This window comes from Dermacentor albipictus, chromosome 4, assembly GCF_038994185.2.
Source record: "Dermacentor albipictus isolate Rhodes 1998 colony chromosome 4, USDA_Dalb.pri_finalv2, whole genome shotgun sequence".
Classification (NCBI taxonomy): domain Eukaryota; kingdom Metazoa; phylum Arthropoda; class Arachnida; order Ixodida; family Ixodidae; genus Dermacentor; species Dermacentor albipictus.
The window spans coordinates 41,340,901-41,485,079 of record NC_091824.1 but is presented as its reverse complement, the minus strand read 5'-3'; the positions used below and the strand labels follow the sequence as shown (position 1 = coordinate 41,485,079).

The 144,179-nt window shown below is 46.8% G+C and overlaps 1 protein-coding gene and 1 non-coding gene across 2 annotated transcripts; one reads left to right on the top strand and one right to left on the bottom strand.

Moving 5' to 3' along the window:
• Positions 1-4,644: 4,644 nt before the first annotated feature.
• Positions 4,645-4,717, top strand: TRNAT-CGU (transfer RNA threonine (anticodon CGU)). Its single transcript has one exon. It is a non-coding gene; the product is annotated as a tRNA-Thr (tRNA).
• A 32,951-nt stretch (positions 4,718-37,668) lies between these two features.
• LOC135907159 (3-oxoacyl-[acyl-carrier-protein] reductase FabG-like) lies at positions 37,669-122,660 on the bottom strand. Its single transcript, XM_070538054.1, has 9 exons — positions 122,548-122,660; positions 106,506-106,645; positions 102,936-103,028; positions 96,564-96,702; positions 76,868-76,908; positions 60,621-60,690; positions 52,926-52,962; positions 45,543-45,606; positions 37,669-37,975 (listed from the first exon to the last, which is right to left on the bottom strand). Exons 1-9 carry the CDS (start codon positions 122,585-122,587, stop codon positions 37,787-37,789), a joined length of 813 nt encoding a protein of 270 aa, XP_070394155.1. The 5' UTR covers positions 122,588-122,660; the 3' UTR covers positions 37,669-37,786.
• Between the last annotated feature and the right edge of the window lie 21,519 nt (positions 122,661-144,179).

Here is a 144,179-nt window from a genome sequence, read left to right as displayed (position 1 = left end):
CGGAACGATTTGTGTGAAGTGATTTTTAAAGAGAAATGGAAGAGATAAGTGCAGTGCCGTAACTGTCTCTCACAGGAGGACACCTCAACAGCGCTGCACGGGCAAAGGGGTGTGGGGAGAAAAAGATGGAGATAGTGACCGGAAGTAAAAAGGAGAGAGCGACCGGAATAGCAAAAAAGAAAAGACGACAATGTAGCTAAGCGTTTGCGGGGCCTACAATCGTGTTGTCAGGTGTGTTGCTTCACAGAATTCCATCAATGCCGAAAATGCACGCTTGGTGATGGAACTGTGAGCATTGGGGAAGAGTAGGCACTGCAGGGGGTGGATGGCAAGCCACATCGGCGGTAGGAGGCGTACAGAGCCTCCCTCTCGGTCCCGAAGGCCGGGCAGTGACGCAGAAGGTGTTCCAGTGTCTCCACTCTCACTGACTCTCGTGCGGTGCTTTGCATGCTGGCCAGGGACTACGGCGGAGTGCCCCTTGTTGTTCGAGTTGGCTGCAAGCTGCGACACATCGTGAATCAAGGCTGCAACCTGGCGCTTCAATGGATACCCACACACATCGGATTGCCAGGCAACGAGGAGGCTGACTCTCTCACCAAGGCGGCGCACGGTGAGCGCTTTCCCCTCACCCACTTGGTGACGAGCCTAGACGCGGCCGAGACAGCGGTTCTGCGCAGCCTCACTGCGCAACAGCCCGATCGGCGCGTCACGGCGGGAATGCCCCCGCGCCTGCTCCCGCGTTCGGGCCTCTCTCGGGCTGACGGCGCCTTCCTTCTCCGCCTGCGTATCGGCTGCTACAAAACAGCGGCGCGCACGCACAGGCTCACGGGAACCGGCAGCCCCGTGTGTGGTAACTGCGACGAGGCGGAACGATTTCACCTCCGACGGGTGTACGCTTCCTCACGCTTCCCTTCAAGGTCGCGCCCGCACTTTGCTCGCGCTGCCCTCGAAGCGTCTCTGGTTTGCAACGGCGCCTCTTCGGATGACTGGTAATTGGTATTGTGTTGTTAGCTTCTGCAACAGCAATGCAAATACGAAAGGGTTGACGCCACCAGTGAAATTTTGCTGATTGAGAAGAAAATGGTACGAAAAAGAAATAAACAGACGAATGATATGGATCACTGCGGTGCGCCGAACAAAGTAAGTAAACAACTTGCGAACGATGCGATCTGATTCACTGATCACACGTGAGCGTATGACGGTATTTACCTCTAGCCCACACGAATTTCATGGTTACTGGGTATATAATTGTTTCCTTCAAATGAAAGCTTTGAGTTAGTATACCAGCGCTTTTCCTGTCTTCTTGTGTTTCGTTTTGTGTGTGCACTTCCCACGAATGGAAACCACTTCTATTACATGCGCTAGCAGTGGGCGGAGTCCACGAGTGCCGAGAATTGAACACGATGCATTGAAATGACCGGAGTTCATTCCTGCATCACCACTGCACTGATAGATCCAGTTGCTGGAAGCTACGCGCCCGCATCTTGATCGCGCCGGAATTGCTGAAGCAGAAATGATTACTAATGCTTTCAGCTTCCGTCTCTTTGCCAACTACTATTAAGAAATTGCGAAGTTATTTACGCTGCTGACTCTATTCTATAACGTACTAGCTAAAGTTGTGTGCGCATGTCGTATTTTGTGCTATGCGGTGATATATTTTGCACATTTTCGCACAGTATCGATGGAAGTCCGTGGTCGCCGACATAGACGACACGTATTTGTAGCAAACATTTTGCGGGAAACTGCAAAAATGACTTCGGCTAACACGCACCGTATGTGCCGACGATTTTTCTGGCGGCACGTATGATGTCGCTTGGAATTATCGGCTCCGCGTCATTTACATCGTTAAGCAGACGCTGCGCTTTCGCGGCATTGAAGAGACGAAAATAATCGTCAAGCGCACCGATCTTTTTAAAGCCAAATAGAAGCCTGTACGTCGTCCTTCGAACAAAACGTCCTCACACACAGGCACACACCATGCGTGGTACGAAACGTTCCCACAAATGCGCAGTGCTAGAGCAATCAAGGCGATGTGAATGAGAGATGGGAGAGATGTACACCCGATTAGTTTAATTTTCCCCCGCAGGCGGCGCTATCACTCTGGCGCGATAGCGCCGCTCGGCGGTGCCGTTGTTGCATGTAGAGACACTCAAATCTCCTTACGCCCATGGCATGTGAATGCACTAAGACTCATTCGCGCGATGTTTTTCACTTGGTCATGTGCTCCAATTGGGAAAAGCCAGTTTTGAGGCTGGCCCACCCAAATGTTTGATGTGGGCGAAGTAAATTTTGGGGGCGAGCAAGGTCGGTTTTCAACGTGCGCAAACTCAATTTTCGAATAGGGTAACGTCAATATCTTGAGGGTGGGTCAAAAGAATTTTGGGAGTGAACCAAGCTGGTATTGAAGGTGGGTCAACTCATTTGTCGACTAAATTTGCATGTTGAGCTTATTGGTATATCATGATGAAGGTAAAAGGTGTAGCGCATCAGAAACGGGACAAAAGAAGAACACAGACGACCCACACTAAAGCGCCAAACCTGTCTCCTCTCTGTTCTTTTTTCCTTTTTCGGGTGGGCTACGCCTACGCCATCATTCTTCGAATTGGGCAAGGTCATTTCCTGTTTTTTGTGTGTGTGAACCACGGAGTCTGCCCGAAGCCGTGGTTCTTCACGGGGGATTTCTAGCTGCAGCAAGTCTATAGCTCCGCGAACATGACGTCATCACTAGGTCACGTGTGTTTTTCTACCATCGGATGTTAAGGCAGCATGGACGCCGGATTGTCCGCTTCGTTGGGCATATAGGACAATAACAAAGTTTTTGTGCGCATCACTGCACCGCTGCCATTTTGCGAATAGCTTAAGGTGAAGATCTCGCGTGTAGTTCAGATTATCCAACCTGGCGATGCCACTCAATCATGGTACAGTGTTGAGGTATTTTTACAGAAAAAAAAACAATAATTCACAGTGGAGGAAAAGCACTAGGAAACTTACCAGCAAGTATGTGGCCTGTAGGGTGAGCAACACTCAAAGGGAAGCTCATTAGTTTTCGAAGCGAGATCAGGATGCCTTAGAACACGCTCCATTAAAGCGAGTTATGAGAAGGAATAAGAAGTATGCGCTTGGCGGGGGTAAAGCTAGGGAAACGATGGAGCATATACCTTAGAATGTGAAAATACCTGCCCAGGTGTCTGTTTAGGGCAATGAACTCCTCGAAGCCCTTGGGTTCAGTGAGGGTAGGGGGATTCAAAGTAAACATGTCCGCAATAGAGATTAGTCAAAGGCGATAGGAAGATTGGTGGATAAAAAATAGGGAAACGGCAAAAAACGGAAACGTCAGAAAAAAGTTCATAATGCGGGGTCAGAAAATTTGGACATGGTAATTCATCGCGCGTTTTTTTTTCTTTTTTCTTTTTTCTGGGTAGGACTTTCGGCAGTATAATAGCAAGAGCTTGGTTGCGCAACCCACCACCCCGTTCCAAAGGGGACGCTCATAACATCCATCCACCGTTGAAAAAGGAGAAATATATCTGCTCTTACCCGTCGCAGCATGCTCCTCTCTGTCCCTGTTGTGACACTGCGAAAGGTGATCTGCTGTAGCTGAGAAATGTGCGCCGCACCTTCCTTGTTTTCAGGACGAGTTGTGCCAGAGACCACTGTCATTTTGTTGCTGCACGTGTTGGTCTTCTGACGTCTGACGCTTTTAACAGTGGCTTGGTTGAAACTTTCTGTAGGTAAAAGGGTAGATGCCGCTGACTGATAGTGGCCATAGACGTGGTAAGTGGTTCATCACTGCCGCTTCTTGACGCGGTGGTCACTTGAGTGCAGACCGCTGCTCCGAAAACCGTCTCGGCAGATGACCGGTTGACCGCAGTACTCCCTGCCCCAGCGGAACACAACTCGAGCGGTCGTAATACAGAGAGGTTGAGACTGAAATGGACGGAACCTCGGGTGATTTTGATCGCCAATTATTTTTGTTGCTTTTTCTTCTTCCTAGCGTCTGCTTTTTTTTTAACATTCTCCAAAGTAGAGGCCCGGTAAGCCAACGTTTTCTGCTTGAAATGATAAATGTAGCCGTGTGCCTATAAACAAATAAATAAATAAAGTAAAAAGATGGGAAGGAAATTGCTACTGAGCACAGTAGCTATCTAGGGCAGCCTGCTGACACCTGAACTGCGGTCAGCAGCGGGGAAGGGCCAGGGCAAAACAGTTGGGTGAGAGGTTAGTATAGAGTGAACAAGAACTGTTTGCAGAAGAGCGACTAAGTAGAAAGGAAAGAAGACAGTTCGTTTGTGCAATGACTTCCTCAGCAAATCTAGAAAGTCTAAAATCTAGTAGCAGTGAAAACAGCTAGGTTCCCATTTTGTTTTCACTCAGACGCGACGACGGTTCATGTCAAAAGGGCCGAGGTAACGTTTTTGAATCTCTTAAGATGTGAAAGCTCGCTTGGGTGCCATTTTACTTCTCACTGTTAAGGTGAAGAACGAGAAGAAAGGGGGTTAAACGTGGGGCCCGACTTTTATTAATCATATCATGACAAACCAACAAACAATGACATCAAGGAAATCATAGGGGAAATTACTTGTACTTGCTAATTGAATTTTTTAAAATCACGCATTACGCGAAGAAAGGGGATGGGGAAATCGTGCCGCGGTAGCTTAATTGGTTAGAGCATCGCATGCGTAATGCGAGGACGTGGGATCGTACCCCGCCTGCGGCAAGTTGTTTGTTTCATCCACTTTCATTGCCGTTATTTATAATTTCTTTAACTCAATTAGTACAAATAATTTCCCCTATGGTTGCCTTGGCGTCTTTGTTGGCTTGTCATGTAATGATTAATAAAAAATCGGGCCCCTCGGTTTTCCCCATCTCTTCTCGTTCTTACATAACGAGGGTCTCGAATACGGATACATTGATGCCTTCAGGTAGCATGCGGGGCTTTATTCCCCAGTTGCATTCGCCCAGAAAGATCACGTTATCGTGATGCCTGCGGCAGATAGGATGTTCCTCATCCACCGAGGGGTCCTTAAGTTAAAGGGCTAGGGACCCTTTAACGAAAGAAATTTTAGTAAAGATCTAGTACGAGAATAGATACTTCTAGTTCGACGTACGCAGTCCTCCTTTTTTAGTTTTTACCTAATCTTTAGAAATGACCTGTAGCAGATAGCACAAGTCTAGTCCTTGAACTGCAAGATTCAGAGTGGCCTACATTTCTTGCAAGAAAAATCATAAATTTTCCCTGTGATTTATTTACTTTACGATTTGGCATTTATGATTTGGAGCCGGTGAATGTGAAGGGCGTATCCACTTTGAATTTTATGGAATGACACCAGTATAGAGATATGCGCCATCAAAGTCGCAATAAGTTCGCACGGTTGTATCACCCAATTTTAACAAACGTTTATATTGCTTTGAAAGTCCAGATTGACTGCAATGCCGGTGTACTTGGTCACACACATTTTGAAAATTATGCGACAGATATTGTCCCCCTTGAAATTAATTTGAAATGAATACGTCTAGAAACTTCACCGGGTAAAATGCGTAAATTGCAAGATGGCCAGTCAGTATGGAATTCAGTTAATGTGTTGAATAATGCAAATCAAAGACAACAATTATGCTATCTGCTAGAGGCGGCTTTTAAAATTCCGTAAATTCTAAAAATGATCACCATCGTATAATTTTCCCATTCGCACCGAACTTCCTCTGTTCCGATGGAGCGGCGGTGGTGACAGAGCGGCTATCACGTGACCGGAAATTCAGGCGTGTGCCCGAAATCCAAGAACCCCAAGCTGATGTTCGTACCCAGAGCGTAAGAAAAATATAAATAATGCATGTGCAGCCGACCGCGCACTACAATGTTGGAATACCCGATGGAGTTAACAGGCCGTACTGCTATGAAAAGGGTGAGATTTAAGAGAGTAGAAACAATAGGTGTGATCACCAATAGTCGCTTAATTGAGATTGCGACCTTTGCAGTTGATGAAGGAAAAACAAAGCTTGTCATGTGCCAAACATATTTTTTATTAAAATCAGAATGCACAGTCAGGTACAGTGAGACGGGCACACTCGTTATTAACACATTAGCGCTTTGTACGCAGATCTCATGCATGTAGTAGCGAGAAGGTAAAAGAGCAAATTAGAGATTGTGTGGCCATTACTAAAATAAATCGTCATCACACAATGTTATCCTTGTGCACGCGACGGACATATGAAAACTGAGCACCTAGGTATAGGTACGCACTGGTCTCGTCATATCAGCCAGGAAACAGCCAGTTAAAGGTAAAAGAGTAAAAACTCCAATAGAATAATCACACAGCTCAGTGTTGTTCAAGAAACGACAAGTCCGGGTCAGGCACAGGGGCGTCGGTTGGCAGGTCGTAGACGTCCACGAAGAGCCAATCCCACTCGTCTGTGGGGCACGACTTTGCTTCGTAAAGAATGGGGAGAGGGCAAGCCACCGGGTGCACTGGTTGGACTTCTGGAACACATCTGGTGTCGGACGGCACGGCTTCCACTCGGCACCGTCGACGATGGGCACGGCTCTCCAGTTTGGCTGGAGGGAAAATAACACAAAAAAAGGAGTTGGTCAGAAACAATGTTAGTCACTAAATCATACAGATGCATAAGCTTTCGCGGCGAAAAGACACGTTTTAGTTTGGTAAAAGAAGCAGTTGTTTTCAAAATTAGACATGAATTCACTCCGCTGATTACGAAAGTTCCAACTTACACCGCAGTTTCTTATGGAGGCGTCACGCGCGGCCAAATTTTGATTACTCAAGGCATGCCACTGTCGTCACAAAGGATTATGGTTATAGCAATTTTATACATTATTCTTTTTATTCAATTATACATACTATGACGAAACTCGTCGCAGCAGAGTGTCATAACGTTGTGTCACATATTAGGCCATCTTCAATACCCCTCGTCTCACGGCACGCTGTAGCAGCATAACAGACAAATACGGGAGAGGCACCTGGTGACGGAACCTAGCAGGGTTGAGATCACAAGTGCCTGCTTTATTCAACATGACGCAATCTGCACCTCGTAGAACAGATATTGCACAAAATATTCACGCGCCATGGGGCTTGCTACGGTTTACCTAATCTTTAAGTGAATGACGTCATTTCTGAAAGCAATCGAGAATGTACGTAAGTATATGGGAAAAGTCGTAATGCCAAAGTGCAAACGCGAAATTGCAAACATTTCAAAGGACGAGTGATGTATTCTTTTGTTTGTTTTCAAATAGAATACTCGCTGATTGTAAATATAAAGATTTTTCTAATCGTGATTACCACTTTTCACATTGGAAGCATTAATTTAAATATTACCTTTGAACGCAAAGTTATGTGTCGGCAAGAATGCAGGCAGTAGGCGCAAGGCTTGCTGTTGACTGACAACGCCATTTGGTTCTCTCACAAACAATTACTTTTAAAGCGAATATTTTTCCTTCGTTTTTCCCACTGCTTCTGCGGTCTGGATTGGACAACGCTTGGAGATTTGCACCGCGTCGAATGTGCACAATCCCCTGTGGGGCTCCTCTATGCGTCGTCGCATTATCCTCTTGACAGCTGTAATTATCCGTGACCCGTCTAAAAGCATTGCCAAAATTACAGCGCTTACTTTTCTGCGAACGTGCAAGTCCAGGGGGAAGCTAGATAGAATGATAGAAAATAGGGGAGAGAAGCGGAGAATAGGTGGAACCGACGCTCTCGCGATATCAATACAGCTCGCCCACTCTTCGCTCGAAGTTCCAATACAAAGAAAGGCGGAGATGGGCGTGTACTGAGAAAAAGGTCCGTGAGAAGGCAAAAAAACTCTACTGACACGACAGCACTTGCGGGCAAACGGGAAATCAGAAAGAGACCTTGTCACAAGATATAATGAGAATATTGTAATTAGTGTACTCGCTATTGGCCTCGAGCTCCACCACTGGAAAAGCTGGCGCCACCGTCGGCGTGACGTGCTATTAGGGATCATGTGGACAAAGCGTCCGCGTCGGCTGCTTCGGGAGCGCCGAAGCGATCTGAAAAGGAGAGTTTAAGTTCCCTCGTACGCTGCGGTCCTCATTTAGTGGCGAAATTTTCCCGCTTCGAGTGTCTCCTTTACAACGCTTGAAAGCACCACAATAGGTAGTGGCTGCCTTTGAAGGCGCGCAACATGGTAGGCTACTGCTCGGTGCCGCAGTGCCGGACGTACGCAACGGAGCCCAATGTCAGCCTTATTCACACGTAGCCGCAGGACTAGAAGCTGCGTGAAGCTTGGCTCGCGAAACATAAAACCGGCAAACAGCCATCGGCTAAAACTCGGGTATGCAGTAAGCACACACGCGAGGAAGATTTCTGCTACGGCGCCGGGTCTGTGATGTTCGTAAAACGCGCACTGAGACGCTCGCCCGAGTCCGCTGCCCGACTAATGTCATGACGGTTTGGTCTATGAACTTGTCGATGCTATAGATACTGGCAAGTTCACTGGAGTGGAAAGGGAGCGGTAAGAAGCACATTAAAAAAATCATGGCATGTGGTCATGTTTGTGTTATGAATAAATGCACTGGATTATAATAAAGAAGCAGCGGGAAATCGCACGCTGAGAACACCGATAAACATACAGTGCGACGCAACTCGAGAAATAATATTGAAACGCCCAAGAATTTAGAAGAGGAAAAAGAAAGATTGAATCGTCGCGACGGCACATCACAGTGAAATTACTTTTGAACACCTCTGATAGCGCCCACACAACAATGGTCGCTTGTATACTGTCAAATGCTCATATTCTGCGGCCTAAAGCTCATGGAACGGTGCGAAAACGCGCACGCGGGGAAAGCGAAACAGTGCGCGGACAAGCATGCAGACGCGCAGTCGGTCGCTGCAAATCTGTGCTATCGCTGCATTGAGGCTTCATTCTATTACGCTTCATTCAATTATACAAACACTATAAGAACATATTTCACATAGTTTGCTCTCGGCGTTTACCTACGTTTCACGCAAGAAGCAGGCTCGGGAGACTCCATTGCGGCGACCGCGCGCAGTGGCGTTCACTGTACGTATTCGGTAAAGAGATAGCGTCTGTAAACGATTCTGTGCTTTTAGTTTGCCCATGATTATTATTTAGGCAGCAAAAAACTTCTCTCGTTTCGAAAGTACATACAGAAATGTCCGGGAGAACTCGTGCGTGGTGTTCTCAGTGAGTGCTGACAGCAAAAATTATGAGGAGCGCGCCACGTGATCCCTCATACTACGCCAGCCAGGCGCTTCCGATAGATGGCGACTCCGTAACTCCTCGCCGCCAATAGCAGTAGGTGCAGCTCAGGCGTGTTTGTTAGATATTGTGAATGGCACACACGGGCGTTGTCGAGTTCATTAGTATTTCTTGACCATATTGCAAGCAGTCGTCTGCTCAGTAGATTTCTCGTGGGAAAATAATTTTAGAGAGGTTTTGTAATGATCAGTGTTTACTTTTAATGAGCACTCTGAAGAAAATAAACGGAAATTGTTGTGCCATTTCATCAAGGCTAAACCATTTTGCTAAACCTACTGTTTTGAATGAGCCAGTAAAACTAGACCATCAAATTTGTTATAAAATTCTTATTTTTTCTCCAGTGGACCTGCAAGTTTCTAATGTGACTAATGTTATTGTGAAGATTATTTACTGCATAGCAGAAGCGTGGCGTTAAAAAAACATTGTCGCACTGTACCTGTGAAACTAGCTGCCGCTCACTCGAGATATGCACGGAGCAATTTCTACTACCAGAATTTTGACGAGTGAAGGAGTAAGATTATTGAAATAAATAAAAAATAAAAGCTGGGTACATTAATGCATAGTTGTCACAACATGAAGACACGCGTATGAACGATAGAAAAAATTCACAAATCGTGTGACAGCTTTCAAAGGCGCTCATCAACCGGCTTAAGCACAATGAGTTACAGAACCAATGAATAATATTGTTAATTTCTTTACCGTCTGTGCAATAGAAGCGGTTGCATCGAATGGTTATCATGCCTTTGAATCACCCATGTAGGTGCACGATGCGAGAATTTCAATCACATGAAAGTGTGCACTAATCGCGATATGACGCGTTGCGCAGCCTAACAAGACGCTTTTTCCCGATAAAGTTGAGGCAATTTGCAAGCGTACGAAACTTGTACTGCGTGTGGAAAAATTCATGTGAAAGCAGTGATGCAAATGTGTTGGCAAGTGATTTGGAAGCACCTTCAAAAAGTGCAGTCTTAAGTATGCGGAGTAACGAGATAAACGGAGTTAGTTGAGAAAATGTTACGTTCAGTGGAGAGCTATTTAATTGCAGTAACCCCTGCATGCAATCAATGCCTAGGCGTAATTGTGCAACTGCCCTTAGCAGACATCGCGTTTAAGGATTTTGATATGTTGATACAATTGCAGATACCGCCAAGCATTCTGGTTAATCGTCGTGGCTGAGAAGACCTCTAAGATTTCCTTCACACCACTCTGTGAAAACACGTGCATCGCTTGCGGTAAGATACATGTTGAAGCTATAGCTAAACGAATTCCTAAAAAATGTAGAAACAAATAATTTCAAAAGTGGCCCACCTTTGGAGAGTTCTGCACGACGAGTCCTCCTATGTGGATTCCGCGAGGATGTCGCCTCTTTTTGCACGCGCCGCTTCTTGGCTTTAGGGCTCGGACTAGGGCTGCTACGCTTGCGGCTGGCCGGTTCTTCTGGCCCGGTGTCGTCGTCTTTCATCCAGGACCATTCTTGAAGAAAGTTCGTCAGCAGGAGGCGCTTGTGGATGCCCAAATCTTGACCGCTGTTGTCAATCACGGCTATCTTGTCCTCGGCTGCTTCGAGTAAACCGTCGACGTCGATGCCCATTGCGAAATAGTAGTGCACAGAGCGCTTGAACACCGCACCACAAGACCTCAAACGTGGCGCACTCCACGGGTGGTTAGCGTTCAAATGATTGCCTTTTCGGTGCTATTCCCCCATACCTCAACCATGCGAGAGATTGCTGCTGCGCATGCGCAGGAAAGACAGGACAGACTGCATGCGCAGTATTGTCCCTTCTCAGTAACTATACCCCTTTACCATCGCCTAACCCTGCCAAGCTGTATACTCTCAATGTGGGGGTGCTGTTTAGTGTGTCGAATTCCAACAATAGACTGCCTTTCAAGGCCACCCGGGTGAACTATGAGGACATTAAGTATCAGGGCAAATTTTTCGACCTGCGTTTAGTCACGCTTCATGCGAAGGAGGGCGCGCAGGCGGGTGATTGACCTTGAAGGAAGGAATTTAGTTTGCGATGTAGGGTTTCAAAAGGCCACGAGTTGTAACAAAAGTTATGCGTCGGTATCTGGGCTTCTCCTTTACATGGAGTATAGAAACAGCAGTTCACAGCATGATGTGCATTTTTGCAGTTACGTTTCCAGGAATGTGACTGGGTCGGAGAAAGTGTCCAGCTAAGCTGCTTTGGTTTTCTCTTTGTGGAAGGTAGAACTATTCGTTCGATGAAGTTGAGACAAGTGAATGTGCGAAATGGCCGTGAAGAGAATGATTCTGATGGAGCATGTATTTTAATAAATAGCAATTTCCTATATTAAATTGGTAACCGGCACAATTTTTCGGGCGCGTTTTATCCTGAGTGCTGAGACGCCATAATTTTACTTCCAACCATACGTTCGTGTATTATACCAGGCATTTTAGCATGGACTTAGAATTTTTTAACCTGTTACCTCGAAGTATGATCGCTGCGTCGACAGAAAAATGTGTTTGCACTAGTTTGGAAATGTGTCTCTCGAATCACGATTCATTCGAGAACAATTGATTTTTGCAATGTCACGCTAATCTGTGCAAACTATTATTCTTGAAACTCGAATGTGCTTTCGAATATTCTGCCAGACGGACTATTCATATGTCGGAAACGGTGTCTGAAGCGCGGTATCTGAAAACAAAAACGTGTCTATATTTTTATTGTGCTACTATTAAAACGTACGTCGGAACATGCTTTGAATACTTATATGCATCACGAAAATACACACAATCGTGAACGTTTCACAGCGGCCGATAACGCGGCCGTCGAGAATGCAAAGCATGGTTTGCTTAGGAATGTATGAGTACCCTACTGAAACAGTGTCGTAGCGGATGACAGCAGTCTCGCTATTCTCAACCCTCTGACCGCTATTTCTTATTGGGAATTTTGACTCATGGCTACATAGCTTCTGGACGAATATGTGGTGCAACCTTATTGTAAAACTTCAGCATTGAATGCAAGACGAACATAGCTACCGTTCAGGAAGTCAATATATGGATAAAAGAATGTTATGAGCAGACGATTATAACAGTGGAGTTAAAGCCAATGACAATTTCGATATTTCCGCATTATTTCTGTATTTTGGAAGGATTCCCGCGGTGGAACCGATCAGTACCACAATAAAGGAAGTGCCTTGTTTCTGCTTTGCCTTGGCACCGTAGTATTCTTCTGTGCGAGCATCAATTATGAGTTATGGTTATGTTTAACGCTAATATGGAGTGCCTATTAAGTCTAATGCTGTGTTTTGTGCCTTCGATAGCGTATTTTTGAGTTTAGAATCTGTATACTTTCGACGTCCCATCAATGGTGGAATTGTGTTCACAGTCCATGGAATCCGAAATGAATGGCTTAGCCTTCCTAAAAATTGTGATGTCGCATCATTCTTGAATTCTTTTTTGGCTGGCGGCGTGATTAGTGATTATTTCAGTGATTATTTCCCACAGCCAATGAGCGGTCGGGGCCGAGTAAAGCGTGATGCCGCTTTTCGTGGGCAGGATTTATATGCGGTATATTAGGGAAAATTGAAGCTCATACAGCTCATTTATTCATTTATGAATGAATATTTTTTTTTCTACGCAGAGCAACAATTTTTAGTGATTTTCTAGGCTACAGTGCAGTTATCATCGATGTGGATTTGTTTTATGTTCCGATGAACAGTTCATGAGTTATTAGTGCTTCAAATTGGCAAGTCATGGATATACTTGGTCATGCATTACGGTAGAATATGCAAAAATATTCATGCTGAAACTGAAGTTTTCAATAATCCAGTAGCATGCCCTTATCTGCGATTCTATGAAGAGAAAATTGTCTTATGTTGATTAAGGAGTCTACAACGTAGCAGTAAACTTTTCTAATTTTTCTCCTGAGTCGGTCCATGCAAACAGTCATTTTTTTCACCTACACGCTTGTTCACAGCGAGCGCTGCATATTAATAGATCTATACAACGTTTTGTAATTACTAGCACTCACGAATTTCACTAAGCAGTGCTTGGCACAAAATATTTCCAATAAACAATAAATCTAATAGGCGTTCTTTTGCTGGTGGCGCCATCTGTGCAAACAAATATCGAGCTTCTTCACGTCAATTTCAACATTTGTCAAACGTGGCGCCACTAAACATTACAAAGCGAGCAGAACGCGAATGGATTCTTTCTCCAGATTTGAGTGGTTAGCTCAGTCTAGTCGTCACACCTACCCCACATTCGTCAACGCCATCAACGCAGTCCAACCAGAGCTCACACAACTGTGGCTTCTAGGAGCAAAAAAAGGAAAAAAGAACCGCCGTGCGCGTTACATTATCCGTGCATACTATTGTTTAGGCTATTGCGCCATTGTACCAAGGAGAATTGCAGATAAAGTGAGATACCAGATATTTCTTGCGTTCTCACTTTTGTTCACAGGTGGCTGGGGAAGCGTACTTGAAGTGCACACAGAACATGTCATCGCCTCCTCCTATTTGCGAGGTTCAATAAACGATATCTACAAACTTGCTTTCTTACCGCAATGAGGTGCGACGTATTTGGCATGGTTCTGTGCTTACCCTACTCTATGAGGGGCAGGTTGAATGGCAGGATTATCTAGCAAACAACGAGCGAGCCAAATGTTCCTGACTGCATGCAGTGAAAAGTGCGATGGATGCGTGACCTGTAGCATTTGAAGCCGCGCACAACAAACCAGATGTCACGTGTTGCGACGTCCAGGGATGTTTTCGAACATGTGATTTCCAGTTAGGCGGTCTTCTCGTTCTAAGATACATAGGCAGGACACTAGGCAACAAAATAAAAACAACTAAGCGGCTCACTTCTTTATTATTTAGGCCACTGTCCGCACATGCGCAACTTTGCAAAGTTTGTATTCACGTGTCTGTTTGTGTCTCTCTGACTTCTTTCTTTTTTACGCAGAAACATCTATAAATTAATCTCTGTGTGCTGGTGTGCGAACAGTTCTTTTTCACTTTACGTTAACCTCTCACCCTATTATTTTGTCCTCGCCCCTTTCCCGCTTCTGACCGCTGTTCAGCTGTCAGCAGACTGCTCTAGAAAGCTACGGTGGTCGGTAGCAATTTCCATCCCTTCATTTTTTTCATAATAACTTTTCTTTCTGATTTCTTGCACATGGATACAAATGTCGATGGCTGTCGGCATGTGGGAGGAGGCGAGGGAAATGGTGTCCGCCGCGTTATCACTGCATTTTTTTTTTTGCCTACTCCAACGGATGCAAAAGACCCGAGCGCGCCTGCTCTGTCGATTTACATCCTTTGCTAATATGTCACTGTGTGCCCGCGGGACACTGTGGTATAGCCTGAAAAGGTCTATTCGAGGTAGCATTCTTGATCACTATAACTAGATAGGGCAAGTGAGAGCTCATATGTTTAAGTGGGTTCACCCTTTAGAACGGGTGGGCGCTAATGCTGCGGCATAGCCGTGATAACTATTGCCCCTGCAGAAAAGCGAAACAGGATGGGCTCACAGAATTATTTGTGTTAAAGGGCGTATTGTTATCGCGTACCATAGGTCACTTGTCACAGTCCTTCGGATGGCAGCGATCAATACCATATTGGGCTTCAACTTTGAATTGTGATATCATATGCGGGAAGATGTTTTCTCGTTGCGGAGGAAAATCTTTGACTAACTCACGATACAATGCTATGCACTAAGCCAATAAAACAAGCGCACGGTCGTTTAGCATCTTGCGTAGTTCGATTTTTGGCACTGTTTGCTGTTGTCTTACATTATTATGCTATTCGTGTGGCGCATCTCCTAGATTGAAACGTCGGGCAATCCTGCGACCTCAAACGCGTAAACTAACGAATACAATGCTTTGCTAGTTTATTTAGTTAGTATTTTGGTGCAATGGGAATCGCAGAACTAGGGTCTACAACACTGCCACCGGATTTTCCACGCTCCCGTATACCACGAGCCAAGCGCATACTCTGGTTGTCATCAAGATACCGTCAGCGCGAGCCTTTTTTCCTTAATATTACTGTGTACAATGCCAAAAACGGGAGCTTTTGGCAATCCTCTTCCTTGTCCCTCCACCGCTATGCCACAGAGATGGCGAAATGGCCATAGTATACCATTGTAAGTAACATTGCTTGTGGAAAGCATTTCTTGCTAGGTCACGTTCACACAAGCAAGAGGGTCGGACAAGGGGTCCAAATCTCATGGCATGTAATAACAACTGCACTAAAATATACAGACCGCCTGTAATATACTCTTATTACCAAAAAATAAAAGAATATGTTTATTCCACGCGTACCATGAGCTTCAAGTTTTCCTCATTTACCGCTTATAAATACCACACGCTTTACTCGATCGGCCCCAACGGTTCATTGGCTGTGGAAATAATCACTGAAATAATCACTACTCACATCGCCAGCCAAAAAAGAATTCAAGAATGATCCGACATCGCAATTTTTAGGAAGGCTAAGCCATTCATTTTGGATTCCATGAAATGTGAACCCAATTGCACCAGTGATGGGACGCCGAAAGTGTACAGATTCTAAACTCAAAAATACGCTATCGTAGGCACAAAACACAGCATTAGACTTAATAGGCACTCCATATTAGCGTTAAACACAACCATATCTCATAATTGATGCTCGCCTAGGAAGAAGACTACGGTGCTACTGCATAGTAGAAAAAAAGGAACTTCCTGTATTGTGGTACTGATGGATGCCACCGTAGAATCCTTCACAAAATAGAGAAATAATGCGAAAATATCGAAATTGTCATTGGATTTAACTCCACTGTTATATTGGTCTGCTCATAACATCCTTTTATCCATATATTGACTTTCTGAACGGTAGCTATGTTAGTCTTGCATCCAATGTTGAATTTTTACAATAAGGTTGAACCACATATTAGTCATCGAGAAGATGAGTCGAAATTCCCAATAAAAAATAGCGGCCAGAGGGTTGAGAATAGCGAGACTGCTGTCGTCCGCCACGACACCGTTTCAGTAGGGTACTCATACATTCCTAAGCAATCCACGCTTTGCATTCTTGACGTCCGCGTCATCAGTACCCTGTGAAACGTTCACGGTTGTGTGTATTTTCCTGATGCGTATAATTATTCAAAGCATGTTCCGATGTATGTTTTAATAGTAGCACAATAAAAATATAGACACGTTTGTTTTTTCATATACCGCGCTTCAGACACCGTTTCCGACATATGAATAGTGCGTATGGCAGAATATTCGAAAGCACACTCGAGTTTCAAGAATAATAGTTTGCACAGATTAGCGTAACCTTGCAAAAATCAATTGTTCTCGAATGAATCATGATTCGAGACTAGTGCAAGCACATTTTTCGGTCGACGCAGCGATCACACTTCGAGGTCACAGGTTAAAAAGTTTTGATAAGTCCATGCTAAAATGCCTGGTATAATAGACGAACGTATGGTTGGAAATAAAATTATGGCGTCTGAGCATTCAGGGTAAAACACGCCCGAAAAATTGTGCCGGTTACCAATTTATTCTAGGAAGTTGTTATTTATTAAGATTCCTGCTTCATCGAAATCATTCACTTGACGGCCATTTTGCGCACTCACATTTCTCAACTTCATCGAACAAATAGTTCAACCTTCCACAAAGAGAAAACCCAAGCAGCTTAGCTGGACACTTTCTCCGACCCAGCCACATTCCTGGAAACGTAACTGCAAAAATGCACATCATGCTGTGAACTGCTGTTTCTATACTCCATGTAAAGGAGAAGCCCAGATACCGACGCATAGCTTTTGTTGGTCGTGGTCTTTTGAAACCCTACATCGCAAACTAAATTCCTTCCTTCAAGGTCGATCACCCGCCTGCCGTGCCCTCTTTCGCATGAAGCGTGACTAAACGCCGGTAAAAGAATTCGCCCTGATACTTAATGTCCTTATAGTTCACCCTCGAGGCCTGGAAAGGCAGTCTATTGTTGGAATTCGACACACCTAAACAGCACCCACACCTTGAGAGTATACAGGTTGGCAGGGTTAAGCGATGGTAAAGCGGTATTTACTGAGAAGGGACAACACTGCGCATGCAGTCTGTCCTGTCTTTCCTGCGCATGCGCAGCAGCAGTCTCTCATGTGGTTGAGGTATGGGGGAATAGCACCGAAGAGGCAATCATTTGAACGCTAACCACCCGTGGAGTGCGCCACGTTTGAAGTCTTGTGGTGCGGTGTTCAAGCGCTCTGTGCACTGCTTTTTCGCAATGGGCATCGACGTCGATCGTTTACTCGAAGCAGCCGAGGACAAGATAGCCGTGATTGACAACAGCGGTCAAGATTTGGGCATCCATAAGCGCCTCCTGCTGACGAACTTTCTTCAAGAATGGTCCTGGGCGAAAGACGAGGACACCGGGCCAGAACAACCGGCCAGCCGCAAGCGTAGCAGCCCTAGTCCGAGCCCTAAAGCCAAGAAGCGGCGCGTGCAAAAAGAGGCGGCATCCTCGCGGAATCCACATAGGAGGACTCGTCGCGCAGAACGCTCTAAAGGTGGGAAACTTTTGAAGTTATTTGATTCTACATCTTTTAGGCATCCGTTTAGCTATAGACCTTTGCACTGAGGCTTCCATGGGCGCCACCATATTTGGACTACTGGCACCGCCTAGCGTCTGCTTGGCGGCGACGCCATACTGGACTGTCGTTTCTCAGCTTCAACCGGCTCAGCGCTGCTGTTCCTATCAACAAACAGATCAAAAAACGTTGGTTGCTATCTACATCTCTGTTGCTCCGTATCTTGGGCCTTCACAGAGTCGTCTTGCCACTTTCGTGCTATTTTCACCAGTGTCGAGAGGCCTCGGCAACGCATCGAGATGGAAACTTTCCCGCTGGCAGCTGCTGTACGACTGCACGCGACTGTCGGATGGCGCCGGGAAGCGTCAGCTCAGCGCTGCAGCTGCTTTCACCTATGATTCTCCGTGTCTTAAGTCTCCTCAGCGTCGTTTTGGACCTTTAGTGCAAGTATCACCAGTGTTAAGCGGTGTCTCTTTATGCATTAAAGCGAATACTTTCCTGTTTTGAGCGCCCGTGGCTCCGAATCAGTCCGTGCGATGGCGGAATGCCGTTGACGTCAGCCACTGTCGGCTTGCCGCCTTGAGCAAACAAGGCCAAAACTTGACCTTTGTTGGCTCATATTTGCAAATTTATGACCCATCTAAACATTAGGCGCTGACGATGGAGACACACGCAGCGCGTCTTACCTTCCTCGCGTATCCGAGCTGAAGCATCGGCTCTGGATTCTCTGATGTCCGCTTCCCGTCGATAAAATGAATCGAGCAGACGCGCGACAACTCCGTAGGGACGAATCCCTTAAGCGGGAGACACACGGTCCGATCCGGCGGCCGACGCGCCAGAACGGAAGCCGGAATCAAGGTGTTTTGCCGTGCCGAAGCGCCGGATCGGAAGTCCGGCGTGCGACAAACCGGGCAGATTTTCATCGTCCGACGCGTCCGACAACCGCACCGTCGTTTTTTACTTGCCTGATGCAGTTTGTTTTCGACACGAAATAGTTACCAATTTAGTAAAATTATCTCGAACGTGTGCCTGTTATGCGCCTAGTACACTAGCACCTAGCTACTGGCGAGATCGGGAGCCGCGACGCGAGGGCTTTTCGCGGGCAGACAGCACACACCGACCGTCTGGGCGAGGCTGCTCGCTTCGCTTGCACGTTTGCCCTTCGCAACGACGGCGTCGAGTAAACCAATTGTATTTAATTACGGGCAACCTAAGTGTACAGTGTTAATTGTTTTGGCAAAAATAAGCGCTCTTTGACGAGCTCGCGTTGGATCGCAAGCGCCGTCGGCCGCAGCGTCCGCCTAGCTAGGCCTACCGGCCCTATCACTTGCTGTTGGCGGAGCCGTCAGTGGACAACGCGCCGTCGTGAAGTGTTGCCGTCACTCGCAGGGGCATAATTTTATTGGCAGCGTTCGCGTAAAGCGAAGCAGTGTTGTGCGGAGTTGTTTATATTGCGTTTCTCGACGGGGTAGGAAGTGAAGCTGGGGGGCTGTATCTGGGCGGAGCTCGATCTTTCGGATGCACGCACCGTGCGCCCCGAATCGTCGTATGCCGCATGCCGGAGCATGCGGCGCCGCACGTCCGATCGGACGCCGAATCGTACCGTGTGTCTCCTGCTTTACGATTTACAGCGCTAATCCAGCGATGCTTCAGTACCGCGTTGGCAGAAAACCGATACAACAGGTACACGTTGCAGCCGCAGTCCTCTTGCAGAACATTGTGCGTGCTGCACTGCGCTTCTTCTTGTTGTTCGAAGAACCGTACACAGCGCAGTGTTGCCCGGACGTTCGCATAGCCTGTGCGGATAAGCTTAATATCGCGAAAACGTCGTGCAGTCAATGCGGGAACTGCGCGCGTGACAGTCCAGCAAGAGAGGGCAACTATGAACGCTAGCTACTCTCGCTACCGGGGGCCTGATATCCGTTTCCGACTCTCTGGTTCGAGGCTTCCGGTGCAAAGGTCTATAGCTTCAACATGGATCTTACCGCAAGCGATGCACGTGTTTTCAGACAGTGGTGTGAAGGAAATCATAGAGATCTTCTCAGCCACGACGATTGAACAGACTGCTTGGCGGTATATGCAATTGTATCAACATAACCAAATCATTAAACGTGATGTCTGCTAAGGGCAGTTGCACAATTACGCCTTGTCATTGATTGCATGCAGTGGTTACTGCAATTAAATAGCCCTCCACTGAATGTAACACTTTCTTAACTAACTCCGTTTATCTCGTTACTCCGCATACTTAAGACAGCACATTTTGAAGGTGCTTCCAAATCACTTGACAACACTGTTGCATCACCGCTTTCGCATGAATTTCTCTACACGCAGTACAGGTTTCGAACGCTTGCAAATTGCCTCAACTTCATCGGAAAAAAGACGTCTTGTTAGGCTGCGCAACCAGTCATATCGCGATTAGTGCACTATTTCATGTGATTGAAATTCCCGCATGCCGCGCCTACATGGGTGATTGAAAGATTTGATGACCATTCGATGCAACCGCTTCTATTGCACAGATAGTACAGAAATTAACATTACCATTCATTGGTTCTGTAACTCAGTGTTTTTAAGCCGGGTGATGAGCACCTTTGAAAGCTGTCACACGATTTGCGAATTTTCTCTATCATTCATACCACTGTCTTCATGTTGTGACAACCATGCATTATAGTGCCTAGCTTTCATTTCTAATTATTTCAGCAATATTACTCCTTCACTCGTCAAAATTCTGGTAGTATAAATTGCTCCGTGCATATCTCGAGTGAGCGGCAGCTAGCTTCACAGGTACAGTGCGACAATGTTTTTTTGACGGCACGCTTCTGCTTTGCAGTAAATAATTTTTACAATAGCATTAGTCACTTTAGAAACTTGCAGGTCCAAGGGAGAAAAAATTAGAATTTTATAACAAATTTGATGGTCTAGTTTTACTGGCTCACACATAACAGTAGGTATAGCGAAATGGCTTTGCCTTGATGAAGTGGCACACAAGTTCTGTTTATTTGCTTCAGGGTGCACATTAAAAGAAACAACTGATCATCACAAATCCACCTCAAATTATTTATCCCACGAGTATTCCACTGAGCAGAAAACTGTTTGAAATATGGCCAAGAAGTGCTAATGAGCTGGAAAACTCCCGTGTGTGCATTCCCACTATTAAGATATACGCGTACGCTCCGCCTACTGCAATAGCGACTACACTAATTGCAACATTGTTATTCTATCTTGTGACAAGGTCTGTTTCTGATTTCCCGTTTGCCCGCAACTGCTGTCGTGTCTGTAGCGTTTCCTTGCCTTCTCACGGACGTTTTTCTCAGTAAACACGCCCTTCCGCCTTTCTTTGTATTGAAACTTCGTACGAAGAGTGGGCGAGCTGTCTTCGTATCGCGACAGCGTCGGTTCCACCTATTCTCCGCTTCTTTCTCCCTCTTTTCTATCATTTTATCTAGTTTCCCTCAGGACTTGCACGTTCGCGGAAAGGTAAGCGCTGTAATTTTAGCAATGCTTTTAGACGGGTCACGGATGATTACAGCTGTCAAGAGTATAATGCGGCGACGCATAGATGAGCTCCAGAGGTGATTGTGCACATTCGACGCGGTGCAACTGTCCAAGCGTTTGTCGCGTCGCCTTTCCTATCTGACACAGACTCTGACGCCCCCCCCCCCCCTTGCCTCGACGCGATATGCCAAACAGCACAAGCAGTGGGAAAGACGAAGGAAAAAGATTCGCTTTAAAAGTAATTCTTTGTGACAGAACCAAATGGCGTTGTCTGTCAACAGGAAGCCTTGCTTTCTACTGCGTGTATTCTTGCCGACACATATACCATTGTGTTCAAAAGCAATATTTGAATGTAATGCATCCAGTGTGAAAAATGGTAATGAGGACTCGCAAAATATTTATATTTACAATCAGGGAGTATTCTATTTGAAAACAAACAAAACAATACATCACTCTTCCTTTGAAATGTTTGAAATTTCGCGTTTGCACTTTGGCATTACGACTTTTCCCATATACTTATGTACATTCTCGATTGCTTTCAGAAATAACGTCATTCACTTAAAGATTAAGTAAACCGTAGCAAGCCCCATGGTGCGTGAATATTTTGTGCAATATCTGTTCTACGAGGTGCAGATTGCGTCATGTTGAATAAAGCAGGCACTTGTGATCTCAGCCCTGCTAGGTTCCGTCACCAGGTGCGTCTCCCGTATTTGTCTGTTATGCTGCTACAGCGTGCCGTGAGACGAGGGGTATTGAAGATGGCCTAATATGTGACACAACGTTATGACGTTCTGCTGCGACGAGTTTTGTCATAGTATGTATAATTGAATAAAAAGAATAATGTATAAAATTGCTATAACCATAATCCTTTGTGACGACAGTGGCATGCCTTGAGTAATCAAAATTTGGCCGCGCGTGACGCCTCCATAAGAAACTGCGGTGTAAGTTGGAACTTTCGTAATCAGCGGAGTGAATTCATGTCTAATTTTGAAAACAACTGCTTCTTATACCAAACTAAAACGTGTTCTTTAGCAGCGAAAGCTAATGAGTCAGTGTGATTTAGTTACTGATATTGTTGCTGACAAGCTCTTTCTTTGTGTTATTTTCGCTCCAGCCAAACTGGAGAGGCGTGCCCCTCGTCGAAGGTGCCGAGCGGAAGCCGTGCCGTCCGACACCAGATGTGTTCCAGAAGTCCAACCGGTGCACCCGGTAGCTTGCCCTCTCCCCATTCTTTACGAAGCAAAGCCGTGCCCCACAGACGAGTGGGATTGGCTCTTCGTGGACGTCTTCGACCTGCCAACCGATGCCCCTGTGCCTGACCCGGACTTGTCGTTTCTTGAAGAACACGCAGCTGTGTGATTATTCTATTCGAGTTTTTACTCTTTTACTTTTAACTGGCTGTTTCCTGGCTGATATGACGAGACCAGTGCGTACCTACACCTAGGTGCTCAGTTTTTAGATGTCCCTCGCGTGCACAAGGATAACATATTGTGTGATGACGATGTCGTTAAGTTATGTTCACACAATCTCCAATTTGCTCTGTTACCTTCGCGCTACCACATGCATGAGATCTGCGTACAAAGCACTAATGTGGTAATAACGAGTGTGCCCGTCTCACTGTACCTGACTGTGCATTCTGATTTTAATAAAAAGTCTGTTTGGCACATGACAAGCTTTGTTTTTCCTTCATCAACTGCAAAAGTACGCGACATTCAGCCGTCGCGATGTCAATTAAGCAACTATTGGTGATAACACCTATTGTTCCTACTCTCTTACATTTCACCCTTTCCATGGCAGTACGGCCTGTTAACTCCATCGGGTATTCCAACCTTGGAGTGCATGGTCGGCTACATATGCATTATATATATTTCTTCTACGCTCTGCATACGAACAAAAGGTTGGGGATCTTGGATTTCGGGTAGACGCCTGAATTTTGGGTCACGTGATAGCCGCTCTGTCACCAATGCCACTCCATCGGAGCACAGGACATTCGGTGCGAATAGGAAAAGTATATGGTGATCATTCTTAGAATTTATGGAATTTTAAAGCCACCTCTGGCAGGTAGCATAGTTCTTTTCTTTGATTTGCATTATTGAACACAATAAATCAACTCCATATTGACTGGCCATCTTGCAAGTTACGCATTTTATCCGGTAAGGTTGCTAGACGTGTTCATTTCAAAATAATTTCAACGGGCACAATAGTTCTCGCATGATTTTTCAGAATGTGTGTGACCAAGTACATCGGCATTCCAGTCGATTTGGAGTTTCAATGCAAAATTATCCTTTGTTAAAATTGGGTGGTACAACCGTGCATATTTAACGCGACTTTGATGACGCATATCTCTAAACTGGTGTCATTCCGTGAAATTCAACCTGGATATGCCTTTCACACTCGCCGACTCGAAATCATAAATGCCAAATCGTAAAGTAAGTAAATCACAGGGAAAATTTATGTTTTGTTAGTTAATTGAATGTGTTTCAATTTTTCATGAAAGTAATCTAGGCCTCTCGGAATCTTTCAGTTCAAGGACTAGACTAGACTACAGGGAATTTCTGAAGATTACGTAAAAACTAAAAAGGATGACTGTGTACGTCGCACTCGAAGTATCTATGCTCGTACTAGATTGTTAACAAAAAATCTTTTGTTAAACGGCCCCTCGCCAACTCTGGCCATATTGAGGTGACAAGCGCAGAGCATGCAATGCGTGCCAACAATCGTGTTTGCAAAGAACTACATCCCTACGCGCCGCGGAATGTTCTAAAATTTCAATCCGAACACCATTTCTCCTTTTCCTCGTGGCGACCGCGCTCCAAGCCGGACGGTGACGTACTCGTGTCCCTGCGCCTACGTAGTTGTGTCTACAGTGTAACGTCACTGGTGGTGACAAGGCAGCATCTGTTATTTGTGTGATCGGTTGTTCGAATTCACGAGCTGAAGTTTAGAGAAATAATAAAACACACAAGCGGAATGTCTGCGTGCTTTTTTGTTTTACTTCGCGCCGAAGCGAGAGAGATGTCCTTCCGCTCCGTGTGCTTGTTCCCACGGTCGTGCAGTCACGTCCGAAGGTACCGAAACTATGCCAATTTCTACAATGTTCCAGCGCGTGATCATGCTCTGCGATCCGCTTGTTCTGCCTCAGTAGTCCTGTAGCACTTAATTATAGCGCTTATCATATGTTCTTGTGCACAGTGCGCAAAATCGTGCGGCGCGAAGCGAGACAATTACAACAGCTCGAGCGCAACGCCGTCAGCAAAAGTGCGCAGCGCTGCAAAAGCGAGGAGAAAAAAAATGAGGGCGGGGACCGTGCCGTATGCATCATCCTATCTCCGATGTCCGGTAGGGCAGAACGCCGGCTAGGAATTTCGCTTGCGGAGGCTAGATGGGCCAAGTGGAAAGAGTGTCTGTGTTTGCGATGTAGCTCGCATGCTGAGATAATGGGTTCGCGGCATTGAAATATTTCTGTTTCGGCTATTAATGAGCCGATATGAAAAATCTTTGCGACAGAACGCTCCCTAGAGGACACGTAACAACTTGCAGCGTACAAACAAAATTTTCTATGGGATTTGGTGAGAGGTCTTACATGAGGTTCCCGAAAGGTGCCATATTAATTAAGTCCTTCTGCAGCGAAAATCACGCATAAACATTATGGTGGTGGTCAAACGCCGGCGGTACGCGCTCCCCATTGTGGTCACTGTTTGCGGACGCACGGTGTTTTCGGCGTTTATTGGACGGATGTGAATCATATTGCATTGGAAAGCCAACTTTCGGTGCTTTCCAATGACACCTAGTATTATGGCCTAGCTTGAAGAGTTGTCTGACGCCACTCAAAACAGTGTGAGGAAAAAAAGGCATTTTGCTGTACTAGTTTCAATTGCACTGCGTTTCCGTCAAACTGTTCAACATACCAAAATGAAGTTTGCTGTGCCTTTAAATGAAAGTTTCTGCAATGTTTCTATGAAGGGATATTGCGTGTGAAGCAATGAGAAATTTATTTAGGTCCTCCTAAAAATGGGCAAAACCATAAGTTTATGAATTAATTTTTTCGCTTTCTAACGCAGAAGAATATTTAGTGGTTTTCGAGGTCGCAGTGGACTTATCTATTCAAGGTTGTTTTGTTTTCTGATTAACGGTTGATGAGTTAATATTATTTCAAATTGGCTATTTATGGCTTCACTTCGTCACGCATTGGGGAAGAAGAGGCAAGACTATTCAAGCTGCAACTCAGAAATTTTCATTTATCAAGCATCGAGCCCTTCCCTGCAATTCTAAACAGGCAAAGTTTTCTTATGTTGACTAAGGAATGTACGAAGGAGCCGTGAAATTAACAAACCTTTCTGGTGGCCAGGTCCCTCAAATTGACATTCTTTTTCATGTACACGCCTATTGACAACGTGTGCTGCACATCAGTAGCGCCATACAATGCTTTGCAACTACTACCATTCACAAGTTTTACTAAAGTGCCTGAAACAAAGGATGTTCAATAAATAGCAAATCTTACAGGCTTTTGCTAGTGGCACCATCTGCGCAAAATCAGATTAAGCTCTTTCATGTAAGTTCCAACATTTGTCAAATATGGCGCCACTAAACATTACAAAGCGAGGAAAACGGGGATTCAGATTAGAGTATTTGGCTCAGTCTAGTCGCCGCGCCTACCTTACATTCCTTCCAGCACATATGTGTCGGCAACTAGGCCTTCAACGTGGTCCTGACGCAGCTCATTGTATTGTGTCTGTTGGGGGAAAGGAAAGAAAGAAGGAAAGAAACAAAGAAAGCGCCGTGCACGGTACGGCCAGCTGGCCAGCATGTTAGGGTATTATGGCAGTGCGCCGCGGAAAATTGCAGATAATGATTCCAGAAATTTTATACGTGCCTAATTTTGTTCACAATTGACTGTGGAAGTGTTTTTAAGGTGCAAAAAGGACTTGCCCTCGCCTCCGCCTAGTTGCCAGGCTCGTACGACGATATGTGGAAGCTTGCTCAGCTCACGCGGAGAGGTGCGATGTGTTTGGTAGAGTGCTCTGTTTGCCTTCTTCTGGGCGACGCCGTTAGAATGATAGGACTAACAGCAAGAAATGAATGAGCCTTTATTTCGCCAACTGCAGCGAAAAGTTCTGAAGGCTGCGTGACCTGTATTATTCCAAGCCACGTGCTACAAACGAAGGTCACGTGTTCTGAGGCCCAGTGAAGCTTTGAAACACGTGATTCCTAGTAGGCGGTTCTCTCGTACAAAGATGTACCGTATTTACCCGTGTAATCGTCGCTCTCGTGCATTCCGCGAAGTCCCACATTGTGCACTATATTTATCGAGTGATCACAGTACCCTCGAAAATTCCTGCAGTTATTGCCCTCAAATAGAATCAGGAACACCTTAGACTTCTGTCAACCTAGAGACCAGGCAGGATTCCGTAAAGGCTACTCAACAATAGACCATATTCACACTATAAATCTCGTGATAGAGAAATGTGCGGAATATAACCAACCCTTATATATAGCTTTCATTGATTACGAGAAAGCGTTTGATTCACTCGAAACCTCAGCAGAAATATAGGCATTACGAAATCAGTGTGTAGACGAGTCGTATGTAAAGCTACTGAAAGATATCTATAGGGGCTCCACAGCCACCGTAGTCCTCCATGAAGAAAGGAACAAAATCCCAATAAAGAAAGGCGTCAGACAGGGACAATCAATACACTCTCCAATACAATACAATACAATCTCTCCAATGCTATTCACAGCGTGTTTACAGGAGGTGTTCAGAGACCTGGATTAGGAAGAATTGGGGATAAGATTTAATGGCGAATACCTGAGTAGCTTGAAATTCGCTGATGATATTGCATTGCTTAGTAACTTAGGGGACCAATTGCAAGGCATGCTCACTGACCTGGAGAGACAAAGCAGAAGGGTGGGTATTAAAATTAATCTGCAGAAAACTAAAGTAATGTTTAACAGTTTCGGAAGAGAACAACAGATTACGATAGGTAGCGAGGCACTGGAAGTGGTAAGGGAATACATCTACTTAGGGCAGGTAGTTACGGCGGATCCGGATCATGAGGCGGAAATATTCAGAAGAATAAGAATGGGCTCGGGTGCGTTTGGCAGGCATTCTCAGATCATGAACAGCAGGTCGCCATTATCATTCAAGAGAAAAGAGCATAACAGCTGTGTCTTACCAGTACTTACGTACGGGGCAGAAACCTGGAGGCTTATGAAAAGGGTTCTACTTAAATTGAGGACGACGAAACGAGCTATGGAAAGAAGTATGATGGGTGTAACGTTAAGGGATAAGAAAAGAGCAGACTGGGTGAGGAAATAAACGCGAGTTAATGACATCTTAGTTGAAATCAAGGAAAAGTAATCGGCATGGGCAGGACATGTAGTGAGGTGTGAAGATAACCGATGGTGATTAAGGATTTCGGACTGGATTCCAAGGGTAGGGAATCGTAGCAAGGGGCGGCACAAAGTTAGGTGGGCGGATGAGATTAAGAAGTTTGCAGGGACGACATGGCCACAATTAGTACATGACAGGGGTAGTTGGAGAAGTATGGGAGAGGCCTTTGCTCTGCATTGGGCGTAACCAGGCTGATGATGATGATGCTTATGATGATAATAGCCATCTGCCTTTTGCGGTGCATGGCAGCTGGTCAAGCTAAATTTTCCGCCATGTTTTCCTTTTTTTTGCGAAGCCTTTCCGCCATTACATGCGCAACAGCGCACGTGCTCGAAAGTCTCCGAATTGAGCAGAAAAATAGCATCGGAAGTGCGGAAAAGGCCGACAACTCTTGCACAATTTATGCTATGCAATTTACGCATAGAATGTGATCTGGGCCGTCTTCGTAGGCTCCATCATGTGAGCGTGTAAGACAGGGGCTTCTGAGCAGCGGAGGTTTTCTAGCAGCGTCGTCGTAGTGGTGTTGTGCTCAAGGCGTGAGACTACACCCTGGCAGGAGTTGTCTGGGGCGGCTACGTACTATGTAGCGACGAATCGAAATTCCCAATAAGAAATACTGTTCAGAAGGTTGAGAATGGCGAGACTGCTGTCATCCGCCACGACGCCGTTTCAGTAAGGTGCTCATACATTCCTAAGTCATCCATGCTTTGCATTCTTTGACGGCCGCGTGATCAGTCCCGTCTCAAACGGTGACGATTGCGTGTATTTTCCTGATGCATATGTGTATTCATAGCATGCTCCATGTATGTTTTAATTGTAACACGATAAAAATACAGGCACGTTTGTGTTTTCAGATGTAGCATTTCAGAGACAGTTTCCAACATATGAATACTCCATATAGCGGAATATTGAATAGCACACTCGAGTTTGAACACTATGAAGTTGCAGAGATTAGATTACCCTTGCAAAAACGAAGTGTTCTCGAACGAATTATGATAGAGATCCACATTTCCAAATTAGTGCAAATATATTTCTCTGCCAACGCAGCGATCACACTTCACGGTCACACGTTCAAAAACCATGATAAGTCCACCCTGAATTGCCTGGAATATTAGATTAACGTGCGGTTGGAAATAAAAGTATGGCGTCTGAGTATTCAATGTAAAACACGCACAGAAAATCACGCCGCTTACCAATTTATTCAGGGAAATTCTGCTTTACTAATATTCATGCTTCATTGAAATCATTCACCTCATGACCACATTGCACTCTCATTTTTCTCAACTTCATGGAATAGTTCTACATGCCACAAAGAGAAAACAAAATCAGCTTACCAGTACACTTTTTACAACCCAGTCACATTCCCGGAAAAGTATTTGCAAATCTGCACAGCATGCTGTGCACTGGTATTTTTATGCGTTATGCAAGGAAGCCCAGATACCGACACGTAGCTTTTGCTAAATTTTAAAGGACTTTTGAAAATCTACAGTGCAAACTACATTCCTTGCTCCGAGACCAATCACCCGTCTGTAGAACCCTCGTTCGCACAAAGCGTTACTAAAAGGCTTTCCAAGAATGGTGCTCAAACTTCATGTCCTCACAGATTGCTCTAGCGGGTGCAAAGACAGTCTGTTTTTGCAATTCGACATACCTAACAACCACCCACACTTTGCGAGTAAACAGGAGTGAAGGGTTGGGCGATGGTCAAGGTGTAGTTATTGACCGGGACAAATGCTTTGTTCAACCTGTGTGTGGCCCAGAATAATTTCATAGAAAGACGTATTTCTTGTGCATGCGCAGCAACAGTGTCTAGAATGGTTGAGAAAAGTGAGAATAACACAGAAGGGGCAGTCATTTCAACGCTACCACACTGTTCAGTGGGCCACGTTTGCTGTCTTGTGGTACGGCGATCAGGCGCTCTGTGCATTAATTTTTCGCAATGGGCATCGACGTCGATGGTCTACTCGAAGCAGCCGAAGAGAAGATAGCCATGATTGAGAAGAGTGGTCAAGTTTTGGGCATTCACAAGCGGCTCCTGCTGTCTAACTTTCTTCGAGAATGGTGGTGGCTCAAAGACGACGACACCGGGCCAGGACAACCAGCCAGCCGCAAGCGTAGCAGCCCTAGTCCAAGCCCTAAAGCCAAGAAGCGACGTGTGTAAAAAGAGACGACATACTCGCGGAATTTCCATAGGACGGCTCGTCTTGCAGCAAGCTCAAAGGTGGGCAACTCTTGAAGTTTTTCAATTCTACTTCTCTTAGCAATCCGTCTCGCCATAGTTTCAACATGTATCTTACTGTATGCGATGCACGTGTTTTTCACGCAGCGATGTGAAGGTAATCGACGCGATCTTGTCAGCGGGATATACAATTGTATAAAGATTTTAAAAAAAAATCAATAAACGCAATGTCTACTGAGGGTAGTCGCACAATTACGACTAGTTATTCATTTCATGCAGTGGTTTCTCCTATTTAATAGCACCCTATTGAACGTAAGACATTCTAAACTATATCCACTTATCTCGTTATTCTGCATATTTAAGACAGCAATATTTGAAACGGTTTCCGAATCGCCATGCCCCCGGCAAACAGTTACATCGAATATTTTTCCTATATCACCGCTCGAAGTGTTGTCTTCAGGTTAGCACAATTTGGCCAGTTACTGGTAATGTACGCTTGTAAAGGTAATGCGCAGAATGATTCAGTCATAATTATACAAGGGAAATTCAAATTAGAAGGGATAACTGTACAATTTCCTGTGATTGAAATTCTTGCGTCCCGCACCTACATGGTTGATTCAAAGACTTCATAAGCACTCGATGCAACCGCTTCCATTGCGCAGCTAGTACAGAAATTATCACTATTATGCATTGTTTCTGTAACTCGATGTGCTTAAACCGGGTGATGAGCACCATTCAAAGCTGTCACACGAGTTGTGAATTTTTTCTACCATTCATACGACTGTCTTGATGTTGTGACAACCGTGCATTAGCGTACCTAACCTTTATTTTTCAAAAGATTTCGATAATTTTACTCATTCACTTTTCAAAATTCTGGTTGCAGAAACTACTCCGTGCATGTCTCCAGTGTGCGGCAGCTAGTTTTACACTTAGAATGCGATAAAGTTTTAGAACTGGACGCTTCTGCCATGTAACAAATATCTTTTACTGTAGTATCAGTGATTTTAAACACTTACAGGTCATTTGCAAACAAAAATTAAAATTTTATAACAAATTTGGTGGTCTCGTTTGACTGGCTCACTCATAATTGTAGGCATCGCGAAACGGCTATGCCTTAATGAAGTGGCATAATTACCATTTTCGTTTATTTTCTTCAGATTGCTCATTAAAAGTAAAAACTCGTCATTGCAAACCTACCTTCAAATTATTTTTCCCACGAGTATTCTACTGAGGAGGCGACTGCTGGAAATGTGCCCAATAAATACTAATGAACTGGACAACGCGCGTGTGTGCTTTTGACAATTTTTAACAAATACGCGTACGCTACACTTACTGCTATAGCGAGTACACTAATCGCATTGTTATTATATCTTGTGACAAGGTCTGTTTCTTACTGCCCGTTTGCCCGAAACGGCTTTCGTGTCTGTAGCGTTTCTTTGCCTTCTCGCGGACCTTTTCTCAGTACACACCCCCTCCCCCTTTCTTTGTATTGGAACTGCGAGCGAAGAGTGGGCGAGCTGTTTTCGTAACGCGACAGCGTCCGTTCTACCCATTCTCTGTTTCTCTCCCACTCGTAGTCTTCGTAGTCTCTTTCATTCTATCTAGCTTCCCTTTGGACTTGCACGTTAGCAGAAACGTAAGCGCTGCAATTTATGCAATGCTTTTGAGGGGTCAAGGATTATTACAGCTGTCAAAATGCTAATGTGGCGACGCATAGGAAACTCCAGAGGGAATTGTGCACATTCCACGCGGTGCAAAGCTCCGAACGTTTCTCACGTCGGCTTTCCTCTCTTCCACGCACTCTGAGCAACCCCTGACGCGGTGTGCCAGACAGCAGCAGCAGCAGTGAGAAAGGCAAAGGAAGGGGCAAAGAAAGCTTCGCTGTAAGATTAATTTTTTTGTCACAGAGTCCAATGATGTTGTCTGACAACAGGAAGCCTTGTGCCTACAACATGCATTGTTGCAGACATATATGTCTGTGTCTAAACGTATCGTTTAATGCTAGTGCTTCCATTGGGAGAACTGGTATTTACCTTTCGCAAAACATTTATGTTTACAATGAACGACTACACTATTTTAAAACAGAAACAGAAAATTCGTCATTTGAATATATTAAGTTTCCTATTTGCACTTTCCCATCAAGAGTTTTTGAGAAGTACTCAGACATTCACGATTGTTTTCAGAAATAATTTCATTCACCTAAAAGTTATGTAAATCGTAGCAAGCCCAATGGCGCTGTGAATATATTGTGGAATATCTGTTCAACGCGACACATTCCGGAATCATTTCCGAGGTGTAGATTGCGTCATGTTGAATAAGGCAGGCACATGTGATCTCAACCCTGCTAGGTTCCGTCACCAGGTGCCTCTCCCTTATTTGTCTGTTATGCTGCTACATCGTGCCGTGAGACGAGGGGTATTGAAGATGGCCTAACATGTTCCATAACATTACGACGCTCTGCTGCGACGTGTTGCGTCATAGTATATATAAATGAAAAAAAAAAGACAACATATTGAAGTACTAGAACCATAATCCTTTGTGACGACAGTGGCATGCCTTGAGTAAGCGAAATTGGGCCACACGTGACGCGTTTAAGAAAATGCGATGTAAGTTTGAACTTTCATAATCAGCGGAGTAAATTCAATCTAATGATGAAAACAGCTGCTTCTTACACCAAGCTACGTGTTTTTTTTTAGCCGCGAAAGCTAATGAGTTCCTGTAATTTAGTGACTAACATTGTTGATAACAAGCTCTTTTTTGTGTTATTTTCCCTCCAGCGAAACTGGTGAGCGGTGCCCACCGTCGACGGTGCCGAGCGGAAGCCTTGCCGTCCAATACGAGATGTGTTCGAGAAGTCCAACCGGTGCACCCGGTGGCTTGCCCTCTCCCCATTCTTTACGAAGCAAAGCCATGCTACACAAGCGAGTGGGATTGGCTCTTCGTGGACGTCTACGACCTGCCAACCGACGCCCCTGTGCCTGACCCGGACTTGTCGTTTCTTGAACAACATTCAGCTGTGTGAATATTCTATCGGAGGTTTTACTCTTTTACTTTTAACTGGCTGTTTTCTGGCTGATATGACGAGACCAGTGCGTACCTGTACCTAGGTGCTCAGTTTTCAGATGTCCCTCCCGTTGCAAAAGGATAACATATTGTGTGATGACGAATTCGTTTATTTATGTTCACACAATCTCCAATTTGTTCTGTTATCTTCTCGCTGCTACATGCATGAGATCTGCGTACAAAGCGCTAATGTGTTAAAAACGAGTGTGCCCGTATCGTTGTATCTGATTGTGCATTTTGATTTTAATAAAATCTGTTTGGCAGCTGAGAAGCTTTCTTTTTCCTTCATCAACTGCAAAAGTACGCGACACTTAGGCATCACAATCTCAATTAAGCAACTACTGGTAATCTATAGTGTTCCTATATAGTGTTCCTACGCACCTATAGTGTTCCCACTCTCTTGCATTTCAACTTTTTCATGGCGTTATGGCCTGTAACATAATGGGATATTCCCACCTTGGAGTGCGTGGTCAGATACATATGCATTATATTTCTCTTACGCTTTGCATGCGAACATAAGCTTGGGGCTGTTGGATTTCTGGAGCTTGTTACCACGCGTTTTCTTTAGCGGACGCCTGAATATTGGGTCGCGTAATAGCCGCTATGCCACCATCGTCGCTCCATCGAAACAAACTACGTTCAGTTCGAAAGGGTAAGGTATTCAATGGTGATCATTTTTAGGACCTACGGAATGTTTAAAAATCGCCTCTTGCAGATAGCATAATTGCTGTCTTTGATGTGCATTATTGAAACAGGGTGATGTTAGTAACATATTCAACCAATTAAATGAACTCAATATTTTCAACAATTACTGGCCATCTTGGAATTTACTCTTTTTAGCCGGTGAGTTTGCTAAATGTATCCATTTCAATGAATTTCAAGGGTGAATAGTTTTCGCATAAATTTTTGGAATGTGTATGAGAAAGTAGTTATTTATTTATTTATTTATTTATTTATTTATTCGGTATACCTACATCGCCTGTGCAGCATTGTCGTAGGGGGGTTAAAATACAGGGTTCACAATGGAAACATATTCAGCAACATCAAAAGAATACATCAGTAAATACAACATAGCTTAAGCACTGAAATTTGCAAAAGCGGAAGAGAAACTAAGAAAGTGAAAAATAAAGTAAGTAACAAAGTAACTAACAAAAAAGTTGCGTATGTGCAGAGATGAATAACTGAACAATCAAAGAATATGGCTCTCAATAGCATTTTCAAAATTAGAAGCTGTCATCCCTTCATTAGGGAGCTCATTCCAATCGTTAATCGTGTTAGGAAAAAATGAATACTTGAACACATTGGTACGGCACTGATAAGCTCTAATTTTGTTAGCGTGGTCTCTCCTAGATGAAACGTAATGCGGCTCCTTGATGAACAGTGTTTTGTCGATACCAGTTTTACTTTTATATATATTGTAAAGGAATTTCAATCTTAGGATTTTCCTATGGGAAGAAAGAGTTTTCCAACTCAACCCTTCCCGTTTTCCGGATCCTCTGATAGTAAAATTATAATTGCCTGTTACGAAGCGTGCTGCTTGCTTCTGGACGCGTTCTATTTCTTCTGTAAGGTTTTTAGTGTATGGATCCCAGATAACGCATGCATATTCTAGAACAGTCTTGACGTTTGTTAAATACAAGGTTGCCTTCAGTGATGAAGGAAAACGCTTAAAACTCCGTCGGAAAAAGTGAAGAATATGGTAAGCTTTCGCGCTAATTGAGTTAACATGATTAGTCCAATCAAGCGTTTCAGAAAGCGTAACTCCGAGGTACTTGACATCCTTAGCGGTACTGAGTGCAATATTATTTACGGAATAGGAACTGGGGAATTTTTTCTTTTTCTTTGTGAACTGGTAGCATTTACCAGTGTTCAGAGTCATCTGCCACTGCGTGTACCAGATAGATACTTTTTCACGGTCGTCCTGTAAGACAGACATATCGGCATAACATTTCACTGTACGATACATGACGCAGTCATCGGCATACCGTCTAATTGTTGATTTAAGGCCTACTACTAAATCATTAATATGTACATGTAAACAGCCACAATTATAATAATATGCCACAATATGTAAATATCTGGAATACCGATGTATTCCAGATAAGTTTCAGTCTATATATATATATATATATATATATATATATATATATATATATATATATATATATATATATATAAATATATATATATATATATATATATATATATATATATATATATAGAGAGAGAGAGAGAGAGAGAGAGAGAGTGAGAACTTGAGTGGTGCTACAAGGTAAACAGAATAAGTATTTCATTTCAACAGTTTTGATCGGTGGACGGATCTTCATCAGGGTTTACAAAAAATGTGCAGTTCGGCCCTGGTTTAGCGAAGACAGCAGACCGGGTGCCCGGTAGTTCTCAGATACATCAAACTGAGAGGGAGAGTTGTGACAGTGATTGACTTTCACTCGATGCTTTGGCAGGTTTACAGCTGCCTTTGGCAACTATGCAGGGCAAGAGGAAGGCGGAGTCCCATGTATGTTGAGCAAGGATGTCAGTGAGAGAAAAAAAAAGAAGAAAAGAAGAAGGAAAAAGCACATAGGAGGAGGGAGACATAAGTCGGAGAGTTAAGGGGGCGGGAAGTAGCGGCAGCTAGGTTCCCGTTCACACGAGACAAGGAGGAGAAAATGGTCGCTGCGCAGCCCCAATGGGCGTGCTGCCATTGTAGCGGGAGAGAGGGCAAGTTGAATCGGGCGGCGGGGCGTACCATAGAGAAGGAATACAGAAGGAAGACAGAAGAGCGGCAACTTGTGGAAAGAAATACAGTGTCACAGAGAAGAGGTGGGGGTGTTGCCATATTATTTAAAGTTTCCCCTCAGCTTTTCAGAATGCCTGTTGTACCGGATGTAGAAGCCTTGTTCTTTAAGCCATATATAAACGCGTAAAATAAGTGGAGCTTTCGACCCCCGGCTTCTTCGGCTTATGGTTTTCAACAACGTAAGTGTTATATGCAGTGTCACGTTAAAATTGATGATAGACTAATCATTGCTGGCAACCTTAACCAGCCTAACAATAACTGGGTTACTTTTACGACTCAATCCTCCAAATCTTCTGAACCTAAAACAGTCGAGATTGCCTAATATTTTGATCTCCTAAAGGTTTTCAGTGAGCCTACCAGAAAACATAATAACTCCGAATCAGTGCTAGAGATATCCTTTGTGAGCGGTAACATAACAAATGATGTTTCAGTTCAAGTGACCAATGGCATCTCGGACGACTTTAAAAGGCACGTTATACGTCACCATAATGAAATAAATTGTTTCCTAGCTTTGCTCGCGCAGGCAATGAGTCTGTCATGGATTAGTTGAGCTTTCTCTATAACACTTTTCCAAATAATACCTGTAGTGTAAACGACCTTTGCTTTCTTTTCTACAAAATTGTTCAAGACTGCATAGAGTGCTTTGTACCCGAAATAGCTAAGAAATCTGTGCACAAAAACCATTTGATTAGTCGAGACAATATACACATAACGCACAAACTTAAAAGCATAAAAAAGCAAAGATCCTTAAAACCAAACTCTCATGAAATTAAAATACCATAGACAAGGTATCACAATAGTTAAAAGTACAAACTGCACAAGCTAAAGAAAAATATTTTAAGGAACTCTCCCCGCTTTCATAAGAACTTCTCCTGAAAATTTTTGGAGAACGAAGAGACAGCATTCTAATCCACGTGACATATTTATCATAGATGCACTTTGTGAAAGCCACGAAAAGGTAATTGCTTCCGCTTTCAATAGCTATTCCAAAGTGTCTTCGCCGAAGACAACGGATATCTGCCAGAATGCACAGGCATAAGCAACGAAAAATGTATAATGACGTCATCTACGGATAGGAGTCATAGCTTTTCTGGGGTGCTTTGTTGTTTCGACGGTGTCCTTTGTTGATATTACTATGAATTAGTGGAGAAATCTGGTCTAATTAGAATTTCAAGGCTAACCCTGACCAATTTGCCCCCGCCATATAGTACACCAAGCCATAAGTGTTCACCGACCGCGGGTCCTCAGAAAACATGTAATCCCCGAGGAGCCTGTAGCAGTAGCCAGTATTTGTACAATAAAGTTGTTAGCACATTCCACTTAAGGCTGAAAATGCAAATACCAGGCTGCGTTGTGAGGGTGTGGTTATATTAATCTTTTTTGTCAGATTTATTGCTCCGTAGTATCTTGTGGCTGGGTGTACGTGTCATTTATAACAGGCAAGAAAACGAACTTGCAAAACTAGAGCCATGTATTGAAGACGCAGTCAGAGCACGTCGCTTCCTCAAGTCTAGCCTAAGTACCTTCTGACAATGATTCTATGATACAGCTGGAATTACGACAACAAACGCTACATATATGAAGCGTTTGTCGAGATTCGAACTATGTAGGCGAGTTAAGTAGGTGTCAAAGGATGTCTGCACTCATGTTGCCTAGGCTTCGTAGAAACGGTAGTAAGGGCTCATTCACCTACTAGGGAGAATGTAGAAAAGGGTTAAAGGCGCCGATGAATAGCTTTACGAAATACAGATTGCAAGGTATCAGACTCAGTATTTGTTTACCATTCCTCCTATATTCACAATGCAGCGGCGCTCTGAATTCCAACAAGGTGGCCATCGTGTAGTGAGATATCATGTCGCAGTTTCGTATTCTGCACAAGTCACATGACTATGCATGTTTCAACGCACGAAAGCTACAAGAAACCTAAAAAAAATGAGCCGCAGAAGGTAAATTTCTGGTGCGGTCCTCAAGATCTTTATTTTATTCCATGCGGTACCTCTGTATATTGTTTTGCTTCACGCTGCTGTTTATCAAAGCTTGGAGACCTGGCTGAGGAAAAATCCTCTCGCGTTGCTGTAACGCAGTCATCTACTCGTTGTAGCATGGGGTTGGAACCGCGAGACCGGACGTGAGTTTCAGACCTCCATCCACAACCATCGTGATTCCAGTTACGAACGAGGCGTCGTCAGAAGCCAGGAAAGCGATGCAGCTGGCAACCTCCTTTGGTGTTCCCACTCGGCCTAGCGGATGCGCGCGGACTGCCGTCTTCTCCAGGAACTGCGTAATTTAGAAAAGCGGGGCGGCAGAGTAATGATTCTATGTTAAAATAAACCTAAGGAGAGTTGCTGAAGACGCACATGAGTTGGTATACAATGTAGGTACCAACGATTACTTGAAAGCTTCGAAAAGATAGACATTTTCGTAACACCCTAGGCCAGCGAAATAAAGAAACAATAATGTATTGTTAGAATTACGCCCGCTATTTCCCTCACTGTAATCAGATAGTGCTCGAGCGCGGCCAGCCTAGAAAGTCTAGATCGAAGTCTTCCAGTGCCCTCATAAAGGAGCTTAGCCATTTATTACTCCAAGGCCTACTCGATGACTCGCCTCAGCGGTGGTTCGAGTGCTTGTCGAGGCAGACGCGTTTCGAGAAGAGTGAAGTGCAAGAACAACTCCCGTACGTAGGTTCAGGCACCAGTTGAAAAACAGCAGATAGTGGAAATTAATTGACTAAAGCAGTTTTCTAGTTACAGGAGGAAGAACTGTAGAATTATTACTTAGCTATTTGTACTGGAAGCTCATCAACTCGCCATCTTGTGTGTTCACAGCGGAAGAACGTCGAGAAAAGATGTAAACTACAACAAAACTTCTCAAGTGCGGAATTTTATGTTTGGGACGCTGAACAAACAAACATAGCACGAGTAATTCACGAGTAATTACGTAGATAATTGTGTATGAGTGAGTGTATGAGTGACTGAGTGACTGTATCAGTGACCCAAAGAGCGTCACTGAACGAAAACTGTAACACTTGGTCACCAAGCCCCTCGCAATAAATCAAGAAATAGTGGTGAGCGAGTGGTAGTAATTTTGATTTCATACAGTGCCTAATAGTGCATACCACTGTACCTTAGAGAATACCTCCAGCCTTTCATTGCAGTACGGACATTGTAGGGCAGCGCTTACAGCATTCGGACTAGGCGTAATAAGCTGGAAAGGATGGACGAATATTCGACATTCTCGTGTATTCTGAAGCTTTGGCTAAACTGTGTTGCCGTTCACACGTTGATTGGCAGCAAGAAACGCTCAACCCGCAGTTAGCAGCGCCGCACAGGCATTGTGTGCTCCCTTGGTAAAGAAGGCAGCGAAGATACGCTGTTGCACGCAATGGATGCGTTATCACATGGCCACACATGACGCTGCCAACGAGAGCACAATGAAAAGAGCCTATCAGAATGCAAGAAATATTGTTAAGAAAAAAGGCGAACAAAAGAAGGCCATATATATAAAAAAGAAAAAGGACAGCGCTTCAGAGTAGGGGAACGCAAACATGGTTTCCATGGAAGTATACATTTTTTTTTAAGTGAGTGCCACATCGACAATCAGCAGCAATGTTTTGCACATTTCCACCATTTTTCTACACCTTTGCTGTTCTCTCGGGAATGGTACGATGCCCTAAGATATACTGTGCCTGACATGTAGGCACCGTAAAACAGAACGAAGGAAGGGATGGCACGTGAGGCTGATGGTATTCTTCCTCTCTCTCTGTTGTTCTTTGCTATGTGGGGAGGGGGATAATTAAGGTGCCCGGTCCTGCGTTGAGCGTCGGCGTCCGTCGGCGTAACCGAGCGAACGAACACACCGAAGGATGAAAGAGCGAACGCGCAGCGCGGGGAGAAAGACGGGGATAGCGAAGAAAGCGCGAGGGGCAAAGCGGTGGAGGAGGGTGCAGCGGAACCATGAGGCGGAAAGCGGAGGAGGAGAGTACGGCGAAAGTATGAGAAGAAAATCGTAGTGCCGCGCAAGAGAGGCTGCGGCGACGAGCCCTACGAGTTGGCGACAGAATAGCAAGCCGTCATCTGTTCACCCACGACACCATTGATACGGCATGCGAAGATCGTGTGCAGCGATACGATATGTGGAAACAAAGAGCTGCGTGAGCGGACGTATGTCTGCAGTGGCTCCTGTGAACCGCGCCCACGCACTGCCTCTCGCGATCTCCCGGTTATCGAGGCAGACGCGCTACAGTTCGCTCCGTTTGCAATGTGCCGCATCAGAGAAACGGTCCGCGCCAGCCACACCACTGATAGCGTTCTCTTCCTTATATAAACTGTATATCTACATAACTATAATAGAAAATATTTACACTCAAAGTTCTTACACGCAGAGATCTGCGCTGAAATTTCGCATTAGTGAGTATCATAATCGTCGATGAATTCAAAAGAATTCAAATCAAAGGCAAGTGTACGCGCTGCGTGTAAATGAATTTCGCACAATTTCAGAGTACCGTACGGAGGTTCAAGTTTGTAAAACGAACGGTGTAAGGATAGATGCCCCGATGAGGATGGCCGGCACGTCTCACAAATATTCGGTCACGCGAAGCCCCAACACAAGGGGCAGTACATGTCTTGCTGGTCCATCACTGCGCTGCTTTTGCTGGGACGTCAATGTAAGCGTGCTCGCGTAGTTTTTTCGCATATTCAAATGTTTTGTTCTCTAGATTATTTTCAGCAGCAATACAAGCATCTTGCGCAACTAGCGTTGCCATTTGGTGAGTGCCATGTCATTGCGCCTTCGGAAAGTTCAAATTTCATGCTTTACAAGCTGGTGCAGACGGTACATTTTATTGATCTAAGCAGCTGGAGCTGAAGTGTCGGGCAACAATTACTCTGAAAACAGTGCTTGGTGCTGTTGAAGCTCCTTTTTTGAGGGGGGGGGGGATTTATCACTGCCAGCATTTTGTACTCTTGAACGTCAGCGAGTGTGGGCTTTATTCAGGAATGACGTACTGCAAGCGACAAGAGAAGGACAAAGTACCTCGAGCGGCCAGTCGTGCGGCAATTTTGCGCGCATCTGCGGGCTTCTCTCATGCTCGGAAAAACACTTCTATATAACACCTATTGAGCAACAAAAAGCTGTATCGGGAGTTTTTCATGTTCGTCAATTTTCTCATTGACAACTTAAATATCATATTTGAGATACTAATTAAATAAATAATCAATTATTTATGTAATTAATAAATCAATTAACAGTGATTACCTAACTAGGTGGAATAAGAAATAATCTGAATATCTCCAAGCGACTTCAAACAACGTTATCTTGGTTCGGTCCCCTACGTGGCATTTGCATATATTTATTGTTTGGCTCCAGTTAGGTGGGACACCATGTATAATGTTTCTTTCAAGATAGAACTTAGTTTCGAGTTTCAACGTTTCTGTTGTGCGCTCTCTTCTCTGTGTTGTGTATTTGTGCGCTGCCCCCCCCCCCCCCCCTTCCTTCAACATAAGCGTTCTTGGTTTCCCCCGGCCGGTGTCCTGTAAAAACTAAATGTGCCAGCAAGAATCAATTTGCATGGTGGTCGAGACAATCTGGTCGGACAAGACTGTGTCTCCTACTAACAGCCTCTGTCGAATAGCGTTACAAGCATACCTTTTGAACTGGATGCGATGTTTACCCATGCTTCCCAAAGAAAAGCGAACTTTCCAAATAGTGGACACTGCAAGAAACTAGGGGCCTTATATGGGTACAATGCGAGCAGCGTACAAAGATTGTCAGTTAATTACAGACCTTGCAAAACAATCCTTTAACCAAGTGCTCGAAAGCGTTAGAGGCGTTAAATACTTGAGGAAATATTAATTCCCCCCCGCCCCCCCCTTAATTCATTGCACAATACCAGGCACATAGTACTACGTTTGCGCGGTGACATTGGTGAAATACACGAGGTGCCTTGCTTGCATTTGGAGGATGTAGCGCGCAGGCCTTGTGTGATTATGGAGCCCAAGTTCAATGTGTTTAAGAGGAAGCTTTCGCTCGGGTGCTGCTGCCTAAACACATATAAAAGAAGAATTAGTTTTTCTCGGCAACCACCGCACCAAATTTGACAAGGTTTGTTGTATTTAGAAGAAAATTTAAGTATAATGACTCTCAGTATCGAATTTCTTATTCAGATCTTCAATTTATTATTTAAATTAGCAAAAAGAAAAATTTTCGGAAGACGATACTACCAAGCTTACACGATAGAACGGTATCACAATTCTGTGTATTGCATCTAATAGTACATCTAAAGCGGACAAAATTTATATGTTACACCTGAATCTAAAAAAATTCAGTAATATGGGAAGATAGCTTTTGCACAACCCTTCTACACAGCGTAACAAATTCACGTAATTTACATATAGAATTCGTCCACTTTGAATTATCTAATGGATGCCGTTTACAGAACCGCGGTATCAGTTCTTGATGCAAAACTATTAATTTACAAACTTCGTGCGTCTATTTATTCAAACTTGTGAATTCTTTAAAATGCTTTTAACAAAATTCATGCCATAAATCAATATCCTGCTTAAGAAATTTACTAGAATTTTACTTTCTCTCTCAAATGCAATAAATTTCATTAAAATCGGTCCAGAGGTTATCTCACAAAAGCGTTTTTGTGTTTTAAATGTACTTGAATAGGCCCCATCGGAGTTAGGCTCGAGCTAAAGCTTCGTCTGAACCGGCTTTACTGTATATAGTCAATCTCTGCAGAGCGTTATAAGCGGGTTTTACGAACATCGTAGAATTAGGACACTCTCCTAGTAGAACTGTGTGTGGCAATGTTATGGGAATTTTGCACGAATAGGGAGAATGTTATGAGTGGTTTGTGCGGGAAAGGAAATATATTGAGATGATTCAATTACGACTTTTGCTAAAAATGAATTAAAAAGAGCACTCCAAAACGATATACGACCGTCTTCCACAAGCTTTCTCTTTGTTCCGAGACAACTGCACATTGAAGCAAGCCTACATTTCTATAAAATGGGTTGAATGTTGCGGGAAACGGGTGACAAAAGTTTGAGGTTCCATAATTACCTGCGGCTGTGCAAAAAAAAAAGAAACTGTCAATTTCGTCCACACTCAACGAATTTCAAGTGATACCAGTGCTTAGCGTTGCGCTGAAGGTGTTGGAGAAGCCTAGCGTGATAAGGAGTGTGCCAGCGTGTTGCACGCGTGGCAACTCGATGGCACACGAAATGACACCGAAGAAAAATCATGCGGATCCCACGCACTGCACGAATCGATGTAAACGAAGCGTCATGTGCAGTTTGCTTTCATTAGCGACACTTAGCGGTGACGTTGACGGCGCATGTTTAATGTCTTCGGCATATAAAGCAATACAAGAGTGGTGATTTCATGGTACACGTTACCTTGCGTGCAACTGCTGTCTCACTGCGTGTTAGACAGGAACACACAGCGAGGCGTGTTTGCTCACCGCGTCCAATGCGGGGCGCGTAGTCACTGCGCCGTAGCCCATTGTAATGGCGGGTCGACGGGAACGCTGTCGCGTTCCACTCTTGAAGGCGAAGCAGAGTAACGCATGAGTTGTTTCTTCGTCTAGCCGAACCAAATATAGCTAAGCAACAGCAGTTCACCAGGCTAAACAGTGGTTCAACAACTAAAATAAAGGCTAGTATGCTTCGCATCATGGGCTTAACCTTACCTAAGCCACAGTCATTTTTCTTTACATCCTTTCCCTGCCTCCCCTCTGGACTGTTGCGTGATTATTACCAAGGTAGTCACTGTAGTTTCTGCAATGCTTACTTCAAGAACTTAGTGGCGCAAACCACCATCCCATTTCAATGAGAACGCGTATGGCACCCATGCTGCCTTTGCGTGGTGTCATGGATAATTGCAGCTGCGGGAGGCTATTGTGGCAACGCTCAGGTAAGCCAAATTACAGCCACTCTAGCCCAGGTACTCCAGGGGGTATTGTGACGACCGTCGATGGAAACGTGTCAACGAGTTTCTCGCATCACCTTTACTCTCTGCTACGCTCCAGCTGTGTATATGCTCACTCTGAACCATCACCGAAGCGGCGTACAAGAGCAATGGGAACAGTCGAAGGAAAAGGCAAAGAAAGCTCTTTAGAGCCAGCGGCGTTAGAAAGCTTCCAAACATAAGCTTGTATAAATTTCGCTTGGAGTTCACGACGGTGTGGTATGCCCACAAATTTTTGGCAGGAACGCTGACATGTGTGCGCACAACGCCCTTTCGCGAAGTGGCAACCCAGAACGCTGCCGCGTCTCCGGCAGAGCCAAGTGAGTGTGGCACTTGGCTTCGTCGCAGTTGGAGCCAAACACACTTGACGTATCTGGAGACCCCCTTGTAATTTTCTACGTGTAGCAACATCGTTTCTTTGCCTTCTTACGTCTTTCCCCTCTTTCCACGCCTTCGTCGTCGATAGCAGGAAAGCAATGCCACGGCGACGCCATCGGCGACGGCGCCTCATGCGACTGTGCTTTTGCTGTCGCAATAATAGTTACAGAACTTTCGCTGTTTCATTATCATTATTTACATGGTGTGCCTTCGATGTCTTCATCCCTTTTCATCCCTTTTAATTCTATTTTGTAGTAAAAGTGGGCAAGTTATCGTTGATATGCAGGCAGATTTGAAAGCGAGAGGGTAAGGTACAGTCTTTAAGATTAAAAATAAAAATCTTATTCAAGCACCGTAGAACTTTATACACGCGTTTTACGAACGGTGTGGAACTTCGCTTTCTCTTCCACGAGGAGCTATTAAAGCCGCCGATTTCTAATTTGGTGGGAACGTCAGGAACGTTGTAGCCAACTTGTATGACGTGAACTATTTGTGAGTTCAATACAGCCTAGGTATAAGCTTTCTGGATCAAGCGCGTGAAAGTAAATTATGGGCGCATGAGAAAATGCACGGCAGATCCCGTTTACCTGTAGACGAAGTGTGGGCACATTAGAGGCAATGGTGGCGAAAGTTTATTTCGGGCTTAATTATGCGTTTTGCAAATATACAGAGACCGCCCGTTTTCTGCCGATTTTCAGGCATCACACGAAGCCAGTACAGTGTTTTTGCTGGTCTTGCCGGAGAAATCAGTGCGGCACCAATTTCAGAATTAGTGGAAATATGGGGGCACGCTATATCTGATGTTCGGGCAATGTTCAATGTGTCCATGCGAGTTAAGCACAACGGGGAACGTCTTTAAACGTATGGTTTCGCTTCGGGCCAGTCATATCATTTGTTGAATTGCCTTTAACAAAACGGCTTCGCCGAAAGCTGGGCTACGAAGCTGCAATGTCGCACAAGGGTACTCTGCCTTTCTTTATTCATCTTTTGTATATAGACGACTTAAAACACCAACAAAAAGTAAAATAATCACAGGACTAATTCTATAAAACAAAACGTACCATGTTGACGACAATGCGTTTGTCCTGCGCATATGTTTCATTCCTATTACCCTGTTAGAGTGGCGCTGCGTGGCACCCTTTAGCCCCGCTAGCGGGCGTCACTGCAGATTGCACATAATAGATAGATGTGCTCCTGCCTGATGGGAATGAGCGTAAGGCACAACTTCAAGACCATACATGTAGAGGCGTGAACAAGGATCGTCAGCGTAGGATCCCGATTAAATGCGTTACGAAAACTCAACCACCTGCAATTTACTAGGGATACGTACTATTCGCACGCTGCGTGACATTCCGCTCCGACGTTAAGGTATGAGCCATAAGTTGAGCTAAACAGAATAAAGAGGTAACGGCTGCTTGACTAGCGTGTGTCCCTTTCTACTTAGTAATAGCCACTATTTTATTTTAATAAAGCAAACGTAGATAACACAAACCTCTTTTCGTTCCTCCAGGTTGTCTCCAGGTTGCGTCCAAAAGGTTGTATTGATGACTCCGGGGCTGCCAAAAATGAGGACATATGCTTGTGAATTCCTTTCCTGTCGTGCGTCAGTGCACAATGTAAAATAATTTTGATTGTTGTAGTCGCACGTCGGGACACTGTTCGACAAATTTAGCTTCGCATACAAAAAATTCTAAAATAAGCTATTGTATGCCTTTCTAACGGGAAAGAGTTGCACCGAGGTAAGTCTTATTTTCGCAGTTTCCTCGTGGCTTCCTTTCACACATTTTAGATGCTATTCAAATTTCTGTTTATTTTCACGTTTGCGATATCCCACTTTAAATCGGCTAGACTTGTAGAGCAAGGATTGAATGCACAAAGCTTTCCGATCGTAAATGATGTTTGCGATTGGCCGGCCACCTTCGCTAACATGTCCATGTATTAGGGTTAAGCGCACGTTCAGTGTCACGTTCAGTTAGCGCACGCAATGACATGAGTTGTGCGCGAGGACTTTGACTACGTGGGCAAAATAAATGGCGTTCGGTACTTGCTAGTCTACATTGGGGCTACATTTATAAAGGCGGAACCGCAACATGGTGGACAATATGGAGAACAGACAAATCCCGCATTTAATACTGCACAATAATTTTAAATAGCAGTCTTTCTCCACGCACGTGGATAACCGTGACAGGAGACTACTGTAGGAATGACTGCAAGTGCTGCGTATGTCATAGCGAAGGGTTTACCTGGCCTGGTGGCCAGTAAACGTGACGCAAGCAGCTTCGGCCATAGCATGCAAACGAACGACACACACAGTTGCTCAATTCTTGTGTCGTGACTGTTGCGTCAAGGTGCAAAACCAACATATCCATGTATATGTCTTAATACTTAAGGACGTCTCGATTTGCAGCTGCTGCCGTAGCCCACGAGTGCAGAAGGAAATTCGCTAGGGATATAATTGGGGGCACCTTAACAAAATCGATTGCTCAAAATCAAACGTCGTCAACGGCGGCGTCTGTAGTAGACGGTATGCGATGTTCGGGCGTTAGGAGTCTGTGCGGACTGAATAAAGGCTGCCACGGAGGGCTTCTGACGGTTACTCCAGCTTGAAAGGAACAAAGAAAAATAAAAAAATAAGAGAACCGTATCAAAAGCCTAGAATCAATCATCGCTCGTCGCGACTAAACGCTCTTAGGATGATAAATCATTTCCAGCCGACGAGAGGCTACGCTTTATCACGAACACTGATAATGCCGGCGAGAGAAACAGTGTGGCGAAGTTCAGTGTGCAGCGATAGCTTTTAAATATTTTATTGTTGTTTTGTTGACGTCATCACGCGTCTCCGCGGGAAGTTTTAAAAATTTAAGGTCAGTACACCACGGGGTGGCACTCACGCGAACTAAACCCTCGTGTCCAGAAATGCTGGATACGCTTCATTCTTGAAATGAACTGCTCAGGTCCCGGTAAAATCTTCACAAGCAGCACTAATATGGGTTAAGGATAAGCACCTTACCAATACCGAATACCCATCTTGACGAAATTCGATTTGTTCATGTAGATGCTTCATTTGGACGATCGTTAAAATGTAATGAGTTGCCGATGAAATTATGGGCTAGGTATTTTGATCCAACCTGCGGCAGTATTTAATGCGACATCATTAAAATAAAAGGGTGCAGTTCTTCATTTCCTGAGCCACCAACACAGGCTGCGTTAGGAACGTTTGCGTACAACGTTTGCGTGTAGAGGGTCGAGATAAGCATCTACCGAAAGTCGAGTCTCCTGGCAACACAAACACACGTGTGCTCGAACACGCATACGCGCACTTGTGCGCACGCTTATCCAAATACCGGGACACAAACACGCGCGCACACGCAAGTACAAGTGCACATGCACCCACGCTCAAAGTGTGCACACCCATATACACTCCCTCAACTTCCCTGTTGCCTCCCAAAAACATACGCGTGCAAACGGACTGAATGACACTCGCTCTGCAATTACCGCTCAAAACTACAGCTGTACTAAATCGCTTAATGCTTTAAATTTCGCACATCTTCAAGTGAATGTGCCCTCTGCTGAGAGAGTGCAAGACCGTTTGCTCCTGTCGTGTGGCATAATCGCCCATCATGCCAAATTATGCCATTATGCCATTATGCCCCGACCAAAACACTGCATAAACGCGCCACCAGTGCTCCGACTAAGTGCTGTAAATGCATATGTTGTTACAAAAGCCTACCCTCTTGGCGCAGACAGTAGAAACTTGTCGATAGTCGGCTATTATATAGAAATAAAATTGATTAAATTTTTGCCCATTCAGTCACGCATGTGCATTGCCGTGAAGTTCCACAGGATGGATGAAGGTGCAAAGTATGTCCATGCTACAAGGCACGAGAGTATTTTTTTAACGCAACACAGAGCTATGCGCATGCTTGTTGTTATGCTGTCCAAGGAATAAAATCCGACAATGAAAGCGATCACTCAACAAATAACTAACCCATTCATACGTTTAGGAAGTAAAAATAGAAAATATCTTTGAAGAGCCCTCCTGAAAAAAAAAAAACCAATACTAAAACCAAATCTTGAGTTTTGTGTTTCGGCCATGTGGTGGAAGACTGTTGAACTCAATCCTACATGGCGTTAAAAAAAAGAATCACGCAGCATGAGGCAGAACGATGGGTTTTGATAGATACCACGTGAACAATTACACGACTGTTTGTGAGAAATTGCTTTTAGGAACAGTGTTACGCCATGTGTAGAGAGTCGAGATAGGTATCTATTGAAAGCTGAGTCCCCTGGCTACACACGCTGCAGCGACTGTTACGATAGACGCCGTAGTTTTCTTACATCCGTGGTTTTTGTCTCGAAAATCAAGTACAAATTATCGTCGTTTCCATAGGCTTCGATTGCTGAATTTTCAGCCACCCTGGGAAGAAAATTCTTGCTAACCAGATAGTGATCACTGCATTTGGCTCTTGCGGATTGTTGTCCAGAACATGTCTGTCACCTGCCTTTTTCAATAATGAACCTGCAGTTCTTGTTATTCGCGGAAAACCCGCTTGTTCCAGTGAACACGCGCAAGCTTCATGCCGGAAACTACACAATCTAATTTCTCGCGGCTATTAGTAATGCAAAAAAGAGTTTTGAGAAGAACTGAGAATGTGCCACTCCGGCATTCTAGTGTGGAGCTCTTTAAAAAATGTAAAATAACTAGAGTACAAGACACATATGAGCATAAATTGTTGCGTGAATATCACCTTAACTATGACTGTCCTAATTCTCTCTTCATGGGTTTAGTAAATCTCCATTTGAAGGAAGCATCATATGCCACTAGAACATCATCATCATATGCCACTGGCTATGGTCGGCAAATGCTCCAAAACAAACTTCCATGTCTACTAAATGAGTTTAATAAAAAAACAAATCGGTATTCCCGAAGCAAAATTATCTGACTTGCACACATTCTTTCTAGCCTAACATTGACCTCTAGAGCTGTTTACGATTTGTATTTAATAATATTGTTTCAATGTCACTATTACTAAGTGTACATTGTTATGAAATGTGCTGTCATTCGATGCTGAGGTGAAGTTAAGTATGTTAACTCATGATGACCTACGTAGGACAGTAACTAACGTGTTTAATTTTATGGTTTTGTCAAAGTTTATGACAATGTTGTGCTTAACATGATAGTTTTGTAAAAGCGTACGACCATGCCAACAAAACGTGTGTGCCTCTGATGTTATCTTTGCCAGTATGGGGACGAAGGACTCCCTCAAGCCATCCTTGAATGGCTTTTCCCTTCGCCTCCCATCACATGTATATCTGATAAACTAATAAAGAATCAATCAAGTACACACGGACGCCAGCGGCGCCGGTCTTGCTGCAGTACTCGCGCAACGCATACACGGCTTCTCAGAGTATGTTGTCGCTTATACTAGCCGTGCCCTCACCGAGGCGGAATCCTACTACTCGGTAACCGAAAAGGAGTGTCTCCCGATTGTGTGGGCAATAAGCAAATTTCGTCCCTACTTATGCGGCCACACTTTCGACGTGGTTACTGACCATCACGCACTGTATTAGTTGGCGTCCCTGAAGGATCCTTCTGATCACCTTGGACGTTGGGCTGTTTGCCTGCAAGAATTTGACATTCGCGTGGTGTACAGATCGGGGCGAAAACATTCTGACGCGGATGCGCTCTCCCTATCTCCCGTGAAATCGACTGCAGAACCGCATTCGTCTGGTGCCTTTCCCTTCCCCTTACCTGTTGTTACCGCCATAGACATGCCTTCTGAACAACCAAAAGACTCCTGGATCGCCTCACTCCTGAATGTCCTTTCTGCTCCGCCAACTTTGCACACCCACGTGCCCTTCCCCGCCAAGCGACGCAGTTTGCCGTACGGGACGAACTCTTATATCGTCGTAACTATTAACCGGATGGCTGTGATTGGCTGCTCGTCATCCCTAGCCACATGCGGTCCGATGTCTGAGCATACATTCATGCTGATCCTCAATATGCTCACGCTGGTACACTGAAAACATATGAGCGGATCCGACAATGTTATTACTGGCGTGGCGTGTACACATATGTCCGCAAATACATGGGGTCTTGCCAATTGTGTCAACCACGGAAACATTTCCCCATTCACCCGGTCTCCTGCAGCTTTTACCGTGCCCTGCACGCGCCTTCGACCGTGTCGGAATCAATTTTTATGGCCTACTTCCGTGCTCTGTCGCTGGTAAAAGATGGGTCATCGTCGCCGTCGACCACCTAATGCTATATGCGGAAATGGCTGCGCTTCCTTCGGCTGCTGTTCTTGACGTTGGGAACTTCGTCTTACGTCATTTCGTCCTCCGGCATGGCGCACCACGCGAAACGCTCAGCGACAGGGACCGTGTGTTTTATCCGATGTCCTTGAGGAGTTCCTTCGTTCATGCCGCACATCTACGGCCTACCACCCGCGGACCAACGGGCTAACGGAGCACTTACACCGCATGCTGGGAGGCATGCTCTCCATTTACATAACTTCTGACCACTCTAACTGGGATGTCGATCTTCCCTTCGTCACTTACGCGTATAATAGCGCGACACAGTTGACAACCGCCTTTTCCCCATTCTTTCTTTTGTATGGCCGCGAACGATGCTCCACACTCAACACCATTTTGTCATATCCTCCGAACGCCTCCGAATTCAGCCCAGTTTCTGAAATGGCTCAATATGCTGAAGAGTGTCGGCAGCTCGCCCGCTCCTTTACTTCGGACAATCCAGCCCTCCAAAAAGATCGTCATGACCGCAATATCACTGCACAAGCTTTCGCCGTCGGCTCCCTCGTCTGTCTCCGCACGCCATTTCAATCCTGTGGCCTGAATCCTAAGTTTGCCACGAAGTACCAAGGCCAGTATCGCGTGATCGTATCTACCATCACCTATGTTGTTGAGCCGATCACCCTATCCTCCTACAAGCGTCGTCTTGGCTGCCAGGTGGTCCACGTGAGCCGCATCAAGCCATATCATGACCCCCTTATTCTCACGTCGCCTTGAGTCGCCAGGATGGCTTCCCTTCGCCGCTGGGGTACTGTAGTGGGGATGAAGCAACGCAGGCAGCATTGGTACACTGTCTAGGCGGCAGGTGCGAGCGCAGATTGCGAGCTCTTGACGCCGGTCGAAACTGTCTTTGCTGTGCCCGTCGTGCGGCCCTCCCGTCTGCCGTTCAACCTTAATAAACCCTCTTTCACAGTACATGTCTTAATACTTAAGCACATTTCAATTTTCAGCTGCTGCGGTAGCCCATGAGTGCGGATAGCAAAGTCGGTAGGGAAATAATTGGGGCCCCTAATGAAATCGATAGGTTAAAATCAAAAGCCGTCCACGGCGGCGTCTCTAGTAGACGCTGTGTGATGTTCTGACGTTAAGAGTGCGTGCCGACTGAAGAAAGGCTGCCGCGGAGGGATTCTGACGGTTACTCTAGCTTGAAAAAAAAAAAAAAAGAGGAACCGTATCAAAAGCCCAGAATCAATCATCGCTCATCGCGACTACACGCTCTTAGGATGATAAGCCATTTCCGGGCGACGAGCGGCTACGCTTTATCAAGAACACTGATTACGCCGGCGGGACAAGCATTGTGGAAAAGTTCCATGCCTAGGGATAGCTTTTCATTATTTTATTTTTGTTTTGTTGACGCCATCATGCGTCACCACGGGAAGTTTGAGGAGTTTAAGGTCACTAGGCCACGTGGTGGCACTCACGCGAACTAAACTCTCGTGTCCAGAGTAGGTATATGCTCTCCAGCGTTGATCAATACAACGATGCCATCGGCGAACCGCATAGTTTCTGTAATGTTCCCTTTGGTTGTTGCACCGTAACCTCAGTAGTCGAATGTCGCGACATCTTCAAAGCATGCAGTGAATAGCATTCGTGAGTGTGTGCCTTTTCATAACGGACTTTTTACTTAGCGTTCCTTCTTTTACAGTGAAGAACTCTGTAAGCTTTGAAATCAGTAAATATTACCCGAGATATACACGTATGTATTCCTCTTGTTCTCTATTATTACACAAAGCCTCCTTCACTGCTCATATCCCTGCTCAACTGAACGCGTCACCATAATCCATGAAGGCAGCAGATAGGAGATGCTAATATTCAGCAGGCTTCTGAATTATTTCCGCGTTGACAGGCATGTGCTCCATTCCTAAATATTTGTGTCTAAAGCCAGAGATAGGAGCCTGTGCCAAAGGAATCATAGAAATATTTCAGTGACAGTGCTAGCTATCTACTTATCACGTTCTTCGGGAGAGCAGCTGAAGACTTGTGAGCGAATTTATTTTCTACACAAGAGAGCGCCCTCAACGTCGACCATTTCAGCACCCGCCAAGTATAGCAACTCTTCTGTACGGCCTACTAGATGCACTCACCCACTAAATATTGTACGCTTTACGTCCTACCTGTATTGTCACATTTTTTCATTTACCCGTTGATTTATGGAATGAACTAGATGGTACTTTGCGCAACCTACCACTTCATAGCTTTGCCATTCTTTTATCTAAACACCGTACAATTTGGAATATTGTACATCCGATTTGTTGTATCATGCATTACAGTTGCATTACCTCTTTGTACCTGCGTGGTATATCTTGCATAAAGACCGCTGTATGCGTATATAAAAATTAAGAAATTAAATAAACCCTGCTTTCCGGGTTGATGGAAGTCACACGTTGCCCTGTTTTCTTACCTTTAACCTATATTTGCGAATATTTTCTATAAAAACTAAACAAATTGATGGCATGGTAAGTCATTAGCCCTTTGATGTTTTCTTAAATATAACAGCACATTTGCTTGCATGGCAGCACAAGTGCTTGGTATGTGCACTGAAACATAGATTCATTTGACTTACTTGACCGCATTCACCCGCACACCATACGGAGCGTTCTCTGAAAGAAAGGGAACTCTATACATGAAGAGTATTGCGGTGTGCAGTTGTCAATTTTCTTTAGGTTAAAATTCAGACCTTTTTAAGTATAGAAATTTGTGAGAACATGCGCATACAAGAAAAGAGAAACCCAGAAGATTAAAAAATGGCACCACTGTGTTTAGTTTATAAAAGGGCTCTATCATAGTTTTTAATTGGTCGTGACAATAGTATTTAAAAAGGTAAACGACCCTATTTTCTATCATCATTGAGATTAAGCAGTGTAGCAAAGGAAAAGCTAAGAAGTGCAAAAGGAATGAATAAAAAGAAGACGAGTCTCATTGCCCGTGAAAAAAAGGGCTAGAATTCAGAATTACAAATCAAGGACAAAATTAGGCACAAAAAAATCTGGTAAAAATTTAAAACGCGTATTCACAAAGCTATTAGTGCGAGCAGTTCTACATAACTATAGCACCTTGCCATGCTGGCACATAATATGGATAAATTAAACACTATTGGAATAACAAACACTTGTACATTAAAGACGGTTTTACAAGAAATCATGTTCTGAGGTAAGTGGGATGTACGGCTCAATTACGCAGCTTTCTGTTATTTTTTGATAAATAGAACACTCTCAGAGCAGGTCTTGAAGAAGTGCTACCGCTCCTGCCTAGAATGACTGTCCCCGAGAAGCCACCCTCACAGTCACATCCAGTAGTATGGGCTTTCCCATGTGCTCCGTTATCCTCTCTTGCTTCCTTTTCGCGCGTGCTCCCTTAAGTGGTCGGTCATGCAGCGTTCAGTTTCGCCGATATACGTTCCACCACAGGACATGCTGATGAAATAAATTACACCTCTGGTGCACTTACCTAAAGGCTTTTCATGCATCGTGCGTCAATATGGTCTGATTTTACGACAAATTCAAGAGAACAGTTCAAATTCACGGGTACAGCCTACTGCGGTCCAGTAAACTAGAGGCACGCCATGACGGTTCGCGGCCTTTTCAAGGTTGTGTGACATCAGTGTGCATGCGGCATTGCCTCCGGCCTCACGTTAGGTCTTCAAAGCATCTGCCTTTACCCTTCATGTACCGTGTTTGGCATTTTAACGCTACAGCGTCAAGGGCCCCGTGTAGCAGAAAATTTGGCGTCGGGGTCCAGTGTCAACCGTCTTTTCACGGAAACTCATTCTGAACCACGCATGCCCAACCACGCAGGACCTCTGTATAGCGCAGATACGTTACTGAACTAATTGAATTTCTCAACGTAAAATTCGACAGAAACATCGTAAAGTGCGACTTACACACAACATACAGACATGATTGCGTCGGACTGTAATTGGAATATACAAGAAAACATAATTCTGTTACGCAGAAACTAAAACACAAACTCATTTTCCAGCGTTTCTACCATTCACAGAGCGGCGCGCCCGATTCGTTACAACACCTCCAGATGGCGCTCGCCTCCACGCATCCGCGGCCCATAGTACAGGTTGCGTTTCTACCTGAAACCTCGCCTTCGCGTATAGCGTTCTCCGCGAGCGTTTCAAGGTAAACATTGCATTTACATAAGCTGCAATTGCCGTGAAGCGTGAGAAGCAGTCAATGATGTTTGAATGCTATCGCGTTCAACTCTTAATGGCGAAGCTTAAACGTCAACCAAATTCTTGCAGTAGTATCTTGGCTAAAAAATTTTAGACGAACGAAATGCAGCCAGCTGCCTAAATTCGACCTAATAGACTAGTAAAATTAGACTGCATTTGCATTGAGCAAATTTTGTGAGCAGCCGATTTTAAACAAATCGAAATTATTGCTCTTTTCTCTCTTTTATAATACGCGGAATCACAGTGCCATACTTGGATAAATGCGCGAGGCTGATAGAAGGAGATGACACGACGATCACCAAAATAAATCAATAAATATAAGAAATGCACACGCGTGGTGTCTGGTAGCTCATGCGTAAAAATAAAGCTGTTATCTTTATTGTAAAATAAAACTTCCAAGATGATTCGAGGGGACGTAAGGCCACTCTGTTAAGGAAAGCCCTAAATAAATTATGAGACTGCCTAAAAAAATTTCATTTCCCCCTCCCCCTCATTAGAACATCCTGCAAATACTCATCAATGAAGGACAAAATAATTCATGCGAAATAGTAGCAATATTTGAGCCAATATAAAAACTTCGACGCTGCAAATGCTGCTTGTTAAAAAGAGCAAACGTGAAACCAATAAAATTTAAACAAAGTTGAAAAGTACGGCACTTGCAGGCTTGCAGAGTTCTGAAAGCCAGCCACTGTTACCTTCTATAGATCGCTTTAAGAAAACCGAAACATTTCGAGGACGCTTAAGCTTTCCCTTTAAGCGTGGAATGCGATCATCATAACTATGGCTGGGATAATCGGATGCCGGCAAACACTGTAGAGATTCAGCAGTGAGGTGACCAGGGGCGCGATCGGAGATATTTTGTTCGATACGCGTTCTGTTCGGTTGCTGCAACGTCACAATGTGGCAGTATGCAAAATTTGTGACAACGGGGCGGAGAGAGCAGCCAATCAGGAAGTGGTGACCTCCCCGGAAGTTTACTTCCGTCGTTTGTCGTCTGCTTGCGGGCAGTATACTACAAAACGAAATGTTTCTCGACTTCCAAATGAATGAAACCTTTATCTAAAAAAAAAATGTATTTTTTCTTCTCAAGCCCAAACACCTTTTCAAATAGTAGCACGTGTGACTACTGCAATTTATAACTATTAGTTTCTTTGCGTCGTCCATAGGTGGTGTGACGCACAGCGAGAAGAAAAAAGAAAGAGAAACGACGGGAAGAGTGGCGCACTCTTCAAGAGGCAGCTACAACATTTCAGTGGCTCGCTGGCACCAATGATGGGGTCGATTGCGCTGTACAACCAACGAATTATTTGTTTCGAGAAACAAAAACAACGCCGGAATTAACTTTCTGCCATTCCTTCGAACGCGTTTCGCACCGCCACCCGCTCTCCTCCTTTCTCTAGAAACGCAAGCGCAACAACCTAAGTTCCCAACGGAAGCGCCATTTTCTCGAAATAAACTATGGATTGGATCCAAATGTGCCATGCCGCAGCCGCCTGTTGGATCCAATCCAATCCGCCAGACGCGCCATGCTAAGCCGTATGATCGCTCCAAGCTTCCCAGCTCTCGTAGGGTTCGGCGCCTAGCAGACGAAATGCTCGGTGGGAGGATGATTGACAGGAGCATGTCGTCATTTTGACGTCACCAAAAACGTGGCCACGCCCCGCCGCTGCCGACGTCGGCGCGGAGTAGGCCAATCGCGCGCGCCAGTAACCCAACTAACGCGCCGAACAACCATCTCCGATCGCACCCCAGGCGTGTAGAACAGCGACGGTTTCAAACTGTGGACGAAAAAATTTCACCGACGATTACGATGCTCCATAACGTGAATTTCGAGCGCAGTAGTTCAGGCGCTTTTAAATTCGCGGTATATTGTGGCAAGGAATTTGATTCCGAAGAGTAGGGTCGCTATCTTCTACACGTTCGAAAAGCCGACGTTCGATTGTTCGATCGATCGATCGCGCGATTGTCCAGGCAGCGCCGATATCGCGGCCTAGGCCAATCTAGCCCAATCGCGTGAGGCGAAATCGAACATCGACTTTTGCAACGTGTACAAGATAGCGGCCTAGGGTGCTCTCGGTGGTGTCGCCGATCCTCTGCTTAGGTAGCTCGTTTAGCAGCAGCAGCAGATGAAGCATTGCCACTGATTGCATCGCTTACTCTTCAGAAAGAAAGCGTGACCAACGCACGGCTGGCGTGAAGCGCATTCTCCAGCGAAGGCGGCGCCGCAGGGGAAGTAGCGCATGCGCAGTGAGCTCGTAGCCCATGCCAGCGCTTTGTTTCCACGCTCGCCACGTGCCTGCTGGCCGCCAGCACTGCGCTTTCCAGCACGCACTTTCGCCAAACCCTCCTCCACTTTCCGCCTGATGGTTCCGCTGCACCGTTCTGCCGGCTTTCCTCCTCGCGCCTCTTCGCTATGGCCGCTTTTTTCTTCCCCCGCGGCGCGCCGCGTTCGCTCTCATATTTCGCTGTTCTCGTTCGCTCGGTTACAAGTGATGCCAATGTTCGACGCAGGAGCGGGTGCTGCGCTCTAAAGGAGGCCCCGATGTCATACCGTCAAAGGTAGGTGAACTTGGGAAGGCTCCGTGGAACTGATGTTTTACGCGAGTCAATGCTTTGAGCGTTGTGGAGTTAGGCTGACGGTGCTTAAGCAGAGAAATCATGCAACTCCAGTCCGGCAACGTGCGTAGCAAGGCCAGCGATGCATGCTTCCGCGGACCAAACTGGTCCGCGGACCAAACTTCCGCGGACCAAACTGGTCCGCGTTTGGACCAAACTGGACCAAACTGGCATGCTTCCGCGGACCAAACAGTTTGGTCCAGCATGCCTGCTGGACCAAACTGGTCTTGACAGAGCGAAGTCAACAGTCAAGCCTGTCTTCAAAAGCGGCAAGGAGAGCAGACCGGCCAGCAGCCACTCGTGCGGCTAAAGCCTACAAGAAGCCAGGCGAGGATGATAGCGAGATCGGGCAGGGGTAATGTTCGAAGAACTCGCACCAGAATATCGAGTCTGCCAATGCAGCGATGGCTGAGTAGCGGGGCATACTGGTGACGTCGCGTAGTGGTTCTGACGAAGGTGGTGGCGTAGGTTGCGGCGTGATTTTGACCGCAGGTGTCGTATTGGCGGCTGTCCTGCTGCGGGTCAGTACGACCACTGCGGATCGCTGTCATCAAATATAACAAGACTGGGGCGCCCTTAACGAGTTCTGAGGGACACAAGTACACAGGAAGTCCCGGTCAGTATCTTTGTCTGCAGCCCACTGCTCGTCTAAGCATTCCTGTTTATTTTTCACTTTCGGCGGTCTTCGCCAGTGCTACATGACAGGGTGTCCCAGCTAACCTTAGAGTTTAAAAATATGCGAATACCACGTAGCTGGACAGAGCCAAGGCAATGTTCTTTGCTGTCGCTTGGTGATACTCATATTACTTTTTCATTTTCTATAACTGCATAATTAGCTCCAATTACCAAATAAACTTCTAAAATATTAAAATTAGATTAGAAGTGGCGATGATAAAATTTTAGAGCAACGGGAAACACTCTCGACATAGCTTTCTGTTGCACAAGACGTGCTACATAAAAGTGTTTTTTCCGATCGCGAAAGAAGCCTGAGAAAAATTGGGAGGACGCTTAAGCTTCGTCTTTCAAAAATCCATGATTGTTTCTCACACTTCCCGGCAACTGCAGCCTGTGAAATGTTTACCGGGAAATGCTCTGGGCGACGCTATGCACGAAGGCAGGCTTTATGATGGAAACGCGACCGCATGCGTGGACCGCGATGCGGCGAAGGCGAGCGCCATGTGGAAGTGTTTCAAAAAACGGGCGCAATGCTCTGTGGACTCCAAGATACTCACGCGGCGGTCCGCGCAAATGGCGCGCGCTGTCGCCGGTCTATGAATGGTAGAAACGCTGGAAAAGAGGTTTGTTTGAGTTTTCGCGTAACGGAATCATGCTTTCTCGTATATTCAAATCAGACGCCAAGAGATACCATGTATTCAGGTTGTGTGTAAGTCCCACTTTCTACGTATTTTAGCTTCATAAATACAATGAGTTTAGTAACTTCCTTGCGCCACAAGCAGGGCCTGGATATCGGTGGTCTTTTTGCAGAAACAACGTCCGACGCTGGAAGCCGAAGCTCATGTCGGATTTTCTGCGACACGGGGCCCCAACGGTAGCGAGTTAATATACGCAAAGTGCCTCGAGCGGCCAGGCTTGCCTACCGTGGTAAGTCTCCCAATGCAGAACACGCAACGCCGATACTGAGAGTGCGTAATGGAGCCGATTGACGAAAACACGAAAAAAAAAGAAAGATACGGCGATCGCACCGTGAGCGTGACGTGGTCGTTTGTCTTCGGTACCGGGGACGTCCACAACGAAAAGCTGTTTGCGGAGGCTAGTAGAGGCCGGAGAGAGGGTCTACTTTTCCATTATTGAGTTTTATGGCTCAAGGGGAGAGTGTCTACTATGGAAGTGCATCTCACGCCCTGACAGGGTGGCAAAGCGACATTTCAGTATCTATTATCTCCTCTAATTTTTAATGAGTTTAAAACATTTGTGCGGTCAGACACTCCTTAGACGGCGGCAGACAACATTTAGTGTATAATCAAGATTTGTAATTCAGTCTAGTGAGCACTGGAAAATAATTTACAACATAGAAGTGAATAAGGGTGCAAATTATTTTGCGGCGAGGAGGTCTTCAGAAGTTTGACGGAAAGACACCCAGGCGTCTCGCTTACTAACAAGGACACGCCGATTTAACATGATAATGAGTATGATACAAACAATTGCCACGTATATGTGTGTCCGTTTTGTGTTCTGGGTCCCTATAGCGTAAAAACTATTTCAATATGCTTCTATTCCAATCTCCTGACATCAAATGTGCGTAACCACCGACGCAAGCACCGGGCGGTCCCCCGCAGGGTTGTCTGGACACACGAATAAAACGCTCTCCTCGTTCATAGGAGGTCACTTTGGTTTCCTTGAAAAACGAATAACATTGCCTACACTTAGCGGCTTGTCGTATTTAATTGGCTGACAAGAGGCGAGGAGAACGCTCAAGTGGAGAGGGATTCAATGGGGCAGAGCTACTGCACTGAAAATTGATAACCGGATGAAGAGGGTGGTGTCGGCGTCTGCGATTGGTCGGCTTTCCCTTACTTAGATTGCTGTGGCTGGTCGAAAATCGCAGCGGCATGCAACGGAAGCTTAAGAATGACGCTAAAATGGACACTCAGCAAAGAAGAGATGGCTGAATGAGGTGGTAAACGTGCCGAAAGTGCTCGAAAACGTTTCACGACCACGCAAGAAGCTTTATTATGCGCAAATACACCCATGCTCTGCGGCAGGTGCGAGTAGCCAACGCCTGAGCGATCGGCGGCAGCCATCTTTTATTCCTTTCGGAATGGGGCTGCCTGCGGCAATTCAGAAGAAAATTCAGTTTTGTTCGGCATATTAATGCATCTCTAATGCGTACACGTCACTTTGACGCAGTGAGTTTTTGCGGTTTTGTGACGTCGCGTGACAGGTAGGTGAAATGGCTGCAGCCCGGAAACTTTTGACCAATAGCCGGAGGCTAATGGCAAAAAGGCGTCGAATCATAAATAACTGTTTTTCTTTTTTCTGTCAAATCATGCATAATCAGTGTGTACACATCATATCAGATGGGGAGCTTTATCAGATGGGGAGATGAAGATGGGGTTTTCGTGACGTCGCGTGACAGACAGGTGAAGTGGGGGTGGTCGAAAAAAGTTTTTGACCGATCGTGGAGGGCTGATAGGAGAATTGGAATAGAAAAGTTTGGAATAGTTTTACGTTATAGAGCCCCTGCTGCCTTTTCATGTTGGTGGTGCCGGTGTATGCCGCTACGCTCTGAGCTCCGCAACACCCGGCAAACGGCGATGGTATTGGACCACGTGCGACAGCACTTGCATTGCGTCCCATCTAGATGAAGGCAGTTCCGTTGTTTGCAGAAACTATGACAAACTACAACTACTGATTGTACACCTTCCACGATAAACTTCCAATATTTCATCTGGTGGCTTATGTTTAAAGGCCTGACTTAAACTGAGAATAACTGATGCTCACCAAATGCCGCGCATCGTGTCAGATGATCCAGCGCTGCTTTCGTCACGCTGTACGGTGTCGCGTTGCTTACCTGTCAGAAAAGAAATATCAGAAGGCTGTTAATCTTCACGAGCATTGAAGGTTAACGAAAACCATAGGGCCGGGTTTGAAGCCTCCTGTACATATTATGTGTATTAAATTAGAAAAGATACGTCTAAAAATTAAATATGTAGGTTTTAAGCGCCAATACCGCGACCTCATTATGAGGCACGGCGTAGTGGGGGACTCTGGAAATTCAGATCACTTGGAGCGCGCACCTAAATCTAATGTAAGGAAGAAGCAGTGCGCCGTGCAGAGCTCCGCAGCCGGATCGCCAATGCTACTGAAATGGGGCGCGGGCTAGACGCTGTTCCTTGTGTGACTGGCTAAGCTTACGCTGTTGCGTCTTCTTGTCCGCGTCCATCGTGCCGTCCACAGCCATGTCGGACTTATTTGCCATAATTGGTGGAGGTGCTGGGTCTCCTGGCATCCTGGAATTGCGGAGCCGGACTCTCCTTGCAGTCATGACCACCGCAAGCGCCACGAGCTTACCACCACCTGCTCCCCAGTCCTCCGTATGCCCCGGCACACTCCGTCAGCGGGACCCTCCCATCTTCAGCGGCACTGACGACCACGACGTTGGTGACTGGCTCTCATCATACGAACGCGTCAGTCTGAACAACAAATGGGATGACATCACGAAACTGACCACCGTCCCTTTTTACCTCACCGTAATTGCGCACTTGTGGTTTCGGAACCATGAAAGCGAAGTCCCAAGCTGGACGGTTTTCAAGACAAAGTTCAGCGAGGTCTTCGGGCGCCCTGCTTTTCAAAAGCTTCGTGCCGAACAGCGCCTGCAGTCGCGCTCTCAGCAGCCTGGTGAGACCTTTACCAGCTTCATCGAAGATGTCATCGATCTCTGTAAACACGTTGATGCGTTCATGACTGCGGGCAATAAAATCAAGCATATAATGAAGGGCATCGACGAGAACGCATTTCAGATACTCATTTCAAAGAGGCCCTCTACTGTTGCACAAGTTAGTGAACTGTGCCAAAGCTATGACGAGCTCCGCCGTCAACGCATCCTCACTCGCCGTCCTGTTCCCCATCACGAATCGTTGTCCGGATTGACCTCCCCTATTCATGATTCCACCCTCCTCTCGCAGATCAACGCTTTCGTCCGGGAAGAAGTAGCTCGCCAGCTCTCCCTCATCTCCAATCCGCCGGACTCAAGTTCGTCCCTTAGCCCGATCCTATGACATGTAGGAGAGCAAGTGTCCGAGGTGCTTACTCTGGAACGGGCGCCTCAACTCACCACCCCAGGGAGGTACGCCGACGCCGTCGCACGACCACGACCGCCGACCTTCCGGGCTCCGCCTCCGATGCCTAGCCCTGTTTTTACCCCCACGCCGCCACGACCTCCAGCCCACTGAGTAATTATTCCCTGGCGCACACCGGACAATCGGCCCATCTGCTATTCGTGCTGTATTCCCGGACACGCTGTACGCCTGTGCTGCCGCCGTCCACTTCATCCACGTTACGACCCACGCACAGCCGCGTACGACCATCCTTTGTCTTACGCTCTAGACCGCGATTTCCGACCGTGACAATCACAAAATTTCGCCCATACCTGTACGGCCGGTCCTTCGATGTCGTTACCGATCACCACGCACTTGGCTGTTTGTCGTCTTTAAAGGATCCCTGCGGCCGCCTAGCCCGGTGGGCACTGAGGCTCCAAGAGTACGACATCCGAGTTGACTACCGCTCAGGTAAGAAGCACGCTGATGCCGATGCTCTTTCGCCCTGTCCACGCCGATATTGTCAGTGTGTCCGTCCTAGACGACCCACTTCCATTCACTTCTGTCGACATGGCTTTGGAGCAGCGCAAGGACTCCTGAATTTCATCTTTGATAGATTACATCTCTAATTCACCTACACGCCCACCATCCCGAGCGTTACGCCGACAAGCTTCGCACTTCGCCATCCGCGACGGAATTGTCTATCGCCGTAACTACAGTTCCGACGGCCGCAAATGGCTGCTTGCAATACCTCGGCAGCTCCGCACTGATGTATGCGCCGCTTTCCACGCCGACCCTCAGTGCGCGCACGCTGGTTTCTTCAAGACCTACACCAGACTACGTCATAGGTTTTATTGGCGTGGTATGTACACATTTTTGCAAAAGTACATTCGCTCTTGCACAGAATGTCAACGCCGGAAGCCTGATCCTTGTCGCCCTTCTGGACCAATGCAACCTTTGCCGCGCCCTTCGTGACCCTTTAACCGGGTTGGGACAGACCTCTACGGGCCTCTGCCACTCACAGCTGCTGGCAATCGCTGGGTCATTGTAGCTGTAGACCATCTCACGAGGTATGCAGAAACGGCTGCTCTGCCAGCCGCGACGGCTCGTGAAGTTGCCTCCTTGCTCCTTCAACGCTTCGTTCTACGTCACGGCGCTCCCCGCGAACTGCTGAGCGACCATGGCCGCGTCTTTCTCGCCGATGTCATTCAAAAACTTCTCGCTGAATGCCGCATTATTCATCGCTGTACCACCGCATATCACCCGCAAACGAACGGATGGACAGAGCGCTTTAACCGAACTCTTGGCGACATGCTTTCGATGTATGTCGCCTCCAACCACACCAACTGGGACCTCATCCCTCCCTATGTCACGTACGCCTACAATACGGCACCCCAGTCAACGACGGGCTTTTCTCCCTTCTTTCTTCTATATGGCCGCGAACCATCATTTCCCATTGACACTATTCTTCCTTACCGTCCCGACTTATCAGAGGGTACACCTGTTTCCGAAGCCGCCCGGTATGCAGAAGATTGTCGGCAACTAGCTCGCTCCCTTACAACGCAAGATCAAGCCCTACAGAAATTTCGTCATGACGACGGGCGCCCCCACCACCAGTTTTCGCCTGACGCTCTCGTTTGCCTGTGGGTGCCTCCTACTTCGACACCAGGTGTCTCCTCCAAGTTCGTATCCCGATACCATGGGCCCTACCGGGTTCTACAGCAAACTTCTCCGGTGAACTACGTCATCGAACCTCTGACGCCCCCTACGGACCTGCGTCGCCGAGGCCGCGAAACTGTGCACGTAGATCGGCTCAAGCCGTGTCACGAGCCCTTCGTCCTCACGACGCCTTAGGCCTCCTGTGCGGCTCCGTCTTCAGCGGAGGGGGGGGGGGGGTTGTAAGGAAGAAGTGCGCCGTGCAGAGCTCCATAGCCGGATGGCCAATGCTACTGAAGTGGGGCTCGGGCTATAGAAGCTGTTCCTGGTGTGACTGGCTAAGCTTACGCTGTTGTCTCTTCTTGTCCGAGTCGTTCGTGTCGTCCACAGCCGTGTCGGACTTCTTTGCCATACTAAGTACACTGGTGTTTTCGAATTTCGCCCCCATCAAAGTGCAGCCACCGTGGCCAGGATTCAGCCTGCAACCTCGTGCTTAGCAGCCCGACACCATAGTCACTAAGCAACCACAGCGGGTAGACCTTTTTTATACGTTTGCTTATGTCAAACTAGTCGCTAAGAAATCTCTGTTGTTCATATTCAACCGGGTTTTCAAGAACGTTACGTGGTCACTTTATCCCCTAGAAATGTGATCCTGATGCAGTCGTTAGGCACTCACTTATAATTCACTTTTAATAACGCTGCGTGGACAAAACATTTATCCCATTTTGCGTGTGCTTAACTCGTCGTTATTGGACCTCTATAGACGACCATGCTGGCTCGACACGTAGAACATCGATCTTCGCACTTTGCCTCATTTGAAAACAAGAGGGTGATCCTATTCCCGGCAATGTAAGCCTCAATTTCATGCTGCAGAATACAAGAGCGCTAAGCTCCATACTATCGAGACTACTAAACAAAAACCAACAGTGCGTCATTGTGGCATCGTTGGCAGCCCACGGTGCGTCTCCTATGCATTTTCACTAATAATAACTCAGTTTGGCAATTAGGAAACAACATCTATCTTACCTTGAGCTTGAAGGAATACATCGGAAGCTTTTCTTTTGCCACTGCGATGTATCGGCTTTAAACAACGATTGGGAATTAAATTTTCAACTCTTCTATTGGGCTTACCACAGAGCTTCCTTTTTATCTATTAGTAGTAAAACATTTTTAATGGTCATCACCGTAAGAGCAAATAAACAGTCAGAAACGACGGTGCTTGTGCTGTCATTAACGACAGCCAGTAGGCGCCGCACGGGGGGACACTGCTGGGCACTGCAAAGCCGCGAGAGGATCACACCAAGCAGTTACAACCCGAGCACATACCCTTAACCTACACGCACATCCTAGAACACTAACTCTTTTACGAAGAACACTATCACCGCCTCATAATGCTCTGACGTGAGAGGAAGCTGTAATATGGCGAAAACTCCAAACAAACACATGTCCTCACTTGAATCTCTACCACGCCTACACCCTGCGCTGTATTCTTGCAAATGCCCACACTGCGATCAAAGCGCAACGCTAAAAAATAGCTTATAGAGTTTTACGCGCCAAAACCACTTTATGATTATGAGGCACGTCGTAGTGGAGGACTCCGGAAGTGTTGACCACCTGGGCTTCTTTAACATGAACCTCAATCTCAATCACCTCAATCGGTGCCCTCAATCAAGGGTACCGACCTTGAATATTGGATGGCAAGGTAACTGAGGAACCGAAGAAATAAAATAAAGGCCTCAGCCTTATCAGGCGTGGAAAAGGGGATAAGGTATTCCGTAGTATGTAACGAAGCATCGCAGTGTCTGTGTACACGAGTAAGCGGTGTCTAGTATTTTGATGCCGCCACATCTCGTTTTGTTTACTGGAGTAGTCGGCTTTTCCACATTCGAAGCCATGGTGATGCAGATACAGTGCACCATCACCATCAAAAATGTTACAAAATCTAGACTAAATACGTTTTTCGCATAAAATTTTATACTAGCAAAGTGACACTGCCCAGCATTCGCATAATTTACATCAACGCGCTCCTCTTAGAAGGCAAGTCGCGGGGCGCCATGAAGCAAGATAATGTCACGCAAGAGAAAGTCCGCGACGTCAGTGCCGCAACTGGAAGGGAGAGGCCGCTTGATTGCGTATCGGGCGGCGTAATCAGTTGCGACGGCTACCCATTTTTTCCGGAGGATGACGTGGAAAGGGACCGAGGTGCTCTAATCTAACACCCACCAAAAAAAAAACGGTTCCACAGCGACGGTGATCGGCTAGGAGATGACCGGCAGGTAGCACCTGAGGTGCTTTCCGACGCTGGCAGGGATCACAGGCAGCAACACAGCGTCGGACGGAGCGAACGAGACCAGACCAATAGAAGCGGCGGCGGATGCGGTCGTACGTGCGCGTTACCCCAAGATGTACTGCAGTTGGTGCGTCATGCATCTCAAAAAGCACAGTCTGTCGTAGATATTTTGGCACGACAAGAAGAAGATCAGAGCCGTCAGGGAGGAAGTTCCTTCGGTACAGAATACCGCTCTAGAGGACATATCGGCGAATGGATGCGTCGGTAGGCGTAGTGCGCAGACGCTCGATGAGTGCTCGCAGCGATAGGTCTCGGTACTGCTCATCGGCGATGTTAGCGAAGGCAGACACGGAGAAACTGCCGTTGGCACACAGAGAAATACTGTCAGCGTCGTCAGGCTCGTCGACCGGGTAGCGAGACAGACAGTCGGCGTCCTTGTGTAGTCGGCCAGATTTATAGATGACAGAATACGAATATTCTTGGAGGCGCAAGGGCCAGCGACCAAGTCTTCCTGTGGGATCTTTCAGTGAGCATAACCAGCAAAGCGCGTGATGGTCTATGACAACGGAATAGGGTCGGCCATTTAAGTACGGGCGGAACTTCGCAACCGCCCAAACTAGGGCCATGCACTCAGGCTCAGTGATGGAATAGTTGCGCTCCGCGGGCGAGAGGAGCCTGCTGGCGTAAGTGATAACACGGTCGTGGCCGCGCTGGCGTTGTGCCAGTACTGCGCCAATTCTGTGACCGCTGGCATCAGTACGGACTTCGGTAGGCGCAGAAGGATTGAAATGGGCCAGAACGGGAGTCGTTGTGAGAAGGTTGATCAGAAGCGAGAATGCAGAGGCCTTATTATCGCCACACTGGAAAGAGGCGTCTTATTTCGAAAGCCCTGTTATTGGTCGTGCAATGGCGGCGAACTTTTTCACGGAACGGTGGAAGTACGAACGAAGGCCGATGAAGCTGCGCACAATCTTGACACACTTCGGAACCGGGAAGTGCATAACAGCATGGATCATGCCTGGGTACGGTTGCATTCCATTCGCGTCAACGAGATTTCCAAGGACGGTAATCTTGCGACGAGCGAATTGGCACTTTGATGCGTTGAGTTCCAGACCGGCTCGACGAAAAACGTTCAGCCCTGCTGAGAGGCGCTTGCGGTGGGTAGCAAACTTTGGGGAGAATACTATAACGTCGTCCAAGTAGCACACGCACGTGTACCATTTGAAACCGTGAAGAAGGGAGTCTATCATGCGTTCAAAAGTGGCAGGAGCGTTACATAGACCAAAAAGTGGCAGGAGCGTTACATAGACCAAACGGCATCACTTTAAATTGATAAAGACTATCGGGTGTTAAAAAAAGCAGTCTTCTCGCGGTCGAGATCGTCCACGGCAATCTGCCGGTAGCCGGCGCGAAGGTTAATAGAGGAGAAATAGCGAGCACCGTGGCGGCAGTCAAGGGCGTCATCAATCCGAGGTATGGGGTACACGTCCTTTTTGGTAACCTTGTTAAGGTGCCGATAATCCACGCAAAAGCGCCATGAGCCATCCTTCTTTTTTACCAGTACAACAGGTGACGCCCATGGACTACACGACGCTTCAATATTGTTCTTGGCAAGCATTTTGCGAACTTCGGCGTGAATAACTTGAAGCTCAGCCGGTTACACTCGATAAGGGCGGCGATGATTAGGAGGGGCATCGCCGGTATTAATGCGATGTTTAACAGCTGTAGTTGAGGCCAAAGGACGATCGTTAAAGTAAAAAAAAATATCGCGGTAGGAAAACACAACGCGGTAGAGCTCACAAGCATGCTCGGACGGCATGTCGGGCGCATGATTTTCTGTACGTCGGCGATGGTACAAGTTGCCCACTGCGATGGTAGATGGGGATCGGCCGAATTGTCGTCTACTGCCATAGATGCTACTGAGTGATTCTCGAATGAGCAAAGCTGGGCCAGAGACATCCGGCGTGGCAGTACTTGTGTCGTAAAGCCAAAATTTATCACTGGCAGGCAGACGCAATTCGCCGTATTAGATAAAACTGTATGTGGTACTTTGATCCCGTGTGTAAGGAGGATGTCTTCCATAGGAGCCGCGATGTAGCGACCGTCGGGGACGGGTGGGGGTTGACACTAAGTCAACGTAAGTGAGCGCCGAAGGTGGCAAGCGAACGAAATCGACGGAACTAAGGCGACTGGGGTGTGGTTCAGCGGGATCTAGAACAGGCAGGTCAAGGCGGAGAGTACTGGTGGAACTGGTGGAGAGTAGAATGTGCGGAGTGGAAGTAAAAGCCGAGGATGATGTCGTGGGGACAGTTGGCGATGATAGTGAATAGCGCGATAGTGGAGAGATCGGCAAATGAGACGTGGGTGACACACCTACCAATTACGGAGGCTGTTCCGCCATCGGCGACACGGACAACAGGCGTCGTGGCGGGCGTGAATATTTTGTTGAGCTGGTTACGAAGGTCAGCGCTCATTACCGACAAATGCGCCCCAGTGTCTGTAAGAGCAGACACAGAAACACCGTCGACTTGCACGTCAAGAAGGTTCAGATGAGTGGGCAACGGCAGTAGAGGATTTGGCGGCGTAGAGAGCAATGCAGCGTCACCTCGAGGCGCCGCATCATCTAGTTTTCCGGCAGGTAGTGGCGTCCAAAGGGAGTCGGCGAATAGGAGCGACGGGGCTGGGGAGAGCGAGATTGTCGTCGTTGTGGCAAAGACGAACGAGAATAGGGGCGGTTCGGCGCAGGGTAATCAGTGTCGGCATTATCGGAGCGTGCAGCATAGGGACGAGAAGGGCCACCTAGGGGGCGAGAGTAGGCAGTATAGGTAGACCGGGTCGAGGACCTCCAACGTCTGCGACAGTACCGAGAAATGTGCCCGATTCGATGGCAGTGAGAAGAAATGGGCTTGCCGTCAGCAGTGCGCCATTCAGATGGGTTGCGGAAATGTGGTGGGTAAGAAGATGCGGGACGGGGCGGAATCGAAGAAGCCGGGTGGGCATCAGTGCGATAGGCTGAGCAGATGGTGTGAAGACCCAAGTTTTCGAACTCCTGGCGGACAACTGCCTGGATCAGGGAAACCGTGACTGCAGGTGCATTGGTGTGGCTGTAGTCAACGGCAACGGGATTGGCGGCCTCGATCTCACGCCGGACGATCGGGGTAACATCGCCAGTGTTGTTGGGAATGAGGAGCGTCGGCACAGGAACATGTCGCTGGGGTGTTGGGCAGACGGGCAAACTGCTGGTCAATATGTCTGCCTTTATCGAGTTCCAGGTGGCGGCAATCTTTTATAACTGCATCCACTGCCACCGCGTTGTTGAAAACGAGCAAGTTGAAGGCGTCATCGGCAATGCCTTTGAGGATGTGGGAAACGTTGTCTGACTCAGTCATGTGAGCGTCAACTTTGCGGTACATAGCCAAGACGTCCTGAATGTACGTGATATGGGGCTCTGTTGACGTCTGCACACGGCCAGAAAGCGCCTTCTGCGCGGCAACTTGGTGACCGTAGGGGTTTCCGAACAAGTCTCGGAGCATTTGCTTAAAGGAATCCCAACTGGTGAGCTCATCTTCGTGCGTGCGAAGCAAAACTCAAGGTGTGCCACCGAGGTAAAAGACTACTTTGTTGAGCATGAACGTACGGTCCCACCGGTAATTGCGGCTCACGTGTTCGTACAGGTTGATCCAGTCCTCGACGTCTTCCCCATCTTTCCCCAAGAATACGCCAGGATCACGGGGAGCAGGGACAGTGATGTAGGCCGTTGAAGTGGCAGCAGGTGTGGGAGCCGGCGGAGTCGAGTTGTCGTCGTCGGGAGCCATGAAAGAAGGCTCGACGTACTGTCCACTGCGAAGCTCCGTGACGAGGTACAGGGAACGTCCACCTCCACCAGATATGTTACGTAGGAAGACGCACACGAAAAGCTATATACAAGCATATTTACAGGGTAATTCGCCACACTTGTGCAAGAGGCAACAGCCCGCGGTAGCCTCTAATCGTCGTCGTCGTCTTCACACTGCTCGCTTCTTCGTGATTGCAAATACTGTTCCGTAGTATCATTTTCATGACTTCATGTACTACGTCGGTGATGTGATAAAATTAGTATATGTGGTCAATGAGTACTTATATGAGTAAATCAATGTAATAAATGAATAGAAGTCTTCAAGTGGCCTGTGATTATTTCGCGCACTTTAACCCTTCAACACCCGATATCTTTCGCAAAGCAGCGTACAATATTTGCCAAAATGTTTTCCATCAAAATACTGACACAGTGATGTGGGGCTCCCGCACCGCGGGATGGCACGCGCAAAGGTTGGCGCCATGAAAGACGATGAAACGTGTAGGCTGCACGCTCTTCTGGCCCGCCATTAAATAGAAGCGTCTACTTTGCAAGATTCCGGCTCCAATCTACGTTACATTTTTCTGGCGGAGGTGCGGGGTACGTGCGACCACTCCCAAATTCAACGCCTTCTACAAGCCCAGTAAGAAATGCGGCTGAGCTGACTCCTGTTCACGTACGGACAAGCCGTCTACTTCAAGGACTGCCACCTGAGCACCAGTCTCTACCCAGTTGAATCAGAAGGATGAGTACATCGGTTCCGTCTTACATCGGAGTACATCGGAACCGCACAAGTACATCGGAACCGCACAGACCGAGGTTCCCCTTAACCAGCCGCTAATCCCCATGTCCTTCCATGGGGACACCTTCGAGGATGTTGAGGACAGGCTCGATCACTTTGACCGTTTCGTAGAATTCAACGAATGGACTCCACAGCGCAATCTATGCAACGCATACTTTGCCCTCGACGTCTATGCACGGACATAGTTTGAGAACGGTGAGGTGGCCCTATCGACATGGGAGGAATTCCGATGGCAGCTAATCGGCACATACGCCAGCCTCGATAGAAAGGAGCGAGCTGAATCTGCAATTAAGGTGAGAGTATAGAGGCCGAACGAAATCGTCGCAATGTTTGTCGAAGATATGTGCCAATTTACCGGCCCGCGGATCCGACCATGCCGGAAGAAACGAAGCTCAGGAACTTAATGCGTGGTGTCAAGCAAGAGCTATTCGGTGGCGTATTACGCAACCCACCAAAGACCGTTGCAGAGTTTCTTGTGCAAGCCATATCAAGGGAAAAGGGACTGCAGCAACGAACAAGGCGATACAACCGCGACCTGTCAACCCTATCGCGTGACCCTCTCGCTATACCCTTGGACAATACCGACGCATTGAGGAAGCTCATTAGGCTTGTTGTTCGAGAAGAGCTCCGAAAGCTTCAGGTGCCTCCGGCATTGGTACAGCGACTCGCTCTGGCTGAGGTCGTCCGTGAGGAAATCAGACAGGCAGTCCAAGTCCCAGAGCGAAGCGAGACACTACAGCATGAGGTATGGCAGCCACAGCCTCACATGTCGTATGCGGAAGCTGCGCGAAGTTCGTAGTCTCCGATTTTTCACGGTGCGAGCGACGTCCCCGACTTTCACAGCGTGCGCGACGTTGAACAAGCAACTGCCGACTTCGGGCCTCGCCGCACGCCATTCATGGCTGAAACACGACCACCCCGCAAGGGCGACGTATGGCGCACTGCAGACAGGAGGTCCTTGTGTTTTCATTGCGGTGAAGCCGATCATTTCTACTGGGCGTGTCCTTACTGCCGAGCTGGGCTCCGTGGATTTTCACTGAATGCGCCGTGCCCGCGAAATGGTGAACTCCCCTTGGAGATAGAGGCCTACCTCGTAGACGCCACAACTTCGTTTGCCCCATGACTCCGTGACCCCCGGTCACCATCACCCGCCCGAAACAGGTCTTCCAACCCCCTCTTAACGCCGAGCACAACAAGGCGTCGCTCACCCAGCCCTGCTTCCCGGGAAAACTGAGCCCAGTGACCTGCGGAGGTGAGGTCGCTAAAGTTGCGAAGGTTGAAGATCGTCCAGTACGACGGCCGCGATGTGATGTGATTGAGACACAGAGAAAGCAGTGTAGTTTGGTGTCAGTATCTTGCGACGTACCAGTCACCATAGATGACCACGAAGTCAAGGCGTTAATTGGCACGGGTGCGGACACGTCTGTTATGAGCCAGCATCTCGCGCGTATACTGAACAAAGTTTCGACGCAATGGGCCGGAACTCAGATTCGTACTGCAGGAGGGAACCTGATAACTCCAATGGGCCGGTGCACGGCACGAGTCGACATTCGGGGCTTTACGTACATCGGCGACTTCGTCATTCTTCCTGAATGTTTAAATAAACTTATACTAGGCATGGATTTCCTTCAGGCGAACGGTACCATCATCGACCTGTAAGAGTCTAGAGTCAGCTTTGCTGCTACAAACCATAGTGAACAGTAATGGTGAAGTCGCGCTTCCCGCAGCTGACAATCACGTCACGTTGCCACCCAAGAGCAGCGTGCTTACCCTTGTCCGATGCGACATGGAGGACGACGCTGAAGGAATTACTGGGGCAAATATCCCCCTGCTTCTTGAGAGCCATATTTGCGTAGCCAGAGGGCTTCTTCAGGTGCGAAACCAATGTTCGGTTGTCTTGCTAACAAGCTTTAGCAACGAGTGTCGGCATGTACTGCGAGGAACGACAATCGCATTTCTTCGCAAAATCATTGATGTTACTGACATTGCCACATTGAAAATCGCAGTGTCTGAGCAATAGAAACTACCCAGCCAAAAGAACGTATTCTCGTTAACGCTGCTCTGCCAGACCATCAGAAAGACCGTCTATTGTGTCTCATGAATTAATTTGCGGACTGTTTTTCAATGTCCTCCAAAGTATGGCACACGTCCATCACAAAGCACCGCATTATTACGGACGAGTCCACACATCCTGTTCGTCAGCATCCTTACAGAATGTCTCCAGTGGAAAGCGAAGCGATCAAGCATCAGGTGAACGAGATGCTCCAAGACGACGTGATCCAGCCGTCCACAAGCCCGTGGGCCTCCCCTGTAGTGTTAGCCATAAAGACAGACGACACACTACGCTTCCGCGCAGATTACAGGAAGTTGAACCGTGTCACCAAGTGCGATGTTTATCCATTTCCACACATCGACGACGCGTTGGATCGTCTACAACATGCAAAGTTTTTTTCTTCGTTGGATCTTGCATCAGGGTACTGGCAAATCGAAGTTGATGAACAGAACCTGACGGGCTTTATGAGTTCAAAATTCTCCCCTTCAGTCTTTGTTCCACAACTACCACCTTTCAGCGGATGACGGAAACCGTGCTTGCTGAACTCAAACGGCCAACCTGCCTCGTATACTTGGACGACGTCGTCGTGTTCTCGAGCACGTTTGACGAAGACCTCGCACGACTCGACAGTGTCCTCGCTTCGATCCGTACTGCCGGCCTTACCATCAAGCCTGAAAAATGCTACTTCGGGTTCCAAGAGCTCAAATTTCTTGGCCATATGTCATTGGTCCTACAGGCGTCCGACCAGACGCCGACAAGTTAGCTGCCGTCGCCGAGTTCTCACCGCCCACAGACAAGAATTATTGTGCGCTTATTATAGGCGCTTCGTCGAGGGATTCTCCAGAATTGCTGAGCCTCTGACATGGCTTACACGCGACCATGTGCCTTTCATTTTGGCGGTCGAGCCGCAGCCGTCGTTCATTGATTGTCCAAGCGTTTGCAAGCGGTCCCAATACTTGCTCATTTCGACGAAGACGCTGAAATTCATACTGACGCCAGCAATGCGGGTGTCGGCGCATTTCTTGTACAGTGGCAAGCTGGTTGTGGCTTATTACCATTGCTTATGCAAGCCGCAGTCTCACAAAGGCTGACAAAAACAACTCAACCACTGAAAAAGAATGCTTAGTGGTTGTGTGGGCAATCAGTAAATTCCGGCCCTACTTGTACGGTAGACCGTTTAAGGCTGTCAGCGATCACCACGCCCTTTGCTGGCTTGCCAACATCAAAGATCCTTCAGGCATTCTAGCCCGTTGGAGCCTGCGCGTAAAAGAGTACAACATTACAATTGTCTACCGATATGGAAGGAGGCACAGCAACGCTGACTGTTTGTCACGCGCAGCACTCCCTACGACGTCATCGGACCCTGATCATGACTTTCCATTTGTCGGCGTTATCGGTGCCATCAAGATAGCTGAGCACCAGTACGCTGACCCTGAGCTGCTGCCGCTGATCGAGCACCTTCAAGGAGTTGAAGGTTTTTTACCCCGCTCGCTCGTGCGCGGCTTATCATCGTACTATTTGCACAACAACGTCCTTGACAGGAAAAAGTGCGGAAGCGGTCCAAATACCTCCTTGTCGTGCCGTCGGCGCTGCCCCAAGGCATTTTGCAAGCCTGCCATGATGAGCCATGCGCGGGACACCTGGGTTTCACTGAGACATTATCAAGGATACGACAGAAGTATTACTGACTCCGGCTTATTTCTTCTGTGAAACGGTACGTGAAGATGTGCCACGATTAAACCACCAGTTAAACCAGCTGGCTTTCTCCACCCGGTGTATCCCTTTCAAGCACCGTTCCAACAAATAGGAATGGATCTATTTGGGCCATTCTCAGTGACCTCTTCGCGCAACAGATGGATAGTCGTCGCTACCGACTACTGAACCCGGTACGCCGAAACCGAAGCTATTCCGCAGGCGAACTCGTATGAAGCGGCCAAGTTCTTTGTACGCCACATCGTCCTACGACATGGCGCACCATCTGTTGTCATCGCCGACCGTGGTGCAACGTTTACAGCCGAACTTATGCACGACGTTCTCCAGCTGACGCAGAGCTCTCACCGCAACAGCACTTCGCATCACCCTCAAACCAATGGATTAAGGGAATGTCAGAACAGGACGCTGGCTGATATGCTCTTCATGTATGTCGACGTAGAGCACAAGACATGAGGCAAGAATTTACCCTGTGTGACTTTCGCGTATAACACTGCTGTACAGGAGACTACACACTTTACGCCGTTAGAACTTGTGTACGGGCGTCACGTCACGTCAACAATTGACGCCATGCTACCTCTGGCTGATAATGACCCGACCAGAGAACATGTGGAAGAGTTCGTACAAAGAGCTGAAGAAGCACGCCAGCTTGCTCGGCATCGTATGCGGAGTCAGCAGCATACCGACACCCTTCGATACAACCAGGGTCGACGCGACGTCCATAACCATACCGGCGCCTTCGCGTGGGTCTGGACGCCGATCCGCCACTGTGAACTTTTGGAAAAGTTGTTCCGCCGGCATTTTTGGTCCCTACAAGGTTATACGCCGCCTCAGTGACGTGACCTACGAAGCCTTCCCTTGCACTTCGGACCCCGGTTCGCTCCGTCGTCGTCCTCGCGCTCAAGGTGTTCATGTAGTGCGCATAAAACCCTACGATGCGTGAGTCCTAATACTGAACGTGAACCCTACTACGTGAACGCAGAGATGCACCTGAGGAGCTCCATCTCTTGTAGTCGCTGAAAGAACTTTTTGACGTGACCGAGATGGTCGCGTTTCGCATGGGGGACAATTGACACAGTGGCGAGGGGCTCCCGCACCGCGGGGCGGGGCGCGCGAAAGTCGGCGCCATAAAGGACGATGAAGCGTGCAGGCTGCACGCTCTTCTTCTCGCCCGCCATTAAAGATAAGCATCTATTTGTAAGATTCCGGCTTCAATCTACGTTACAATGTTTCACGCTAGATCCTGATGTGGAAAACATGTGTAATGCATGCAAGAATTCATTTTATATTTTCATGAATCAGTTACGGGGAAGAACACAGCCACAAGCCTGTGAGTAACTTAAGTTTTTATAGGGCATGCCCACAAAAGCGAATTACACTCAACGTACAACGGTAGCGACGAACACAACCGACGATCGTCGGAATCTCATCAGCGGTTCAATTGCGTGGGTTTTTATACACCACTCCTCGAAGGTCCTAGTGTAATTGGTTTTGCCCGTGTGGTTTCCATAAACTAATATACAATTTGTGTCGTGCGTGCAATGTAATAATTCACGATTCCACTAGGACATGCGCAACAGATGGAATGAAAAATATAATTCTCGTAAAATCTATTTCATGCAGGCGCTTCTTGCGCAGAGCGATAATGTTTAATATTTGCTCTTTCTTGAAAAGCGATCACAGGACAAACATAAAAAAGCACACGTGTCAATATATATCCTAAATGATAATGAATGGCAACTGTTTTAAACAACAGGCTGTCCTTAAACACACATGTAACCTAGGCTCGTGCTTAATCAGCCGAACAGGTGATAGCAACAGGAATCGAAAGCATTGAAGAATATGTTCAAGCACTGAAACTAGAACGCCTGCTGAAGAACAAGTTGGCGATCACGGCTCGTCTCCAAGAAAGCAATGCAGCAGCTGCACGTTATTGGTGAGTATTGCTCGTCTCTGATGATATTTGCCCAAACAGAACGGGAGAGCACAGCTCGCGTATAGTAGTAAAGAGTTTCAACTCTGCCCTCACATCACTCCTAACAAGTCCTGCACTCCTCGAACTTTAAACTCGATACATCGAATAGTCAGTCTTCCGGTACACTAGGAGGGCTTGCATAAAACCCTTTCAAGCGATGGTGCGTTTAAACATTTCGCTGTTATAGCCCTTCAGCAACAGTAAGGTCCGGGGAGTTCATGACTGTTATACTTATGCACGATATGCTCATGCCAATCGGGAATGAGATACGTAAATTATCTACTTCCTAAATTCCCATTTAACTCAGCTGCTGGTATTCCAGTGATACTTGGCATCTCGCCATTCGCGCATCGCCTCTAGTGGTGCATTTCCCCTTTTGTGGTACCAGCCTTTTGCTTACTTTTTGTATGGCTCTCAATGTGGAACAAGTTTCATGAAAACTTGGGCTCGTTGAAAAGTAAAAATTGAGGAGCAACTACTTAGAAAACGCACGTTGCCCAAGTTTTGTTCTTATACAGTCCTGTAACGAAGCCATTTCCCTGGTTTCATATCCCAAAACAATGCCTTAAGAAAATTTAGGGAAGCCAGAAACTTTTTGATAAGCAGTACTCACCATAATTAGCGCTGCACAGCTGGAAACGTTGACAATGGTGCCTATAACGTAAGAATTGTTAAGAAACTGTTTAGTACATGGGAAACATGTAATACCTATGAAATCGTGTGAAACACGTAATCTTTTGTGACATGTCTACAATATGGATGGGTGATGAGAATAAGAAGAATCAAAAACAAAAGGACAGTTTCGAACGAGAATTTAGCATGTTGGTAGTATGTTTGGCCACCAGGCCTGCCTGGCATGACAAGCAAAAATATTTCTCCCTCGCATTTATCGAATCAAGACGAGGACCCACTGAAAACTGAGAGGGTTGTGCGCTACGTATTCTGAAACGCACTTTGACCAAGCATGGTGAGGTAGAAGTACAATCTCTTCAACACAAACCAGGTGAGAAGAAGCATGTCAATGAATGAAGTTATTACAAGAGGTCACTGGTGGAGGAGGAGGGACGCAAGGAGGAGACGTAGGCGCGCCGAGATCACGAATCGAGGACCGAAATTGGGAGACTGGTTTAGGGGGCTTCGATATGACAAGTTAGAACTACAGATTGTGAGGTGGAAAGAGGAAGCAGAAGAGTATTGGTTTGTGCTCTATCCTTAGGTGATTTTGTAGGGTCTGAGCAGACGTTCCTTTTTCTGTTCTGTCACACTGTCCTCCAGGATGCCAATCGCAGGCCCAAAAATTGGGATGACAGATTGCCTTTTATAACATGCGCCAGAACACTATAAAGCATGAAACTTCAGACTGCAGCCCCTTCTAACTTCTTTATGTCAGACGACCCCGCAAATTTCTGGACATCATTCTGCGTTTTACCCCTTATGAGGAGTCTTCTGTTTGCATATTTATGTGCAATACTGCTAACCCCAATGATAGGGGTTGTGGCAGACTGGTACGAGCAACATGAGACATACATCAGAAATATACAACTCCGACTTGTGATGCAAGCTATATATATATATATATATATATATATTGTTACGGTTAAAGTTAAACAGGCTTTATTTAAGGACTGAGATTGATGGCGAAGTAAAGATGGCGTCCCGAGGCTGCACACGCATGCACACGCTAACGTCTTCTTCTTCTTCTCCTCGCCCGGCTCATGCCGTAGCAATCCCCGGTTGCCAGACGAAGCCCGCTGGGCAAGTCCAAATCACTCGGAAAGCGTAGGGTGAAACCGCTTAAGACGGGCAGCATGTACTAACTGGGTCCGGCTAGACCGACGACCAGCCGACGTCAAGCGTGCCACCACGTACGTCAAGTCACTCAAGCGATCTACAATGACGAATGGGCCCGTGTACTGGGGTAAAAACTTTTCGCATAAGCCACGTTTACGTTGCGGAGTCCACAACCACACAAAGTCTCCTTTGGAGTACGAGACAAACTGATGTCGGCTGTCATAGCGCTCTTTCGATCGGTCTTGCGATGCCACAGTGCGAAGACGAGCGATACGCCTGGCTTCTTCGGCAAGACAAAGCGTCTTGGCAACAGAGTACTCGCTGTGAAAGTCAAACGGTAGTATAGTGTCAATGCAGCTTAGCGGTGAACGTGCGTAAAGGAGATAAAAAGGACTGTAATCGGTCGTCTCATGCTTTGCAGTATTATAAGCATAGGTGATGAAGGGGAGTACGTCATCCCAGTCCTTGTGATCGGAAGATACGTACATGGCCAGCATGTTAGTTAGAGTTCTGTTCATACGTTCCACGAGCCCATTTGTCTGAGGGTGATAAGGCGTTGAATGACGGAACTGCGAACTGCAGAGACGAAGCAGTTCTTCTACGGCGTCCGCAACGAACTGACGACCGCGATCGCTAATGATGACACGGGGGGGACCATGTCGAAGAATAATGAATCGAAGCAAAAACGTCGCAACGGACGCAGCTGTTGAAGATGGTACGGCCGCCGTTTCCGCGTAACGGGTCAGATGGTCGACACATACGATCACCCATCGGTTGTCGTTAGATGATCGGGGAAATGGGCCCAGAAGATCGATACCCACTTGTTCAAATGGCAGGCAAGGTGGCGGCAGAGGTTGGAGAAGACCTGGCGGAGCGGTCGTAGGGCGCTTGTAGCGTTGACATTGTTCGCAACTGGCGACGTAGTGCTTGACTGTGGCCCGCATTTTGGGCCAGTAAAAACGCTCCTGTGTCCGGTTCAAAGTTCTTACGAATCCTAGATGACCAGAGGTTACATCGTTGTGCATGGCTCTCAGTATGTCCGTTCGCAGACTTTGCGGCACCACCAGAAGGAAGCGTGCTCCTTTAACAGCATAATTGGTCTTGTAAAGCAGGCCGTCACGGACACAAAATCGACCGGTGGCTCCAGGACGCGATGCGGCTACAAATAGAGGTTCCAAACTAATATCATTTTCCTGCTCTGCTTTGAAAGTCATCGAATCTGGGAATGTAGAAGAAATGGGAGCAAAACAGTCATCAAAATTGTCTTCGTCACACTCCGTCGTCGTCAGAGGAAGGCGGGAGAGACAGTCCGCATCTGCGTGGCGACGCCCGGACTTGTAGGAAATAACGAAGTCGTACTCCTGCAGTCGAAGAGCCCAACGTGCCAGTCGTCCACTCGGGTCACGGAGATTCACCAACCAGCACAACGCGTGGTGGTCAGTAATGACAGTGAACGGGCGTCCATAGATATAGGGTCGAAATTTGTGGACAGCGAAAACAGCTGCCAAGCATTCTTGTTCAGTCACAGTGTAATTGCGTTCCGCCTTAGTCAAAGAGCGACTAGCATAAGCCACAACGTGTTCAGCTCCTTGATGACGTTGCACAAGTACGGCACCGATGCCGATGCCACTGGCATCAGCGTGCACTTCCGTAGGTGCGGATGCATCGAAGTGACGCAATATGGGCCCTGACGTTAGCAGAAATTTTAGCTGGCGGAACGCGTCGTCGCAAGCCGATGTCCAGTTGAAAGGGACGGCTTTTTGGAGAAGACATGTTAGGGGGTACACCACGTCGGCGAATCTTGGGACGAAGCGACGAAAATACGAGCACAGGCCCAAGAAACTTCTCAACTCCCGCACTGACTTCGGTGCTTCGAAGGAGCTGACTGCCTCAATCTTCCGTGGATCTGGCCTCACACCGTTTTTGTCGACCAGATGCCCAAGTACTAACGTCTCGGTTTCCCCGAAACGACATTTCTTGGAATTTAGGATCAAGCCGGCTTGTTTGACACAATCCAGAACAAGACTGAGACGGCTGTTATGCTCACCCAATGTGCTGCCAAAAATCACCACATCGTCGAGGTAGCACAAACAAATTTCCCGTTTAAGTCCTCGGAGGACAGTATCCATGAATCGTTCGAATGTTGCTGGCGCGTCACAAAGGCCGAACGGCATAACGTTAAATTCATAAAGACCGTCTGGTGTCACGAAGGCCGTTTTCTCCTTATCGTCTGGGTGCATGGGTATCTGCCAATACCCTGATCGCAAATCCAGTGATGAAAAGTAGGCAGCGGAATGTAAACAATCGATGACATCATCAATTCTAGGAAGTGGATACACATCCTTTTTGGTGACCGCATTCAGTTTCCTGTAATCGACGCAAAACCGCCACGATCCATCCTTCTTCTTTACTAAGATCACTGGTGCTGCCCACGGACTAGAAGACTCTTGAACGACGTTATTCCGCAGCATGTCTTTCACCTGTTCAGCAATAACTGTCCTCTCGGTTGAAGAAACGCGGTAAGGCTTTTGCCGAATGGGGTGCGCAGATCCGGTGTCAATTCTGTGGCGAGCACGAGAACGCGGGAGTGAAGCCTGCTTGTCGCCTTGTGTGAAATCGAACACAGAAAGATGTGCCCACAATACTTGTGCGAGAGCGCGGCGCTCATGTGAGGGCAGTGCCTTGTTGATCATTCGTAGGATCTGCTCTTCAGAAATGTTTCATTGGGGATCGCTAGTATGAGACTGCTCCTCCTCGCTTAGAACTGTAATGGAGCTATAAGTAATCTTGTCAAATTCAGCAAGCTTCATATCACGCGGGAGAACGGCAGGGACGCAAGAACAATTGAAAGCCCACAAATTTGAGACGCCATTCACTACTCTCACGACAGAGCGTGGCACGAGTACATCTTTCTTTGCGCAGCTCGACGTAAGTGGCTGGACTTGCGCGTCAAACGATGAAAGGTCGGCAGCAGTGAAGTTGACAGGGACACGTGACAGCGACCAAGGCGGTACCAGCAAATTCTTCGAAACAACACAATAGTTTTTCACTGGTAAGGATGTGTCGGCAAGGGTGGCGAGAAGTGCGCTATTCAAAGTAATTTCGCCTGTGCCACAGTTAACAGATGCACCACAATCCTGAAGAAAGTCAATCCCGAGAATTACGTCATGAGTGCACCGCGGTAATACGAGGAATTCTGTTTTAAGGTCTTCTCCTCCGAACAAAACACTTGCAACACAGATACCAAGGGGCACTAGGCACTCTCCACTGACACCACGAAACGTCACATCACCATTCCACGGGAACATAACTTTCCGACTCAGCCTCTCCTTGAAAGTCACACTCATGACGGAAACGGTAGCACCAGTATCCACTAATGCTGTTGCAGGTATACTATCAATTAACACACGCACTTTGTTCTTCACCATCATAATAGGCAGAGGAGTATTTCGCAGAGACGCAGACGGTCCGGCGACCTTACCTACATCGGTCGCGCCGGCTAGTTTCCCGACGGCGGAGGTGACGCAGCACGTCGCCGTGGTGACGGTGAACGGCGTGGGCGACTGGTTGGGGGCGTCAGGCTGCGGTCCGAAGCTGGCGAGCCACTCCTTCTACTATATTGGCGGAAGGTATTCCGGGGTGGCGCGCCTGTGGTGTTTGCACCATCAGGGTCTGTCGGCCAACGGTCGTCACAACTGTCACGTTCAAAATTAGGCCAAGTTGGTGGTGGGCCATATCTTGTCTGTCGGCGCCGGCGACAAAAACGAGCAATGTGCCCTGAGGCGCCACAGCTGTAACACACAGGCGATGCGCGACCGACGTTGTAAGCCTCGGGGTCAACCCTGGGACGCTGCGAATAATAAATGCGATCTTCCGAATTCCGATTCGTGGTGGTAGCTCGACGAGTTCGTTGATCGTGCGTCACGTCGTCGGGAAAGGTACGCCGGTGCTGTCGCAGCTGATCGACTCGACACTCTGCAACGCCTGGCATGGCAGACAATGCGGACACAGCAGATGCATGTTCTTGAGGTTGGTTGGGAGCCCACCCAAGCTGTTCGACATCCGCCCCTTTGTTGTGTCTTTCAAGTTCTTCGCGAACAATTTGCCTTATCGTTGCCGCAAGGTCAAATTGAAAACTGTAGTCATTGTCTTCAACGCTTGCCACCGTTGCGACATTTGCTAACCTGCCGAACTTAGGCGTGATACGGCGCAGCTTCAAGGCCTCAAATGTGCGGCAATGCTTGATGAGGTCGGCGACCGAGGCGAGACTCTCCTTGCCGATTAAATAATTGTACACATTCTCGGCTATGCCTTTGAGAAGGTGTCCAACCTTGTCCTCTTCGGACATTCGAGGATTGACCGTTCTGCAAAGCTTCAGGATTGCTTCAATGTACGTGGTACAGGTCTCACCTGGGACTTGAGCGCGCTGCAGCAATGTCTGCTCCGCCCGCTTCCTCTTCGTGGTGGAATCGCCGAAGCATTCGGTAAGGTGAGTCACGAAGCTGTCCCACGTTGTGCAGATATCTTCATGGTTCTCGAACCACACTAGCGCAGTGTCTGTGAGGAACAGAACCACATTGTCGAGCTGAGCCGTGGAATTCCAGCCGTTGTACTTGCTCACACGCTTGTAGTGGGTGAGCCATTCCTCCACGTCCTCGCCGAATTTTCCTGAGAAAGGGCGGGGCTCCATCTGATGCATCCAGGCGCCGGTTGTTCGCACTGGAGCTGCCAGAGAAGGTTGTTGGTCACCGCTGTGGGACATCGGGATCTCAAGTGGTGTTGGGGGCAGTCGAGCGAGGCGTCGGCTCCGGCGTGGTACTTACTGCAGCAGCTCCGTCGTCTTGGTCGAAGTACCCCGCACCTCCACCACAAAACTGTTACGGTTAAAGTTAAACAGGCTTTATTTAAGGACCGAGATTGATGGCGAAGTAAAGATGGCGTCCCGAGGCTGCACACGCATGCACACGCTAACGTCTTCTTCTTCTTCTCCTCGCCCGGCTCATGCCGTAGCAATATATATATATATATATATATATATATATATATATATATATATATATATATATATATATATGTATTAGGAAGGCACCGATTTAGGCCGAAAAAGACAGACAATCGCCCAGAGAGTGCCACGCTGTGGAAGCACGACAGCTCATCTCTGTACGTTAGTATCCCAGGCCCGCTCCAATATAAGCTATAATACTTGGTACAAGAACTTGCTGTACGACAAAGGGGAGATGGTATAGTTTTGAACACCAGTTTGTAAGCGCTGCCTGTGCCAGAACTTTCTGGCTCGTTACACCAAACCTTTCGCCATTACCGATCACCTAAGTGATGGGACCTATTCGATTTCTCCTCTCGTGTCTAACGGCTACCGTTCAAAGAAGACGCAGGTTGTTCACTTCGCCCGCCTGAAGCACCATCAGCCCCTTGACTCTGTGTGCAAGTAATGGTTACTCACCCAATGGGCTTCGTTTGTGAAGGGAGGAGTGTTACGCTAAAGCGACAGGAAGGACGGCGGAAGTGGCCGAAGGGCGCTTGTCTTTGGAGCGGCTTGGTGTCGGCGCGGCAATCCTCCCCTATCCATCATTAATCTTTAAATATAGGCCCCTCAACGTAACAATACACTCTTAAAAATGAATGTGGGCATTATACGGCTCGAAGTTTCCGACAAAGACGACGATGGCAGCCAAGTAGACAAGACACGTGTGCCACTTTAGGCCTGCCAGGACTTTGTCCGTCACATGCTGGAATGCTGCACATGCCGAGTAAAGGCCAAATTGCATTACCTTAAATTCGAAGAGGCTGTCCGGCGTATCAAAACAGCCTTTTCTCTGTCTCTCGGGAACTTCGATGTGCCAGTAGCCCATCTTAAGAGGTAGCCCATCATCAAAACATATTTTGCGTTGCAGAGTCGGTCCAGTGCGTCATCTATCAGAGGGAGGGTGTAAACGCCCTTCTTCGTGCCTATCCTTCTTTATTACTAAGACCACAGGCGACTCCCAGTAGTTTTCAAGGGCTAGATGGTTTACTCGCACCCGCCGTGGTTGCTTAGTGGCTATGGTGTTGGGCTGCTGAACACGAGGTCGCGGGATTGAATCCCGGCCATGGTGGCCGCATTTCTATGGGGGCGAAATGCGAAAACACACGTGTACTTAGATTTAGGTGCACGTTAAAGAACCCCAGGTTATCAAAATTTCCGGAGAGAGAGAGAGAGAGAATGAAAAGGAAAGGCAGGGAGGTTAACCAGATATGAGTCTCCGGTTTGCTACCCTGCACTGGGGATGGGGGATAGGGGTTAGAAAGATGGCAGAGGAAAACGTTAAAAAAAGGAAAAAAAAAGACATGCACACATGGAGGCGCACACACAAAAGAAAATTTCCGGAATCCCCCACTATGGCATGCCTCATAACCAGAAAGTGGTTTCGGCACGTAAAACCTCATAACTGAAAAGAAAATTTAGATGGTTTACTTGCGCAGCAATTCGTAAACTTGTTACTTTATTTCTTGTTCTCGTGACGAAACATGGTATGGGCTCGGCCGGGGTGTTCGAGAGCAATCTTCAATTATTATTCCATGCTTTGCGATTGGTGTTTCTGCAATATTTCGTGACACGAAAAGCAGTCCTTGTACCAGAGTAGAATACTTGGATGGTTTTCTGGTAGATTCAGAGGACAAACTTGATGTATGTGTAAATATGTCTTGAGAAATAGGGTCGTCGCAGTAGATTCGACGGAATTGAAGTGGGCCAACGTATTACTGAGTTCCGCAATTTGTTATTGTGGAAGCTGGTACCCTTTTTGATGTGTTTGAGCTCCTTCGTGAAGTTCGGCAGCATCACTTTCACTTTTCCTCCGTGAAGGTTTCCAGCGGTATCCGTTGGCCTTCGTATAGCGTTATCCGAACTCCAGGTAGACGACTGAGCCGTGTTGGTTCAAAAAGCCTATACCGAGAAGTACGTCTCGTGAGCAATGTTGAAGGATAACCAAAGTTGCACGGTAGCTCTGGTCATGAACGGTAATTCTTGCAATGCAGATTCCGGTCCGTGTTATTACGGATCCTTCAGGTGTCCGCATATGAGGGCCTTCACATGTAGTCTCAGCTTTTTTCAACTGGCCGGCGAAGAGTTAACTCACGACAGCTTAGTCGGCTCTTGTAATCACTAAAGCAGCTACAGCATGGCCATCGAAAATCACGTCGTGGTTGGTGGTTTTTCGTCTTTCGTTGCACTTAGGGTGCTACGTCGGGTCTCAGTCACGTGGAGCTGTCCTAGTGATGTTACGTCGGTTCGTCATGTCTTCTTTGGGCAGCGTTCTTTTTCATCGTTCTTCGTTTCGCCACGTCGTCTAGGCCTTTTTGGCGTCTTGAGCAAGACGGAAGATCTTGGGCATTTCTATGAACAGCAACCGCGCCTGCACAGGTTGCTGCTTTCAGTTTTCCAGAGAAGGGCTAATGAACCAGCCATAGGTTGGCCCATTGTAACCTAGGTGCTGCGCTGACGGGTAGCAGCTTTGTGACGGCGAACTAAAAGGTCGTCGAGGTCTCCATTGAATGGCGGCGACGTAGTCGGCGATCTGATGAAGTCGGTCACCGAGCTGTCAACGCAGCGCGTTGATGCGAATCATCGTAGTCCCGTTTCACGGAATGGGCACCGGCGGTAGACGTGACCAGCTTATCCGCAGATGTAGCAGACAGGACGGTGGTGGGGGCACCTGAAACGTCCGTCTTCCTTGAGGCGTAGCACGGAATCACAGCTCACAAGCTGGCGTGCTGGCGGCGGCAGTGGTGGCTGGCAACAGAATCGTCGCCTTGATAGCCCCTGGCGCGGAGGGTAACTTGACAGTGGGTGACGGTGGCATAGAATTTCGCCGTCAGATGAAGTTGCGGTGATGGTGAGACATCTAGCATTTCTAGCGACCGCTAAAGCTCTTCCTTGACCATGTCAGCGATCGAGGCTACCGGAGGCTACGGTATTGGGCACATCTTATGCAGGTCTTCCCAAACGACCGCTCTGATTGTCTCGTGCTAGTGACCGGTGCTTTTTTTGGCTGCTAAGATAAGGTCCTGCCGGACTCAGGCAGGCAACTTAATTCCTCATGGCAATACCTATACTTTATTAAATAAAGTATGATTACCACAGAGCACAGAGGCACTTCTGAACAAGTAAAAGACTGACCACTGTGATTAAGGGAAAGGGACCCATTCCTGAACTGATGTTGGCTGGACGGTTCTGCACATGCGGAACGAGTGGAAAAGTCTGCGCGATCCGAAGTAATTATTTGTCTTTGCCTGCACCCACTTCGTGCGCTGGTGCAACCTGAAGGTGCGTAGTCCTTCTTGAAGATGTCGTACGCTTAGTAACTCGAAGTCGTTCCTTCCTACGCTCAGGTCAACAACGGTATCGACTGATTGCCTCGCCCACACTCCTCTGTAGCAAAGGGGGACCACAGACACTATTGCTCTTTAGTAGGAATCGACTTGCTGCAAGAGGTCGGGGATGAGATATGTTCTCCTTTTGACGTAATAGGCATGAGAGAGGTTAACCTGATTGCCAAGCACCTGCGTATCAACAATGAAAGCCTTGCCGTCCCTTTTGACTACCAGGTCGTGAATGTGAGAGCCGAGGAAAGTAGCAAATCAGGGCCCTTGCAGCGCCGTACAGCCTGTATCTTGGAGCCGCTTCACGATGTACAGCAACAGGCAGTCATACCTCTGAATTCGTGGATGGCGAGTCCGACGGCACACCTGCAGCGCATGGCCGGGAGAGTCATCTGCATTATATGCCACATGACACCACACATAGACGTGTCGGGAATTCTTTTTGACCTTGTAAGGTTGTTGAAGGCCGCGTTGTGGAACGTGACAAGGTTGGGCGCTTGAGCTTCGTAGTAGTTTGCTGTCAGCGCACGGCGGCTGTATTGCCCGGTGCACATTTCAAGCGTCTTCTCAGTCCTTGTGGCCTTCGAAAGAAATTCAGTGTTAGTCCTAGGTGGGTTGTGTATGAAGCCGGCGAAGAGCTGTTCTTTCACCCCCCTCACCAGGAACCGAACTTTGATATCTGCAAACAAGTACGGGTGGGCTTGGCGGAATAGGCGAGTCATCTGCTTCGTGAATATCACGATGTTATCGTTCTGTATTTGTACTCCAATTTCCTAAAGAGATTCGGCCCTTTCCTCCTGTACTACACTCGTGAAGGTTTTCGTGAAGTTCTTGCGAAATCTGCGCACGCCGCTTAGGTGGACTATCTGTACTCGGACTAGGTCTGAGCGGCGTCATCCAAACAAAAGTAACCATGGCCGAACTTGTCCTTGCAGCTTCAGTTGTTGATGATCCCATTACTTTCGTATATCTCCAACCACGTTGCAGGGTATCCAAACGATGATCCACGGAAAGACGGTAGCTCCCTGGCTCTCGAAGTGCAATTGGAAGCTGATCATGATCCGTCATTGGAGCTCCTGGCTTAGTCTTGAGCTTCCTGGTCTTCACGGGTAGAAGTCAGAACTCCGTAGGCAAGTTTTGTAGCTTGAGGCTAGGTCATTGGTCTGGGGCGATGATGCTGTTTTCTTCGGCGTTCGGTCTTGGCCAACGCAAAGCCGTTACGACTTTGCGGGGGCGTCCAGAACCTGAATCGAAAACAGCTCCTCCAGATGTCACGTTGTAGTGACGGTGAAGAACAGAGTAGGAGTAACTGTGAATCACGAAAAGCTCTTTACTGGCAGAACTTCTGCCACTTGTGCAAGGAGAAACAGGTTATACTCAAAGCGCATCGGTAGCGGCGAGCACAGTCAGTAATCGCCAAATATCTTATCTGCAGATCAAACGTGTCGGCTTTTTATATATGACTCAATGAACCTTCTAGCGTAATAGTTGTTGCTCGCATAAGTTCTAAAATGTGCACCAGTGTTCCCATTACGTAAAGAATTTGCTCACATGAAACTCGGGAGATGGCATACACAACAGGTAATACCATCGACAATATTCGAGAAACTTCCAATACAGAAAGTGATCTCTTGCACTCTGTAATAATCTTTAACATTTCTTAGCAGGTGCAATGTGGCCAGCAGATAAAAGTAAACAAGTATGCATGGTAAATATACCTATAACTCCCACCCGAATAGTCTTCTTTTAGTGAAAGGGGCTGAGTTGAAGACCTATTTATACCCTTATTCGATTTTCAAATGTAAATCAATTCCCATCGTTGTCGACAAAGAAGAGCGTAAGCGGGTTTATTTTCTCTAGCAGAGCATGTTTTATAATGTCTGCGCCATTGGCGTTTTTGTTTTGCCCCCTGTGAAAAGCAGTTCTAGCGATAAACTACATTCCTTTGAACCGAGCAAGGCTGGCGCTGCGGAGCGCCGTGTCACCTAAAGATTAATTTGAAGACCTCAGTACTAGAGAAAAGTGCGAGGGTAGCGAAACTTCTTAAAAGCCCACGCGATTGAAACACCGCGGTTCATTTGCCGCGGACCCATCTCCACGACGCGCATACAGATAACCTTTGTTCCACGAACTTGGGTCACTGAGTTGTCCGTGGTCTAATGGGCAGAACTTGAGGCTGCTGTGCCGATGGAACTGGGTTTGAAACCAACAGCCTGGCCAACTTCGGTCACAGGGTACATGCCACTCTTCAATGATTGATTGATTGAGTGAAAACGTTATTATTCCACCGAGTTCGGGTGCCCGCCTCTTAACCTTCGCGCAGGTAGGGGGGAGGACGAAGCAGTCCCCATGCGTTGAGGATGGTGAGTCTTCACGGCCTCAACGGCCAGGCGGATTGCTCGACGCTGGTCGTCTTCAGCCTCGCTCTGGGCCAACGCCTCTCAGGCTTCTCTACGGTCAATGTTTTCCTTGGACCCTGGGGAGCCAGCACACTCCCTATTACGTGGTCTAGCGTACCTTACAAATTTAGCAGAATGTGTCGTTATAGGCCCTCATCTGAGTTAAAGGGACACTAAAGGTTACTATTAAGTCAACGTGGACTGTTTAAATACCATCCCAGCAACCTCGAAACGCTTGTTTCGTGCCAAGGAGAGACTTATTTTAAAAGAAAATGCGTTCTGAAGCGTCCGCGTACCCCTAGCGCAGTTCAAATCGCCCGCCCTCCAATCGAGGAGTACTGACATCATGGTCTCATAGTGACGTTGCGCCATCGGTGAGTAGAACGGCGTCCGCAGACGGCGCTACGGCTTTTCTGCGCAAAACGCACACGCGCGGCCAGAAACAGAGCCAAGACAGAGCCGACAGCAGAGCGAAAGCGGGAGTATGGTGGCTAGCGGAAGGAGAAACGCGCGACCATGGGGCTCTTGCATTGCCCAGGGGGCGCTGCGAGAAAGGTGCTAATAAGCGCCCTCTGTCCTAAAATGGGTCGTACCAAGCTCGGTCGTCTGCTTCGGAAAGCACGTTTACAATATGGACCCGCCACTTTCGGTTGTGTTGTAGCACGGCCTGCTGCGTATATCGGGCGCCGAAGATTTTTTCAGGGGTTGCACGCTGCGTAAAGGCAAGAAATTATGCAGTGCCGAATACGTGTACGCCGTTCAAGAATTAGGCGGCGAAGTTTTAGCACGGTGTCAATCGCAGGTGAAGCGAGTCGCGTATGAAGTGGAACTACAGGTAAGGTTTGCACGCTAGCTGCTAGATTCAGGCGCACAAATGCGAGGAAATGCGTGCTATAAATGAATCCACAGCAGCGATAAGCAGACATCATGTGTACGGAACTGCTCGAGCACACGACGGTACGCGCCGCGATGTACGAACTTCTCGAGCGCACGATCGTACGCGCCGAGACGGTAGCGGTCTTTCGACATGCCGCCAAACGGTGGGCCTCCTGCAATCTTTGTTGACTGCATGCCGCTAAACTGATGCAATGCATATGAACTCGCACGTACGTGCGAACCGCGCTGTAGTGCGAGCTTGTGCACTGCTCGCTTGATGTAGCTTTTAATGACAGCGCTCGAACATCGATGTGCTGCAATCAATACTGCCTTGCTGCGCTGCCTCAACGTGCTGGCTTGAGATCAAGGATGAGCGCATTTAACTCTCTTAATCTGTGCTGCTCGTAGTGGAGTAGTCAATTGTCATCGAATGAGCCCGACCATTTGTGCTCATTTGCACACACTTCACCACTTCGCATCGGTCGAATTGTTAATTGTCGCTGTGGTCGGGTCGCGAATCGTGAATTACCAGCCATGCCTGCTGCTATGTCGGTCTGCTGTCGGGACTGTAGGTGCAAAAGACCGAAATTTCGAACGCAGATAGTCAAGCAAGCTTGGGTCGTATTGAGCCAGGGCTCAATACGACCCAAGCTGGTACGACCCAGATGTCGTTTCCCGCACCACCACCAGGCGCCGCTACTATACCTCAAACTCCAGCGCAAGACGCCCATAAGCTGGTACTTCATTCTATGACGCAAACTTCGACGCTCGTCGCAATGGACCCTGACACCGACAGATTGGCTCGCGAAGGTGGGCTCAACTTCAGCGATTTGAGCACTGACGAGCGCGACCTGCTGCTGAGGGCTCGCGCTGCCGGCGTCGTTGCGTACTACGACGGCGGCCTCGACACCGGCTCTCCGGAGCGGGAAAGCAACGAGGGCTTCCCACGACATCACATGGACGTGGCATTCTCGCTGCTTGTTCCAAATGAAAGTTTCGCGAGCCAGCAGAATCCTCACAGCACGACGCGATAACCAAACTACTGAAACTCCAAAGCGTGCGCGGCGCAGAGTCGAGCGCGTAGAGTCGAGCGAAAACGAAACCTTTCGAACACCCATATTACTGAAGGGTAACGTCAAAATGTTATTTTTTTCATCAGAATCGAATAGACGTAGACAAGTAGCATTTTTTTCCGTCTTATAATCGAATGAAATGATATGTTTAATACGAGTAGTTGAGTATTAGTAACACAAATTATGAGGAGTGCTTTCGTCATCGGGCTAGTACGGGAATGTCGCTGGGGGGTCTCAAATCGTGTCATGCATTTACCTCAATTTCTCGGTTACTAAAGCTCTGCTCGGGATTATATTGATGCCTTAGACGTTCTAGAACATTGCTCTACCACTTTAACTTGAGTTTCTGGTAACCTTTAGTGCCCCTTTAAGTAGATTTAATATGGTGATGTACATTTGCTTCCCTGGAGGCGCCGCCAAATGCGAGCATCCTCCAGAGAGCGAGACCGATGCGATGGAGCAAAGATTCTTCTTTCGGCTTTGTAATAATCTACAATTTACCTATACGTGTTGATGTTATTTTTGATCCCTGGAACTGACTGCTCTAGAGTTGCCCGGTGGTAGAGTACTCGGAACGAGCTCGTGAGCGGCTTCGTTCCCTGGGACTTCTTCATGAGCCGGAACCCGAATAAAAGTTATGTCCCTCCTAGGAGGGTCTTTGAGTAGAATTTGGAGGGCATCTACCTCGATTCTATATTTGCTAAAATTTCGGATAGCTGATTTGCTATCGCACAATATGACTCCCGCTATTGTACCCGCACATGCGATGCGTATTGCAACCTCCTCGGCTGTACTGCTGTACTACTATACGAAAGAAGTGGAAACCGCAAAGTAGTCGCCATAATATGACTACTTCTTTATGTAAGGCAAAATATTCAAATTACGATGCAAAACACAAGTATTTACATGTTTCACTTAATATCCACAATGCGTAAATTAATACCGTGTATTCTTTAAAACTGATTGTAGCGCTAAAAAGGACGGAAGAAGTGAACACATGACCAATTGAAGAAAAGCCATAGGTCATGTGTTCACTTCTTGCTGCTTGGGTGTTTTATCATTTCACTTCGCGTGCATGTTTTCGATATTGCGGTAAAGAAGGCTGGTGCAGTTCGGTTGTGCACATGTGTTGTGATTCTCTTAAATATAGAACTTTTTCGAAAAGTAAACCAATTGTCAGTAGCGTTTCCTCGTCGTCGTGTCGTGTTTTTCATTGTGTGTCTGTCCTTTTTAGCGCTACCATCAGTTTTAAAGATTGCATCACCAACTGGCCCAGCACCAAGTTTTATTGGAATACCGTGTATGTTTCAGAATGATCCGTTGAATGTTTATGAAATATTGGCCTAAAATCTGCGGCACGTGAAAGTATGTGTTTGCAGGCGCCAGAACTAGATGGTGCTACCATAGTGAGGGAGGGTCGCAATCATGTTGATTGCGCGTCTCATCTGAATCACATCTAGGCAACTGCACAGGGTAGCAACATGGCGGCGTGCTTGCGCTTACCGATTTCAATGCATGGGCTCTATGGGGGCCTTTCTTTTTAAACTTGGTCGCATTAACGTTATGAGCGTAGCGCAAAGCATTAAAAGTAATAGACAGTTTTAGAATAGGGGCCCCAAATGTTTGGGGCTCCGAAGAGCTTTGTGGGTGTTGGCGTTGGGGCACGCAGGAGTGAAGAGCTTTAGAATAGGACTTTGCCTTTGCGCATAGCTTCTTGCGCTTGCAGCACCACTACGGAGTTAAAAAAAAGGCAGCATAGAAAATTAAATACCATTTACCACTTTATGATACGAACAGTAATTTTGTCTTTCGTGTTTAATTACAATTGAGAGGTTATTCTTTTAGCAGCGAGCCATTTGTTGCGTTTACTTTTGAGCAACCAATTTTACGTGCCTTCACCAGCCAAATTAAGCAGTGTTAGTCCCACGAGCCATGAAATAGGCAATTGAATTCAGAATCAGCAGTGCTAATGAATCAGTCTTTATTTTACACGTTAGTTGCGAGAAAGCAATAATCGCAGTCACTGCTTCTAGCTTACGAACTTCATGCGTTACTACGAATGGAGCCCAGTTTGTTGCTCGGTTAGAGCTGTCACTATGATGGGTGCCGCTGTGTTTGTTTACGCAATGCTTTTGGGGCTCCCAGTAAATCAGTGAAATAGCGTGCCCGACGCAGAACCCAAACACAGTTTGCGTCTTCCCCATGCGCCATGGTTTAAACGCTGTTTCTTTGGGTCCCCATTCCTTTGGGGCCGCTATTCTAAAACCCTCTAATGGAGGCAGAGGGACTCCTTGTTCTAATTATCTGAACTTCCACAACTTCATTCTGCAACCTTCCCATAGAGTTTGCTATAGGTTCGCTATACAGGGTGTTCCTACGAAGACTAGTGGCGGAACTGTGGCGCGAAAAATGTTGGCTATCAGAACGCGTGCCACCAAAACTGGGAGGCTGCAGCGAGCGCAAAGACCCACTCGTCCAGGCGACCTTCTGCTTACGTCACCCAGCAGGGGGCAGTCGGCGCGCTGCGGTTCCGTACTTCTTTCTTCCTGTCGCAGTGCGCTGGCTGTCCGTTGCTGGGTGACGTAACAGAAGGTCACCTCCAGGAGCGAGACTTTTTGCTCGCTGCAGCCTCATAGTTTCGGTTTCACGAGCCCTGATAACCTAAAGAAGTCATGCGACAGTTTCGCGGGTAATCGCATTTGTCTAGATCCAAAAGTTGGTATGGTTTGTACGGTGGAGAGCTCGCTTCAATTTCCTAATTATAACGAGCCTGCTGAAATGAAAAGTATAAACATACTTATTTACTTGTTAATTAGCGACTAATCACCACAAATCACCCATCACCCCTTGTCGCCAACTCTGACGGCATGTTTCCGACGGACCCCTGCTTTTACTTCAGAACTGCTATTTTTAAATATTACTTACGGTCTTAGAAAAGCCCGATATAACTCCATCAGCAACTTCACAACATTAACATTACCGTAAGGTCATGATAATGTTGTGAAGGTCATGATTATGTGTGGCTTCATACTTGATAATATGCCATTCCAATTTTCTTTCCACATTGTCATGGACTCTTCTCTATGGGCACGTTGCGGCATCTAGCAGCGAGTGCACGAAGTTCGCGTGAAACCCCCTCACTGGACGTGGCCTCCGAAAACACTGATAATTATTACATCGCTCCTCATTGGCATTCGAGGTGCAGCGCTATAACACCGATCTGCCGGTTTCTAGGAGCCTCTATCACACTGACTAGATTCCGCCCACTGCTGGACTGTACCGCGGGGGGGGATTAAAAAGGCAGGAAACAATGTGCACACAGTACGAAAGAAATACTATTTGTATAAAAAAACTCATATCTCATCTAACAGCGAAGCTATATATGGCTACCTGGGCAATTTTCCGCGTCCGTGCGTGTACACTGTCGCGTCGCCAAAGAAAAATTTTGCTTTCTAGAGCTAGTGTAAAAGATAGTCTTGTGTTGTAGGTTCATTAGCAAGTCTGAAAACCTACGATGGATGGCCCGTTGTTAATATGAGTGCACTCGTCGCAAGCATCAAGCCGAGTGATTTATGACCCAGTGTTCTCGGCGCGGCGCTCGTTCATCACCGCTGGGGGCCGCGCCGCTATAGCAACCCCGTCCGTGTAAAGGCTGTAATAAACGTATACGTATGTATCGTCCAATGTGTGTTCGTCTCTACATTGACATCAATGTCGCCTGGCGACTTTATTGCCCTTTCTTGAGTGGTTCTATGGGGTGGACGCTGATCATGTGCACGGAAGAGCTATGTGTCCTTCTAGAAGGACGACGGGAGCGACAGCGAGAATAGACGCGCCGGTGGCGGCAAGCCACTGAGGCCGATCGTGCGTCCGTAGATGAGCCTGGCCCGTCGTGTGTACCGACCAAAGAAGACAGCAGCGTGGCCATCAAGAACGGCCAGCTTCGCTGGTCGTCTTTTTTCCCAGAGTGAAATAGCCGATGAATTTGTCATCTATAACTCTTTTACACGGCGACCCTGTGGGCGCCACCATGTTTAATCATGTCGTGACGCGTCCATTGTTTGTCTCAGCTTCCTCCGTTGGCTACGTGTTTACAATGGATGTACATGATGCCCGGTGTGGCTCACCAACACTCTGTTCAGTGTATATCGTAGATGGTGACTGGGTAGACGACACGAAGTTTTTGCTACAGCTTCAGAGGACATGTAAGCCCTTTGGGAGCTGTTTACACCTTCAAACTGCGCGAGCAGCTTATAAGCTTAATGTACTAACAGCGGGGCCAGAAATGTGTTCCAAACTGCTCAAACTTTCCGCTTATGAATTAAATTAGGATCATGTGTTTTGCTCTTCGTCCGTTATTTAGAAAACACTTAGAAGCAGCGGCTTATCATGTCGCTGACACAGTAGTTTTCCTTGGTGTGGCCCATTCTCCAATTGCTTATTTTCTATCTATTCGATCCCTGGTGTGGCCAGTTGCTTTAGGTTTGTTCATGCTGTGCACAAGGGGGGATTGGAACGGAGATGTTCTGCACTTTTTATTAGCTTTCAGCGAAGATCTACTGTGGTTGTTCACTCGCTTACTCTGTCGACCGTAACGAAGCGTTCTGCTTCGAACATTCGTGCGATGTTGGTGTAGTCTCCCCTCTACTATGCTTCCGCACATTGATTTACGTGAGCGCCCATTCACTTGTTTGTTACACGTGGGCAAGAGAGCGCCGATAAGCTTGCACGGAAGTTGGGGTGAATGTCTGTAAACAAAGTGCGAGAAACATACTATACCAGGAAGCGGTTGCGTATTCATTCTACAAATGTGCGGTATTCACTGTAGCCGACGTCTCAATGTTGGTCATCTTTTTCTAGGTTAGGGATACAGTCCTGGCAGATCGGTGATTTCTTTTTTTATCCTCTAAAAAAGCTATCCATCGCGAAGGGCCGGCGACACAGGCTGTCGTCGTGCAGCAGCGTTACGTGAAATTGGCCTGTGCACACAGATTAATTCTATTTCTTAATACGCCAAACACTACAATTGCAGGCAACCGCAGCACACGTCTTCCTCCTACTGCTCCACGTTTTGCAGCATGAATGGAGCAGAGTACGATAGGGAACAATGAATTGCAGTTCCGACAACTGATTGCACATAAGTAAGTTGTAATGATTTCATATTCGCGCGCTCTCTCTGAGGCAACGAGCGGCGCGTCGCCGAAAGCGCCATCTCGTTCTTCTAGTGGCTTTCACACGTAAAATATTGTAGCCAGTCTTGTGGTTATGACGTTTGATGAAAATGAGGGCAGTTAAAATGAGAATTGAATTTCGGCTCTCACTGGAATTATTTACGCGCCTGTAAACTAAGAGCGTTAGCTTATAAGATATTGTTGCTTGCGTTTCTTCTGAATTACAATTTTGCTTCCTGTTAATATGATTGTAGGCCTTACAAACGTAAAAGAAGGGATTCTTTTGGAATATTTTTTCAATGTCGCACTTTTTGCCAACTTTTTATTATGTTACTAGTGCACACTATCTTCCAACCACGACGTACTGTATGTAGAAGTTTTTAAAGAGAAATTTCACTTGAATTGATAGACCAGGTGTGTTACTCACCATTTGTTTATCCCGGGCAAGCTAGAACTCTCTTTTGACGATAAACAAAAGCTCATTGTACAGCCCTTTTAAACCTCGCCGCCCCCTGTATTCTTTAGCAATTGCAGGCTGGGATGCCGCATTCGCCAGCGACACGCAAATGAAAAACACGGCAGCTGCTAGGTGACGTTGAATAAAAAAAAATACCACGCACCTTTCGTTTGACGCAAGTGGGGCAGAGCGTGTCGCATCACACTGAGCGGACCGCGAAGGTTGACATTCCAGACGCTGTCAAACTGTTCCATCGTTACAGTGTCTGTGTGTCCTTCCATCCATATTCCCGCGTTGTTTACCTGAAGACGAAAATTGAGCATGCTCATATAAATTCACCAATGAGCGTTAGCGCTATGCTTGTTGGAATGCCTACTACATTTAAAATTTTCGCGAATAATTCGTTCTTCGTTCTCAGACGATGAAATCATCTCTGACTAAGGAATGATGATGTTCAAGTGCCTCAGACAGGCGGGAATCACTTTTTTTATGGAAAGAGAATGAATTAATGGAGTAAACTGGATCGAAAAAAAACTATTCTAGGGCTTTCCTGCGCAGTAGGAAAGCCCTAGAATAATGCGGGGATCACAGGGCAGTTTGTTTCAGTGTCTTCCAGAGCACTGACTGTTCGCATTGAAGCGTGAGGCATCTCAAAGAGCAATTGACTCTTCGCTACTGAAGCTGTCCATAACGTTAGCGTCCTGACAGCAAGTGCACGTCGCGATGGAGTGAGATGTGTTAGTGTTTGCCAGCACGCGGGTAGGATCATGCTAATTAACTATGTCAGTAAGCGAGTACCTACAAATTTACAAGGCCGATAACACTAGTATGGTTACCTCGCAAGCATTATAATAAGTTCATATCTCCATCGATGCTGTATCGCATTTTGGTCAAAACTGCAACATTTTTCTTAATACGTTATGATCGCAACTATACCGGAACAGTTTATCAATTCTTCATATTTGATCATTTTTGTGCCTTCCAACAAACGCCGTAGACGAAGTAGAGAGCTAATTATGATGGTTGGCACGGCTCCAGCACGCGGGGCACGCGCAGAGGTTGCAAAGTCCACCTAGAACTGAGGTTAAACAGCGCGAAAAAGTCGAGGACACAAGAAAACAAATACCACAGACATGCGCTGACTGCCAACTGGAAGTTTATTTGGAATTCACCGGACATTTATGCCTTTTTCAGCATAGGCATGCGCACACCAGTCGCAACAACATCTGAAAATCAGCAACAATATAATCTTTGATCCAAAAATGTTCTTTTCCCGACAAGGCAAGTGAGAGGAAAAGCCTTGTCGGGAAAAGAAATAACATTTTTGGATGAAAAAATATAATGTTGCTGATTTTCAGACGTTTTTGCGACTGGTGTGGGCATGCCTATGCTGAAAAAGGTATAAATGTCCGGTGAATTCCAAATAAACTTCCAGTTGGCAGTCAGCGCTTGTCTGTGGTATTTGTTTCCTTGTGTCCTCATCTTTTTCGCGCTGTTTAACCTCAGTTTTAAATATGAACCAACTAGCCTTCATCAAGATCTTACTAATGCAAGCTCCACGTACGAACTAAAATAAAAGGTAATACTAACATTTTCGTGTACAGGTGAAAAGTTAAATTTCACTTATGTAGAAGTGAATAAATGCTTAGCAGGTCGGCACAAATACCGTATTCACTGAGAGAGGCATTTGATAGACTTGTTCATGTCATCATCATCATCTACATCATCAGCCTATTTTATGTCCACTGCAGGACGAAAGCCTCTCCCTGCGATCTCCAGTTACCCCTGTCCTGCGCCAACCAATTCCAACTAGCGCTGGCGAATTTCCTCATTTCATCGCTCCACCTAGTATTCCGCCGTCCTCAACTGAGCTTCCACTCTCTTGGTGCCCAATCTGTAACCCTAGTGGTCCAACGGTTATCTAACCTCCACATTACATGACCTGCCCAGCTTCATTTTTATCTCTTAATGTCAATTAGAATATCGACTATACCCGTTTGCTCTCTGATCCAAACCGCTCTCTTTCTGTCTTTTAACGTTATGGCTAGCGTTATTCGTTCCATCGTTCTGCGCGCGGTCCTTAACTTGGTCTCAAGCTTCCTTGTCAGTCTCGAAGTCTCTGCCCCATATGCCAGCATCGGTAAAATGCACTGATTGTACACCTTCCTTTTCAATGATAATGTTAAGCTTCCAGTCAGGAGCTGACAATTTCGGATGTATGCGATCCAACCCATTTTTATTCTTCAATGAATTTCTTTCTCTTGACCAGGGTTCCCTGTGATTAGTTGACCTAGGTAACCTTACTGCTTCACAAACTCAAGAGGCTGACTGGCGATCCTGAACTCAAGCTTCCTTCCCAATCTGTTCATTATTATCTTTGTCTTCTGCAAATTAATCTTCAGCACCACTCTTACACTCTCTCTCTGTTAAGCTCCTCAATCATTTGTTGTAAATCGTCTGCAGTGTTGCTGAATAGACCAATGTCATCAGCAAACCAAAGGTTGCTTAGATATTCGCCGTCGATCCTTACCCCTAAGCCTTCCTAGTTTATTAGCTTGAATACGTCTAAGCATGCTGGGAATAGCATTGGAGAGATTGCGTCTCCGTGTCTGACCCTTTTCTTTATAGGTATCCTCCTACTTTTCTTGTGTAGAATTAAGGTAGCTGTGGAATCTCTGTAGATATTTTCCAAAGTATTTACGTAAGCGGTCTGCACTCCTTGATTACGGAATGCCTCTCTGACTGCTGGTATCTCTACTGGATAAAATGCCTGTTCGTAATTTATGAAAGCCATATAGAGAGGCTTATCGCACTTTGCGGAGTTCTCGATTACATGAATAATGACATGGCTGTGATCCATTGTAGAGTATCCCTTCTTGAAGCCAGCCTGTTACCTTTGTTGACTAAGGTCCAGTGTTGCATTTATTCTATTGGATATTATTTTGGTGAATATTTTATATAATACTGGGAGTAAGCTAATGGGCCTGTGATTTTTCAGTTCTTTACCGTCTCCCTTTTCCTGGATTAGTAAAATATTTGCATTCTTCCAGTTTTCTGGGACCCTTGCAGTCGATAGACACTTCGTATATAGAGCCGCCAGTTTTCCAAGCATAATGTTTCCTCCATCTTTGATTAAATCGTCCGTTATTCCATCTTCTCCTTCCGCTTTTCTTCGTTTCATGTCTTGCAAGGACCTTTTAACCTCATCGCTAGTTATCGGAGGAGTTTCTGAATCCTGTTCGTGACTGTTTCTAATGGAGGTATCCTGACTAATCTGGGTACTGTACAGGTAAGTGCAGAATTCTTCCTCTGCTATTACTATAGCTTCGAGATTGCTGATGATATTACCCTGGGTATCTTTCAGTGCATACATCTTGGTATTTTTGTATGCCAAGTTTCCTTCTCACTGTTTTCAGGCTGCGTCCATTTTATACGGCTTCTTCAGTGTTTCTCACGTAGTAGTTTTGAATATCACTTATCTTCGCCTTTTGATCACTTTTGACAGTTCTGCGAATTCTCTCTGATCTCTTAAGCTGGACACTTTCATTCTTTGTCATTTCTTTATTAAGTATTTTGCTATTTGAGAGAGCATGCCTACTGGTTGCCTTGGTGCCTTGCTTCCCAATTCAATTGCTGCCTTTGAAGCCAGCCAAGTTACAGTTTCATTCATTACCTCTATGCCGTCTCTCTGTTCTAAGGCTGTATATTTGTTTACAAGTACCAGCATAAATTCGTCTGCTTTTACCGTTTCTGCCTCTAGGCTGGCCTGTTTGTTCTGGACCAATTTTACTCTTTCTCCGTTCAAACTGAGGTGAATCCTACCCCTAACTATAGCCTATGATCAGAGAACTTTATCCTACCTATAATTTTACATCCTGCACTATGCTGGCATCGGCAGAAAGTATGAAATCAATTTCATTGCTTGTTTCATTTCCCCATTAGGGCTTTTCCAGTTCCAATTTTTGTTGCTATGCTTCCTGAAAAAGGTGTTCATTACTGGAAGCTTATTTACAAGTACCAGCCTAAATTCGTCTGCTTTTACCGTTTCTGCCTATAGGCTGGCCTGTTTGTTCTGGACCAATTTTACTCTTTCTTTCTTTTTTTTTACTTTTTATGTTTATGTTTATGTTCCTTTCTTGGAATTCCACCAGTATCTCTCCGGTAGCCTTCCTAGAATCGACGCCGTATTTGCCAATTGCTTGTTAACCAGCTTGCTTTTCCGCCACTTTTGCAATGAAGTCGCCCATTAATACAGTAGACTGATTTTGTAGTTTTCTAATCGCTAATTCAACATCTTCAAGAAACTGATGTACTTCCTCAATATCGTGGCTGGATGTTGGAACGTAGGCTTGTACTGCCTTTAATTTATACCTTTTATTACGTTTGATTACGACTACTGCTACCCTGTCATTATAACGTAGAATTCGTGTTTCCCGCTATGTCCTTATGGATTAGGAATCCCACCCCGTATTGCTTTTTATCTGGGCGAACCCTATAGCAGAGGACATGGCCGTTATTCCCCAATGCATAAGCCTCACCAGTTCTTCCAATCTCACTAAGGCCCATGATATCCCAAACAATGCCTGGTTGTTCCTCAAAGAGTACTGCTAAGCTAGCCTCACTCGACAGCGTTCGGCTGTTAAAGGTTGACAGGGTCAGTTTGCATTGGCGGCCTGTCCGCACCCACAGATCCTTAGCACCCTCTGCTGCGTTACAGATCTGACCGCCGCCTTCACCAGGTGCTCCGCTGCTGCTGGGGACTGAGGGCCATGGATTAATTGTAGGATTCATCAGGAAGGTAGTGGCCGAATACTGCACCAAAGAGGCCAATTCCTATTCTGGTAATGGAGTGTCGTTGTTCAAGCTTTGTTTATGTAGCACATTGCAAATAAACAAAGTAGCTTTGGTGTGCTTGTCGCCCGCTCTAGGAAACTTAGATCTGTGTTCCCAAACGACAAAAAGAGAAAATCGAGAATATCAAGTATATAGTTGTTACGCGAAATGCAAGTTAGCGTGGTTCTGCCATAAAAGATGGCGGGGCGGTGTGTGTAAGACTTGAAATGTTGTGGTGAAACGTTTGAGTCCCGCACGTAAGCATGTCTTGTTTTTCGGCGCTCTTGTTGTTCTTTCTTTCCTTTGTCGCAGTGCTTGAGGTTTAGTTATATTTACAATCTACATATTATCTGGGTTGTCTAGGATTATATGAAAGCCAATTTTCGGCCGGTAACCAGTGCTCCGATATTTAGCCTCCCAGCATACAGAGTGATAGCGCCCACTACCACACAACGCCAGTATTGATATATGACAGTGGGCCATCGCCACTGGGCTTTCAGACAGGCAAGACACAAAGGTTAATGAGACAAGCGTCCGGTCTGCTACCATTTTTAAATGTCGGCGATGTGAGATGACAAGAGAAAGGAGAGTTATGTAACAGATGTCTTGTGTACATTTCTAAAGGACTGGTTGCTAGCTAGACAATATGAGCATTTTTGACATTGCTCAAGATCAGCCCAAAATTTTAAACCTGCTGTCGTTCCTGCATTCTCTGAAGCGTAGTAATAGTAATTGTGCACACAATATTGCAGCCACATTGTACCAGCTTAGAAAAATAACACAATTATTTGTATTGAAATGTCTCTATAGAGACGCGTCAGAAGGTTAGTCGGAGCAATGAGTCGACGAACGCATTGAAAAAGTAAAGGCGTGAAAGTGTAAAAGTTTACGTCGCAGAGAAACCCACGTACTTTAAGAAAATTTGCAGCCTTCAAGATGCCTCTCTTTTGTCTCACAGTTGGAGACAAGTCAAGACCCAAAAATTGGCGTTGCGATCAACACACGTAAGCAAGGATGTTTGGTAAAAACCGTAGCGGAATGAAAAGAAATACAATAACATTGCTATCTTAACCACGTTTTGCATTTCCAACATTTTACTTGCCATCAATATGCATACCCAACGAACAAATATTTCGGCAGAACTGGAAGAATTGTAAATATTCAGAAAATTTTTTTTCCAGCTCAAAGTGCACTCTATTTCGCCATAAACATTTCGTTTCTTAGTCCTTGGCGTCCGTTCAACTGCTGCAGCAATCCGAGCTATACAGTGGACGCTATGACAGAGATTGTAATTGCAATTTCACCAATAAAAATGATCGAGCGCATCTTATCTATCCCTTTTATAGTTGTGATTTCATTTCTGAATCGTCGTATTCTATAACACATATTGATAAAATATTTTAGTCTACCTATGGTATCTGTTGCTATGCTTGAGAGGCACTGAAATATAAAAAGAAGGAAATACATAATGTTTTTCCTTCTTGCGAGCCAATGTTTTTTTGGGATTCACAAAAGCATGAACGCTTTCACGTGATCAATTTAGGTAACAGTGGTTCAGTGAAGCTGACATTCTTCGCCAGGGACGCAAAAGTAAAGAGAAATCAACATCATAGTATTATCATTGCGGAAATATTACTTTTCGAAGCATTCATTGTAAAAATGCACCCCTCAAGAGGCGTCAAGCACTGCATTTCTCACTCACTAGAATATCGATTTTTCCGAAGTGCTTCACGGTCTTTTCCACTACAGCGGCGACATCCTCGTCGATCGTAATGTCTCCTGGTAAAACGAGTACCTTGAAAGGAAAGAGAAGACAAATAAGCAGAGTAATCGAGCAATCGTTCCATCTACGTTAAATAACGGTGAATGTAGTGGCACCAGCTGTTAATGCAGCTCCTTTGCAACGGTGCACACTACATATTACTGAACTACGATTATCCATGTTCGATATGTCCGCCGGTTCATAACACTTAGGATAATTTTGACGAGATCATGGATGTAGAATATTGTTTACGCGTGGTTTTCAATAAACGAAAGTTCGGGCGTGTAGATCAACCATTTTTCACACTAACCAAATTAATATAAACCAAATTGACCCGTGCTTTATTCTTCGTTTTTTTTGAAAGGTGCAACTATTTCGCGAAGTCTCAGAATAATCGTGCACCATGTGTTCTATTTAGTAGACGCATATATTAAGGAGAAGTAGGTTTCTTGGCTCTTAGGCCGTTTTCGTGGTAGGGCGGTGCTATGACAGTAGGCATCAATTGGGGGAGGGAATGCCAGGAAACGCACCTAAAGAATCGGCAAGTGCTCTTGGTGGAGAAGGGAGAGTGAGGGAGGGGAGTAGATCGTGTTGCGCGAGCTCTTGTGGCGCGGAGGGTCGAGAAAGAGAGAGAGGAGGAGAACTGTCATGCATTAGCTCGCTCACTGTTCGCGGCAAGGCAAGGAAAAGGGCGTGTTATCCTAGGCAGTGCCGCAGGTAAAACTAAAAGTGCAGTATATTATTCTACGGGCTAGTAAAAAATAGAGCAGCAACTTAGAATAAAGTGCTGGTTTTATTTGTTCATAGAAATATAGTGAAAAGGCTTTAGAGGCTTGCTTGGAAATTATTATTTTTACTACATAAAATGGTAATATCGTTAACTAAGATCCACGTTGCCTATATGAAGATATTATTTAGTATGAGTGGACGTGCTGCCTCGTATCTTTACTAATAGTTGTGACTTTTGTTTGAATTGATCACTTATGGTGTATGAAGGGCAAGATTTTAATAACGTTTGAGCGCCTGGAAAAGTGTTTCGCAGATGAAAACAAAATCCTGTAAAGGTACTTTGGCTGAGGCCTAAGTAGGTATACGGGTTTCATCGCGATTGACAGTGTGGAGCTTGATTACGTTGCTATTCCGCGCTGTAAACTAAACTCCGTAACAAACGCTTCTTGTGTACATAAATCATGCTTATGTTCTCTACGTGACGCCGTTCATATTAGGAAAGATGTGACACGTAGCAGCAGCGCTGACAAAATAGAATAAAGATTCTGACGGTAAAACACAAAGCATAAATAGTGCGTCACTTGCTGTGTATAACATTGCCCCAACTATCTTGTGCCTGCTTCGCATTATCGGCAAAAGTCCAATAATTAGTTCTATGTGCTGTCGCATAAAACACCGAACTTTTTGTGGAGTGACGATCACATCATCTAAACTCTTTGTAATTTCGGTGAACTACGAAATCTGCAAAGCACGGATGACGTAACGCTTGTTAACACATTCTAAATTGTTTTTTTCTCTTGTATTTTCATTGCCTTGGGTGCTTGGGGTTACCAGCTTCGCGGACGCGCTCTAAACACGACATTTCTGGTTTCTTTTCATCAATCGTACTGAATTTGGCAGGTAACTCTTATAATCAGTTAAGCGTTTATGAAAACCAGAATTTAAGCAACAATAAATGTTGCTGTCTCCAAGTAATATTTGAACTAATCACGGAAACACATGGACTCTTTGTCATACCTGACGTTGTTAATCACAGACCCTCGAGTAATATGTGTTTTTTGTTTGTTTGCTTCGGTGCTGCTCAACAGTGTTGTCTGCATCAGTGAAGGTCTTCACTACCCGAGCCCGGCCATGACTTAGCGCGTGCGTGGCCCAAAGTACGGATGAGTCGAGATGGCTGGTCGCTGCATGTGCGCTGTCTTCCCCCACGCCTTGTTTCGGAGGTCACGCAATCTCAAGTTTCACAGACGTGTTGAAGCGAGAGGCAGCATGAAGCACACCGTACTTCTGTTTGTGCGTTAAACATGTCAGCGTTGCAGCAACGAAAATTCGGGGTCATCGAGTGAGATTTGCTCATGTTTGTCTGTGCGCGTGGGACACCGCGAGTTATAATTTAATAGGAAGACATATGTTTACTACAATTTTCCTACTTCGCTGTTGCTATGACTGCTGTGGCTTTCGGGCGACACGGTGTCTTGTTTTCTTCATACGATGAGAACGGGTCGCGAAGGAGCAACAGGATTACATAGATCTTTCTGTAGGCTAATAAAATTAAGTAATCGGCACGTAAATCCCAGCGAAATGAAAAAAGGCAGAAGAAAGAAAAGAAAACTTTGTAGAGATGAAATTGCCGCTCGGTTTTAGAAAATGTGTAATCTACACGAAACCGGCGATGATAGCGCACCTCCCAATGTTTATAGAGCTGGTCGATAAATCTACCGAATGCCCATAGAAAACACAAGATCTGCTACATTTCTAAGGAAAAATAGATGGGACAGAAGCATCCCGAACTATAATTTTATTTTCATATAGAGAGCACATATGATAACATTTGAGCTTTTATTTATATATGTTAAATAAAACGCTCGCAATAAAATTTATTGCAGCGGTCACTCATTTTGGCCCGATCTTTGTCTCTGATTCCGGCCCCACATGGTACAATTTTAGGAACGCTGAGCGCGAGGTACAATAAAAAAGGAATACACCTTCTCCTCTCATGCTTTCTGGTAGAATGTCTATTTTACTGCTCGTTTACCAAAATTTGTTTGTGTAGTCTATTTAGGTTACAGGCGATACATATGCGCAAGGTCAAGACTACGTAAAAGGCAATATTGGGAAACATAATCTGCATATTTTATGAGTTTCTGTATAATTATTTGTTTATCTATTGCTGATGAGCCTCAGCGTGGCTCCCAGATAAGATGATGAAGCTGCCGCGATTCCAAAGAGCCGGACTAAGGGTGTTGTTAGAAAGCTTTTGTGCGATGCCACGTTTTTGTTTCTTCTCCGGGTTGCGGTTGACTGAGTTACAAGAAAAAAGCGATCGTCCGCGATTTCCCTGACATTTATTGTGATTTATGGAGCCTTACATCAGAAGAATTGCGCCACTTGTGCCCTGCATTTAGCAACACCCATTTTACTGACTCATACGTGAGTTGGAAATAAAGCATAATATACTCTGCTTTTCAAGGCTCATATCGTGCATATCCCAAATGTTTAATACTGAGTTGTGCACGAGTAATAAACTCATGATCACCAGGTTCTCTGAATACATTGTCCGCGCGGAAATAGGTCGTTGACGCTCAGTAGCTTGGGAAGCACTGCCTGGAAGAAAAATTCATTCACAGCCATATAGCTTTATGCACAGCCTGCCCTTCCGCAAACTTGCTCCAATGAGGCAGGAGCAACGAACTCTTCCTGAGGTATAGATGCACGGGTTGCAATCATTGTGCGCCTTTTTTAAATGAACCAAATGAATTCTTAGACACTTCGGCTCCATACCTTGTCGCTTGAGAGCCCATTTGCAAAGCACGCTCTAGCAACGTTGTCAAGGGCTCCTTTGTTCCGGGCCATGAGGGAAAGGGAGCAGCCAAGGGAGGCAAAATGCAGGGCAGTGCTCTCGCCAATTCCCGTCGATGCACCTGCAGGGAATAAACCACCACTTGAACAGAATGCTAAGAAAAGCGCGATGACTGCTGCGCACCTTTGTCTGTCTGCAAAATTTTTTGCGAGCTCTGTTTAGAAAAAGCGTAAAATGGTAGTGTTGCGCTATTCCGCAGTCAACGTTCTAAACAGTCTGTGGAGCAACGGGCACTGTTTTTTTTTATATAGTCAATTGCCATATGTAGCCGGTCATAAATACTCAGTTTGCGTGTCCTCAACGAGGGGCAAAATTTCGTATGAGGAATTTTTTAGGCTCCATGAAAACGAGTGGGTGCATTGTTTATTTCCTACGCAGCATATAATAGACTCCTGCACGTTTAAAATGTGGTCACTGCTAATGACATGTACTTCCACGTACTGTTGGGAACGGCCGATCCCCCCGCGACACCCAACGGTCACGGCTCGCACGATTATGGGGAACGGGCCGACGGCCTCGTCAACGTGGTTCTCGACACGAAGAATTATGACCAGCGTGGGAATACCTCGTTCACGAAAGGTTTCAGCAATTAGGAATGATCAGTAGCACAAACTGACGTGTCCAAGCCAGAGACGCACTCAGTGTGCTGACCCGGCCACCACCTCTCAGAGTACGATGGGCGTCGGCGAAAAGGGCGACCTACCTCCGGATTGGTTGGACCTGATGTCATCGGCCTCCTGGCACCGGATTGGGGGAAGTTGCCAAGCAAAGATCACGCAAGGTTAAAAGTAGCTACAAATGTGTGACGTGGCCGGAGTGCGTGCCCGCGCGGGCCTCATCTTCAAAACGATCTGCGGTTTTCAGGGTGCGCGTAGTGCTGGTAGCTTCGTATGCGATGTGCTTTCGATGTTTCGTTCATGTTGAAGCGACAACTGCAGGGAGGTAAATTGGCTCGCGGCTGGTGCCGGCATTCCTAACTCCACGTTTTCAGAGACAGTTTGCGCTGTCATTGAAAGAGGTGTGTTCATGTTTACCTGTGCAAGCGTGAGACCATGCTGGTTAATTTAGATAAAACACGTTGACGGGCTAGCTGCTTTGAATCCATGATAGAATGGGCAAGTGCGACCGTACAAGGATGTAGAAAGAAGCAGACACGCAAAGACAGCATTGTCTTTGTGTGTCTGTTTCTTTCAACGTGCTTATTGAGTCACGCTCGCACATTCCATTATTGGTAATTTAGTCAGCAACCGAATGTTTACAAGTTTATACGGACGTTAAAGCTACTATTCTTACTTTGTACAGCTATCTACTAATTTGCCATCGCTATTGGTATTGGTGGAACTGCGAATATTTATTTCGATAGCAATTATATGGACACTCCACGCACATTTCTGCCGTCGGTGCCGCCATGAGGTTCCGTATCAGTGAAAGCGGGAGTGTGAGCCGGCGAACGCGCTTCAATCTCGCGTGCGCGAGCGACGAATGTGGCCCGGATGAGTGTCTTCTGTCGCGCGCGAGGCAGGGCAGTCAGGTGAACGAGGAGGGGCGATCTTCTCCGACGGCTGCTAGGGCGTCTCGGTGTCCTCCTCGCCCGCCGCTCCTTGCAGTTTGGAGACAACCGCGGCGTCTACTGTGGTGTTGTCACGCGAATCGCGGATGCCGCGGTAGACGCCGCAGGGACGCGTTGCGATATCACAATTTGCGATATCGCAACGATATCGGCGATATCGCAGCAATTTGCGATATCGACAAGGTGCGCGCCCACGCAGGCCTTATCTTTAAAGCGATCTGCGATGTTTTCAGTGCGCGTAGTGGCGGTAGCTTCGTATGCGCTGTGCTTTCGACGTTGCACTCCCGTTGAAGCGAGAGAAGCATGAAAGTCAATGCGCTTGCTGCTCGGGTGTTTTTCATGTTGGTCTACAATTTTCTCATTGACACTTCTTGTCTAATTAGAATATTTGAGAAGTTGAGCAGATATTTGGGAGTAACAATGTAGCTAGGATGAATAAAAATAAATATGAATATCTCCAAGTGACGGTAAACAACGTTACCTTAGTTCTGTCCAGCTACGTGGCATTTGCATATTTTAAACCTCTGGCCAAATGTCGCGGAGATACCCTGTGTAAACTCGTTTGGAACTTTGCGCTCCGTAGAACGTGCACAGTGCCCTCTGTAGCTCCCTGGGCGTCACCACATTAGCCTCTGGACAGGCGTAATAATCCATGACACCCCCCTCCCCCGCACAAGCATTGTAGAAACTGCAGCTCTCGTGTTTCTGCTGTCGTGCAAACGCATATTGAAACTATATAGAATGGCAGAGAGGAAGGCGAAAATGAGGCAGAGAATGGGCAAAACCGACGCACTGACCAAACCATGAACTGCAACCTTGCCACTCTTCGCTCGCAGTTCCCTCCCATACTGACAGCGGGTAGTGGGAGTGGGTATAGTGAAAAGGTAACATGAGAAGGCAAAGAAACGCCGCTACTACAGACACAGCGGCAGTTGCGGGGAAACGGGATAAATTTAAGTTAAAGGCATGACACAGTACATTTCTGCTTAATTTGAAAAATAAACACCACACAATAAAATATGTCAATTGCACGACTTACGCAGAGCGTGCAGAAGAGAAGCCGCAATAATTAAAGCGCACCGCTGGGTCTAGGCGACATTATGAAAGCGGTCGCACATCAAACCACTTCTGCTCTTGCCGTGGTAGCTTTGCGTCTGTGGCATTGCTCGAGGTTACGGATTTGTTCCTCACTGCGGCTGCCGCATTTCGCAGGGGCGAAATAAAAAGCGGTCATGCACTTATATTTAGGGACACGTTAAAGAACACGGTGTAAAAATTAATCCAGAATCCGCCATTACGACATGCCTCATAATCCAATTGTGGTTTTGGCATGTACAGCCCCATAATTCAAGTAAAGCTTTATGCTTCTGCCACGATAGAATGTGCTATGTTAAGCTATGACAATGCTCAATCCTCTCGCTGTTTATGAAATTTGGCGCACAACGCCTCAAGCAATCACGTCTCCCTTTGTGATCTGTGTACTACGCAGACAAACGACAGTGGTGCAAGCAAGGTAAAGTTTAACGTCAACTCACTACTCTCGTGTTGTACTAAACGTTGAAGAAAAATAATTGTTCGTCATCACCATGCCTGCTAATTATCGTCAATCAAAGCAATCAGCAAAGAAAGCTTTGCTTACGTCAATTCTCACAGGGCATTTATATATAATAACTAATAACAGTAACTTATAATAACCTTTAATTGGCGTTTCTCCCCTTCAAATACGAGTTCTCTCGAAAAATCACCTGCCCGATGCTTGGCCTATACCACCGTGTGGCTACGCGCCAGAAAAAAGCATCATTATCATCAATATGAGAGTGGGTTTTTATTGGTTTTTGGTTTGTTGGATTGGTTTTTCATTTTATTTGATTGGCTTTCACTTTGACCAGGGCTCGTGTTCGATGAGCCTCGTCTCTACAGTGGTAACCTAGAATTGCCAAAGACAATGCTTGCGACGAAGGAACCACGTCAGCCGCATTACCTCCACCGGCCGCTGCAGCAAGCGTTGTTTGCCATCGTCTTTTTTGGGGGCAACATCCTCAAGTGGGGTTCTTGTGCAAGCTGAAGGACTGTTCCGCCTTCAACGTATTAGCTTTCAACGTGCTCGTTTTGTCCACATTAAGTTTGCCTAATTGTACGATGTTCCCCCCAATCTACAAGTGGCAAATGAGTACGATGCTATCAAGGCAATGGTGTCCGAGCGTACTGTGCCATACGAACGCAAGCTTCTGCAACAGCTTATTTCCGAGAAGGAACCCAGTGACCATCAAAATGCACAACTTCTCCGTCACATCCGAGCCCTGCTAGGTGATCAAGCAGAAATTTTCGATTGGCAACTCCTGCAGGAGCTTTTCCTGCAGGGTCTACCACCATACACGGAGTTCATCCTTGCCACAGCAAAGCAAGCCCTGTCGGCTTTGGCTTTCCACGATGTAAAAATCATGAAAGTTGCATACAATTTCCAGCCACTCCAGCTAGCTGTTCCATTGGTATGCGTTCCTGACGTTTCCGTGATACCGACGCACAGTCCATCTCAGTCCATCGATTAACCTAACGAGATCATTGCGCTGCGCCAAGACATCAACAGCTTCTGGCAACTGGTTGCTTCCATACTTCCGCAAACTCATCCAAATGGCGAACGCGGCTAGTGCTCTGGATCCTCCTGGCGATCCTGCGTTCTTTACACCAGCTGCCACACTCGGTCCCCGTTCCCGCACCGTTCACGCATGCCGTAACTCGGCACTTGCTTTTGCTGGTGTCATCAGCGTTTTAATAGCATCGCATAGCGCTGCAAGCACCTGTGTGGCTTGCCGGAAAACGATGACAGGATTCAGTAATAGAGATGAGTGGTTAAATCAACACTCGAAGTCGCCTCTATTAAATCCCCAACACAAACAGGAGAGTCACATTTATTGTCGATACTGGCACCCAGGTCAGTGTCCTGCCCGCAAATTCTGTCAACCGCACCCTTTGCCCCATGTGCTGTCTTCAAGCAGTGAATGCTACTACCATTCCTGTGCGCCGACGCAGGTCGCTGGTTGTAAGCGTCAGCCTACCCCAATCGATCCGTTAAAATTTACTCGCCGCCAGATTTAGCCGCGTTTTTATCGGAGCAGGTTTCATTTGACGCTTCTTTCTGGTTGACATTACCCCTAAAAAGGCCTCCAGTCCAGTGTACGTTGCCCAGTCACGTGTCACCACTTCTTGCCTCTACCCGTTTGCTTTTATTCTTCGTATGACAGTCCTAGCGCCACACGGCGATTTGCTCCATGAGTTTCCCGCTATGATCGCTGCACCAAACTGGACTAAGCCTGTGAAGCACGACGACATCAGTTGTGTCGGCACGAACGCCCAGCCGACCCATGCACCGCCATGTCTCTTCTGAAAAGCTCCGCATTGCACTTTACCAGTTGAGATCAGGATTTCTGGTCCGTAATCAAGCAGATGGTCGGCGCCTTTCCAGATGGTTACGAAAAAAGTGGTGACTGGGGGGCTCTGTGGAAATTACGGTGCCTTACTAAGCCCTACTTCTCGATGGTCTTACGCGGATGCACAATATTTACTAAGCTCAACTTTGACAAGATATACAACCAAATTCCGATTCCGCCAGGAGGCGTTTCTAAGACCGTCACTGTTACCCAATTTGGTCTCTTCAGACTCACCCGCATTCCCTCCGCCTTCAGAAAGATCGCACAAAGTTTTCAATGCATCGTTGATGTCATCTTTTAAGGCCTGCCGTTCATGTTCGCCTAAGTGGACGACATCCTCTTCGTCAGTGCCTCGACTCCCAAACACTTTTGATGGCACCTGCGCCTCCTCTTCGAGCATTTCACCGAGCATGGCATGATCATCAACGCGGTCAAATGCCAACTGCCAATTTTCAATCGAATGCGTTGTTACTTCCCATTACTTATTTTCTCCCACCAAAGGTCATGGGTTCGAGTGCTTTATTTACCTCTACCTTAATTAACTACACCGCAATTAGCACAAATGTCGTGGCTCCGACTCCCCCCAAAGGTCGTGCGTTCGAGTGCCGTAATTAACTCTATCTCTATCGACTCTAACTTCGCTCTAAATACCGTAGAAGTCGTGGGTTCGAGTGTCTATCTTAAGGAAATCCTAATAAACGTCATCTTAACTGGCACCAAAGCTCGCAGGTGTTGCTGCCACGAAAGGCCGAGGGGTCGACTCCCACCAATGGTAGGGCATTGGAGTGCCTGAGTTAAGGCTACTTGAGGTAAATGTGCCGTAATTAACTTCACCCTAATTAAAACTAATCATCGCGGGTTGAGTGCCTTATTCAACTATATCTTAATCACCTGTGCCTTAATTCATTTCGCCTTATTTAACGATGGTCCTGGTTTCGACTGCCACTAAAGTTTGTGCGTTTAATTCGCATTGAATTTTAGTGCCTGAGTGACCTAATCAAGTCTGTTTTAATATACTTCGCCTTAATTAACACCGAAGGTCGTGGGTTCGGATCCCACCAACGGTCGTGGGTTTTGGTGCCACTTTTTGGTGGCACACAATTATGGTGCCATAACACCGAACATCGGGCGCTTTGACCGACGAGCCATCTAAAGCTTTCGACTTAATAAAGCATCCTGAGACGAGGGGAACGAGGTTTATCGAAGAGCGCTACACAAGCACTGGCACATACCCAGTAACACAAGTAAGGGTGAAACGGGTTACCCGAGGCCGCTGAAGTGCGCCACATACGTAGTGGCACGTGCTTATTTGCCCGAGTAGGCCTCAAAGAGATTCATTGAAGAACGGCACCTGCACAGTGGCAGATTCCCAGTAGCCGAAGTTGGAGTCGGGCTCATTCAAGAGCGGCACAGGCTAAGTCGGCAATACTCAGTGCTGCAAGTTGCAATCACGAAGGTTAATTGAACAATGATGATGATGATGATGATGATGATGATGATGATGAATGTGTTGTTTAATGGCGCAAGGGCCAGGTATGGCCAAAGAGCGCCAAGACGGTGTTATTGATTTCGCAGTGGAATGATTTCTGTGAAATTGATGTGACGTGGCAGTAGAGGGGCCTAAAAATAGCCGCTATAAAGTGCGTAAAATCGACGTGCGATAACATTATGGCGATGACTAATGATGAGTACTATGAGCCTTACACTACATTGCGGAAGAATGATATGGTATGCGGAATATGTAAGGTGTAAGAAGTAGCTACAGCACAACTGCCTCACCAGATCCCTTGAAACACAAGGGCCCGGATGCATGTGCTATACAGTACAACTATCCCAGCGGCACCCTCTAAAGAGAGGAAGCGCTAAGAATGCATGGGAATAATAACATGTAAAGCCCCCATCTCTGAGGAAACCTAGGACTATGTCTGTATTAAAAAGCGGTTCTGGACCGATAAACATTGCAGGATGAAGAGAAATGTGCTGCCGGTATGCTAAGGAAAAATGTCTCTCTCAGAGTCGGCTTCCCGACACTCCAGGAGGACGTGGAGTACGGTCAGCCTCTCGCCGCATCTACCACAGTTTGGAGGCTCACTTCCGGTGATTAGAAAATTATGGGTGCCAAATGTGTGTCTTATTCTGAGATGACAGAAAAGGACATCTGTAAGGCGCGATTTTGTTACAGAGGGCCAGAATCCTAACTGTGGTTTTATCAGGTGGAGCTTATTATCCGTTTCCGCGTCCCACATGCGTTGCCAGTGGTCTCGCAGCCTCCTTCGCACGAAAGGCCTCAGATATGTGACAGGCACCTCAGCGGTAGGGTTAACAGCTTGCTATGCGATTGACGTGGCCATCTCGTCCGCCAGAACGTTACCCTCGATGCTCCTATGGCGAGGCACCCAGCATATAATAATATGCTGGTTAGATCTGTACGCTTTACACAACATGGAATATAGTTCATTAGGTACTGGATTTTTGTGTGTATAGAGTGACATCAGGGCCTTCACGACACTTAGGCAGTCTGTATATATCCCTGAGTTTTGAAGTTTTGATTTTCTTATACGCTTCACAGCAGACAGTAATGCGTAGGCCACGGCCGTAAATATACTTGTTTCCGGATGGAGTACATCGGATTGTGAGAAAGATGGGCCGACGGCAGCATAGAACAACCCGGCATTAGACTTCGAAGCGTCTGTGTAGAACTCTACGCAGGAGTGCTTGTGCTGGAGTTTTAGGAAATGAGTTCGTATTTCGATCTCTGGTGCGTGTTTTGTTACTTCTAGGAAGGATATGTCACATTCTATGACCTGCCACTCCCAAAGCGGTAACAACTTGGTTGGATGCATTAGGCGAAGCTCGAGGAGTGGGACATGTATTTCATCACTAAGCTCCCTCACACGAAGCGAGAAAGGCTTCCTTACAGAGGGACGATTATGGAAAAGTGTAGTACAGGTCATATCGTTAACAGTGCTAAAACATGGATGTTGATGGTTGGAGTGTATTTTCAGGAAATATGTAAGGCTGATGTAAGTTCTCTGTAGATGGAGGGACCATTCATTTGATTCCGCGTACAAGCTTTTAATCGGGCTTGTTCTGAAAGCGCCAGTGGCTAAGCGGATACCTAGATGGTGGACAGGATCTAGGATCTTTAGTGCGCTCGGAGCGACAGAGTTATATACGATGGCACCATAGTCCAATCGTGATCGAATTGGGCTCTTATAAACATTCATCAGACACTTCCTGTCGCTACCCCATGTTGAGTGGGATTGAATTTTAAGCAAGTTCATTGCCCTTAGACATTTTTCTTTAATATATTTAATGTGCTGTATAAAAGTAAGCTTGGAGTCAAGTATAATACCCAAAATTTTGTGTTCCTTGTTGATAGGCATTTGATGTCCACACCGTTGAACACAAGGATCTGGAACCAGGCCTCTTTCTCTAGTAAAAAGAACACAAGAACTTTTTTGGGGGTTAATTTTAAACCCGTTTTCGTCTGCCCACTTAGATATCTTGTTCAATCACTGCTGTACTTGTCTTTCGCGCACTGCAAGGCTACAGGATTTAAAAAATATTTGTATGTCATCTACGCAGACGGAATAAAAAAAATAGCCGGTGGTAATGAAGCGCGCAGTGTGTTCATCTTAACTATAAAGAAGGTGCAGCTGAGCACACCTCCTCGGGGTACACCATTTTCCTGTATAAATGGACGTCAAAGTACGATCCCGACTTTCACGCGGAATGTACGGTTGGACAAATAGCCTTCTATTAGGGCGAGCATGTTGCCACGGATGCCCATTCCCGACAAGTCTCTCAAGATTCCGTAGCGCCACGTTGTGTCGTATGCCTTCTCCATATCGAGGAATACGGATAGGAAATATTGTTTATGAGAAAGGCGTCGCGAATGTTTCCCTCAATGCGCACAAGGTGGTCGATTGTGGACCGCCCTTCTCTGAAGCCGCAATGAAAGGGATCAAGCATTTGGTTTAATTCCAGGAAATGTATGAATCGCCGATTAATCATTTTCTCAAACAGCTTACAAATGCAACTTGTGAGGGCTAGCGGGCGGTAACTTCACGCCAACGAAGGAGCTTTACCTTGCTTCAGAATGGGAATCACAATTGCTTCTCTCCATGCAAGTGGAAGATATCCAGCAGCCCAAATAGTGTTGAAAAGTGCAAGTAAAGTCAGTTGTGTATCAGTGCGTACATTCTTAATTATGTCGTACATAATTCTATCAGGTCCTGGTGCAGAGCTCTTGCATGTGATCAAGGCAGCTCTCAGCTCGGCAATACTAAAGGGACGGTTGTAAGGCTCATTCTCTCGACTTTTTCTTGTGAATGGCTTACGTTCTTCTATTTGTTTATATTTGAGAAAAGATTGTGAATAATTGGTTGAACTTGACACGCTCTCAAAATGCTCCCTAAGTGAATCTGCCTGGTCTTGCAGGGTACCGCCTTGTGTGTTTACCAAAGGCAGGGATTATGTTTGTCGCCCTCTTATCCTATTAACCCTGTTCCAGACTTCAGCCTCGTCTGTATACGAGTTGATACCTGATAAAAAGTTCTGCCAACTCTCTCTTCTGGCCTGTCGGCAGGTTCTCCTGCGTTGGGATTTTACTTTTTTAAAATTGATAAGATTCTCCGCAGTGGGGGAGGCGCGTAGCAACCCCCACGCTTTGTTTTGTTTCTTGCGAGCGATTCTGCAATCGTCGTTCCACCACGGGACACACCGCTTACATGCCGAGCCATTTACTTGTGATATGCATTTATATGCAACATCTATTATGACGACTGTAAAAAACTCCACTGCAGCATCAATTCCTAACGAAGACATGTAAGCCCATGAGATACTAGTAAGAGTTCAAAATTTCTCCCAATCAGCTGTCTTAATCTTCCACCTAGGAGCTTGTGGTGGATATTCGTTTTCTTTAGGTGATCTTCGCAGTATGGGGAAATGGTCGCTCCCGTAAGGATTGTTGATAACTTCCCATTCGAGTTCAGGCAGTATACACGGGGAAACTAGGCTGAGGTCAATTGAAGAAAATGTGCTGTTTGCGCGAGAATTATATGTGGGTTCCTTCTTATTCAGAAGACAAGCACCAGAAGAGAAAAGGAACTGTTCAACAAGACGACATCGCACATCTATTCGAGAGTCGCCCCACAGGCAGTTGTGCGCATTGAAATCCCCAAGAACAACATAAGGTTCTGGCAATTCATCTATGAAGGACTGAAATTCATGTTTGCTTAGTTTGTACTGTGGGGGTATATAAAGCGAGCAAATAGTGATAAGTTTCTGTAGCAAAACAACACGAACCACCACTGCTTCGAGGGCCGTTCGTAGCTGTAAACGTTGACGCGCTATGCTTTTTTGAATTACAATTGCAACACCGCCCGATGATGCGATTGCATCATCGCGATCTTTGCGAAAACTAACCTGCTGTCGGAGAAAGTTTGTGTGTTGTGGTTTTAGGCGTGTTTCCTGTAGACACAGCACATTTGGATTGTGTTTGTGGATAATCTCTTGCATATCATCAAGGTTCCTAAGAAGACCTCTGACATTCCATTGAATGATTTGTGTATCCATGTTAAAAGTAAATAGGTGCTGTGAGTACGGAAACGGAATTGCGCCGTTGCCCCGCCAACACAGCAGCAGCTGTGCCCTTTCTGCAGCTCCGCTCCATCGAGGTGCGCTCGTGGCGTAGTGTGGCAGCCAATGGCAGTTCGAGCTTGAGTGCAGTTTCGCTGCTACATACGACAGACGTCGACTTTCTCGCTCAATGGCCCAGATGAGGTTTCCTCATAAGAAACTTAACTTTACAGAGGGAAAGAAATAAAAGTAGTAAAATAAACATGAAACGATAGTCATTGTCCAGAGATTTGACGACTTCCGACCGCCCTTATAGTATCGCCTCCACCGAATATTATTTTAAGGTTAAAACATTATATGCCCCATTACGCGAAAAGCCGACGTTGCAGTCAGGGGCGTGAACAAATGATGGTACCGAAAATGGCCGACGGCCAAAAGTAAAACTGCATAAAAATACCCCGATTGACGGGAAATTTCTCAGGGAGGTTTCTGCAAACAAAGTAGATTATAGCCTTTAGAAATTTTATGTCGTAAATTCTGATCTGGGCGGGAGTCGAACCCGGGCGCCCGGGGTGCGAGACGAGCTTACTTTCCCGACGTCGTGGGGCTCCACGGCTGTGGTTGACTAAATAAATGTGTGCCGAGTGCGTGCATCGTTGGGCACCTGATGGCACGGCCAATGTATCGGAGGTGGCGCCATGTCATGAGTGTATAAAATGGGTGTACGAAAGGAGCGCATAAAATAAAAAGGATTTATTTCCAATTAACTGCCGCTGAGCGGTCCCTGAAGTTACGAACTCCTCGCGGGCGAGTGAGAACGTTGAGAAGCTTGACGCGTTTTTATTTGGACTGACCGAGGCGCAGGTAAAACGCCGGCGAGAACTTGCGCGGACAGTGAATGCGCCGAAAAAGACACATTTCACCGAAGCGACTATAATGCTTATGGATTTCCGCACCTAAACTGTCTGAAGGGTCTCTGCGAAATTTTTATTTCAGGGGCACGATGTCGCCCAATTGAGTGTCCCTTCAACGTAGTTGTTTGCCTACCCTCCAACACTCGTCCGTTCGACATGACAATAAAATGACAATATACAGAGATGTCATTTATCCCTGCTTTCAATGGTTTCGGAATAACAATTGTAGCTGGTTGGACATGTAGAAATTATAATTTATATAGTAAATGAGCTTGACCAGCTTCCCTTCAGCTTCCCTTCACAGGACTCTAACCCCTTCAATACACTTGCGTTACTGACAGTAAGATTATTTCTTGTGATATTTCCTTAAGTGAGCTTCCAGGGTCCTTTTGGGCCAAGTCATTATGCTGCCACGTCAATCTTTCTTTAAAAGACGGAACGAACTGACGGAACATTGATGTTACATGTGCGTCACTACGAGAGGTGATAAAAAGTCGCCGAAAATAAATGGTTCACTGTGATATGGAGTTCAGCATGCCATTCAGCAAAGTGGCAATGACACGGACGCAATGGATGTCTACGGGTTGATTTTGACCAACTTAGTATTATAGGGATGCACGGAATGATCCGCAGACAAGCGTTCTTGCATTTCGCACACCCAGAAACGCGGCCACCATGGGCCGGAACCGGACCTACGAGTTCGTCTTTCGCAGCCAAGCCACACAGCTACTTAGCGTTTGAAAAATATGCCTAGCGTTCTTCTTCATTTGCATTATAGGCCTTCGCGCTATCCCTTAATAAATACATTTTGTCATCATCATCATTTGCTTTTGTACACGTGCGAATCACGTCGTAGTTTCAGAGCCAGTAATATAATCAGTGGTCGTTCTTTGGTTTATTTACGTTTAAGAATGGCAGCTGACGAAATCAACGATTGTAGACAGCGAAGATATTTTTTAAACAAACTATATCAGAGCCATCAGGAGATGGCCGGTTAACGATTTTACATTCCATGCGCGCATGTTGCAAGAACATTGCAGGTTCTCCGCCACATCTGTTTTATCAGAAGCGAAACATGTGATAGCGGGCTGGGCTTGTTTAACTTAGCAACGGCGTGAGCTCTTGCCACGTGTGCGTACTTTCAGGGTTCGTCCACAGGTAATTCTTCGATTGTGTATCGCTGTCTCTTCGCATGACAGAGTGATTTGAACAGGATAATGTATCGGGCGTCCTGCAAAGGTATAGTGCTTTTATGTTGGCAGGTCGCTGCTATATTCCCAGCTGGAAATTTTTGGGCCATTGGTAATTACATCAGGCAGCGGCTTTTGTGCAATGAAAAAGCTGTCGCAAAGTTCGTCACGATATTGCAACCACGTCTGTGATTTAGAGTAATTACACTCTGCAGGCGCTCATCGTCCACCGCTGCGGCACAGTTGGAGTGCTATGCTTGTCCATTGAAAGGGAGATGCCTTAATTGAGGAATGGTGTAGGGATATCGGTAGAGACAGTTGTCGCGTGTAGATGGTTGTAATATTTGGAAAAAGTGGAACGCCAGCGAAGAAGTAACACAAATAGGACTGGGGCTATGTGTCCTACAACGTATTGAAAACTTTCAGGAGCAATTATATATATATATATATATATATATATATATATATATATATATATATATATATATATATATATATATATATATATATATATATATATATATATATATATATATATATAATGATGCCAATGATGTTGATTATGTGAATGCTAACGCTGCTTATACACGGCCAGTCAATCAACGCTAAATGCCGCGTGTTAAAATGCTTTTGAGACAGTCTGTGCTTTGACGAAAGCAATTATTTGTACGTATTAAAACACCACCACCGTTGCAATAGTTCCCTGTGCTGCAAACAGCGCTCCCAGCATGCCTTCCGCTTTTTTAATATCTCCTAGAAGGCTTCTTACCGGAAGGAGTAGATTGCCCTTCTGCAATCCAAGCGTGATTAAGGGAATCGTGCTAAAATGGCGACTTTTGAGCTGTGCTTGAAGTTTGGCAAAAGACTGAAATAAGTGGGAGGCAAATCTGATAACAACGTTAATACCGGTGATGATCACTCCCTGTGCGCACTGATCTGTAACAGGGTGCACTGTCATCGTGCATCATCCGGGACCTTGTACGCCCCACATCGGACTGTTTTCTGCAAAGGACCCCCCTCAGACGGCCAAAAATTTGACAGTAAAACTCGATGCTTATAATCTGGCCATTATGATGAGTTCCTGATCCACAATGCCATGATTTCAAAAAAAGAAGAAAGATCGCGATGAGCATGCACTTTGTGCCGCTGCGAACATGCCTAGTCTCTTTGATCGTGGATACGTTGGGCTTCTTCACTGAGACAACGCTTGCTTCGGCTCATGGTCACACCTGTACACCTAAGTTTCGCCCCTGTTGACGACTAGAGACCAGAACCTTACAAAGTTACCCACTTTTTTCTTACGTCCTTGCTGCACCCAATTAAGATACAAGCATGCGCCATGGACCTAGAATCAATTTGATGGCATCTTTAGCTTACCTATAATGGCCTATTTGGTGTTGGCGCCAATATGGAATTTTCATGGTTTAAAAATGACCTTTTTCGCGTTTTTCTTCCTACCTAATTCTGATCTTAATGTGATAACCCGATTGAGAACTTCGTGGAAGGCATTCTTAATTACCATAAACACATTGCCGGTGTAGAGGATGTGACTGTAGGACGATGTAAAGGCTGTGGTCGCACTAATACAAAAATTGATGTCATACTTTTTCACTTCAGTAAAACGTTTGATACAGTCCTGCGGAATAAAATTAGTACAAGCTAACACCGACACTGTGCCGCTGAGGTGGGTGAAGCTCGCACAAAGTCATTCAGCACCCTGAATTGTGTGTCGCAGTTTTTCACGCATACGGCAAAGCACATCTTCCCTCTGCTCTTCCACATTTTATACATATAGTGCCAAGCGACATACGGTCTTCCTGCAGAACGTTAATGGGGCAGCCGGCGGTGGATGTTGTCTGCTTGCTCCCGATTTATGAGGCGCGCTTGTGGCGGCAGCTTCTCGCCTGTGCACTTCTAGCTATGAAAGGTCTATAGGCACCGGGCGGCCGACTTAAGGCAACAGCAGCCCACTGGCGATTCGCGCCACTAAAAGCAGCAGCAAGAGCAATGGCATGTTCTGTAGACGACGGGGCCAAGGCCCACACGGTTTCTTCAGTAGTTGTGCGCTGGCGGTCCTGAGGCCTGATGAACTTGAAGACGAATTTTTGTGCATGCGTTATTGAGAAAGGTCGCCGCTTGTGCGAATAAGGCCATATCCATGGCATCAGGCAGTATATCAAGCCGAAAACGAGTTGAAATTACGGTGAAAAGCTTCCCAGGAAAAAGAAAACTCACCGCGAGAAGTATATAGGACGTGGATGTACAGCAATGTCTGCTATGTTACTGCGCGCATTAACCTAGTCGTGTATTTAGTTTATGTACATTGACACGCACAAAATTACACAAAAGCTACACAAAAATTACGCAATAGAGAAAAGTACGACATTTCTGTTTTTGTTCTTTACGCTCCTGGCTGATCGCTCATGTGTCAGTACATTTTCTTTTTGTGTCCTTTTTTTTCCTTTTTCTTTAGCGAAGCTTCACAGGTCCTAATGTCTTAGCAACTAGCCCAATCTTCATGGTTTTACATTTTCTGGAGCCTAGTATGAAGTAAAACCACAGAATATTTTTTTCTTTGCCCCGCCGCAACGGCGAACATTTTTTCGAAATGCTAATACATTTACTACACCCCGTATGATGACCGTGCTTCAGAAAGTCTTCAAATAAAAAAAAAACTGTAATACTTTCTCACAGCCTGTATGAATTCTCAATCACGAGCCCTTTATATGTTTGATAGTATTCGATGTGTTCTCGCTCCTGCAAAAGGTAAGTCGTTCATGAGTGCAACAATGCCTCACGGCCAACTCACCTCGCATGCACGTGCAAATTCAAATGTATAGCGTTTTCTTCGTCATCGTTATTAACTAAATCGGATGTGTCACGTAACTATAATCGCCGTCACCCTGACACGAGGAGGTTTTTGCTTTTGCACAGTTCTCTCGGCCATCCACATTATATCTCAGAGCCGGCAACTTCTCGCAGAAGCCATTAAATTCAGAGTTCATGCCATGTCGTCTCTGGTCGTCTCTGGCATTCACCTCCACCTTAAATCTGCACGATCCATCAAAATGGAATGGCCTTTTCGACCAAGTTGGTGCAATCACTTGTCCACCGAGTTGCCTGGATATGTGACGGATGGTATTTTTGACTGGCCACCATCATATGAGAATATTGTAACCCAGCACTTATGTTATGTACCCTACGAGATCCTTAGAAAATTAGGTATTGTGACGTACCTAGCATGTTCGGGGGGGGGGGGGGCGTGGTCGTGGTCATACCTGTGATCAGAGCAACCTTTCCTTTGAAGCCCGTCATCATTTGTCCTATTGCGCGCAGGCCCCGAGGGTCTCGATGCTGAAGCGAAGCAGGCGATGTGATGGCAACGCCACAATTGTGTCACACGCAGTGAAGCCGTCCGCGCTAGCCGTCGACCGGCTTTTGATTCTCCGTTTACTATTACATGTAAAGGTCATTTTAGCCAACCTCATCATTCTGGTATACGTAGCTGACAAAATGCTATCAGGCGACATACTTCAATCAGTGTTGTTTTCTAATCTTTTATGGAATGGCCAGACCACAAATACACGTTGTGACAACTGTGGCGCGGTGGAATCTCAAGAGCACATCTTGCTCGAGCGCGCCGCTTACAGATAAGAGTGACATCGACATAAAATGAACATTGAAAAGCTCGACCAAGTACCGTTGATATTGACACGAATGCTTGGTTCCTGGCCTTACCGATCAAAATAGCGCAAAGCCAAGGACTCCATGTTTTTCATTATAGAGTCAATTGGTTGCTGTCTAAATTGACTCACGCACATCATGTCTTCTAGACTGTGATTTTATTTTCTTTTGCATTCATCGTCTCTCACTCACCCTACTGCTGAGTAGGGTAGGGTGGTCACTCACCCTACTGCTAATAATATCACACTGCTTAATATGTTTAATAATATCACACTGTTTGTTTATTGTTGAATAATATCACACTTGTTTTTATTTTCCACTGTTTTCTTCTGCCCGCCTCCTACTAATGCCTTTGTTTTCCTTCGTCCCATTCCCTGTGCAGTAGGATGCAGGCGAAAATGCGCTTGCTAAACACCCTGCACTTTCAATAAGAAGCTTTCTCGCTCTCTATTGTGAAGAACTAACAAATGGACACTTTGCTTTAAATATATTTGCGCAACGCAGGTGAACTGTAGCGCAAGCGAACTGTAGCGCAAGTGAACTGTAGCGAAGCGAACTGTAGCGCAAGTGAACCTTTTGTTCCGTGTTTGCACTACTTTACACAAGGACAATGCCATAGTGACATATGATTACTGCTTTTACGAAGCTCCAACGATTCCTTCCAGACTTTTGTAATATTGTCCCGAGAGTATTTGTGTCCCGAGAGAAAGATTGGAGAAATTCGAAAGGGCTTGTATCACTGGTCGCGCACTCGAAGAAAATCCTCACCTTCACTGAACTGCAAAGGTTGTACAGGTTAGAAGCACTTCATATGACACTAAGACATTCTAGACACTAAGACATTATAACATATTCTAGTGTCTCACAGCAGTGCAGATTGAAACCGAGATGCAGATGATCGCATATAATAAGAGGGTAAACAAAATATACTGCAGTGAATCCTTGCCACCATGCCGGTCCGTAAAGTTGCGCGTATTTTGTTGGCGTTCTGGCTCTCGATAAAGACGCCAGCTGGAAAACACAAGGGATAATTCTATAGTAATCACACATATTTCTGCAGTAACAACGCAAGATCGTGTTCCGACTACACAATCATTTTGTTGTTGCAACACAAACTTGTCTAGTAATTGCACAGTATTGCTACATGATAGCATAACCTTGTGCGGTAAGTGCGCAACGTTGCCACAAGCCGAGATAACCTCTTGTATTAAGGACACAACAGTCTGACAGCGGAACAACCTTCAGCTAGTAACAGCACAACGAGACAACTTGACAGCGTAACATTCTCTAGCGACAGGCAGCACTAGGACGGGACAAACAACTTCAGCTGGTATCAATGCAACAGAGGCGTATCAAATCTTTTTCTGATGTTGGGACACTATGAAAGAGAATTTTGTATCACAATACGAATTTACATTTTCATTATCCCAACACTTTGTAAAGCTAACAATTATTTTCTGATAACGCCTAAACGTTTACGTGGAGCCCATTTTCAACATTCCATAAACGCGAATTAGATCTTCTCTGCAGGAAGTGTTTAAATATTGCATATAATACACTCCGGTCCATGATACTGATGCCATACCGTATGCAGTTCATAGTACGCATACCGTTGACTTATTAGCACCAGAAGAATTATGACCGCATTGCATTCGCGTGGTTGGTGCGCTCATGTGTGCATGAAGACATCGTGGTAGTGTGCGTAGTTTTTTCGAAAGCATGGTCAATCACATAGATTGTGGGAATTAAGCTGCTAATTTATTGACACGGGATAAAAAAGAGTGCAATTGAAAAAAAAATTCTCACAGTGGGGAACATTGGATCAACAGAGTTCTTCTTAAGGAATCGGCAGTGCTGGAATCATTTTAGACATTTTGAAAAGCCCCACAAGTGGTTGGGTGGGCTTGTTTGAAGGACAGAAGCAGAACAGGGCGTGGGAAGCGTATAGAAAGAGGGGAAGAACGGCTGGCTCTTGTGCAGAGGGTGGCCTGACTCGGGCGCCCGTCGGTGATTGCATTAAAAGATGGAAGGATACAAGCGAGTAGCGCTACAAAAGTAAAATGGCTGTGGAAAAAAAGACCGCGAATAAAGGGGCTGCAGACACTTAACCCTGAACAATATCAAAAAAAAGTAACAGAAAGAAACGGGGAGGACGAAACAAGCAGAATACAAAGAAAAGAGAATGGCAAGCAAAACGCCAGGCATCTATTTTTTTTTATTGCGATGAAGACTTGTCCTTAAAGCATAATTCTTGGTGCGTATATGTGTATTATATGTGTGCTGTGAGGCCTGTGTTGTGAATGAATTGAAGCAGTTTTTTGTGGAATCCGTTGTCTTGTATCCAGCGGTCATAGCTGGTTGTCACACTGTAGCGGAGGCCGGCTAGCAGTAGGAGACGCGGCCGTTCCCACTTTAAACCAGTACATGTCCATATTGGGTGGTATGCATCTGCTTCCATCACAGGAATGGAGAAGTATGGATACGTAGCACCCAGTGGTAAACACGACCAGTTCCACCTTGAGATAACACCCGGTGTAAAGGCCAGCCCGGCCCGAAGCCTCCTAAGCACAACTTCCTCCGCCCTAGTAAGGTGAAGGGGGAGGGAGCAGACATACGGTTGGATAAGAGCGCGTGTGTCCTGCCGGAGAAAACTTTTACGGGCTCGGAGTGAGTTAAGGGGTTGAGGTGGGAGGGCAATACGCGGAAGATCAGGATTAGGAGGGCAGTGTGTCTGCTGGTCAGCAGCAATGTTGTGAGGGTTCGCTGAATGGCCTTGAATCCAGTGTACCTTGACGCAAGTAGCTGTTTTACTATTCATAGTGTGTATTGTCTCGCAGATTTCCATCGCCTTATCAACCTTTCTGAGTTCCTGAATAGCCGCTAAAGAATCAGTGAAGATATCCAGTTGCTTGATGGTAGGCAGCTTAGATGTCGCATCTTGCACAGCGTCGTGGATGGCTTGAAGTTCCATTACTAGAGCGCTGGCTTCCGTAGATAAATAGCGCTGATGGCCGCTGATGAAATTATGCGTAGTACTCAGGAATGATGTCCTTCCGCCATCTGGGAGAATGGCGGCATCCGTATAGACTTTGCAGGTGTTAGCGCATGATGCATCGACGATATTGTGTTCGTCAATAATACCTGTTCTCTCGCTGCGTTGTAACTTCGTTGGCTTATTAGTTGTGATGCTGGCGAATTCCCAGGGAGACATTGGATAGGGCTGACGCTGCAAAATTAGCTCTGCAATTGTGTTGAGCTGGGCATGTTCCTGTGCGGTTGGTATCAGAGTGATGCGGGGCAGTGCTGTGATTGTGCGCATAGCATCGCGATTAATCGTCTCCAACTGTGCCAGCTGTGCCAAAGTCAGCCGTTGAAATTGTGTCTGATATAAAATTCATGGCTGCAAGACTGCACGCACCAACCGTCGAGCTACGTCAGTACGAGCTCCAGCTGCTTTTGCTGCAACGCGACGAATAATGTGAAGTGTTTTTGTCGAACTCCGTCTGCTTTTACGGAGCCAGTGGGCACCACTGCCAGAGTGGTGAATATCGAGACCCAGTATGCGGACCTCAGAAGCCTCAGGGATTGTCACTGCGCCGAGTTTAAATGTAGAGGGGTGCTGCGTGATTCTTGTGCCGTCCGTCCGTCTTCAGTTCCCAAGTAAGAACGGAATCCAATTTGAGCAGGATGATATTTATCGTGGCGTTCAAGTCACCAGGAAACACGTGTGGCCAGCATCTTTTCAGCGAGCTTGCAGATAGTTGAGGTTAGTGAAATTGGGCGTAAAGACTGCAGGCTATTTGGAGACTTTTCTGGTTTCGGAATCGCGACAACAATTGAACGCTTCCAATCAGCGCAATCGACGAGCGCACGGTACGAAGGGTTATGCATAGCTGAGTGATCGCTTATTATTTCGATAGTAGTTATATGGACCCTGCAGGCCTACTTCAGCCGTTGTCGACGCCTTCGGCGTCGCCGTGATATCATGTGTAAAGTTCAAGCGTGAGAACACCGTTGACGCAGGCCGTATGCTGTACAGCCACAATCTTTGCGACTGTGATGCAGAACGCTCTGGCGAGTGGCAAGCGCACTATCCTAGTTAGGTTCTGCGGATCTACTCCCTGACCTCACTCGCGAATCGCCTGTGGAAGCCTATTTCCAGGCCGTAATCAATGAGCATGCGCACGAGGCCGCACCTTGCATCATTTATATCGATTCCGTGCGGTGGAAGCGGTAGCAGACGATGAGGGAGTGCGTGCGTAAACTTCAAAAGCTGCGAAAGTGCGCGAGCTGCTCGTTAGGGTGTTCTGCGTGTACTGTGTGGCACGCACTCCCGCGTTCACTGTTATGAGGATTGCGATTGCACGAGCGAGTGAAAGCATGCGATGGTGAGCGGGCGACGGTGGCTCAATCTCTAGCGCACAAGAAAGGGCAGCGGGAAAGAAGTGCGCGGTCTTCGTCGTGGGCAAAGCACCAGAAGGATGGGGCATTCTACTCCTGCGGTGGCTGTGCATGGCGTGGCCGCGCGGGCCTCAACTTGAATGCAATCTGTGAAGAGGATATAATTCGCCGAGTTTTGATAGCCTCCTGTGTCCTGTGTTCTAGACGCTTAGTTCGCGTTGAAGCGTGAGCCAAAAAAAAATTTAATTATGGGGTTTTACGTGCCAAAACAACTATGATTATGAGGCACGCCGTAGTGGAGGACTCCGGAAATTTCGACCACCTGGGGTTCTTTAACGTGCACCTAAATCTAAGTACACGGGCGTTTTCGCATTTCGCCCCCATCGAAATGCGGCCGCCGTGGCCGGGATTCGATCCCGCGACCTCGTGCTCAGCAGCCCAACACCATAGCCACTGAGCAACCACGGCGGGTAAGCGTGAGCCAAGACGGCGGTCAATTCGCTCACTGCTGCTCATGCGCTTTCTCCTTCCAGCATTTTGACAGCGTGTGTGGGCGGTCGTAGAGTGAAATGCTTTCATGTTTGCTTGTGCGCGCGAGGCATCATACTTGTTAATTTAGTTAGTAAGCGAATGTTTATAAGTTACGGCTAATAAAAACTACCTTATCTTGTATCATCATCATCATCAGCCTGGTTACGCCCACTGCAGGGCAAAGGCCGCTCCCATACTTCTCCAACTATCCCGGTTACCTCGTATAGCTGTTTACTGGACTTCGGCAGTCACGCGTCCTCAGATACGTGCACGGCTTCAAAGAGCGGCTACTTTGACAGCGAGCTACTTGTGTGAACAAGGTCTGAGCATATCGCCAGAAAAATGTTCCCTAGTGGCATTTATTCGCAAACCTATGACGCCTTATGTCATCTCAATCAATGGGCGGACCATTTCCTATGTGAGAACCCACAGATTTCTTGGCGTAATTATCGTTCGAGACCTCAGTTGGAGCCCGCACGTGGCCTACATGAGACGGCGCCTGACAGCAACCTCGAAGTTGTTTAAATACTTGACAGGAAAGGCATGGGGGATGTCAGTAGACGCAATGCTGAGACCCTACAGAGCTCTCTTTCTCGGTTTTTAAGATAGAGTCTACCTGTACTGAACAACACCTGCAAGACCAATATGCGTGTTCTGCAGGCAGCACAAGCTCAAGCACTCAGAGTTTGTCTTGGTTTGCCCAGATGCAGGTCAACTGAGGCCACAATTGCGGTTGCTCAGGACCATACAATGCAAACTCACATCACGGTGGAAGCCCTGAGAACGCATATCAGACATCTTGCACGTGCCCCCTATCACCACCTTGCAACACTACCTTTAGACAGGCAACAAGCATCATTCTCTAAAACTATCTTCAAGTACAACGACAAACTTCCCTCGGGCTTCACCGCTGCATCTGAACCATCGATATCCCCTTGGTGCCTTGTCAGCCCCACAGTCCATCTCAGGGTACCAGGAATCAGGAAAAAGTCTGAGCTGTCATCGCCTGTGCTGAAACAACTGTCTCTGCTTCTTCTGCACGAGAGGTACGCGGACAGTGCACATATTTATTCAGATGGTTCCACAAACATCCAGTGTTCGTCCGGTGCTGTGGTCGTCCCAGCAAGAGGTATTATCATCAGCTTTAGGACTGACCACCCAACGACATCTACATCTGCGGAACTAGCTGCTCTTCGCGCTGCACTTTGTTTCGTCAATCGGGAACCACCTCGACAATGGTCAATTTTCAGTGACTCAAAGGCAGCCTTACAATCTGTGTTATGAGCTCTGCGTCGCGGGCCATTCGAACAGCTCGTGCTCGTTATTAGATGCCTACTTCATACATCACATGAGAGAGGACATCACATGACGTTTCACTGGCTGCCAAGTCACTGCGGCGTCATAGGAAATGAAGACGCCGATAAGGCCGCTCGGACAGCTCTTGAAGACACACAGGAAGAGACCATACCACTTTCACGGTCCGACGCAGCCAGCAGACTTCAAGTGCTGGCACGGGAGATCACGCTCTCTCTATGGCACACACCAAGCAGCCAGACCAACCGCAGCAATCAACACGACCTGCCCTCATTGATGCATCTCTGTATGCGAGCTGGACTCCGCCGAAGTGCGGCGACCCTGCTTTATAGTTTATGGCTAGGGGTGGCCTTCCAGAAATCCTACTCGTTTCGCATTGGAATGGCCGACAACGCTCTCTGCAATGCCTGTCTTTGCGAGGAGACGCTGGAACACATTCTGTGCGACTGTCCTAAATATAACGTTCAGAGACAGTCCATGGCGTCCGTTCTAGCGCACCTGGACAATAGACCATTGTCAGTTGCAACCATTTTCACATATCGCCGACAGAAGACATCGCAGCTTAAGGCGACGAAGGGACTACTTCGGTTTATGAAGGGTACGGGCTTGAACAAGCGGCTGTGACAGTGATGTCGCGTACCGCGCAATAGTGACCGACTGCAACGGACGATGTGTTTGCTGTGTTATGTGCTCTCTCTCTCTCTTTCCTCCCATCTTTCATTTCCCCATCCAGCTCCCATGTGTAGGGTAGCAAACTGGTTAGGCTAACCTGGTTAACTTCCCTGCCTTCCTTCTCCACTATTTCCTTCCTTCCTTCCTGCTATCGCATTAGATGTCTCGCCTTTCGAGCGAAAGTGCAACTGTTTTTCAAGCAGTATTGTTTTGTTATATAAAATCACTCTCAAGCGTCAATCGCTGGCCGAGAGCACGAGAGTGGCTAGAGAATGCTTCGGCATTCGAGACTGTAATGCCGCATCTCGCGCATGCTTAATACTACACATGGAGCTCCCTGGTAACGGCTGCGCCAGTTGTGCGAACGGGAAAGCAACATCTATACTTCAATTACAATTGACAATTACTTGTAAGCTCCTCTCTGCTGGTGTGCGCAAAACCCAATTTTTCAGCTTGATCTATTACATAAATTAGAGACAGCCATCAAATATAATAACCCAGCATTGTAATACTGCTGCGCGAGTTTGTGTTATAGGTCAGAATGCTTTTTTGGTGCATGTGCGTTCTCATTTCTATCACTTTTGACCTTGTGCGGGTAAACTGAATCACTACTACATCACAATATTCTGTCTACAAGAATTAATTAGAGCTCTTTGTACAGTAGATACAGCACCGTTTTTCTGTCTGTAATATGTAACTGCTTCCTTGAGGTCAGCGCCACAAAAAAGAATAATTGATTACAGTCGCGCTACTGATAATGCACACTCCATCTCCCACATGTGTGAATTAAGGTGAGCGCTGCATTTGTGATTATATCCCCATCTTAAAACTAAACTTTTTACCTTCTTCGTACGCCACGCAATTATCATCACGCAACTTGCATGGCATTCCCTACAGATAGCGCTTCTTTGATCTTTTGTGAAGTTAAAGGGCCTTTCACAAAGTCTGGCGATCTTGAGCTGACAAGCGCATAGCATACAATGCGCGCCAACGATTGTCATTGCAAATAATTACGTGCCGCGGAAAGGTCTGAAATTTCAATATGAATGACGTTTTCCTTTCTCCTCGCGGTCGCTATGCTCAAAGCCGAACGGTGAAGTACTCGCGTACCTGCGCCTACGTACTTGGGCCCGCAATGTGACGTCGGTCGTGGTCAGGGGCGCAGGGGAAGGGGGGGGGGGGCTTATGGGGCTTCCGCCCCGCCCCCTCGATTTTTTCGTGCTGCAATGCACCGCTACTTTCTTGCCTTCCAATGTTCGTAGCTCTAGTGCAGAGCGTGATGTCATCAGCATGCATCGCGTGATGCAGATCTGGCGTCGACACCATCGAAAGCTATCTCCGAAACTGCGGCCTCCGCTGTGCCCCAGAGAAGTCCGAGCACCTCGTCCTGAAAGCAAGAACGATAGGCCGGCCACCCAACTACGAAGAGCCTGACCCCAGCATCACCCTCAACGGGACAACAATCCCGAAAGTCGACACCATGCGAATACTTGGATTCCACATCCACAAAGACGGATCGGCAGCTGCCAGCCTACCGAGACTAGAACGCACGCTTTTGCAACTCGCACAGCTCGTCAAGAGGATCTGAAGCCAAAGAAGCGGGCTCAAGAAGCAAGACACTCTAAGAACAATACAAGCACTGTTCACCAGCCGCATCGCATACGGCACGCCGTACCTGGCTTTAAAGAACGCTGAAATAGAAAAGCTCAACATCATAATAAGGAAGGCAATCAAAGTCGCCCTGGCACTTCCCGCCATGGCCACTACTTCACGTCTCCTTAAGATGGGCGTCCACAACACGTGGCAAGAGCTCGCCGAAGCGCACAAGAACAGCCAGTTGAGTCGACTCAAGCTCACGCCCACAGGGAGATCAGTACTCCAACACCTGAACTAGAGCGAGACGTATGTCGCAGACACGGACAAGAAAAAGCGGATCCCACCGGACTTTCGACAGTGCATTTGCATCGCACAAGTCCCGCGCAACATGCATCCCACATACCACTAGAGTAGAAGGCAGGCTAGAGCCAACGCCATCAAACGAAGTTTCAAGCATGACCCAAATGCCCGCTACACCTACGCGGCCAAGTATTCACATCGAAACGCGTACGCTCTCAGCGTCGTAGACTCCCGAGTCTCCGAGCTAGCATCGGCAACCATCAAGGCACGGAACCCGGAATCGGCTGAAGAAGCGGCAATCGCTCTCGCCACCACCACATGCACAGACGCAGCGGTTATATTCACCGACTCTCAGGCCGCCTGCAGAAACTTCTTGAGGGGCCGCATCTCGGCCGATGCACTCAAGATACTAAAAAGATGAAGCACTCCGCTCCCGTACATCTGCGTAACATGGGTACCCGGACGCAAGAGACTAGAAGGGAACGAAGCGGCCCACGTTGCTTCCCGCGAGCACGTAAGCCGGGCTGCCCTCTCCCCACGCGCTGTCCGACCTCCGACAGATGAGGCGGAGGCCGTATTTCAACATTACAGGCTCGAGCGTCGAGTGTACCCTCCACCACACCCTAAACTCTACAGACAAGAAAGCCTGATCCTTAGACGCCTGCAAACTAATGCGTACACGCACGGAACGATAATGCATCGCCTCTACCCGACGCTCTACGGCTACCTCTGCTCACTCTGCAACGTACCCGACACTCTGACACGTTTGCTCCTGGAATGCCCGTGGCAGGAAGGCAGCGAAATCCAACCAGAAACGGACGCAAAACGAGCACCAGAAGCACACCACCTATTTGAAACGTGGGAGGCCAAGCTAACCATCGGTGACCTGGACGACCAACGACAACTCGTCGCCAGGGCCAAGAGGGCAGTCGAAGCCAGAGGGTTCCTGGACTAAGGAGCCTTACCACCTTAGCAAGTTGGTCTCGGTCGAGCCACTGCTTCGTACAAGAAATATTTCTTTCTCTCTCTGTAATGCGCCGCCAGCCAAAACCACCCCCGGCGCCGGAAATCATTCTGGACGTTCTCTAGAATGTCTTTTTTCATGCTCGAAAAAGCATTTCAGAGTGAGCATAGCACAGTCGGGATGGATTTCGCGGCAATGCCCATGCACCGAGAGTCACATAACGCAAGGAGCCCCATCCGAGCACAAAGTTTCAAGGGCGTTTTCTTCGCAAGTGGGCTCATCGCGGCATGTCGTGGAGGCCGCGAAATCTACAGAGCGTATGGATTTCAATGTCAAAACTTTATTCGCATAAAGTTCTCATAAACTCTTGATGCGCAATGTGCTTTGACATTTCCAAAGTCGTGCTTTAGATTTTCAATTACGCAACATTGTGGGTTTATTGTTGTCATAAACATTTCACGCCGAAGGTGCATCAACTTTTCTAAAGTGCATCGCACCATACGACGAGAGAAGCCAAATCAATACGCTATCAGACAAGTTGACAAAGCACGCAGCGAGGTCCGATGAGACGAAGTGTTGTGGTGGTTCATTCGTGCCGTCATCTCACAGAAAAGAATATCAACATTTCAAAGGCATCCATGTCAGGACACTAAAGCCAGCAAAGGTAACTACGTTATTATTTATTTTTCTACTTTGTCTTTTATTCGCGAGAACACATTGAGGCTCTTCGATTTTATTGTTCTCACGACCCGCGGGATCTTAGTGCCAGCCAGAGCGGATGCATTTTTCTCGTGCTACCCGGACCACCGCGCGGCGCCCTTCGGTGCGAGTTCGTTTTTGTCGGGCCCAGTGGATTTTCGTCTGGCAGAGTTTTGGACGCTTTCTGGAGAGCAGACGAGTAAAAGAAAGTATGGTCGCTCGCCGCCATCCCTGTGGGGACTCGACGGATTGCAACGCTTTCGCTTGAGCGCCACCTCTCCGGAAAGTCTTGTCTCGGTGGTGTAGGATACCTAGCAGTATGCGTATGGTTCTGTGCGGACCAAGAGTCTCACGTTTTCTTCGATATTCCTTCGGTAGCCACAGTAGGTGCCGAAAGTAGTCATCCTATTGCGGCCAACGTGCTTTCCTTGGCGTTTTTTCTTTATTTCGGTGCTCCGGCCGCACGAAAGAAAAAAAAGATTGTTAAGGCGCAGTGAATTACCGCATTGTGAAAGTTTTCGTTACTTCGTCTTCTTTTTCGGAAAGCAAAGGACCACAGGACGCTTCCTTTGCTGGATACCCTTATTATAATATTGCGATAGCAATTAAGACACTCCAGGCCCATGGACACTCCAGGCGCCTTCATGCTATCGCCGTCGCCTTCATGTTCCATATAAAGTCCAAGAACGATAACATCGTGACCGCGCGCCGCATGGTGCATGTGCAGGCTAGGAAGAGAGTGGCATGGGTGAGCGGACGATGGTGACTAACTCTTGTGTGAACAAGGCAGAAAAGCGGAGAGGAAGCGCGCCGCCTTCCTTAGGGCCCGTACATGGTCGCTCCGCCCGTCCGTTCCGCCCTCGTCCGGTCGCGAGCGGAAGCCCGAAAGGCGGAAGGTGTCGCAAAATTCGATGCACGCTCAATCCGCACGAGCGGAACGCACGCGCACTCCTATTGGGCGACGCGGCCTGTTGACAGCTGGCAACCGTTCGGCGGAGCAAAGGTGTTCAAGGTTGGCAACGACCTTTGACAGCAGACGACACTGGCATATTTTTGCAGATGTGATTTCAATTTTCCGCGTTCCGGCGAAAATGCGACTCTAGGCTGCCACATTCTGTTCTGCAGCCGTATGTGTTGCATTGGCACCGTCATCCTTCTTCGAAACATTGCACAGTCGTCTTATCTGCGCCACCTTTTACAGATGTATTGCAATCGCATCACGTCGCAGCACGCGACGTATTCTCGGATGATTACTTTCAGTGCACGCTGCCTTGGCTGGTTGAACAACACCTCTCTAATTATCCAACGTGATCCGTTCTGCGACACGCGAAACTGATATTGTCGCCGGAAGCGCGGTGGCGCGGTTTCTATAGTGTTAGTGACAGCTTGCAAGAATACAGAACACACGCACATCTGTCGCGGAATGCATTTGCGTAGCTCGCCAAGACGCACATTTCTACCACTGAGCACGCGTGTGAGGCCCCGAGTACAGCTTGCTGATACGCTTGCTCGTGCTTTTCTTTTCACTCTGCCAATTTTAAGAGGGTGCTTAAAGCAGTTGGATGCATGGAATGCCTTTTCCTTAAATGATATGCTCAGCGATGACTTAAGTTCTCACCGTGTGCAGAAAAAGTTGTGCATGAGTGGTTAACTTCATGCAGCAAGGAATTGAAGGTTAAGCAGTGAGTGTACAATTCATTATGACTGGCTTAAAGCAATGTGTATGTATTGCGGTGACCTTATGCAGATATATGCATACTCATGAGATATGTTTCCAAGGGGAGTACTTATTTGAAAGCATATAATTTACATTGCTGATAGGAAAACTTATTTTGAGTGAAATCAAACAATTGCATTCTTTCTTGCCAGCCTGGCTACCCAATATGTTGCCACCTTACTACTTAACGTACCTAATTTAACATTTCAAAAATGCACAAACATTACCAAAGCACACAAAATTAAGCAGTACCTTGACAGGCATGCTTCCTCTCTCACCCATGGCACCAAACAAGGATGTTCGACTTGAGACTGTTTCATACTGTTGGCATCATACATGCGTGTTCTATTTTGATTGCTCTACATATAAAAAATAAGCTCTACTCAGGTTATGTGAGTTAGTTGGGCATGGGCTGCATGTTGTTTATGTATTTATGCAGTAACAACCTTGCTAGCTCATGCACAGACATATTTTAGGAAAATGAAAAATGCATAGCATAACATAAACAGCTGGCCAGTGCCTGCATTTATTTGAAAGCAAGCCGATATTATCAAGTGTAGCTTAGCAGTGAGTTCAGTGACATCTTGTGGTGTGAAAAGGTTGATGTAGTTAGTAGTTTCGTGTTCGGCTTTCTTAATTAGTTGGTGTTTTAACATGCACATGACAATGAAAAGAAGGCACACGTGGTGGAACACAGGGCCACACAAAAAGTGGGGAAACAGTTACTGCCATTTTTTTTATTTGCATAGCAAACCAGCAAATAGTTCCTTAGGTTCAGTTTTGTGAGTAATGCACAAGGTGTTCTGCGTAAAACTGAAAGATGGTTGTGCTCCTTTACGTATTCACTATTCGGGTAGCCAAATGAATGATACCCCCTTTGGCACTGTGAGAGCACAGAAATTTGCAGTCAAGAGGCTGCAGTGGCTCAGCCTCTGTGCCAAATGTAAAATTGTTCCAAAAGAAAACATGCATACTGGTGAATTGGGTATGCATTCACATCTGCTATTCAAATCCACACATCACAAGTAATCTTTCATTCCTTGGCACATTTCTCACCATTGTACAGACTTTGTTTCAGCGCTCTGTGCGTGCAGTAATATAACTTGGTAAATCAAAGCTGCGGTTATTCAATACACTGAAAGCAACTTTGCGTGTGGGTTAGATAAAATAATGCTCCTACATATGGGTCAGCTTAGTATTATCAGCCGCTTTGTTTACTAGTTCACTGTTACGCCTGAACTATACGGTGCCATTGGACAATGCTGTATCCCTGCAGGCACGCTAGAACAGCTTGGATATGCACAAACAATCCTTTACATCGCACTTAAATTAAGGTGGTGTAGATTTGCTGTCACAATGTGCTTGTAAGCATAACTGCCGAGCATTCAAAAAAGTGTTTGAAATGTAAGGGTGGATGCTCAGGTTTGCAGGTGTGACATTTTACATTTATAGTGCAAGGACACACCGATGAACAGGAAGGATACCACACAAATCCTCGTGTTGTGACCTTGCAGTCACAATGCAAGTAGTTTTCAGTGGTGTTTAGCTATAAACATGTGAAGCAATCTGTAAATTCAAAACTGTATTAAGTAAACTGAGACACCATGAAAAGCAACATAACACTACGGTGTACACATTTTTTGTCACATCAGGTCTTTGTGGTGCAGGTCAAATATGTATACAAGCTATTTGTAGGAAGTAGGAAGCCTATCCAATATAAACAAGAAACTTGCAGGCAAGGTAATCACAACAAACCAGCTGAGACGTTGGTACTATTCTACTTGTGCTTGTACTTCTACTATGCGCTGCTGGATGGTTGCGACTGATATGCTCGCGAAGGTTTGGGTCATTCACATTTCAAGGGATGAGTAACTGTTACATATGTAAATCATCCTCCTCTGCATGCAGCCGCTGTGGCTGGCAGTCGATGCCGTAGCCTCATGCTTAGCAGCCCAACACCACAACCACTAAGCAATCACGGCGGGTAACTGCTCCTCAGGTTGTGCAATCTGTGTGGCTGTATCAAAGCACTGATGTAACACGTGTTTCAGTGGGGTCTAACTACCGCACAGAAGTTGTGATGCAGCACTTCCTAATGGCAACATGTGTTGCAGCTGGGATACAAAGAGTTGAGCCTTTGTATCCGATGAGCATACGGTAAGTGGAAACTTTGTTTCCACTTCTAAAAATTTTTGAGTATGTTCTAAATGACATGAGCCCATGTTGTAATGATATTTTAATTTTTAAAATAGCTGTACACGTTTGTGTACATCAAGTACACCATGAAATAACAGTCATCGGGGTATGCTTGAAAGGCACCTTCAGCATCTGCACTTCAAACCGCAGCCATGTCATAGCCATTGTAGGTGAAACAGCAGTAGTCAACGCGAAATTGACCGCCACTTTAGCAGTTTGCATGCAAACACACATTCATGTGGTGGCATTGTTTATTTTGGTAACCTGGCCCAGGCAAGTAATGTGAATAAGAGAACAATTATGAAACATCATTAGCTTAGTGAGGCCCAAAATACTAATTCGGGTAACTATTCATAGCAGTAGTCGAGGGCACGCTTGAAAGGCACCATTAGCAGTCTGCACGTCAAAGCGCAGTCAAGTCGTCGCCACTGTTGGTGAAACGGCAGCACTCAATGTGAAAATGACAGCCACTGTTGGCAGCTTGCATGCAAACACACATTCATGTGGTGGCATTGTTTATTTTGGTTACCTGGCCCAGGCAAGTAATGTGAATAGGAGAACAATTATCAAACATCATTAGCTTAGTTAGGCCCAAAATACTCAGTCGGGCAGCTATTAATAGCACTAGTCGAGGGCACGCTTGAAATGCACCATTAGCAGTGTGCACGTCAAATCACAGTCATGTCGCAGCCATTGTTGTATTTGTTTATCTCACGGCAAGTAACGCCAATGTAAGCACAATTATTCACCCTGAATAGCTTTGCTAGCATTGTTTGTACTAAAAAATTTTGAGTGAAGTTGAATGTGTTTTATTGAGGCAATTATTTAATTCACAAGCCATCAGCATAGTGATCGACGGCCAGGTTCAAACAATGACATTTGTGAAGTAATAAATGGTGAAAGTTGCAAAAGCTATCAGTGCACTGCTTTGCTGGGCTCCATTTACTGAAAAATTTCTTTGCAACGACAAAAGCATCAGACAGGAAATGACACCCCACTGCACAGTGTTATTCGTGTTGAACTTTTTTGCCATCATATGTGATGGGCAGCGAAACCATCCGTTTACTAAGACTGATTGCATGAAAAATGCAACAGCATAGCAAGGTGTAGTTTCACAATATGGCACCCTTTCATGTGCACTTCTGGCGAGCTGCCACATGCACTGATGCATAAACATGAACTGAGGTAAGAGGCTAAGTTGCTGTGCAACCCCCATGACGCTTTTAAGAAAATCTATCTCGAAACCTTTCTGTTTTCATAGGCGATGAAAATCTGTTTTGAGCAAGTTGGTTAATCACACTGCAGCAAAAACACAAGAAGCAAGGACAGAAAACACAGCGAGTAGGCAGACTGAGAAGACGAGGTAGACCAGTGAGAAAGGTTTTAATGAGATGGAAGAGGCCTGCCCTGCCGTGTACATGAGTTAGTGCTTTGAATGAGATTGGTTTATGAAAATGTGTAATGACTTTCCTGAAAGAAAACTAGCAATAGCAAATGCTAATATAATATAAAAGGACAGAAATTTCGGTAAGCGCAAGCACGCATGGAAACAGGCACGTATTCACACACAAATGCGAGAACTAAGAAGAACTCCAACGTAAAGAAATCTGGGAAATAGAAAAAAATTTGACAAACGCAAGAAAACATACATTTACAAACAGACGCGGGTCGAGGTATTATAGGAGCGGGTTCACAAGCTGCTGTGCTTACCTTCTCATATGTTTTCTTTTTTAACCGTTCTCTTAATACTGTCTCGGGAAATGTTAATTGCATTCATGACATTAGTGCTCTCAGGCGCGTCCACATTTCACGACAGCGCTGAACGTCTTGACGTATGCAATTATAATGTTGTTCCCTAATTTCCCCCCACCGATAGAAGCATCTTTAACCGTGCAGTAACAACTTTTGAAACAAACAATAGATGTACGAAGCAGAAAAGGCCGGTGTGATAGGGCTTCTCTATCGGGCTACTACATAAGAAAACGCAATCGGCAACACTTATGCTCAGCTCAGTTCTGAGCACACGAACATCGCGTAGTACGACCACTTCTACACCCAGTAACGCTGCCACACATCGCACATATATATCACGATTTGTAGCTCGCAAACGCACTTCATAACGGCAAGAGCACAGCTCGAACGTCGCGATCACCACGGCGCATCGCAGCCGGCAAAACGGCTCATACGCAGTATAGCACACGCAGAATGGCAGCGATAACTAGGCGATAAAAAGTTATCGCTACTGATCGTATCGTTACTTTTGGTAAGTTGCGAAGGGCTGGCGTTCACCACACCGCGGCAACGATCGGCATACACAGAGCAGAAACCAAACGTGTACGCTGGGTGCGCCAATCGGACGCTACTTATTTCGCCACGCCTTGAACAGGTGTGCTGCTCAGAATGCACGTGTATGTGATGGAGTTCTCGTCTGCGACGCACACGCGAAGCATGGCACAAGAAATCACGAAGTCGACGGCTTCAAATATTTCCTCCGACGCTCTCGTAAACACAACACACACTTTCTGCGCTTCGTCTGTTTCTGTTGGCGATCGCACGCACTGATGAGGTCTGGAAGCGTACACCGGCTTGCTTCTTCCGATGACTATCTCCGTGGGTGCCACATATCTCTGGTAAAAATCACAAACAGGAGAAAAAAATAGACTGTTTCTGACGCGGCTGTAGCCTAGGCCTTGCGTCCCTGCTTCGCTTCGCTTCGAGCACGCGCCATGTTTGCTGTGACGACAGCCAAACCGTCCGCCTCGGACCAGCCAATGAGAGACGAGCAGGCGGCCGGACGGGCAACTTGCGTCCGCTCCTCGCTCACCAGTAGAGAGCTATCCGCACGCGACCGGGCGAGGGCGGAACGGACGTGCGGAGCGACCATGTACGGGCCCTTAGCGCGTGATACACTGTCAAAGATTGATGGTGGGGTAGTTCGCACTCTCCGAACCGGAGGGGATGGGGCGACAACAAACCCACCCCGCGTGCGTTTAGTGAGGGTTCGACTGCTGACCGGCGATAAGGTCCACGCCTGATCTACCGTGAACCAGAGGCATGAGACGGGAGGCGACGTCGTACAACACACACTCAATTTAATAACGTAGAATCATGTCCGAGACATACTAAAAAAAACATACAAATTACCAGCAGCGGGGCCTAGTTCGCGGAGAGCGTGCGGGTCACACAACACACGCCCTGACGCCACTCGCGCGACACTAAGCCCACCACGTGGGAATCATTAACACTCGCGAAATACAAATAAAATACGCGACGCAAACGAAAAATACACGCGACAATAAATACGGCAAGCACTACACTAACAGAACATACAATAATTAACACTCGATGGCTAAACAAATGAAAGATTAAACGCGATTGGAAAAGAGAGTCCGGCGGAAAGTTTGAGAGCGGCCTGGAACACGAGGCTTATCTGGGGCGTGCTTGCCGAGGTCCCGATCTGAAGAGCGTCGGGCTGCTGCAACCTCGCTGCCGAAGATCCTGACGAACTTGCACCGTCTGTCGCTCGACCGGCGAGGACTTCGGCCTGGAGATCTCAGCTTGCCGACCACATCTTGGGCTGTTCCCCGGTGCACGACCTCACCCCTTCGTCCTCCAAGCGGCTCTGCCGGCTTCCCGAGGCGCTTCGTCCCTCCGTCGCGCCCCGGCGACTCCACGTGATCAACCCGTCGGGCGGGTTCGGGGACAATGGGGAGCGCTCTCCCTCCGCCGTTCAAGCGGCGTTGCTGCTGCTGCGGCAATGTCGGCCATCTTGAGAGGAGCGCGGGCATGCAACTCTGTGACACCACCCCGACGACAAGAATGTTATACTAATAACATTCAAACTAACACAGAGTCATGCACGCGCACCTTAAGGAGTCCGCACTCCCCACGTACTCGAAGGTCACGCGCACAATCACGTCGTCGTGTGGGTCACGGCACTTCGCACAAGGCACTTGTCCGCGCATATCGCCGTCTCGCTCTCGGCCAGTCAGTGCAGTCCACAGCCCAACTCAAACGCAAAAGAACAGCAAACTAGCGATGAAATAATGGTCCCGAGAATCCACAGATTCGAAATACATGTGATACGGTATTGTCCCCTTGGGCCCTGTGACTAGCGCAAACCACGGCCGAGCCGGTACGCGCACTCGGCAGGCAACACGTATCACACACACAGAAGAAAACATAAACAAAGAATCAGAGATCAGTGTATTGGAGGGCAGGAAAACCAAAGAACAAATGCAGTGAAACACAAAAAAATGTAGCGTGGCACTATTAACAAATCTACACTGTCCATAAAGTGCCGGCTGCCCGGCTCAATACCCCCTGCTCTTCAAACGGACTCGCTGGGGTCGCATTCCTGCCGTCCCCCGAGCTTTCCCGACGCATAGGTGGGGAGACGCACTAGCCGCTCCACGGCGACATATCCCTCCGCGCCCCGGTTGCCTGCTTTTGGCTCGGTGATTGGGGTACACCGAACCTTGCCGGGTCCTCACCCACGCGCAGCGCCTGACCAACCGGGTGTCACGAAGTACACGGCTTAGCGGCACCTGCCGCAGCGAATATATCACTCGCGCTCTCTTCCGCGGCGACGAGCAACGCTCCGCGACCCCCAGCTCTGTCGACGCCTCCGTGACCGCTGCGCCATTTTGCGCCGCCTCTTCCTCACCCTCTGCAATCTGCTAGCGGTCCGTACCTCGTACCTCCGCGGTGTGCGGTAACCCGCCAGCCTCCGCCGCGCCACACACTTCGCCGCCTCTCTCGGCCTGCGATGGCACAATTTGCCTGCGTGGCGGCTGACGTTTTTCGTGGTCGGCTTCTGACCATCGTTACCCGCCACACCGCCTGATTCTCGGAGCACCGGCCTCACGTTCACTTCGAAGGCCCCGGCGCCCAAAGCCTGAGGCACGAGGTAGGATTCGGGCTGGGCACGAACCTGCGCAAGGCTCACTCCAGAGGGATGAGGTTGGTCAGCGGCGACGGTCGAGCCCGGCAGGCACTCTGTGTTGCGAATGCTCTCGACACGGCCCTCCCTCGCGCGCAACAGCGCAATTTCCCTCTCTAACTCGAGGACGCGCTGGGAAGACCGTGCCGCATCGCACTCCTCCGCCTCGCGTTGACGCAGCTCTCGCGCTTTCCTGCGCTCGCGATGAGCCGCCTCCTCTTTGGAGCGCATGTCGCGCACAAACTCCCGGAGCGCTGGCCCCTCAAGGCCCATCTGCCTCCCGACGGCCACGATGCGCTCCAACTCCTCGAGGAGTCCATCAGCCATATCTTGGCCTTCTCCCGCTCTCGGCGATACTCGTCTGTTCCGCCCGCTATGCCTCGTGGTCACGGAAGATCGTGGTCAGCAAGTCCTGTCGTGCGGACGCCAGTTGTCAAAGATTGATGGTGGGGTAGTTCGCACTCTCCGAACCGGAGGGGATGGGGCGACAACAAACCAACCCCGCGTGCGTTTAGTGAGGGTTCGACTGCTGACCGGCGATAAGGTCCACGCCTGATCTACCGTGAACCAGAGGCATGAGACGGGAGGCGACGTCGTACAACACACACTCAATTTAATAACGTAAAATCATGTCCGAGACATACTAAAAAAAACATACAAATTACCAGCAGCGGGGCCTAGTTCGCGGAGAGCGTGCGGGTCACACAACACACGCCCTGACGCCACTCGCGCGACACTAAGCCCACCACGTGGGAATCATTAACACTCGCGAAATACAAATAAAATACGCGACGCAAACGAAAAATACACGCGACAATAAATACGGCAAGCACTACACTAACAGAACATACAATAATTAACACTCGATGGCTAAACAAATGAAAGATTAAACGCGATTGGAAAAGAGAGTCCGGCGGAAAGTTTGAGAGCGGCCTGGAACACGAGGCTTATCTGGGGCGTGCTTGCCGAGGTCCCGATCTGAAGAGCGTCGGGCTGCTGCAACCTCGCTGCCGAAGATCCTGACGAACTTGCACCGTCTGTCGCTCGACCGGCGAGGACTTCGGCCTGGAGATCTCAGCTTGCCGACCACATCTTGGGCTGTTCCCCGGTGCACGACCTCACCCCTTCGTCCTCCAAGCGGCTCTGCCGGCTTCCCGAGGCGCTTCGTCCCTCCGTCGCGCCCCGGCGACGCCACGTGATCAACCCGTCGGGCGGGTTCGGGGACAATGGGGAGCGCTCTCCCTCCGCCGTTCAAGCGGCGTTGCTGCTGCTGCGGCAATGTCGGCCATCTTGAGAGGAGCGCGGGCATGCAACTCTGTGACATACACCCGGGGCAGTGCAGGGAGGGGGGTGCGATCCTTAGGATTCTGTGACCTGTGATTGCACAGCATGTTTACTTACCTTGTCTGAAGCATTATATAGAGCGACGTTTTCTTAGGTATGTTGATTTATTGCTGACTGATACGTATATTTACATTCTTGTGGCGACGTTTTGTGTATACGTGCATTGAACTTTGTTTCCAGTGACACTTTATGGCCCTTTATCAAGCCCTATCTTCACAATTGTATATTCCATTGTGTGCTCACATTTCTAATGTTTGAGGTCGAGCCAAATGAAAGTGAGCCAACCCACCTTTCGCAATAATGGTTCGGTTCATTATTTGTGAGGCATGCGCGTAGCTGACAGGCATCTCTCATTTACAAAAGTGACAAGCAGTTGTGAAGATAAATGTTCTTTATTGCTCTTATGCACTGCACGAGTTGATCATGGTTGCGTGACATAATGAATGCTCCAAAAGTTGAACAGCGTGGTTTCGTGAGGTTTTTGACTGCTGAAGGTGTTTCCCAAAAAGAAATTAATCACCGTATGGCTGCCGTGCACGTAGAACATAGC

What these genes read in the sequence shown, in the direction of transcription:
- LOC135907159 (XM_070538054.1), bottom strand. Translation starts at nt 122,587, where the DNA reads ATGATGACGGGCTTCAAAGGAAAGGTTGCTCTGATCACAG. An exon ending in GTGCGGGTGAATGCGGTCAA is followed by an intron (nt 45,607 to 52,925) that starts GTAAGTCAAATG and finishes CATTTTTGGCAG; the next exon opens with CCCCGGAGTCATCAATACAA. An exon ending in ACCTGGAGGAACGAAAAGAG is followed by an intron (nt 37,976 to 45,542) that starts GTTTGTGTTATC and finishes TAAATTACGCAG; the next exon opens with TTCCTGGAGAAGACGGCAGT.